The sequence below is a fragment of the Harpia harpyja genome, chromosome 17 (assembly GCF_026419915.1).
Source record: "Harpia harpyja isolate bHarHar1 chromosome 17, bHarHar1 primary haplotype, whole genome shotgun sequence".
Classification (NCBI taxonomy): domain Eukaryota; kingdom Metazoa; phylum Chordata; class Aves; order Accipitriformes; family Accipitridae; genus Harpia; species Harpia harpyja.
Genome location: NC_068956.1, coordinates 12,912,169 through 13,056,347, shown reverse-complemented (window position 1 = coordinate 13,056,347; position 144,179 = coordinate 12,912,169).

Here is a 144,179-nt window from a genome sequence, read left to right as displayed (position 1 = left end):
AGGTGTGATCTTTTCAGGTCTAATTTTGGAAGCCTAACAGGCTGAAGTTGCTGCAGAGGATTACATGGCTTGCTTGTTTCTTAAAGAAAGTCTGAAGTTGAGCCTGTAAAACAGATCTCTGATCTGAACTCCCAATCTGTTGCTAAAAAGGTAGAAGGAAAAAAGAGAGATGCTGCAGTGTGCATCTATGTCAGAATTTTAGGTCAGACCAGCACAGTCTTTTGAAGGAAATCTCCTGATGGTGCTCATTTATAATGTTTGGATTTGTATCTTCAAGTGAATTTGGAGCTAATAAATCAGATTTATTTCCAATAAGACTAACCTAGAAGATTCACTCTGGGATTACACCTACCTCCATCAACTACCAGGCATTTAGCGCACAGTACTAGAGAGGAGCTAGTCTGAAACAAAATGGAGTCAGTACTGAGTCTTCAGAAAAATTTTTAACTGCATTACACTGCTTACTAGTGTGGATAATGCCCCTTCTAAAAAAGGGGACTTAATTGTGTCACAGCCTCATTACCACCTACACAATAATCTGCCACATACAGTTATGTTACTGACAGCTGGAGTGCCACTTGACAGTTGTGGTGGGGTTTGGGGGGCTTTTACTTTTTTTTTTTTTTTTTCCCAAGAAAAAAGACATCTTCTAATAAGATTCTGCAAAAGAGGAACAACAAAAGTATATTTAGGAGGGAAAATTGCAAAATGTGACTAGACAAGCTTTTAAGTTACGTGTCATAAAAACGTAAGTATGATTAATCAGTACTGATTGTCATTAGTATAAAATATCCATTACTTTCAGTACAAAAAGGACTGAGGAATTAATGATTTCATGAACATTGAAAATTAATTTTTGGCCACCTGGACTGGAATGGAGTTTGTGAGGCACTTTTTTTTCTCTGTAATTTAAAGCAATTTCTTCACCAGGAAATAATAAGTCATTTGTCTACAAATATAAAATTTTGTTACTGAAAGATATTCTGATGTTTCATATTTATTTTTCATTTCAACTCAAAGTGGGAATTCAAGAAGCATTGTGAAATGAAAAACTCTGTGATACTGTAACAGAAGTTATAACCTAGAAAATTGAGTGCGTTTTCTCTGGAACATGTTGCTATTTTAAAAATGGTTCAAAAGAACAGTGGTTCTTTTAAATTAATATTTTGAATTTTTACAGGTTTTATTTTCATAACTGGCAAATGCAACATTATTCAAAAATTATTTCTCTCAAACAATATTTCTGTGAAACTGAAATTTCTGATAGCAAAAACTTACACATTAAAAGTTTGATTTGGTTTGGTTTAGTGTAATATAGACTTCTTAGTTAAGTACAGTCTGTAGTTCAAACTATCACAAAAGTATTTTTTCTTCTCTTTATTCTTTGAAAATAGACCAGTACAAACTTTTCATGAATTGTTTATATTCTTTGGTTCAGGATATAGTATTAGAACATCAGTATCCAAAATCTAGCATGTGTTATTCAATTTTCAGGCTAAAAAGAACTAACTTTAAATGATCTGTTTCACTGTCTAGCTGCACAGTGCAACTGGTGAAACGCTCTCAGCAACCAACCTCTGATTTTTTGAGAGATACACTATTTCAGTGTTTAACTGAGGAGAGGAGAAAAGGGGAGAGGAGAAAGAGGAAAGGAAAGGATGTTTTGTGGCTTGAATTTACCTAGTTATATTTCCCATCTGCTGGATATCATTAGCCATTTTTTTTTCTAAATTATGTAATGGTCTGTTACTGGAGATGTTCTTGGATTTATGTCTGTGGATAAACCAGAATGAAATTTTTGAACAATAATTTGTTTATTGAGTAGTCTAATTTCCTTTCATTTGAAACCATTTGGAATTTGGGGTTAGCTTCAATAACCAACACAAAATGGAAAATGTTATTTTTACTATAAAATAATGTTTACCTTTCAATTTTGAAACTCTTAAAAGGCTGAACAAGTCCAAAGCTTCTATTGAGAGTCTTTTGTAGTTAAACAAGGTAGGTACTCGCTGCTTGCTTTGCTGAAAAAAAAAAAAAAGAAAAAAAAGATACAGTTTCTCCACACTGTATTTCCTTCAATTTGCCCAAAATGAACTGAAGCACCAAGAGGTCACATCATTCTGTCCATAGGCTAAGTCCCCTCTTGTTCCCCTGTAAGACAAATAGGTTCTGCATCACTAGGTTGTTGCTACCCTATAGGTTCTGCAGACCACAGACCAACCATAAGGCATTTCTCTGGATCCATTCCAGCTTGTTTACATATATATTACAAACCAGGGACACTGGAACCAGATACGGTCTTCCAGTCTCATTACTGCCATTTATAGAAGCCATGCCATCTTCCTACTCCATCATATTTCCTATCTTACATAAAGAAAGGTCTCATTTTCCCTCTTTGCTATGGCATAACACAGCAGCTCAGACACAACTAGTTATCCACAAAAATTTCAATCCTGTTCAGAGCCATTGCTTCTTAAAAACAGTTGGAAAAATTTGTTATTTATACTCTCTGTTCACACGTTTGACTTTGCAGTTAGCTGTGTTAAAAAAAATGTTAATATAGCCAAAGTCCATTTTATCTTCATTTGTTTATTTACTTATCTACCTATAATTCTACCTTTTAAACACATTTTTCTCTCAATGCAGAACTTGAATTTTGGGAGCTAATTTTTTACCTTTTCCCTCACTCAATTTTAAGGACTGTTTGCTTAGAAAATAAAATTAATAGACCAAAACAACAATGATGAAGTAGGGGAGGAAGGCAATAGAAAAGGACAGGGGGTTAAAAAAAGTAAAAAAATTTTAACATTATTGTGATATTGGTATCAAAAAGAAGTGACAGGGAGATTTGTTCTCCTGGTAAATTGTCATCTGCTCAAAGGTGAGAGTATGTAAAACAGAACTGCTACAAATGAAAACATAAATGAAAAAGATATTTAGAACACACCACCAATGTCAATAAAGAAAAAAAGTAATTACACGGAGAATAATTCTACAGGAAAAATGGAAAGAAAAACAATTTAAACAACTGCTTCCTTAAAGATAAGCAGACTAAATGACAGCAAGAGAAACATGTGGAACAACAATGTGAGAGAAAAAGGTCTATAAAAACACCGAAGTCTAAAAATAAAACAGCATGTGTAACTGTAATAAAATAAGTATTTGTGGGAGGCAAAAAATGTACCACCCATCTTTCTGTTCTGTTAGCTGGAACTTCAGTTGAGCATGGCAGTATTGGAAAAGATGCAAAAGACCCCTCAACAGTAGACAATCAGTGCAATTGCTTCTGTGGTTTGCAAAAAGTTTTCTTAAATACATTTTGATATGTAGACAGATGATATCAGAAGAAGGGTCATTCTCATCTGGGACTTGAGACAGTTGTGCTCTCTTGGCCAGAAATGGTTCCAGTCACAAACCAGAGTTTGACATTTCTAGGTTCCTCATTTGTAAGACTTTTGTACTTGTCAGGGGATCAATTGCTGTGATGGCAGAAGATCATATATCTTCCAGAATATCATACATAGCTTTATAAGATATGAACAGATATGTGTGAGACAGGCTTTTGGGCAAGGTGGACTTTTGGTCTAATTCAGGTAGAGCTAATTTTATATTATTCTTTGTGTTTGACATATCACTTAATAACGATTGTGTTCTTGCAGACAGAAAGCTTTAAAAAGATAAGTCTAGATATGGTAATCAATCTACAGACTCAAGTGTTACATTTGGAGCTAAATTTGAATTTCATCTTTCTTTAATGGATAAGACTAAAACCTAGGATAAAACCTTCCATGACATATGACTTTGAAATACGAATTTTCCTGTTGTGATGCTTGGATTAGGCTTCCCTTGAAGATATGTTAAGAAGCCAAAAATATATCTGCAAAAAGAAATTCCTGTGTCTGAACTCTAGCGCAGGGTTCCTCTAGTTTTTTCTTACACGTAATGACACCGCTGTATTGTAAAAAAGTGAAAGGGGATTAGACAAATATTTGATATAGAAAAGGCAAACATGAAGTCCAGTGAAGTTCCCCAAGTTTGTTAGACACCAGTACCTGAGACATGCCTTCACAAGTGGCACTTTGTGTAATTTTATCTCCTCATAAAAAAACAACAGTCTATTAATTGTATCTACTTTGCCACACCTATATTAACATATATTAATCTGTGTAGAAAATAAAGCCTTTGAGGCCTCATCTTCCCTGATGTGAGTGTGATGAGAATGCTTAAAATAATAAACACATAGTTTCTCAGTCTTTCTTTATTCTGCCCACATCAGTAAGGTCTATAGCCACAACAGAGTAATCAGTGTTGAATTAAGGGTAACCACAGGAGCCTCTAAAAGACATAAATTTAAGAGTGGATCCTAAAGTTCTTTAGGACTGGATCCTAAACAAGCCATTGACTAGAGTGGATGGATAGAAATACTAAGTTAAAGTATGAAAAGGTAAATGAAAAATGTTCAAAGAATAGCTGTTCAAGGGGAAATAATGAATTTCAATTTGAAGTTTGCTCCTTTTGGTTCTTTACCTACATATGTTAACAATGGCTATAAAACACTCCATCCACAATACACTGCGTGTGTTGATAACCTTTGAATAAGGCTGCTGTCACAGGGAAGAGGAGGACAGATATAGTGGGAAAGTGTTTACATCCAGTTTTTACTTGGACTGCTTCTATTCATTTTCTGTAAATAATCAAGCAAAAAGAGAAAATTATTCAAAGACTTATTCTGAAGACAGTATCCAGAGAATTTTAAGCATGTTCTTCCAGGATAATAGTGCACAGAATATTTTTAATGTTCTGATGCAAATATTTGCCCCAGAAATCCAACTGTAAGAATTGTCAATTTTAGACAGGGTGTAGAGAGATATCAATATGTCTAAATGTGTTAACAAAACAGATGAAATCTGAATTTCTGAATAAGCTAAAAACCAGTAAATGATACATGAATATTCATAAATATGAAAATCTGTACACTGAAATATTATTTGTTCAAGACATTCAGTGAATTATTTTGAATAATGAAAAAATCATGCAAACTATGAAGTGACTTCTAGTAATTCACACTAGGAAAACAAGAAGTAAATTCCATCAGTGATTCACAATGAATAGCTCATCATGCTATTTTATTAGCCTGTGGAACTCTGCAGATACATAAAATGTCTGTGACTAAATATGGATGTGTTTGTGTGTGTAACTACTTATTCTTCATTCACTTTCTATTTAACTTTTACCAAATTAATCCTTCAGTCAGTGAACTTTTTCCTGTCCATGCAGAAGTTATGCTCCTGCCTGGGTTGTAGGCTTTTGCTCTAGCTATTGTTGGATAGCAATAGATATCCAACACTGTATGTCTTAGTCCTGTTTGATTTCATCAGCTTTGTGATTGTTCATATAACTTGAGTATATAGGAAAATTGGTATGCCATTTATTCTAGAAATTGTTTGCTATTTGAGGAGACAATGATGCCTAGGGAGTATTAGGTCCCATCAAGAAGGTTTACTAGGCACAGAGAGGGAATCCATTGTATAGGGTTTTTTTACAGTTGGCCAGCAAAGCTGATTCATCTTGGTTTTGTTTTAACTTGAGCACAATGAAGGAACAATCCCTGGGTAGAGATGAGAGCAGGAAATACTACTAAGTAGAAGCAAAAGAAATTTCAGTTACTCTTCATATTTGATAAAAAATGGTTACAAATGTCAATGAAATACTTATAGCCTGCCAAAGAGAATCCTCATAAAACTGCTAATTCCTTCTTGCCATCTGGGGTCTGAATGATCTCAGCAGCCTCCTATGGGAGCCTGGTATTTCTGTTATGCTTGTTCTGACGGAAAAGATAATGGCAGCTCTGCAATGTTAAAGTGACCAACACCTTGTGAATTGCCTAACAGTTAAGCAGCAATAAGTTACAAACTAAAACCACCCACATTTAGCATTTTTTGGTAAGAATATTACACTGATTCTATTTTTGACTCTAACATCTTCCTCGGAGTCCCTAGTTGATTACTGGAAACCCAGAGTTTCTGTATCACTCGTAGAAGCACAACTGCAAAAAGCAGTTTTCCCCTTCTTCTTGAAATCATGCTTTAAACCTCACTTTTTGTAGCAATGTCTTTTCCTTTTATGATAGCGTTGTTCTTATTACCACTAATTAATCCTTTATTTCTCTTGCTCTATCTGCTATTCTATGTTTTTCTTTGGTACTTGATCCATTTAGAGCACATTTTCGTTTCACATGGAAATGCAGAGAGTCACGGGCTTGCTATCCACCCTGTTACAAGTCAGTCAGAAATGCATACCCACACACAGTATGGCACTGAGCACATTCCCACTGAGAGATGGGGTTCGTTGGCTTCAGCTTGGCAGTCACACAGATTTGAGTTTCAGACTGAATTTGGATCTTGTCCTGCCAGCTTCAAGGATAAGCAGAATGCCCTCAATCTAGCTTCAGCTTTAACATGTCCCAAAATGACTTCCCATAATATTCAGTGCTGTCTGCCTAAAATTAGGACTTCTGTGGGATTTTACATTACTTAAAAAACATTACACTTTTTTGCCAGAACAAATTATTTATATTCTGGTCTTGGTTCATCATAAACCTTGAGTGGGGTGCTTTATAAAGCGGGCAGTTCTACATCTGAGAAGAAAATAATGAAGTATTAGACTGCTGCTTGCTTCTGAAGGATGGTGGCTTTTCATAGTTTTGTAATAGTAGAATAAGTCTGATGGAGATGAATTACTGGAAGAGGACACGTGACCTAAAAGTCAAAGGTGAACAATGGATGGATTTATTACAAGTCATGCATTTACATCCATATATAGAGAGCAACATATTACATGGAACATCTATATCTTAATCTTAGCAATCCAATAAATCAGTCAAAGAAAATAACAGCACAGAAGGCGTGATTCATGGTATGCCACACCATATTCCAAGCCTGTCCACTCCTACTTCTATCCAGAACAATAACAAAGAACTCCCCATCAGAGAAGTGTCAGTTTTATTTATATTGATCCTAAAATCACCTTTTGAGCTATTTGCACTTCAAACTGAGTATGTGTGTCAGTCAAGAAAAGGAAAGCAAACTCTCACAGAACTGGCACATTTCTAATATTGCTAGAGAAAGGCAAGAGTGAGAAACAAAGAGAATAGTAGGCTAAATTTCACAGCAAGCAAAATACCCAGTGGTATAAATCTTTCCACAAAGCCTCCACACAGTTGTTAAAGACCTCAGTAGAATTCCTGCCCTGGTCTGTGACCTTTGCTGATATTATGACTAGGGCAGGTCTGTCTCCTCCAAAGGTATACCAGCAATGCAGGAAATAGTGTTCACAATTTAGTGAGTGGTATTCTTGCACCATGAATCAGAAATAACCAAGTGTCCCATCCTGGTGCCATGGGACAGAGTGCTACAGGTGATTTTGTTGGGGTTTTTTTCCCCAGAGAAAATCTACAAAGCTGAGTCCCCCTGACATTTATAGCCATTAAAGTTTCCATAGAACATTTCACAACACTAGTGAATAGGCTCCAGATTCTTTAAATGGGTACTTCCAGCCATAAATACATTTGTCTTGGATTCCAGCTGGGTATATTTGTCTTAATTTCTGGCCCAGAGTCTTGCAAGAAAGTATCTTCTGGGTAGTGATCCCAGGGTAGGCGCTGCTAAAGCAGTGGCATAATTTCATGTGAGCCAGAAGCAAATGCAACATATATGGTGTATCGAATCAGTGATCCAGAAAATATTCACAGGGTGGTAAGGACCTGAAGGACCACTCTTCTCCATTCTCTACCACTAAGTTTGTCCTTGTTTCCTTGGTGAGAAACATTGTGGGAGAAAGTCCCGTAACAGAAAAATCAGGGAAACCCATTTACAAATTTTGATCATTCAGAAGTCAGAAAAACTCAAAAAGCTTGCAGATTAGTTCTGGATATTCCCTGTAATAAGATACAAATATTTCTGACTAAGTAAACAGATAGGAAAGACATGGTTCTGTTTAGGATTTTAAACAAGGTTGGATGGTCTTATGGATATGACACCAGCTAGGACTTTCAGGAGTTTTAAAGGTAGTTCCTAAAGTTTTTGTATGGTCTGGTAAACTCACTGTCTGTTTCTATTCTGTCTGTAAAATAGTGCAATAATATTTCATTTCCTTCATTTTTGTCTTAATCTGCAAATTTTTCTTGAATTTTGGGGTCATACTTGTACTAAAAGGGAGCTGATATTTGCTTGGACCTCTAAAATCCTTGTGTATTATGAGTAGCATAAAAAAAAAAAAGTAGGTTTGATTTCCATAAAACCATAGCTTGTATTATTCAAGTTCTTAAAAAAATAGCATCTTTTAGTTAATGTTAAGTTTATTTCAGTTTAGTTTACGTTAACATTCTATATTAATTTATTTCATATTTTCCATTAAAATATATTCATTTAACTATACATTAAAATTTGTATGCACTGAAGTTCATATAGACTTTCCAGATTAAAAAAAATGAAATTATTGTTAATAATTTTCTGAAAGTGTGAGTTTAATATATAGTTGTGGTGAAAAAGTCAGTGTCAAGAACTGTTGAGTGAGGAACAGAGAGCAGAACTGAAATAGAACTGAAAACTGTGTAACTCTATGAGTATATGCAAATCACTGGTGCACTCACATTTTGAAAACCTCATGGGGTTCTGGTGACCTCATATGAAGAGGAACATTATGCCAGTAGAAGGCTGAAGGACATGTAAGGCATCTCTACAAAAATATTAAACTGATTGAGACACTTAAGCTCAGACAGGAGATGACTGAGATATAACAGAGATCTGTAAAAACATGAATAATATGGAATGGGTAATAGTATTGTGGTTTTGATGACACGGAAATGAGAGAACATAAAAATGGAATTACGAAGAAAATTTTCTGAAATACTCAAAGGAAATACCTTTGTCATTCAATACTTAAATGGATCGTTGAACCTGTGGCTACAGGATGTTTTGGATGCCAAGAGTATAAATGGATTCAAAAGTTGATTAGGCAAGCTAATGGAGGAAAGCTCCACCAAGGACTACTAAACTTGGTGGTCTGATTACAGCCTCTGGCTTTAGCTCAGGAGGTCTCTGAACCAGAGATAGCCAGAAGCTGCAAGAACATAAGCAAGGAAAGTACCACGCTGTGCATACCCTGTTCTTACACTCATTCCCTGAACATCTGCTGCTGGCCACCATAAAAGGAAAGCCTTTGGTCTGATTTAACACTGCTGCTCTTTTAGAGAGTCAGGTACTTTGGGGGCTTTTTTAGTGAAATTTACTGCCTGGAATTAAAAACTAAGTTAAAAAACAACCCTGATAAAATACAGCATGCTGACCCAAATGCTTTTTAAGTCAAACCATTTAAAAGAGCAGTTATATGCTGGTTCTTTTCTATTCTAAGCAGGAAACTTCAAAGAAAGGTGACAAAAAGGATATCAGCTTGGAGATTAGCTCTAAGTCCTTCAGACAAAGGAAGGCATGGATCTGGGTTTCTTATTCCTTGGATAGAGTCTCTAAGCAGGGAGCTAACAGTGGTAGAAGTGTCACATATGGTGTGTGCAAGGACTGCTACAATAAGTGTGGCATAAATAACAGAGACACAGCTACACCGTGGACCCCAGGGGGAACAAGTGAAGAAGAAGCCAGGACTGCTCAGATGCCAAATTTCACTTTCCTGGAAAATGTCACTGTTGACAGCAGTCCTTTACATGCTTGAAGTACTTCCAAGGTTAGGCATTGGTGTAAGCAGAGCTCCACTTTTGAATGCACAGGGGAAGACTGTACATCTAACATAAAGCCATCAGACACATGTAGGACAGGAGGTGGGTGACAGCAATGCCTTACTTAACTCCTTCAGTCTCCACTCCCAGGCACTACCTGAAAGCTGTCTGAACTCAGATGCCTTAAGTTTAGACTCAGTTGCTTTAAATGGAAGTTTGGTGCTGCTATTGTCTTTGCAAAACCAGCCCCAAGTCATTGCTATAATAATGCCCCTCCTACTAACCCAGTGAAGTACAGTTACGTATTGGTAAAAGAGACTTAACAAAAGGAATTGAAAAGCATGGCACCTCATGCCTATGAACTTTTATTCAAGAATTATTATAAATCTCTTGACCTTTCAAGTTGTAATCTTTTTGTATCCAGAGTGGAAGCTATTTTTATATCACTACAAACAAATTTATATCACTAAAAGGTAGGTCAGTAGCTCTCAGTCTCAGGTGTATCAGGATGACACTTTGAAGCTTTGATTTCTGCCGTCAGGTCATATCCCCATGTAGCAGATAATATGACTTGACATTCTATAAACTCATCTATAAACTTTCACAGCCTATGACAGAGAAGCTCCAACTGCACCATCACTGTTCATTTGGGCATTGGCAGTTCCTTCTTAAAAATGAAGGCACAGCAACAAATAATACCCACCAGAGATCTTCAAATGGCCAAGATATGTAAGTCCTGAGAGAAAATATCCCAGCCTAACAGATCAGACACTGCAAAATGTCACAGTATTAGCACTGTGTTCCATGACAATAGCTTCATTATATAAAAAAATTCCTTTTTTGGAAGCTTGCCAGCATGTAAGTCTAACGGGGGTTCAGGTCTACCACACATTATCTACGTTAAATAGGGTGGAAATTCACTGCAATAGTGTAAACCAGGTGTGAATTGAGACAGCTTACTTCAGTGAAGTTACTCCTAATCTACACAGGATTAAAAAAAAAAAAGTAGATAAAAATATAATTTAACAGTTATGGATTCATAATTCTAATTAAATAAGACAGATCCTCTGATGCCAGAAGTTTTGTGAATTGCAACTGATCCCATCTGCCTAAAATTATAAAATATTTGTTACACATTTCCAAACATCTAATATATAGATGAGAGAGGAACATAAAAATTAAATAAAGATACACCATGTCTGTATTAAAGAGGGTAATTTTCTCTGATAGCATCTTCCCAAATGGTTATTTATGGCTAGAATTCAACTATGATATTTACATTAGCTACATGTAATAATATAAATAGAAAATTATCTTTATTACAAGTTCTGGCAAACCAGTGTATAGTTTTGTCTCATTTGTTTACTGCCAGTCAGTGACACAAAGTTTTATGTCTGCCTTACAGGGACAAGCAGTTTACTATGGAAGCTGCATTGATACTCTGAGATTCTTCACTTCACCACTCAAATATATCGAACGCAATGACCTTTTCCCAAGAAAATAGTTTTCTGTCTGCAGGCAGACCCTCTTAAAATAGCAGATGTTCATCTGTGTTATAGGGCTGTGTTACAGGATTAGGTGGACCAGCTTCTATACCCCATTTCTTTTTTTGCTATCTAATCACCCTTCAGCTGCATATATCTAACCAATTGCACTTGAGAGTCCCTGTATCTGTACATACCAGCTCCTGAAATACAGTTAAACATGGGACTAAAACATGAAACAAAGTTTAGTTTTATAACTGGAGGTGGATGACAAGTGAAATAGAATACAAAGTATGTCTCAACTTCTGATGCCAGAACTGCCCATTGCATTAGAAGATCTGAGTTGGTCTCCCAACATTCAACTAATCTGATGGCCTCTTCTGCACCCTTACCTTCCAGTCAGGAAATGCTGTTCTTCATCTCAGTGCTCCTAAGAAATAAAAGGAGCTGCCCAGACATCATTATTAGACTTCTGCTCAAAGTAGCAACACCATTTATTTCTGTTGCAAGTATTTGCCTTCTAATGGATCATGTTAGTGTTGTGTTGCTAGGTCTAATCAGATAAAAGTACCATTTATGAGCCTGCAGGAACACAGAAGTTTGAAAAGATTGTCATAAATACTGTCCTGGTTTCAGCTGGGATAGAGTTAACTGTCTTCCTAGTAGCTGGTACCTAGTAGCTGGAGTGAGTGAGCGGCTGCATGGTGCTTAGTTGCTGGCTGGGGTTAAACCACGACAATACTTTTAATAACTTTTCATGTTAACCTTTTGTCCTGGTTTCAGCTGGGATAGAATTAATTGTCTTCCTGGTAGCTGGTATAGTGCTGTGTTTTGAATTTGGTATGAGAAGAATGTTGGTAACACACTGATGTTTTCAGTTGTTGCTAAGTGGTGTTTATACCAAGTCGAGGATTTTTCAGCTTCTAATGCCCAGCCAGCAAGAAGGCTGGAGGGGCACAAGAAGTTGGGAGGGGACACAGCCAGGGCAGCTGACCCAACTGGCCAAAGGAATATTCCATACCACGTGACGTCATGTCTAGTATATAAACTGGGGGGAGTGGGGCTGGAGGGATCACCGCTCAGGGCCTAACTGGGCATCAATCCGCAGGTAGTGAGCAATTGCATTGTTCATCACTTGTATATTCCAATTCTTTTATTATTAGTGTTGTCATTTTATTAGTGTTATCATTATCATTACTAGTTTCTTCTTTTCTATTCTATTAAACTGTTCTTATCTCAACCCACGAGTTCTACTTTTTTTTCCTGATTCTCTCCCCACATCCCACTGGGTGGGGGGGAAGTGAGTGAGCAGCTGTGTGGTGCTTAGTTGCTGGCTGTGGTTAAACCACGACACCTTTTCATCATCACTGTGCTCTGCTACAGAATTTCTTTGCCACTTGTGGAAGGTGCTGAGCCCTGTTTTTGCCTATGCTTCAAAGTTGGATAAATAATATGAAGACAAAGAATTTTTACTCCAGACAATTTGGATTATACATATATATCAGTATCCATTTTACTCCTGAGCCAATTCATTTCCAGGGCTAATCAGAATTAAGTAAGAAAATTCAACTAATAAAAGTGAACAATCTTCAGTATTATACAGACACACACACGCCTGCATAGGCAATATATTCATGCCTATAAAGTACATAAATATATATGTGCATGTGTATGTGTATGTATGTGTATATGCAGGCATGTATATATACACACACACAAACCGTTCTCAGTGGAAGTACTAAGGGGACAGAAATACCAGAATAAGCATATTCTGTAAATGTATATATATGTATGTTTGTCTGTGTACATATATATATATTCTGCATCTGTTATTCCCCACACACACCTTGGACATGAAGCACTGAACCACTGGCCCAGTCTGGAATACCCTTTCTTATGCCTTTAGGAAATGCTGAAGATTTGATTTGCAAGGATATAAAAAGATAAACAGTGATATGTTACAGTGCTATAACACAGAAGTTGCAACACTGATTTAGCTGGAATGTTTCCACATTAGTACAAATGTGAAAGTGAGAATGGAATTTGCACAACAAAGCAAATTTCTTGTACTGGACATGCTGCATAGGGAAGGTATTTTTTATTGAATACAAGTACTTATCTTATGAAAGGACACCAAGTAATTTCAAATACAAATGGAAATATGACTGTGAATAGACAATTTACACATCCAGAGACTGTTTGAAGATAATACAAGAGAGTTCCTCACCGCTGAAAAAGAGATTTTCAGTAACTTACTACCTGCTCTGCAAGTATATGATGAGTGATACCTGGTGTTCCTGATCCCCAGCTACCCAGACTGGAGCCCTTTGTAGCATATTGTGTTTCCTGCATGCTGCTATTATCCAGAGTTCCTTTCACTGGAAATGGAATCATGAATAAAGAATATGGACATGACAATGACCATGTGCTGGTTTTGGCTGGTGTAGAGTTAATTTTCTTCATAGTAGCTGGTATGAGGGTGTTTTGGATTTGTGCTGGAAACAGTGCTGATGATAACACAGGGATGTTTTCATTCCTGCTGAGCAGTGCTTACACAGAGCCAAGACCTTTGCTGCTTCTCACCCCACTCCATCAGCGAGTAGGCTGTAGGGGCACAAGAAGTTGGGAGGGGACACAGCCGGGACAGCTGACCCCAACTGACCAAAGGGATATTCTAGACCATTTGATGTCATGCTCAGCAATAAAATTAAGGGGGAGGTTGGTGGGGAGCCTGCTGGTTGGGGACTGGCTAGGCATCAATTGGTTGGTGGTGAGCAATTGTTTTCATCTACATCACTTGTGTTTCTTGGGTTTTATTTCTCTCTGTTACTTTCCTTTTATTACAATATATTATTGTTGTTGTTATATTATTATTGTTATTATTATATTTTATTTTAATTATTAAACTGTCTCTATCTCAACCGACGAGTTTTCTCACTTTTACCCTTCTGATTCTCTTCCTCCATCCCACTGGTGGGGGAGTGAGTGAGCGGCTGTGTGGTGCTTAGTTGCCGGCTGGGGTTAAACCACAGCAGACCACTGTCACGTTTAGCTCTAGTGTGGAGCTGGGATGTCCCCAGAGTGCATGCTTAGGGGTTTGAAATGATTCTGTACCATGAGTTAATCTGTGACCTAGAGGTCAGTGGCTCTATTTCATTATATCAGTTGTCCTAATGAGCTGGATTTGGGATATCCATCTACAAGCTACACTGGAGGTGGACAATAAAGCAATTTTCTGAAGTTAAGAAAAAAAAAAAGAGGAAGAAAAAAGAAGACTTGTGTTTCTTTTGGGGTTCTAATTGCTTATTCTGCTTTTCTTAATGTGTCCTTCACAATACTATTTTTAATGCATTTGTCGAATTAATACTCTGATTTCCATAGTTTATGCAATAAAGGCTTATTTATATTAGTTAACTATGCAAAACATTTAATGCAAAACATCCTAATTAAAAGCTGCTACATTATTGCTTGATCCCAATGGGATGTTTTAACTGGAAATATGTATCCTAAAGATTGTGCTGCCAAATTATCTTTTCCGCTATAGCTGAACAACTAAATTGAACCTAAAAAAGACAGAGGAGAATTTTTCTCAGATATCCTAGAATGTATTGTTAATATTTCCAATCTTGTATGGAAGTAGTGGACAATATCTGCACTGCACAGATGAGGTAAAAAATAACAGCCAGTGGCAACCTGCTTCAGTAGGCCAGAATCTTATGAACCTGATTTATGACCCTGACAAACATTTACGTTGGAAACATCTGGTGACTGGGCTGTCATTAATTCAGAGCATGTATTTCTCATTTTCTGTTACTTTTTTAAACAAAATAAGACTTCATATAAAACTAATTGAAAGAACACATGAGAAGTTAAGGTACTAGACTATGTTTGCATTCCCAGTTATCACTACCACAAAATTTTACAGTTACTGATGAAAACAGAAAATCAAACAATTTAATACTCCAAGTCCAAAAGAAATGTGAAAGAATTTCCTCATTGTCTGGATTATTTTTTTAATTTAAATTTGTTTGTTTGACTTCAAACTGTGAATGTTTTTCCTTTCTCATTTCAATAACCCAGCACCTTGCAACAAACCAAAGTTCAGTGCAACAAACCAAATTATATGCAGTTTGGTATTCTTGCACTGAAGAAATGTTGGCTTTCTAAAATAGTGCGTTTCATAGGCTATTACTTTATGTTTCCTTGTTGAAAGTATAAATGTCCTTTTTGAATCTGTACAGCATAAGTTTAATTGTGATTGTAGAAATTAACCTAAGTGTTTAGAATGTCATCTCACTATCTAATGGTCATTAATCTTTTTACTAATAAAAGTAAAATACATATGTAATTGCATGATGATCAGTCAAATAATAATTTTATCTCTGCCTTTGTAAAAATTTCTCTGTTATGGGCAATGTGCAATGATTAATACACTGCTTTTAGAACTAACATCCAATACATACTGATGCTTTTTGTTTGTTTTAAATAAAGTAAATGAGCATTTCATTTTAGGGACTTGGTAAGCAACCAGTACTTTCACTGCTAATATCCAACATGAAGGTGGACTCAATATAGAAAATTTCCTTCTTAACTGGATGATGTAAATATTCATAGTAGGATTCATATGAACAATTGAGAACATCTACAGGTAGACATCTATACCTCAGTTAGTTAAACTTGGCTCCTTTATAGTCAATGGAATAAATAGTTAAATTTATCATGCAATTAACTTGACTTATTTTGGTTGACTAATCTGTGATGGGATGAATTGTACTTTACAAACTATGAAAAGGGGAGTAGAGGGTGACTAAATAGCTCAAACTATACACAGTTACATTTAGAAAGATGAATCTCAGCCACTAAGTCTCTAAGGATACCACCAGCTATGACTAAGAATTCATCCATACCTTCCTTAATAGTATAAATCATGGCAGTCAGTGCTGCTTATAGTATGTTTCATTTCATACTGTTGTAGATATCTAAAATAGACTCATAGAAATGTTGGATGAAAGGTACCTTTGGAGTATCATCTGGTCCAACCTCCATTTCAAAGCTGGGCTCTCAACAGCACTACGTCAGACCAATTACGGCTTTGTCCAGATAAGTCTCGAGAAGCTCCAAGATTGGAGACTTCACCAGCTCTCTGAGTAACCTGGTTCAGCTCTGCACTGCTCCCCTACTGATTTTGTTTTTCAGAATGTCCGACGTGAACCACCAAGACAGATTTTGTGACCTTTGTCCCTTCTTTTATTGTTTGCTACTACCAAAAATAATTTGGTCTTATCATCTTTATAACTGCCATTCAAGTAGTTTCAGACAGCTCTTAGATCACCTTTTAATCACCTCTACACCAGATTAATGAAACTCAGCTTCCTCAGCCTCTCCTTATTTCTCACATGCTCAAGGCTTCTGACACTTCTGACTCTCTGTTGGAGCTCTACCAGGTTTTCCACATCTGTCTTGAAAGAGGACCCAATACTGGGTGCAGCAGACCAGATGTGGCCTCAGTAATGCCAGCTACCAGGAAATCTTAACTTCCCTCAATATGGTAGTCATATTTCTTCTAATATAGCCCAATATATTAGGGCTATATTGTTATTTGCAATGGAAGTTCACTGCTGGTTCATCTCTAGTGTGGTGTTGAATCGCAATAATCCTCAGATGCCTTTCAGGAAGGCTATTACTCAGCCACTAGTTTCCTATCTTATACCACAGAATTACTACACTCCAGGTGTAGAACTTGGCACTGCTGCCTGTTGAACTTCTTGAGGTTTCTGTCAAGTATCAGTCCCTGGAGCTGTTAATTGAAACATTCGTCACTGGATGGAAGCCAGAGTGGAAACGGATGTGCACTTCCCTTTGACTAGACAAACTTCAACCTACTTACCAGCTTGTTGTTCTAGCCAATACTTCCTCAGCTTCCAGATGAGAATACTGTGGGAGGAGATGTTCCAAGCTTTAATAAATTCAATCATATGTATACCTTGAACAAATGTATATTACACCGTTCTTCCCTGTCCACATAGATAGTCATTTTATTGTAACCATTCACATTGGACAAGCATGATTGACAACTTTGTGAATCCATTTTAGCTATTCCTGATTGCTGCCTTCTCCTTCGTGCCTTTGGAACTGAACTCAAAAAGGAATTGACTTAACATTTTTCCAGGGACTGAGATAATCCTATAATTTTGAAGATCTCATTTCTGCCTTTCTTACAAATCGGGGGCCTCCTCTGCTTGCCCTGATATTTTCCCTCTCTTGTTCAGCTTGATTACATCTCTTCTTAACAGGCACTGTTCTTCTTCAAGTGAATCACCACAGCTGAGGTGGCAACACCATCTGCCCTATAAGGTTTTGGCATGTTGGATGCATTTGCTCCAAGTCTGGGACAACAGCCACTAAATAGAAGGTGACAGTTCAGAAGTCTTCCAGCTGTTGATCCCAACGGGGCTGTTGTTTGCCCAGTAGAAGAAAATTTCAACTTGTTTCATGGAAGAAAACTGTACAATGGGGATGGCATTACACAAACCTGTCCTAATACTCATAAAGTAACTCATAATAGAGAGTAACTTTGTTGGCTAGAAAGGAAAACAAAGGCATGCTATTTGTAACAAGTTTCAACATTTGAGTTGTTTGATAGAATTGGATTTGGGCAATAAATTATCTGCAAGTTTAAGTTATAATGATATAATTATGGTAATATGCTAATAATTGCTAATGTAAGTTTGATGTTAATGAAAAGAGTGATTTGTGTACGTAATAAGAATTAGACACCCTAATGTATTGATCTCAATGTGTGTAAGAATATCTTGGAGAATTAATATGTAAAGTAGATAAAATGAGGCGTGTTTAAAGGAGTGATTCTTCAGAGTTTTCCCCAGGGCAGTTTTTATTAATGCCAGACCACCCACTTCTGCTAGGCCATGTGAAAAGGAAAGAAGATAACAAGCTGAAACCCTACTGGAAAACAGACACTTTAATTTTAGTGATAAAGAATGTTAACTCAGATCCCTACTTCTGCTGAATTAAATCTCTGACTTTCTTCAAAGAGCTTAGAGTGACTGTTCAGACATAAACCTAGTGAGAATAACAAACATTAATTGAGCCTCATCAAACTAATTTTATATGACAATTAAAACTCTTGCTTTGCCAGTAACATCTCTTGAAGGTCTACTCACAGCACGCTGAAATTCATATAGGAGGTTTTTTTAGTAGTGCTGCTTCCACAATAGATGATAGATAAGTCACCATATCCACCTGTGTATCCGAAGACACAGGTTTAGGTTCCTGATGGCTTCTGAGTAAGCAGCATAGGCATGGAGCCATGCGCCATTTGTTCAGGTAAATAATAAACTTACAGTCTTACCACAGCTGTACACAACTGTATAACTACCTACACACTCATTGAAGCATGGGCTGGAATTAATCTTCCCAATCAGGTGTAAAATCCACCAAGATATAAGGTCTTCCTAATGTCTTTTAAACTATATGTATATATAAAAAATAAGGTCATGAAAAAAGAAGAGAGGGAGTGTTTTAAGAACAGTGGGTAACACAACTCTGGGGAGATCCAAATCTCAAATCCCCGTTTCAAATCAAGACACAGGGAGGACCTTCTAACCAGAGTAAACTGAGCAGAAATCAGTTGGATACAAACTATTTCCTGCTCCTTTGCCTTTACTGTCTTGGTTTTTGATGTCTTTTCAAGAAACAGCAGAGTTGGAAACTTTCTAAAAATGAGGTAAAATCTGTCAGTACTAGCACAAAAATTTAGCTAGTCACTCTGATGTAGGTATAAACACTTTTCATCTTCTTAAAAAAGACGCAGACTGTTGAATTTGATTTGATAGTGTTGTTCTTCTAATTGACTGTACTATGTTGATATCATGCTGTGCTTTAATATTTCATAAGACATAGCTGTTTTATATAGTACATGAGTTCTGATACTCTAAGGATAGCTTAAGGCAATTTATTCTGAAATATGACTAATACAGCCCATCTCTAGATACAATGCGTGCTTGCAGTGGCACTGTTGTGGCATAACAGAAGAATAAATATATATTTTAAAGTATAGATTTGGAAAGCATAATTCATCAGTTATAAATCTGATTTAATTTTGGTAATCAAGTAGATGATGTCCAATTTTTGCCTAGGGCAAAATTCATGCTTAATAAACCTGTGTGGAAAATCTTGGTTTACCTCATGAAGAGTCAAAATTTTCTTTTAGACAAAAAAGAAAATTTAGTCTAAAGTGTTTTAATATAATGATAATGCTACAGTATGAAAAAAGTGGAAACATTTTATCCTGAAAATACATTTTATTTCATTTTTAGTGATTTAATCAGTTTACATATAAATTATGGGAGAATATTTTTTAAAGCTGAAATTCAAATTAATGAAATTTCACTTAAAAGTGTTGTATAGGATATATCAACAGTTTTGACATGTAAAAAAAAGAAGTTTAATTTCTTTCAAACCAGATTCTTTCCTCCAGTTTACCTTTTGGTAAATTATCTCTCCTTGTTTAAAAATGGATTTACTGGAAAACTCCTAATCTACACTCATTTTTCATCTTTGACCCAAACAGTCAGTCAACATTTTAGCCTTGTGATTAATATGACAAATCATTTAGAGGAATCCAACAAGCTTTTAAGTTAAAAGTTATTCACAATAAGTATAAGCAAAATCCTTGCACACAAAAGCTACTTTCACATCCACAAGCTGTAAAAGCCAACCTGGCCGTTAGTTCTACAGAAGTCAAAAGCAGCTGAACGTAACTCTAGTCAAAACACCGCCATGCATCATGATGGCAAGAGAAAGTGATATGTTGGTAATCAAACTAGTTGGACATGCTTCCGGTTGCTGAGACCAATCTTTGATTTTGATTGTACAACTTTGATTACCATAGCATATATAATAATAGTATTAATGGTTTCCATTATGTAATTTAGCAAATTAACTGTTCATTTTTTAAAATTAAGTTCAGAAATGAAGTGCTCTTTTCTGCAAATAGAAAAGCTACTCGGTTTTGAAAAATTCTTGAAACTGCTTGTTTTCACTCCTTTTTTTTTCTGTTTAAGGTGGGTTTCCAGGTGACTGTGTGACCTAAAATGGCAAGAGTAATTATCAAAGGGAAACTACATGTAGTATGTCTTGATCCTTATCCTCTGATGGTTTCATCATTAAGTTTTATGTGATGTGGATAAATGCTTCTTCATTTTCTGTCTGCCTTGGGGCTTTGCAACTGTACTGGAAATGTAGAATATTTTTGAACACTAACATTTAAAGCTAGACTGGACAGAACACTAAGGAATCTATGGTCAAAAAACCTTATCTTGCAAAGCATCCTGAGATCCATTGACAAAAAGCAGTTATTATTTGTTGTCAGGGACAGGGACTATGATACGACTACTGATAGTTCTTATTCTTACCACAGATTCTGAATCTTCTGTAGGTACTGTTCATTTGTCAGCTGCAGGAAATTCACTGCACTTCTTACCAAAGGAGAGCTGAACCAAAAGACCAAGCAGATTGCTGACGCCTGTTCCCTTGCTTAGACACTCAGAGTGAGAGCTATAGAAGAAACGTTCACCCTGGTGATATTCACAAACATTTTCTCCTGACAGTTCTGGACATCCAAGCTAAGCATTCACCAGTGGCTGGTCTTACAGAAGCCCTGAGAAACAACATCTTTGTCATGCAACTATCACAAGTTGCATGACTTCTTAGAGGAGCACATCAATGAACCAGAAAACAGAACAAGAGAGGTCCTTGGAAAGTGATACTATGTGGACCATCTCAACATACCTTCAGCAATACTTCTTAGTAGGAATGCCCCAATGGTGAGGGGTAGGATGCAGGACACCGCCCACAAACCGTTTACTTTGGTGAGTTAAAAGCATTTGTATTTGATAATGAAAAGGAATGGGCCTGTTATGTATTGCCCTAGCTTCTCCTCCATCATATGACAAGAGCAACTATACATAAATCATGTTAGGTATGATTTATCATGACTGTGTTTTCTAGAACTTTGTTCCTTTCATGGCTAGTTAGTTTATTTTAACTAACAGATAATTTAGACAGTTTACATTAACTTTGTTATTATCACGGCAATAAATTTGCACTTTTACAGAAAGGAAGAAGGATAAGGAAATGTAAGAATTAGCCACAGCTGTTCACAGCTCTGACTCAAATCTGTTCTGAATGTTAAAGGCATGGTCATAATTCAAAATTATTCAATTCCAGACTCTTTTGTCAGGATGACAAAAATCAAGACTGGTACTAAGGTGTGAATAACCCAGTTTACTTTTAACTTCTAAGAAACACACAAATAAAGCACTCAAAAGGGAGAAACACTAAAGTAAAATATTGCCAGATGAGAAATCAAAAGTTAGGAAATACCAGAATTAAGGTTTCAAATGTAACCCCAGTTCAACACCCTACACTTACGCATTATGATAACAGCCTCTGCATGATCACATTGTATTTTGTTAATCACCAGTGCCAGATTAGAGCAACCAGGCACAGAATAGATGAAAAGCCCACACTGGCATGAGTGTGACTTGCCCAGCACCACAAAGGAACTCTCTGATAAAATCCAGTTTCTTTGGGAAGCATCCAGCAACCACAATTATTAAATCTTCTTTCTTTCAGCTCCTGCTTCATTAGCTGTGTACCTTTATTTTCTGAAAAAGATACACTTTCTTTCATTATAGAACCTGATTTGCAGTCTGTGAACTGAGTGAGGAAAAAATGCTATGAAAAAAATTACATGCACTAATGTAATTATAGATGGTAATACTTACATCTAAGACAGACTAATTAAGGCTGTATAGCAACCTTAATTCTGACATTTTTCTAACTTCTGAGTAATTGACCTTGCAATCTCAACACTCCTCATGTATCAATTATAATTAGCTTTTAAAAACATGAAAAAAAACACTGTTGTTGAGGCAGAAAAAAGAGAAGAATTCTTTTCCTCTGGAACCAAGCTGTGCTTTTTTGAGAGTCAAATCCTTCAGAACCACTATTCAGAAGGCTGCAAGAGGACTTCACTGCAGGCAGGCCTGGTCCCATTAGTAACCCCTACATGGGCTAGTGACTAGAAAGGGGAATACGCATTAGCACTGGGAGGTTTGCCAGATATTTGTTGTCAGGAGATAAAGATGGGGATTGAAGATGCCTAGGGGCAATCCAGCCTTGGTACTACTGTTGCTGCTGCCAGGTTCTGCTGCTCATGCTTTGTCTCTGTAGTCCTCTGTTTCAAACTTTCTTATCCTCGTTCCTTCCCCTGCTATTGCCTTATTTTGTTTTCTCATTCTCCCTGGCCTTGGTCCTTGCACCTCTTCTTCTTCTGAGCTGTGGAGTGGCTGTTTCTTTCTGCTCCAAACCACACATACTCGGCCTGCCTTTTCTCAGACCTCACCTCCAGTGCCCTGTTGGCACACAGGAGAAACAACTGCGCTCAAATTCATACTCAGCTGCAGCAGCACAGGCTCATGGCATGCACCTTGTGTGCAGAACCTTTGAAAATTGAACCATGAAACTCTCTGAAGATTCAATTAAAGTGGAAGTTTAAGGGAAGTTTTGGGTATGATTTAACACTGGTCCACTTTCATGCAGAGTCTGGAAGTTAGAGCCACAACATCAACTGTCAAAACATGAAAACCTTGCTTCACTGCCAAGCAGTTACAATATTGCTTTTCTTACTAGTATTTTTAATATGACCCTGCAATATTATCTCTCCAATCTAATTGTGAGAACCTCTTTATTCATGTTTTATTTATTTTTAAATAATTCAGAAACGCAAGATAGAAAACTTCAGTATAAATATTGGAGCACAGTAAACTTACAGGTTCTGTAAAAAAAGTGTCACTGAGAAGTGTTTTGGAATCAGTTTCTCTGTCTCTATTCCACAGACAGTAATAAGCAGAAGGGTTTGAGTTCCAATTAGTAGACAAAAAAATTTAATTCACATCATATGAGTCACAGAAATAGAAAAACTTCTTTTAGAATTTTTTTAAGTAAATAAAACGTCTTGTTTCATAGATGACTTCCTAGTGACAGTGGCAAATCTTGTTTCAGTTCAATCTCTGCTTGAATTCCCTTGCTTGTCTGGGGGAGGAGAAAATCAATATTTCTTCTCACATTTGCTTTTACATACTAACACAGTGAACTAAACCTTGACCTGTAGTTAGCAACCAAAGTTACATAAGGTTTTCAAATGACTAAAGAGAGTACAGGCCTAAGGAATTACATCAGTAAAACAGAATCTGCTTTGGCCAAACATACTTTGGAAGAGAAAAAGAAAATAAAAAGTGTTATTGTGGAACCCTGGTATAGATCCAATTTGATTTTGATGTTATAATGTTAGAGGAAAAAATGCCACCAGGAACCATGACATTCTCAAGTGATACAGCCAAGACATTTTTAATACAGTATCGGAATTCTTTACCAGATGCTGCCTGGGGAGAACACCGTCTTAAGAATTAATGAATATAAACAAGCGATAAATAAGTTTAGAGTTAACATTTTCTCACCATTAAAACAATGAGATTCTGGTGCATTTGCAAAGGTAATATATGTATGCAAAAGCATATGCAGCTGGCTTCATCTCCCCCGTGCACATATTTATATTTGAGATTCTTGTCCTAGGCTCCCCTTGTCAGTGAGGAGGAGGAGGCAATTTTAGGGCACAATTAGCCTCTTACTAAACTAAACCTCTAAAAAAAGAGCCATATCTAAATTACAGGGTCAGGTGTAGTTGTCTGTGTTGTAATCTACATTGAACTCCATCTCTAATGTCACAAAGGCATTTTTTTCCAGATATCTTGTTTTTTTCTCAGATAATCCCCAAACAGACTGTTCTAGTTTTCACTGACTCTTTCTATAACTTTGTTTGTTTGTTTGTTTGTTTTTAACATTCATCAGAAAAAGTGACTGGATTATTCCTTGAGATCAAATTCTGTTTATTCAGGGGAAATAAGAGAAATCATCTGATAACCTTGATACTCAGTTACTCTTTTTAGAACCTGTTTATTTATGGTTTGAAGAGTTAGCTTAAAGCAAGGGTGAGTAAAGATAACGACTAAGATTCATTTCAAATTTGAAGAAGCTTAAAAAATTTAACTAGAAAAAGAGTGGTGGATATTCTTCAATCTATTGTATTTACTATTAGAAAGAGAGGGAAACAGAAGAAAGTGGATGGGTAAAAAGCATATACTTTTAAAAATAATTATTAAAAACTGTTGAAAATTGCCTATGGCCTGTTGTTTTCCATTACATTCTTCAGTAAATTCTAGCTATTCATGGGTTTTCAAAGTGTGCTTTCCCAAGATAGAGACCATTTACATATGGACATGGAAAGGTGTGGATCGAAGTGTTTGCTTCTGTTGTTCATACTGTATAGAGCAGCAGCTAAAGTAGTATCAGAAAGCAAAGATTTACAGAGTTAGTGGAATTAAAATAGGGCTATGAAGTAGTAAATAGGAAGAACATTGATGAGAATGAGATAAATAAATCAGTTGATTTTCAGCTGATCACTATTTGTGGATTAGATAAACAGGGGAACAGTTATCAATTAACTGATGGAAATAAAACTGAGTCATGTTGTACTGGGTTAGCCTTGCTAACAGCCAAACTCTTACCCAGCCACTCGTTCAGTCCCCTCTCCCACAGAATTGGGAGAAAGTAGAAAGAAGGCAAGAAAACTCATTGGTTGGACATGAAGACAGATTAATAGGGAAAGCAAAAGCTACGTGTGCAAGCAATGCAAAATAAGGCATTAATTTGTCACTTCCCAGCAGCAGACAGATGTCCAGCCACTTCCTGGGAAACAGGGCCTCAGCGCATATAACGGTTGCTTGAGAAGACAAACGCCATAACCAGGATGCACACACACCCACCCTTCCCCGATCTTTTACTGCAGAGCAGAGAATCCTATGGTATGGGATATCCCTTTGGTCAGCTTTCCTGATTGTATCCCCTCCCAAGCCCTTGCCCACCCCGACCTAGTGATTGTGGGGGTGGGGACAGGGCGGAGTGGGAAAGACAGAAAGCCTTGGTACTGTGCAAGCACTCTTCAGCAACAACCAAAATGTTGGTGTGTTATCAACGCTGGTTTAGCCACAAATACAGAGCAAAGTACTATACTGGCCGCTGTGAGGAGAGTTAAATCCATCCCAGCCAGACCCAGCACATGTATACAGAAAATATTCGAAACACATGTTTAACACAACAGTATTTTTTATTTGAAAGGTTTCCTAAGACAAAATGTTGAAGTCTTTTATCCTACTATGACTGAGTCTCATATTTTCTGATTCTTGCTTCAAATCTGCAAGAACACTAGGTATCTCCACATCAGTTAATCATAACCTGTGACTTTGCAAATGACCGCATTGAAATAAAAATTATATTCAACTACTTAAAACTTAAATATTAAGGCTGAAATGCTATACTAACTAAGGTAAAATAAATATTAACCTCATCTTAATGTACTGAATTTTGTACAAATATGTGACATTGGATGTTGGAATTTCTACAGGGGAAAAAAAAAAGAGTAATTGCAAAAAATAGACTAAGCTAGTTAATTTTACAAATTAACTTATGAAATGTCAGTTCCCGCCCCCAAAATTCATAGTAATATTGCAGCAGAAATTGGAGATGAAATTTTGCTTGGAGCCAAACTAAAGTACATGCACAAGAAATAATGGAGCATGTAGACTCAGAAAGACACAAGTAACTTGCTGCAGTGTAGAGCATCAGAATACCCTGGCAGCCTCTCTTATTTATGGAAAAAGGTCTCAATAGCTAGAGGATATGGTGTCAGAAGGTATGCCCACATGTAAAGTAGGCAATCTAAATAGTGCCTTCAGTGTATATATCTTCTTCACAACTTCTGTCTTGATTAGAGAATCTTTTTAGCACAGGCTCAAGTCAGACTCTACCAGTCACGTTGGTTCTTTATGAATTGTGTCTCTGGTGTCTATAATGACAGAAGGCTTAAGATCCTCAGTGTAGAAGATGGCAAAAGAATAGTCAGGTTTTCTTTTAAGAATAGCTTTCTTCATGGCTGTGCTTTTCCTTTGGACTCTTTTATAAGTAAAAGATAACAAATGTTTCACTAACTTGGTAATAATTTAGAGCCCCCACATCTTATCTGTATGAGTTAAGGGTCCACTCAGCAGCTCCACTGTGCGAATGAAATACACGCATGTGAATAAATCTGCACGTCTAGATCAAATGTGTGAATTGGAGACTCACTAGTTTTTGTGGGGCTGCATAATACACAAGAAAATAGGAGGAGCATACTGGACCAGACCAAGGGTCTATTTGCTGAATCATCTGTCTTTGACAATAGGAAGTGGCAACTGATTAGACAAAGCCTGTGAGAACCAGGCAAGCCTTTAAGATACAGGGTTATTCTCTATTTTTCCTGCTTTCCCTCCCAGCTTTCAGCAGACTGTCTAGGGATTTCTGGAGCCAGAGATATTTTTGTTTGCTAAAGTCCTGATGCATTTCTCTTCCACGAGTTTGTCTTATTGTTTTTTGAACCAATTTGCACTTTTGACATCTGGAATACTGTTTGGCAGAGTTTCCACAGTGTATGTGTTCAGGTTGCTTGTTTCAACCTGTTCAGTGATGATGTCATTTGATGCTCCCTAGTTCTTATACTGTTAGAAACAAGGAGTGTTTTCTACTCTTATATCCTGTGGGACTTGAAGTCCCAGTGTTGTGGTTTAACCCAGCAGGCGGCTAAATACCACACAGCCGTTCACTCATTCACCCCGGTGGGATCGGGGAGAGAATCAGAAAAAAGGCAAAACTTGTGGGTTGAGATAAAAACGGTTTAATAGGACAGGAAAGGAAGGGAAAATAATAATAATGATCAGAGAATATACAAAACAAGTAATGCACAATGCAGTTGCTCACCACCTGCCAACCGATGCCCAGCCAGTCCCTGAACAGCGGGACGCCACCCCCCTGGCCAGCTCCCCCCACTTTTATTGTTCATCATGGCATCATAGGGTATGGAATACCCCTTTGGCCAGTTTGGGTCAGCTGTCCTGGCTGTGTCCCCTCCCAGCTTCTTGTGCACCCCCAGCCTCCTTGCTGGCAGGGCAGTGTGAGAAGCTGAAAAGTCTTTGACTTCTTAGTGTAAGCACTGCTCAGCAACATTTAAAACAACAGTGTGTTATCAACATTATTGTCATCCTAAATCCAAAACACAGCACTATACCAGTTCCTAGGAAGAAAATTAACTCTATCCCAGCCAAAACCAGGACATCCAGCTAAATTCAATCCTACAGGAGTCATATATTTCTGAACTACAATTTAAGTTGCTATATCATTCTGTTACAATGAATAGGTTTCTTTCACAGAAGACCAGATTCATGTTCAGGAAAATTCTTTTTCACTGTTTGGACAACCTACCCTCAAAAGAAAGAAATTTATATAAAGATTGGTATAACGACAGGTTCACATTTGTTGTTAGAATTACCTGTCAGATACTTAGAGAGAATTGGGTTAAGGATGTTCATTCTTTTACTAATCAGAAACAATAAAAAAAACCTTTCCAATTTTAGCATTTGTCAAAAATTGATGGGTTTATGCATTTGCAAGAAATTATAGCACCATTCAGAAGCACTCAATACAATGTTTCATAAGTGCAATGTAAGGTATTGCAAATTCCAGTTTCAGGCAAAAATACATTGCTTTTTATTCCATAAATAAATAGTTGTTCTATGGCAAGCTATCCCAATAAATTTTATCCATAACCCCTAGAAAACTGCAGAGAAAAGACAGAACTGTCTGATTGCATTCAGTGTGAACAGAAAAGTTAAAATGATCATGACGTAAAGCAATCATGCTTAATATTCCTTTTATCTTTCCTGTTTAACTCTGCCTTGTCCAGAAATTCTTATCATTCTCATAATTTAACAGCGATGTACAAAAGTATTTTCTGTACTTCTAATATGATTTAAAAACAAATCCAGAAGCCTGGGCAATTTATATGTGTTCTCAACGGATATCCATTTTGGAGTTTATTTATGGAGATGTGGCAGCTGAATAATATACAATTTCAGGTTGTAAAGTTCAAAAGACAAAAGACGGAAAAGACTTGGTAAGTAAGTTAATTGCCTGCATCTATTGACAGATGTGCCAACCTGAAAAATGATTTTGTTACTGAAAGACATTTAAAAAATTAGTATTTTGCCTCTCTTAATTTTATCAGGATTGATTTAAAATTACAAAGTATCAGAATTAATATAAAGGAAAACTAGTCAAAATCCTGTGTTGGCTAAAGCTATCCTCTAGCCCAGACTTAGGTCAGCCAGACTCCTAGCATAAGCCCTCTTTCTAATTTATTTTGCAGTGATCACTCTAAAGTTTCTCATTGCTCTTCCTTCTGAAGTACAAATTGAATCTGAGATACCAGCTATATGAAGTTTCAACTTCTTCCAAGAGATTTTGTCTTGTTCTTCCTGACTTCAGAAAGTGGTATTAGAAGTGCTACATGAAAAACAAGGAGAAGAGGGACACGATTGTGGAACTGACTTCCTCCTGCAGGAAGTATCAGGGATCTCTTCTATCACTTTGAGTTACCTCCTGTCTTGCTCCTCTGATAGCCCACCCTGCACCTTGCTTGTTGACCCTGGGGTCCCACTTGGCACATCATACTCACAGCTCTGCTGTGACCACATCCACTCACAGACTGTTCTCTCCCCCAATGCTCAAATTTCTCCCATCCTAAGGGGTGACAAATGGGACTCAAGGGGTTTAGTATGCATCAAGCTATCCAAAACATGGGGATAGGGCAAAAGGGACAGGGTTGAGGGAAGAGGGGACTGATTGTGAGACTATGCCTACAGGGACTAGGCAAGGTGGCTTCATGCCGCAAGTGGAGATGTTAAGCAGTGCTGCTCAAAAATTTTAAAAAATGCTAAAAGTAATCCATAATAAGAATTAACGTGATCACACAGCAAGAATGGAGCAGACAAATGTTGTGTAAGGTGTATGCAGCACACAAGCGAGGCACAGATGAACTAGGACCTATGTGTCTTAGTGAGCAAGAGGCATTTCCATAGGCAGGCCTGCAGTCTGACCACACTACAGCAGTCTGCTTGAGAGCCTCCCTGGCCAGCTGGCTGGGAATAGACTTGCTTACTAGAGGAGACAAGTCAGAAAGTATAAAAGGAGCTATGGTCTTTGCAAGGTTTTTCAAATCTCTGCCTAAAGACCATCTATATCACACAGGATGCAAGTCATCTTAAACAAAGCAAGCAAAACCATACATGTGCTGTTAGCGCTTCGCCACTGGGAGACATACTGGAAAAGAAGGTAGATTTAACATCACATGTTGCTAAGAATCATGAGATACTTTTGAAATTCAATATTTAAAAAAAAAAACAAATCCAAGAAAATCAGACCTTGTGAATTTGGAATCCTTAAGGCTTAGCTTTTTCAAAGAAAGTTGAAATTCTTACATAATGATGCATTTCCAAGATCTGAAACTTTCAAATAGCACTAAATAGCCACAAAACCTATGATAAAATCATTAGAGATGACAATCATGGAAGAATGATAGTCCTATTGCAGGAATTCTTGTGGAAATATTCTAAGTAAGTGCTATGTAAGACATTTTAATTATTGCCATGATCCCCTCTGGCACAAAAATCTATCAGACTTGGGTGAAAATGGTAATGAAATACAAGCTAGTGGATTATTGAAATATGGAACTTTCCCCACAAGGCATTAAATAAAAGAAATGCTGGCAAAGTAACCTCTGTGTTTACATTAGTTTGATGTAGTCTTTATTGCCTATATATGATGGAATAGATAAAAATTCCTTCTCCTGGATGGAGACTCCCATTTAAATCCAAGGTACTATGAACAAGATATGCTTGGTAGAGAAGTGGAAACAGGTATAAGGCATGATAAAGTGATTTTTGTCTCTTATGTTTAGAGGCAAATGTTGGAATTGGGAAACAATTAGAAGACAACCATTCCAGATGAAAAGGCTATTCTGTAACTCATATTCTGCATATGGAATTGCTGACATAATTTGTTGTTGCAATTTCTATCTTTCTTGAATGCCAACAAGATCTGTGTATATGCTGTGAACTAAACAGACTGGCCTGAATATTGCAAAGGAACTGACAAATATAATCCTTGAAAATCCTACTTGTGCTTGGTAAAAGAAACTATTTTTATCACAAAATCTGCCACAAATTGTTAGCATTGTAGTATAGCTGCTATTCCCACTTTTTTCTATGAGCCTTGTGAGGAAATTATATCAAGTTGCACTATATAATAAATTCATATGATCTCACTAACAAATCAATATTAATTTTTTACCAGTTTGAATCAAACCTAATATACACTCTGTGGATATTCATCTCAAACCTATCTTTGTACTTCCAAAATTTACCCAGCTCCAGGTTTCAGACATCCACTTTGCAAGTGCATAGTTCTATCCTTCTTATATTTTAAACTGCTACTGGGTAAAATATTGTTTCTCTTTATTAATCTGAAGCCTGGAAATTGTGTTCTTATATAATTCTTTCTGTTGTCAGGTACTAGAATAAAATAAATCATTGTCATGCAAGGCACAACATTTTCTTAGTGAAGGTCAGTCATGACATTTAGACCAAAAAGTCCTCCTATTTACAGGCTAGATACAGCAAATAATGGTTGTAATTTTTTTTCATGTGTGTGTTTAATTTTTCTTGAAGGACATTTTGATGTTTCTGAGAATAAGAAAAGCAATGGCACTTTCCTTTGCTGCAAGATCATGTTCTCTAAGAAATAATTCAGAAAGATGTTTGAAGGAGGAAGGGAATTAACATAATTGCCATATGCCTCCTTCTTTATGTAATGTTCTACAATGCTTTAGAAAGAGCCAGTAAGACTTGTTTGGATTTTGAGATAAATAAAAAGTACTGCCAGACACCCTTACCTTCCAAATCCCAACTCTGCAAATCCCACTGGTGTCAGCAGAAGTGACAAATTCTCACAGAACAATAGCACAGCGGCTCTGAAGCACTCACTGATCCTTTTGCTCCAAGTTATGACTAAATGAGCATACTGGCTATTATTAGGAGCCCAGATTGTGCTACTGCTTCATACTGGACTGCCACAGCATCCTCAGATAAAAAATACACTTTATTACTCAAATTGGATCACATTTTACTCACATGTATGCACATATTTTCAAAGCAACTTTAAGTTTGGTCACATATTGCTAGAAATAACACAATTTGTACTCCAATTTCAATGGAATTGTGTACCGTGTATGCATTAAAAAAATCAATTATTTGTTTTTTTCTGGAGACTTCTTGGTTTAGCCTGTTAAACCATCGTTTTGATCCAATGTGAAACCAGTTCTGATCACCATGAGATTTTACTCTCCAGTTAGCAAAATAAAAGCAAAAGACATGGAACTATGAACTAAAATGTGGCCTGTAAAATCTCAAATTCCTCCTAAATGACAACACAGTCACTATTAATTAGAAAAAATAAAAAAAAATATTAAATTTTCATGCTAATGTAAATCCCAGAAAACATCAATAATTGCGTAGATGATTGTGTACGAAAAACAGGAATTAATACTAAGTTGTTTTTAGTATGGTGTACTGAGTACTGAGTTAATAATTCATACAACTAATTAACCATAATTATGTGATTTGCAAACAACTGAAAACCGGTGTTGACCAGTGGTGCATGCGGTTTACTGTGAAAATCACTATTAAAAATCTTTGGGTTTACCTTATGTCTGCTTTTGCAGCCTAACATTGTAAAGAAACCTGTTCCAAACTATTGACCTGGAAAAGCAGATTGCAGTGAGATCCTAGCTAGCCATTTCCAGCACTCTTGATATTAGTCCACTCTCACGTACTGAAGAGTGGGATAATTCAGAGGTCCTCAGTCTGTCAGAATAAAGAATGTACTTAAATTTGTAATTGCAGTTCAGCAGACAAGAGGTGGCAGACCTAATTTCTTAACAAAAGCCCACAGTCCTGCTGGAGTGAGGAAGCTAGAAGCAGGTGCTGAGGTGTGACCTTTATCTGAAGGCTTCCTTTCCAGGTGCCCGTGGCCAGTGCAGTGCCCAGCTGGAGGTTACCCAGCTGAAGTCCACCATGAAGATAAAGAAGGTGCATCTGGGGCTTTCAGCGGTGTCGTGGTTTAAACCCAGCCAGCAATTAAGCACCACACAGCCACTCACTCACTTCTCCCCCACCCAGTGGGATGGAGGAGAGAATCAGGAAAAGAAATAAAACTCGTGGGTTGAGATAAGAACAGTTTAATAGAACAGAAAGGAAGAAACTAATAGTGATGATAATAATAACAATAACAAAATGGCAATACTAATAAAAGGATTGCAATACGCAAAACAAGTGATGCATAATGCAATTGCTCACCGCTCGCTGACCGATGCCCAGTTAGTTCCCGAGTAGCGATCCCCCAGGCCAACTCCCTCCAGTTTCTATACTGGGCATGACGTCACATGGTATGGAATACCCCTTTGCCCAGTTTGGGTCAGCTGTCCCAGCTGTGTCCCCTCCCAACTTCTTGTGCCCCTCCAGCCTTCTTGCTGGCTGGGTGTGAGAAGCTGAAAAATCCTTGACTTAGTCTAAACCCTACTTAGCAACAACTGAAAACATCAGTGTGTTATCACCATTCTTCTCATACTGAACCCAAAATATAGGACTGTACCAGCTACTAGGAAGACAAATAACTCTATCCCAGCTGAAACCAGGACAGCAGCTAGCCTGTGGTGCAGCAAACTGGCCTGACAAGCTGAGGTCCCTCACTTAGTTAGGGGCCAGGGTAAGAAAAGAGAAGTTTCACAGGTTCTCTGAAGCTTGTCAAGTTGCTTAGTTGTTGCAGCAATGGCACAGGAAGGGCTGAGAGCCTTTCACAGGAAATACACTGGAAAATACAAGGAATCTGTGACTTGCAATGTAAATGCTTTTTCTTAACATCTGCTGTCAGCAGACTAAAAGCAGCACATCTTAGTTTATAAATGTGGGTGAAGGCTAAACTTTATGACTGCTTGACCTCCAAAGACACCTCCAGTTTAAGTCAGTGGTGGAAGCCCAGAGATTATTTAAAGGCAATGTTTCCTCCATGTTAGTGGCATTTCTCCATGTTAGCACATTATTGCTCTCATCTACAATGTGCCTACCATAAATGCAATAGAAATCCTCCTGTTGTCTAGCCAAAGAAAGAAAATAGCAAAGTTTTAATTAAAGCATAATGATGACCTGTCCAACATACACAATAGCTCTGTCATAATATAGAGTTGATACTGACCTATAATGAGTTACTCTTGACATACTGTGCTATGTATAAGAATGAAATTTCCTGTCTTCCTGAGCTGCCTGAGTGCCCAAAGATTAATTTGCAAACTGAATTGTTTCTTAATTGGGGACGGGTGGGGTGGGGGGGAGTGTCGCAGGGGGACTGTCTGTGTATTTTGAATACTTCCAGGGCTATGTATCAGATAAACAGAAGTTTTCAGTCTCCCAGTTTTGGCCATGGGCTCCCAATTACTTTGCAGATTTGCCCATGAATGTCTGTGGATTTTAAGGAAACATTTTTTTTATATACTGAAAAGCATTTCATTAGTCCTGCAGTTTTAAAATTTGGCTAATATTTGTCTGACTTTGTAAACTGATCTATGTCTTAAAATACAAAATAATGATCTATCTTCTAAAACGTAATTAAAATAAATGATCAAATATAAACCATATGACCAATAAAAATAATAATAAAAACCAAGTAAACTATCTAAAGGAAAACCCATCTTCATTTTTAATATAAACTATTCTGACAAGGAGGACTCATCAAGGCATAAACGGTAGACACTATTGGTCTTCTGGCATTTAATAGCTAAGTGACATCTCTGCTTATTTATCTTCTTTCCATTGTAAATAGCTATTTTTATTGACAGTCTCTGAATTACTGAATGGACATCCAATTGTGCTTTTATCAGCAAGCATGAAATACAGGTCTTCCATAATTATAAAATTTTATTAACTACCTGCAAGTTTTCCAGTAGGCACAAGCCAGAAAAATAAGTGATATAATTTTCACCCACAGTTAAAATAAAAGCAGGCAAGAAATAAAGATATGCATTAAGTCCTTGATGAATATGGCACACTGAACAGCTATAACTCACTTCAAAGTTTTCTATTGTTCCTAAACTCCAGGGTGGTGGGGGGGGTGACCTTGGCTGGCTGCCAGACCCTCACCTAGTGACTCTTTCACTCCTCCTTCTCAAAAGGACAGGGGACGAAAATACTATGGAAAAACCCAGGAGCTGAGATAAAGGCAGTTTATTACTAGTTTATTATTTATTTATGGGCTGCTATGAGGAAAGTTAAATCCATCCCAGCCAGACCCAGCATATAAATACATTTAAGATAATCAATTACATGTTGTAATTCGCTCTAAAAGTAAAATAAGGATGGTAATCATTGTGTCTAACCTGGAATAACACATGATTCACAAAGAAATTTTCAGAAACATTTTCAATGTTCATATAAGAAAAGCCAGTGCAGGTCTTCTTAGTAGTGTAGGCAAAGTTAAATTTTGCCACTGCAAGGATAAAGATCAAATTAGTAAACCCTCGAGAGAAAGACTGTCCTTTGGCTGTCACTGGTGGATGGGGCAGTCGGAGATGTGGCAGTGTGAGCGCCAAGACTGCTAATGCTGGGAGTTCCTTCGGGTCCCCAAGGCCCTGTATGCCCAGACCCTCCACTCAGCAGTGAGAGGAGCAGCACACCCACCTCTCTTTGAGTCTGGCATAGGTAGAGAAGGCAGCAGTCATTACCTTCCCTCCTGAAGTAATTTAGAATCATAGAATCATTTACGTTGGAAAAGGCTTTTAAGATCATCAAGTCCAACTGTAAAAGAAACAACATTTTACCACATCCCTTCTAGAACTCGACTCAAATCTATACCTTCCAATGTTTATGACACAAGAACTGAGGAAAGCACCACATCCAGGACAGTGACAGTTACCTCATATCACTCCCTACATGCATTTATGAAGCCACATCATAAAGCTGTTCAGAAGTAATATTGCAGCAGGCTGTTGTGCAGCCTTCACCAGTGATAAGTAATTTGCTTTTAATTTCCACCTCAAATTTGTTTCTGGCCATTTCATACGAATTTGCTCACTTGTAGACTTGATTGCATTGTCTCTGCTTTAAGCAATGATAGATTTATTGGACTGATAGAGGCACAAATCTACTGGCCAACTTGGGAGAAAAGGGGTTCTGGGAATTTTAGCCCTGCCTTGCTACTGACGCATGGTAATATGTGTTGCTAGGTCTTCTGACATTGACATGAACACAAAACTGACCACCTTCTCCATGAGATCTGGGCTGCCTCAATGCCTGCAAAATATCATATTTCTTGGAGCCTTCAACTGTTCTTATCTTTCCTTGATTTTCTAGAGATTTTATTGACAGCAAATATGGTTTTCTGAATATCACCCAGATGTTAGGGCAAAATGTTGTCAGTTCACTGAGAAAGTTAGGCATTTTTAAGTAAGCCTGGATCCAGCACTGGGAGCCAAGATGAGGCCACAGCACCCTTCTGCTGTGATAAAGAAATGACAGCTTGAAAATGTCATTTCTGAAAAAGCTCTTAGTTTTGGCATTTCACACTTTGGTCTAGTTAAAATTAAAACAATAAAACAAAAGCATTTGGTTTGTATCCTTTCTTCAGGATAGCACACACAATACTTTCAATATTGTGCTCTGCTTCTGAAGTATAATGTACAGCTACATAGGGAGGAGAAAAAGACACTAAGTTAAATAATTCAGAAACTCAGGAAGGTGAAACACCAAATCAAAAAATGCAAAAATAACGTAGCCTTATTGGACTGAGAAAAGACAGATGACAACTTCCTTCTACTTTCCTTTATTTTTTTATTTTATTTCTTTTTAAGTATCTTTTATTGTATCAAAAATGACTTGTAAATGACTGAGGTCGTCCAGTTAAATAGAGCCAATATATCTCAGATCAAACGTAACATGAAAAGTGTGGTTAAAAGCTTCAACCACAAAAACATTAATCTTCAAATTTAACTAGTCATCTAGATTATTTCCACAATAAATAAAAGAAACAGGCATAATCCATGAGCAGTTTACACAAATTATGTTAGATGTCTAAGGCATAGGAAAGATGGATCAATGATTAGCCTAGCTCTTGAGTGGAGTGAATAAGTGACATGAATCTCATCACACCTCTGAAGCATAGGCCCTTTTTTTGCCTTTTTTTTTTTTTTTTAAATAGCCATATCTTTTGATAGACTCTTCATCCCAGTACTGGTTCCTGATATCAGACCAATAAACATGCTGTCATCTCTAAATTCTCTATTCAATATTGTCTAGTCTCTGTTTCATCATTACAAGATGGGCATATGTATGTATGTCAGCATCAATCACAGCACAATGGGTCTTCAAACAGCTTTAATATTTGACAGAAACAGAAAAAGCTGCATGAGTGGTGCAGCTCAGTGGTGACAGCACAAAACATAATGGAATCTATTTAAATTGCATTCTTAAAAAATTAAGTCCAAATGCTGACTTCCACATTTCTGCCTTTAAATTAACAGCTCATAATAATTTGTTCATAAACAACTCCATTTTAATCCTCCTTATGTACAGATACTACAAAAACACTTAAGGTTGGGATATACCCTTAAGTGATTTTCCTTCTTTATATTTTAGATGTTTAATCGTATTAATATATTTTTTCCATTACTCTTTGTTTGATTAAAACACTACATAGAAAAATAATTTTAGCCTAAGACAACAAGGATAATGAAGTTTTGAAGTTTGATTCTGAGGCTAGGTCATCAGGTGCGAAACTTTGATTTTCCCCCATTGTGGCCTTTTGGGTGACAATAAAATACTCACACAAATTAAAATGTTATTCATTGGAATTCACCACATTTCATGGCTTACTTAATATTAATTGAATATAAAATTGGAAACTTGCAAATTATTTATCAGGTAGGCAAATGTATGTTTGTGATATTGGATGTTTAGTTTAAAAGTACCTAAATGAAGGCATACAAAGTACAAGTTTTTAATAGTTTACAGTCTTCTAGCCATGCTATGACTTCTGTTTGTCATAGCTGTCTTATAGCTCCTTCATAACCTCTGCATAAGAAATCAAAGCTCTCGGTGCTGTGCCTGTAGAATGAGTGTCCATCATGACGGGAACTGATGGTACCTGTGCATGCAATCTCAGTAGGAAAGTAAGTGATTAGAGAGATGTTAAAGAAGCTATTTGCACTCTGATGTTAGGCATCTGTCTTAGGTAGCTAAAGGCTTTGTTGGCAAGCGAGGATGGTGTCGCTTGAAACAACTGATGAAGCTGCTACCCTTTCCTGCCGAGTCTAACTAACTGCTGCACAGATTTCTGAGCTCTTTGTCAATCACTTTTGGATTGCAGGCTAAGTTCAGTTAGGTTTTTTTCCTCAGAAAATTGCACCGTAAACCCTCGTTACTCAGGGTTTGATTAATGTCCATTTCAGATGTCCCTGCAGCAAGGGTAAAGCACAGATGGAGGCTGGCCACCCATCTGAGTTAAACCATTCCTACCCATCAATCTGTAGTTTATAACAGGATGTCTTAAGGAAAAGTGGTATCAGTGATATCTTACTGTAAAAAGCTGAGAGATTCAGAAATTGATTAACGAGCAGGTCAGGAGTCCGTCAAGTGAGAGTAAGACTGAGAGGTGGGTGTACTGTTCTAAGGCAAGCTCTCACCACTCATCCATCAGAGCCCTGCGTTAGCAGATGAGTCACTTCTGTTTCCCTCTTCGGTCAATGGAGAAAAAGGCTTCTCTAGGGGTGAGCCAAAGCTGGAATCTAACTAACTCACTCAGCTCCATTCAAGCGGAACCCATTTCTTTCCTTTGAATAAATAGGAGGACTGGAAAGTTACCCGACTTAAACCCAGAAGGTAGACTTTGTGAGTACTCCTTAAGAACAAATAAATGGTCCTTTGAAATCTTGGCAAAGTCTGTTGAAGGGACAACATTTTCACAAATTACTTAGCCAGTGGCTACACATTGCATCCATTCTACAGATACAGTGAACAGTGCATTTCAGTCACTACATAACGCAGCTTTTCCTAAAGAGAATATCAAAGAGTAATGGCAGAAAGATGTAGACAAGGCAGTTATATTCACCTTTCTTCTTCTCCACTCCAAAGCCTAGCAAGGACCAGGCAAAAAATAATGGCAGAAAATACATTTGATTTTCTAGTCCTCTTTTATATTGACAGTCTATAGTGGCCTTTCGAGCTCTGCACTCCATTCAGGTTATTCAGGAACAACACAATAAGAAGTGATTCCGACCCTGAGAAGGCAGGCCATTTTCTGATGCTGAATTTCCCATGCCTCTCTGTTTCCACTCTGATTGAGAATGTAGAGTGGGCAGCATTCAAAGGATTTTTATCTCTGAGTATAGATGGTATGAGATATGCAAATATTAATACTGAAGTGTAGAACTGAAGACATACAGTTTCTTCTTTTCCTAAGCTTCATTGGAAATATTATTCTTGAATCCATAGGGTCACACCAGTGATGGGTGTCACACACCATATATGTTGCTGTAATAATGATAAATGGCTCCCTTGTTATGAATATTAGTTTTCTGTTTAAATTGGCAAACATTCGGTCATGGAGGCAAAATTATTCTCTTTATTTTTTACTATCTTTACAAGAACTCAGTGGAAACTTTGAACAGCAGCTTTATGATAACGATAAGAATAGGGATCCAGATGATTTCACCCTTAGATTTCTTTTGCTGTTTCAGTTTTAATTGACCGCAAAGCTCTATGCATACTGAATAAGGAAAAATGCACTTTTTTAAGAGCAAGGGTTTACAAAGAGCAAAGCAAGTGTAGTGAGTTAGACAACACTAGAAACATCTCCTCTCAGCAGTGTATATTAACCTGCAGTGAGCTTCCTGCTGCCATGGTAGAACTCTTGCAGCCTTCAGGTTAGTTTGGTATCTCTATGTCAAATTACAGTGTTGACTTACTTTTAGACCTACATTTCTAACTGAGAATAACCATAATTTTATATTATGTAACACTGCTGGAAATATAATAAAGCTGATAACACTCACCACTTGTGGTATAAACATAGGGGGTTGTTTTGTTGGTTCGGTTTTTTTTTTACAGAAATCCATCAGGGAGGAAGTTCTGGTTCTATAAAACTGATATGGCATGGGATCCTGGTGGGAAAACAGGAAATTGGCACTGTGTAAGAAATAGGTATGCTGAGGATATTGATTTAAGATGGACTCTGATGATTAGTGTTTCAGAGAATTTTTCTCCAAGGGAAATCCTATCTAAGCTTTTACTGCACTAGCTCTAGTGAATCTGGAACCCACTCATGGGGGATGTGATGGTAGACAGCTGTCTTGGCCACAGTGGTCATGAAATGGTTGAGTTTAAAATTTTTAATGTAATAGGAAAAAAGGACAGCAGAGTTGCTACTGTGGACTTCAGGAGAGCAAACTTTAAGCTACTAAGGGAGCTATTTAGCAGAGTACTCTGGGAATCTGCTTTTGAGGGCTTAGGACTCCACGAGTGCTGGTCAGTCTTCAAGAATCACCTTTTAGAAGCACAGGAGCAGGCAATTCTTCTGTGTCATAAGCCAAGCAAGCTGGGTGGAAGACCAGCTTGGCTGAACAGGGAACTCCTCATTGAGATCAAGGGGAAAGAGAAATAGTACAACCTCTAGAAGCAAGGTCAAGCGTCACAGGAAGATTACAGAGCTGTGTTTCATATATGCAGGGAAAAGACACAAAAGGCCAAAGCTCAGTTAAACTTGAAACTGGCCAGTGTTGTGTCAGATAACAAGAAGAGCTTTTTAAATTATGTTAATAGCAAGAGGAGGTGTAAAGAAAACATTGGACCAATACTTCTTGAAGATGGTCATCTGACTAATAGGGATGAAGAAAAAGCAGAGTCATTCAATGCATTTTTTTGCCTCAGTCTTTAATAATACTGATAGACTTTCGACTGCCAGGTCCCCTGAGTCGGAGGACCATGAGTGTGAGAAGAGTGACTTTCCATTTGTGCACACTGAAATTGTAAGGGATGAGCTGTATCAGCTGAATGTTCACAAACCCATGGGGCCTGATGGGATTCATCCCAGAATTCCAAAGCAGTTAGCGGATGTTATGGCAGGACCGCTCTCGATCATCTACCAAAGGTTTTGGGAGTCTGGGGAGGTCCCTGCTGACTGGAAGGTAGCCAATGTTATTCCAATCTACAGAAAGGGTGTGAGGGAAGACCCAGGGAACTACAGACCTGCTAGTCTAACCTCAGTTCCTGGAAAAATTATGGAGAAGATTATACTTCATACTATTAAAAGACATTTAAAGAATAGTGCAATCATCAGGCATGGTCAACATGGGTTCACAAAGGGAAAGTCCTGTTTAACTAGTTTGATATCCCTCTATGATAAGGTCACCCACCTAGTGGATGAAAGGAAGGCCGTGGATGTAATCTTTCTGGATTTTAGTAAGGCTTTTGATGCTGTCCCTCACAGCATCCTTCTGGACAAGTTGTCCAACTGTGGGATGAGCAGGTTCACGGTGCACTGGCTGAAGAACTGGCTGAAGGGCAGAGTTCAACGTGTTGTAGTGAATGGGGCTACATCTGGCTGGTGACTGGTCACCAGCGGTGTTCCTCAGGGTTCACTTCTAGGGCCAGTTCTGTTCAATATATTTATCAACCATCTGGATGCAGTAGTTGAACGCACCATTAGCAAGTTTGCTGATGATACCAAACTGGGAGGTGCTGTTGACTCTTTTGAGGGACAAGAGGCCTTGCAGAGGGATCTAGATAGATTGGAGCATTGGGCAATGATTAATGGGATGAAATTTAAGAAGTCAAAATGCCAGATTCTGCACCTAGGATGGAGTAACGCTGGGCACAACTATAAATTAGGAGAGGAGCAGCTGTCCTGGTTTCAGCTGGGATAGAGTTAATTGTCTTCCTAGTAGCTGGTACAGTGCTATGGTTTTGAGTTAGGTATGAGAAGAATGTTGATAACACTGAAGTTTTCAGTTGTTGCTAAGTAATATTTAGTCTAAAGTCAAGGATTTTTCAGCTTCTAATGCCCAGCCAGCAAGAAGGCTGGAGGCGCACAAGAAGTTGGGAGGGGACACAGCCAGGGCAGCTGACCCAACTGGCCAAAGGAATATTCCATACCATGTGACGTCATATCTAGTACATAAACTGGGGGGAGTGGGGCTGGAGGGATCGCCGCTCAGGGACTAACTGGGCGTCAATCCGCAGGTAGTGAGCAATTGCATTATGCATCACTTGTATATTCCAATCCTTTTATTATTATTATAATTGTCATTTTATCAGTCTTATCATTATTAGTTTCTTCTTTTCTGTTCTGTTAAACCATTCTTATCTCAACCCATGAGTTTTACTTCTTTTCCCGATTTTTCTCCCCCACTCACTGGGTGGAGAAGGAAGTGAGTGAGTGGCTGCACGGTGCTTAGTTGCTGCCTGGGGTTAAACCACGACAGCAGCCCTGCAGAAAGGGATCTGGGGGTGCTGGTTGACAGCAGGCTTAGTATGAGTCAACAGTGTGTGCCCTGGCAGCCAAGACAGCAAGCTGCATCCTGGGGTGCATCAAACACAGCATAACCAGATGGTCAAAAAAGGGGATTATCCCACTGTATTCAGTGTTGGTGCAGCCTCACCTTGAGTGTTCTGTGCAGTTCTGGGCCCCACAATTTAAGAACGATGTTCAGGTCCTTGAATGCATCCAGAGGAGGGCAACAAACCAAGTGAACAGGCTGGAAGGCATGTCCTATGAGGAGTGGCTAAGGACTTTGAGTTTGTCTAGTTTGGAGAGAAGGAGGCTGAGGGGCAACCTCATTGCTCTCCACAGCATCCTGAGAAGGGGAAGTGGAGAGGGAGGTGCTGAGCTCTTCTCCCTGGGATCCAGTGACAGGACACATAGGAATGGCTGGCTCAAAGCTGCACCAGGGGAGGTTTAGACTGGACATTAGGAAGTATTTCTTTACCAAGAGGGTGGTCAAACACTGGAACAGGCTTCCTAGAGAGGTGGTCAATGTCCCAAGCCTATCAGTGTTTAAGAGGCATTTGGACAATGCCCCTAATAACATGCTTTAACTTGGTCAGCCCTGAAGTGGTCAGGCAGCTGGTCTAGATGATCATTGTAGGTCCCTTCCAACTGACATAGTCTATAAGTCTATCAGTTTGGTTTTAGAGAAATTTGTTGTGCCAGCCCATGATATTTTTGTTTCATTAGTTTCTGGATTTTTCATAGAATTGTTCCTGCCAAGTCGACATGGATGACATTGGGTGTATTAGCACAGCAAGATAACACTATGAATAAGGAGCAAAAAGCTATGAACAATATTTTTGAAATAGCCATTGGTAATAAAGAACTTTGGTCTAGCTTAGAAACAAAATATCCCTGTGCAGATGAGGGAGCTAAACTTGAACGTGCACATTAACAAGAATATCTTATGTAATGAGTTACTGGAGACAAGTCTTATCCAATGAATGGCATCATACTCCAGCTTTGTTTTGTGTAGAGACCCAAGAGCTGAATGAACATCTACATCAGGCTGGCTTCTTGGTACTTTTTGAAAAAATCCAGATACCTCACTGCTTAGCCTAGGCAAGATTTTAATGGTTAAAACCTGGATCTCTTTAGGGTGCTTCTATGTAAGATTTTAGTGGACCTACTGTCTGATTTCAGACCCTACAGAAGCATTTTTAACAAGTTACGCTGCCTACACTGCTATATGCACATGTGTGGGAGAGGAATCTGGTTCTACTGGGCTAAAATTGAAAAAAAAAAAAAAAAAAAAAAAGGCCACCTAGTTAGTCCTTAAAAGATGTCTGAACATATTAAGCATTTAATTTTTGGTACAGTTCTTAAAAAAATGTACATTCCTAAATAGCTCTGAAAAGCTTTTTACAGAAATGGCACATGTAATTTGTAAACCTCTATATAATCTTATTCCAAGAGTTTTGCAAAATAAATGACTGGATAAGCCTAATCAATTACAATTTACTGTATACCACTAAGATAGGAAAATATCATTGCTTCTAAATAAGTACTTGAAGGTTTAAAAAGTGAACATCAGTAACTTCAGGAGCATTTAATGATTTTGCACATGGTTGGTTTTGATGGTGCAATGCTCTTTTGCCTAATTTTAATGTAGACACTATGCCAGTGGGGTCCAGCCTGCCTACAAAATTTCTAGTCAGTTAGTGATTTTGGAGATGGGACACTGAATAAAGTAACTGTGGGATCTCAAACATTGTTTATGAAGGTATGTATATGTACAGGTTTTGGCTGGAATAGAGTTAATATTTTTCATAGCATCTTGTACGGTGCTATGTTTTAGATTTGTGGCCAAAACAATGTTGATAACACAGGAATGTTTTCATTACTGCTGAGCAGTGCTTACACAGCATCAGGGCCTTTTCTGCTTCTTACCCCACCCCACCAGTGAGTAGGCTGGGGGGGCACAAGGAGTTGGGAGGGGACACAGCTGGGACAGCTGACCCCAACTGACCCAAGGGATATTCCAGACCATACGACGTCATGCTTAGCATATAAAGCTGGGGGAAGAAGAAGGGGGCAGGGGGATGTTCGGAGTGATGGCGTTTATCTTCCCAAGTAACGGTTACGCGTGATTTCCTGGAGGTGGCTGAACACCTGCCTGGTGATGGGAAGTGGTGAATGAATTCCTTGTTTTGCTTTGCTTGTGCACACAGCTTTTGCTTTACTTATTAAATTGTCTTTATCTCAACCCACAAGTTTTCTCACTTCTACCCTTCTGATTCTCTCCCCCATCCCATTGGTGGGGGAGTGAGCAAGTGGCTGGTGGGGGCTTAGGACTGTTGTTAATGCACAACAGTCTATGTCAAACAGGCTGCCTGCATTAGGCATGTGATGTCATGTTACATTCACTTGCTGGTAATTAGTTACACAGTTATCATGTATGTAAGTCACCACTGAACAGTCATCTTATTGATATTTTGATAACTGTCATAGCAACCTGAATATTAATCAAAGGTTATGCAGATGTTAAATGAAAAGTGACATAAAGTAAATGCCAGCACATAAAATTTCAAAATAGGCTTTTTATTACCTATTTTTAAAAGAAAATTGGTTAGGAAAATATCCTATTTTGCTGGAAAAAAAACAAAACCCGTTGTCTGTCCAGAAGTCTTCTGCTAGAGGCATCTTGCATTTCCTTTCAATAGCACAAAACCAAATATCAGCAGTCAAAATGTTCTTGACTAGAAAATAATAATTAGAGAATTAAAATTACTTTCTGTCTGTATTAGATTAACAACTGGATTACTGCACAAGGGACTCAAGAAACAAAATGAAGGGACTGAAAAATATCACTGATGTACTTAACAAAAATTTACTGCAAAGAGTATACTGACTCTACTGTAATCCTTTTTCCTTTTTCCATTCTTCAACTCAGAGTCTGGTCACATGGCTGTAATCTAACTAGGTTGTATCCAGCACAGGAAATATCTGAAGCAGAGTGAGAGCTACCATATAGGGTCATACAGATATTACATTTATCCCTACCAAATGGTCAAAGGGAAAGAAAAAGAGTGTATAGGATAAGGCTTAGATAAAGCAGTTCTGGTCCTCATACAGCTGCCAAATTTCCATAATTTGCAGTTCAGGGACTTTTCCAAGCCAGAGGTTACATACTCAGGAACATGTTTAGCAGCCACTAAAGACCTGTTCTTTGTGAATAGGTCCAATTCCTTTTTTAACTCATTTGTACTTTTGGCCTTCATAACACCTTGTGGCAATGATTTACGTGCTCTATGTGGAAAAAAGTTTCCTTCCTTCCCAGCACCTTTCCAACATCTCCTAGATTTGGGGAGTATAAGACATGGACTGGATACAAGACAGGCCAGGAGAAAGAAAGGATGAAATGCCTATTCTTAATGGAAAAGTAATAAATACTAAGCATCCTATACTGTTCTTACTGTAATGACTAGATGTGTTGTCATTGGCTTCAGTGGGGGAAGGCACTGAATATGTTTCTATAGCTGTGTAGCAAAAATGCTTTTGCTGTGTTTCTACAGACTCTTTCAGAGCTATTACAAATTTCTTGGCACACATTTGTTTTTACTGAAAAAGAGAAGAGTTTCAGGATTTGGAATTAGTCTGAAAACCTTCTTTCTCCATTAAAGCAAGGACGGACCTCACCTTCTTCAGAAAAAGAGCTCTCCCTCCATTGTCTAAAGTACATTTTGCAACTTTAAACAGATGTTTTAAAACTGTAACTTGGTATTCGGTTCCAGATACTTTTCCTGATAGCAAGAATTACATCCTACAAACTATTGCACTCACATCTCACAGATATTCTAAGAACTGTTGGATTAAAGAGATCAGTAACGATGCAGGCTAACAACTTGGTTTTTCCAATCTGGTTTCACAATTACTGACATAACTGCAAGGGAAGTGCAAGAATAAGAAAAGGTAGCTAGACAACAGAAATTCCTGAAGCTAGCATGCCTGTCAACTGAAAGTAAGTGAAAGCATACCCCTACCATCCCATCCTACATCTGCTCACTTGCTATGGAAATAAGACAGCAGTAACTGATTTATACATCTCAAGGCCAGAACAGTGTCAGTGGCTGACATGATTTCTGCTAAACTGCCAGCAGCCATTGCTCTTCAGTAGCAAAGAATATCAATGAGCCTTAACCACAATCTGCTCCAGGACTCCTTCCCACAAGGTGTTACAAAGAGGAGTTCGCTGCCTATGTCTTATAGGCACCCTCCATATGGAAATTCCCTTCAGTTTTGTTTCATGATATAAAAGATGTGGAGAGTTTAACCCATAATTATGTGGTGGGTTTAGCGACCAGTTGAACTGCCAATATTTGTCACAGAATAATTGTCCACATTGCATATGGTATGCAAAAAGAGTCTTTTGTAATGCAAGGCAGACATAGCTCTACATGACATATTTCAACTGTTGATTTTTAGATTTCTATCTTTCTATTTTTCAAAAGAACAAGATTAAGAACACCAATCAAAACTTAATGTACTTCACTAGCAGGTAGCACGTGTTTAACCACCTTTTTTATTATTTGAACTGAAACACCATTGTTCAGAACTACACATTAGTTCTGAACTTGCCTAAGATCTTTTGGAAAGAAAAGAGATAAAGGTGCTTTGAAATCTTTCCTATTTAGTGGTTAGTCAAAAGAAGAACTCAGTTATGTCTATAATAAACTCTTGATTTATCAATAACCCATAAATGAGAGACTTCCCAGACATTTAAGGTTCTTTCTAATATGAAAGTTGATTTCTTCTGCAGTTATTTATTTCTCACCAGTATTCATCCCCCATAAGCAAACATGGCATTTCACAGAAGTCATTTCTACTTTTCCTTTGGCCACTTTTGCTACATTTGCAGTTGTCAGAGAAATTATTTAAACAGTATCTGGTTTTACCTTCAACTTCTCATTAATAGAAATAGAAAGTCCACATTACTGCTGGTCTACTGGATACTGATCCTGCCCTACTTGGGCTGAAATATAATTTGATGCACTTGGAAAGAGGGCCTAATAATACAAATTACAAATATAAAAATAACATTTGGATGCAAATTGTTGATAACTGCTTGAATTTTAATGTCCTTAATGAAATAGACTGTTGATGTTATGTCAAACATGGCCAGTTTGGAAAGTTATCTCTTGCCTATGCCCATTGCAAACAGTGCTGTAAAACATCTGAAAAATTTTATTAAAGACTCAGAAAAAAGAAGGAATGAACAAAACAAAAACAAAGGAGAAAATGAATTTTCACAGTTTCCTTTATTTCCTTTTCTTTTTCTCATGCAGGTCTGTCATATCAATTCTGTGTTCTGTCCAAAACTCAGTTGAGCACTGGGTTTTTTCTGTGAAGTTTCATGGGATTTGGGATGGTCCACTTAATGGAGAACCTTTGGCATGTTTCCCTTTGGACTATATGTAATAACCACAGCTATAGGTATATTAGGCACTTACCTAGAGCAACAGATTCTTGTGTGATGCATAACAGCTTCAGGAAAGCTTTTCTGTGTATTTTAGCTGTAGCAGCTCCAGGAAAAGCTGGAATGTTGCTATTTCCACCTTACTAGGTAATATTATGTTGATACCTCTGAAAGAGTGTATCTGCTGTAGTATATTGCTACAGAGTTTGGGGAAATGTGGAGAGACAGCAGGTTGCAAAGGATTGAACCTTGCTCTAAGGAACAAGTGACAAATTATGAGGACATGAAGGTGTGTACATAATTTCTGGACCAAGGGAGGTGTCCTGTGAACCCTGAGGAGCCGCCACTAAACTACTCACCTGATCCCAGCCTTCACGGAGGGATAAAGCTGTAAATCTGAGCCTTCTTGTGTAGGGAAAACTTTCAAATCCCATCCTCCTCTACTAACCAAACTAGTAGGTACGAATAGGTAACAGTATTCAGAGTGGGTGTGAGGCATCTGTAAATAAATGATCAAGGCAGGTTCACAAGAGGCTTCATCCTGGAAATCACCATCTCATATATATACCTAATTCTGATGTATACACACATTATATGGGACACAGCCCAGGTTTCAGACCTTTTTAGTATGAGCTGTTGAAAGTCGTATAGGTCTCTTTGATCAGCAATCTGGCTATTATTAAAGCTGTAATTCTTTCACTTTGCTGTCCGGGAATAAAAGGACCCAGCTTAGATTTGTAGCTTCTGGGAACTAGGATTGCAGACAGAAGCATTATGCTTAAATACATTATTTTCACAGTCAAAACACTGAGTTCATGCTAAACTTCTACATTTCTCTTCTGCTGATGCAGAACATTTTAACAGAAATGAGCATATCGTCATAGTACAAATTTGTACAGTGAAATAAATTTGACCTGTAGCAGATGCATTTAAATTTCATTCAATATTTGTGAATTTGAACTTGCAAGCTTGTTGCTTCATATTCTTTATTGTTGTTTGGGTTTTGTTGGGGGTGGGTGTTGGGTTTTTTTTGTAATATGAATTATATGCAAAGGTTATAGCTCCTGAAATTGAACCTACTACATGTACACACATGCAAACAACATTCAAACAACCATGTCAGATTAACAGAAAGGCAATAAAGAAAACCAATTATCAGTGTAAACAAACCATTTTGTTTTATTTTCAGTGTTAGCTCATACCAGAGTCAATAAACCTCAACTCTCCAGTCTGGATCTTTACCTGGATCTTTACCTAAACTGTTTAAATTGCCTTGAAGGAAAAGTTGAATAACATCTTACTTCAACACTTTACAGACTATCAAAAATTGGTTCCTTCCAATACACCTATTATCATGCAAGTGTATGGTTTAATAGTTAGGAAGCACAGGGAAATTCTTAGTTTTGTTTTCAGTGCAATAACCATTTTTGTCTATTTCTGCTTGCATGTGCTACTTTTGAAATACATGGAGAAAACTAACTTCCAGTGGTATGGAAGGCCTAGAGTTCTTATCCACCTCTTTGGGAGTTACGAATCATTGTTATCATTTCTAATTAGAATACTAGTAGCTTTCTGAAGTAGAGGAAACCTGAAATCAATGAGCATTTCTAAAGTATCCGGCATAAGTGACCAGCACAAGGGTCATAAAGGATATCTGAGGTAAAGTCAAGATATCATGATTCACCTTACATTACTTATTCTAGAACCACATTCAATATGCTGCAGAGAGATGTGTACAGGGAATAAAAAACACCTCTTCTACTTCCGATTGCTGCCCTTGTAAGTTCCCCATTAATTAGAAAGCATATTTCATTTGTATTAGGAGGCATATTTCTTTTCTGTGTGTAGCTGCAGGCCAAAAGAAGATGTGCATATATTTGAAATATACTCACATCATTATTGATCACTGGTGCTTCAAGAATACTTCACCAAAAAGAGCATGTTAAATGTATTCCATAGGTAAATAATGTAACACAATCACATGACTTAATTATCTTAATTTAATCATTAATTAATTTTGTTCCATTTGTTTCTGCCACTAGCATTCTTTTGTTTTTAAGCAGTCAGTTTTAATAGGAAAAATATTTCTGTTTCATCTGCATTAAAAATGTCTTCAGGATAGTAGTCAGAAAAAGGAACTAGAAACATTAACCATCCGTTCAGGAATGATGCGAAGATCACACAGGATGCTGTGCTTTATAATTTATTTCCTTCTCTTGCTTCAAATCTGGGCAGTGAAAGAGCCAGTGCCGTTCACACTGGCACTAGCTGCTGTCTGTGATTTTACCTGTAATTCCTCTTATCCACCAAACCTGACCAACTGTGGGCTCACTGACCCCCTGATTTCCACAAGAGGAAATCCTTCCCAGTATTCCCATGTGCTTCCGCTTTAGGTCGGTGTTGGTATCCAGTCCAACAGATCCTTGGTGGGAAAAGTAAAGCCCATTTCACATCAGATCATCTTCAGCAGATCATACCTGGTGGTTTTGGTGGGTTTATGAATGGTGCACTGAGAGCAGTTAGTGCTGAATTAAGCTACATGAGGATAACAACAGGCGATTACGTTATTTAACAGCTGTTAAGTGGTGTTAATTGCTGGCTATAGACCACAAGCTGAGCAATTTTGTGCAAACTGTACAAACAGAACAAAACAAAGGGATGATGTAGGGAGAAAATGGATCTGAAAAATCCTCTATTAATCCAAAATATGCATACAGCTGAAGAGATTATATGCATTGCTGATGTGAACTATTTGTAGCAAACAGTTTGTCAAATCCAACCTGTTACTGAATTGTCTGTGAATAGACAGCAATTTCTATTAATTTCTTCATTATTCACAGTCATTTAATGAATGGTTTGTGTGAACACATTTTTTGCCTAAGGTTTTCTCCAGCAGGGCTAGTTTCTGATAACCTCATTCTTATTGAACACTGTCTTGATTTCTGTGAAACAGGGTAAAGAATAAGATGTTTTCAGAATCTAGCCTTAAATTATAAGGTAATAATCAGCAAATTATCTCTACAAATAGGAAGAAAATATCTCTAAATGAAATTATGTAGAATTTCTTTTGTTCTCACTGAAATGTTGAAAATAACTGGAAAAGTCCAGACAAAAAGTCTTAGAGATGTTTTTAGATTTTTTTTTTAGATGCTCTGTTGGCTTTCAGATCTCTGTTCCTAAGAGCATTCAGTAATCAGTATATGAGCATTAGAGCTGGTCACTGTGTACATTGTATTGCCTAATAGCATGGTTTAGTTTCTACATGGCAGACAAAGGTTGACTTACTTGGAAAATATAGGTACCAATGTTGGCAAAGGTCTGGATGCTGTTAAGATATTTATAAGTCATGGATGTAATCATGGAAGGAAGTAATTTTAGAGTTTTGTAGGAATCAAAAAATCTACTAGAGTAAGAAATCCACAGCAGAAAAAGGATATTTTGCAAATGAACTCTGAATGCTTATCTGAAATTATTCTTTGTGATAAAATACACACAAACAAGCCAAAAAATGTGCCAGATAACAGCAAAGCAGTGGCATTGCTGATCTGCCTAAGCTAAATGCTTCATACTGGTTGCTTTTGCAAGTGTGAATCAAGGAAGAGGACCCACTACCAAGTACACAGCAGACTCAAGGACCAGTATGATCATATGGTTTCTGTTTTTCTAGCTCCTCCTCAGCTTGATCATCTGGTGGATTTCTCTTGCTCTTTTTGTTTTATTTTGAAAAGGGTCGTATTTTCCCTGAAGTTTATGTTGGTCTTTCTACACATAAATATTTCTCCCTGCATGCACACCACCATTACAAGCCATGACAAAATCCTGACAGTAAGACTTTTTTCAGTAGACATCCATGGAACAAAGGAAGAATCTTAATTTTCAGAAAGCTTCATAGCCCATGAAAGTAACTGAACTCTTATTTAGCTAAGAGATGAAATGCAAAACACATTGTCAAAGGTTTTAAAACTGAATTTAAAGTGCCTCTTTTCCCTTCCCTTACTAGAGAGTTTTTGAGGGAAGGGGAGTGCTAGTATGCAATAAACATCGCTTATCTCTAAGACATGGCCCTTAGGCTATAACATTGGATCCTTGGGTGTTTTGAGTGTGAATTTTCTTGAACTGTGAAAAGTGCAATTTTAGAATACATTTGATCTTCATAGAATTTAAATATTTACATGGAATTTGACTTCACAAAGTAAATTGGCAGTCTTCTGAATTCAATGATTTTCATATCAATGGGAAGGTCATTTCTATAGTGACTATTTAAAGAGTATTCAAACATTGAGCTGCAAGAATTCTTTTTTTCTGTTTTTTTTGTTTGTTTGTTTGTGTTCTTGCCCTTTACCATTTATTTTCACTTAGCATCCCTGAAGAAGAAAGTCATAAAAATGAGAGAAGAAAAAGAACATATCTGGTGCTGGCAATATGGCTATTGATCACAGAAAAATAACCAAGGATTATGACTCTAGGATTTTAGCTGTACATTATAATAGATTTAGGAACTGAGCTGCTAAACTTCTTAGCCAGCATGTCCCTGGAGAACCTGGTTATAGCTTAGTCTTTTCTTTAAATAATGTGGGTTGTAGTTTAAGTCTACAGTCTGTGTAAATACATACAGAGAAAGAAGAGGCACAAAAACCTAATCTTCATTTTAATATGGCAGTATTTTATATATGTTGTTAGATGTATGTATGCTCCAAGACTGTTTCAGGGAATACAGAACCAAGTAAGGCGTATTACATTGATATGCAGCACTTGGTTTGGGTAAATTAATGAAATCCTTGATTTATAGGTGTTACAGAGTTGCCAAATCCAGAAGCCTGTTAGGGATGAGGCTGTGGCAGCTCCACGCCCCCAGGTCCGACCAGCAGCAAGGCTGAGCTTGTATTCCCAATAAACACATGCCTGTGAAGTGCATGTATACACCACCCATATACACATATTCACAGGCAGCCACACAGATCAACACAGACACACAGAGCTTTCACAAACACCAACAGCACCAACCACCTCTTCCTGCTCCCTTTTCTAGCTGAGCAAGCTTAAGATGTCTTAGTGTATATATATATATACACCCATGTACAATGTGGACAGCTCCTGTAGCTGGGCTCAGACAGTCAGTCTGCCCAGTAGCTGCCCCTGGATCCCAGTCTCCCCAGTTGCTGGCACATGGACATATGAGCCCCCAAGGTCACAGCCCCACTTTAGCTGCAGGTACAGACACCCTTGCATATACACACACACACAGGTGGGTGTCCCAGTGCACCCCCAGACCTCATGATCTCTCCAGCAGTTGGCCTGGACCCCTGGTCCCTCCAGCTGCCAGCTCCTCCCATGGTCTCACCCTCAGAGACACATATCCTCACCCTGGTCCCCAGCCCACATCACCTACTCTCTGGCTCGTCTGGAAGGATCTTCACTAACAATCACAGCCACGCTCATGCCAGTTACTGGCACCATGGACACAGGGACCCCTCCAACTCCTGGTCCCAGCCCCAGGGGCTGTGACTGAGACCCATAGACATACCTCTGCACACAGGACACAGAGACCCTCACTTGGGAAAATCGCTAGAAGTGGGGTTTGGTGAGAAGCCAGGACACACTGCGCTGGTCAGGCACAGGGCATGGCTAAGCAGGTGCCCTGACCAGCCCCTGCTTGCACACAACCGGCTTCTCTATCCACTTGTCCCTCTATTTTCAGATTTGTTCCTCCCCAAACTACCTTGATACCTCCCTTTCCCTACCCTTGGTTTCTCCCTAAAACATGTAGTAAATCCTGTGCAATGAAAATGCCCTTCCCCTGCACCCCATACTGAGCCCCACCCCCTTGATGGTAGTGACCCCTCAGATTGTGGAGTGATGGGGACCCTCACATGTTGGCTTATGGTGACTGGTGGCCTCTGGCCCATGGGCTGAGGTTTCCCTGGGGGAGCCCTGTGGCGACTGGTTGAGGCTCATATCTGTGGTGGGTCACTGGGGCTCCTCCCTGCACTTGTTCCCTGGGATTCTTTAGGGTGGGAATGAGCCTTTGGGGGGCTGGTCTCTCTCCTACAATGCCGTGAGAGCAGCTGAGTCAGGGTGTTATTGGGACTCCCTATCTGCCATTGTTCCTCAGGGCTCCTTTTTGTGTGGAGACCAGCTTTTTCTCTAACCATGGGCCTGATCCTGATTCTTGCAAAGTCAGTAGAAATGAGTGAGCATTACTGTGAGCTTTGGATCAGCATCTAAAACCCTCCTGGCAGCACTTCTGGCTGCCTAGGATATAGAATCTAGCTACTCAGAAAATCTTAGAGATGTCCCCTTGGAATGCCTGTGTTGTCAAAATGAAGGTATGTAAAGTAGGATCTCACTGCAGAAGGTGAGTCATACTTCAAATAAATAAAGCAGGCAGAGGCTAACACGTGTCCACAGTTGACAGCAGTACAGCGTATACAAAACTACGTATCAATGAGGTGAGCAGAGAGGAGAAACAGTCATTGCTCTTTTAAAATAATATGAGCATAGTAGAGAGATTGTTTTCTTCTAACCTCACTAGACTGATGCATCCAGATACACCCCTTATCAGGCAGTGCCTGGGAATGCCTGATGAAATACAATTACAAGTTTATGCATGTAATATATACTATCTCCCCTCTATGTAGACAATTATGGATTGGTGCTATGAAGTCTCTGAAAATTCTCCCCTGCATGTCAAGATGACTATTTCTTCTGTGCTTGCTTTATTCATCCCCTGGCACAATTGCAATAGACAGTCAGTGTGGACAGGCAGTATGAGTAAAAAATATGTACTTCAGAGGAATGCTGCAAGGCTTTCTTGCACTCTTTGCTGTCTTGTCTACTTATACTCTAATTTCTTCAACTTCTGAATGTTACCATAAAACAGATAGCACTAGTAATATAGATAAAGTAAGAAGATCTCAAAACTGAAGAAGGATATTTTGACATTTTCTGTAACATCATGAAGCATCAGGTAAGATGAATAAGGGGGAAAGAAACTGACCAACCAAGAAAAAAATCAAGCTCTCCTTCACACTCCTTCAGTGCTATAAATCAGAATATTTTTACCTTGATATGGTTGACACAAGACTGTAGAAGCGTGTGCCACTATTTCTTTTTTACTATTAGATTTCTGTATTAGTTTTTAGTGAATAAAGTCTGAAATAATTAACATAATGAGCAGTGACATTGGCACCTGAGAGTTATGGGGTAGCACTCTGTGTAATAAAGAGACTTCACATTTTGTACTTCTTGCATTTCATTGGAGAAGTCCTGCTTTGATTTCACCTTATGACTGAAGTGAAATGGAATGAAATGGAACACATGGAAATCTAAGCTCCTCCAAGTCCATGGTCGGATTTGGGATGTGGGCTGTATCTTCCCAGTAGGAGTGTTACAAACAAGGCCACAAACACATTTGATTTGTTAGCACACCAAATTTGTTTCCACTTACTAGCAAACTAACACCTTCCTTCCTCTTACTGATAATGTACTTACAGAGTGGTGTTTTTACAGAAATCTCTCCACAGTTGCACGTCTTTCTCATCAAGGCCTATAGTGTCATGCGAATGCTTCCCTTAATACTACTTCTCAGTATTTGGTCATGTTATCATTTTGTGAACTTTCCTGATGAATTTAAAGACAGTGAAGATAACTTGATTTAGCTAAATACTCTATTGCTGCTTCCCCTAGCCACCACCTGAAACAGAATAATTTACACATTTCTTTTAAAAGCTACCAGCTCTCTTGCACTTTTTATATATATGTATATACTTTCCTTCCTTACCGGTTCTGAGGGCTTTTTCCTTAGCATCCCTTGCTCTTAGTTTGCTGTTCTTGATGCAATTTTTTGTTAAGGATCATCTCATAATGTTGTCACTCTCACCTTCATTTCAGCAACTTCTTCCCATTTTAATAGAATCAGTACAGAAGAGCTTGCCTGTCTCATGGATGTCTCCATCTTCCGTTTAAATAACTTCTTAACTAATTCCAAAATCTTCAAACAATCCATTTCCCTTTTCCCTGCTCCCAGCAGGCCTCTTGATAGCTAAATATTCCCCTTATTACTAGTTATGACACTTTGCTCATTCTTCCACTGTCACAAAAAGAGTTCTCACCTGGGTTTTACTTGTTGTACGATTTGGTGGCTTAGAGTAATCCTCAACCATAGGGGATCCCTTTCCTTTTTCCCTTTTAACATTAGTCACAGATTTTCAATCAGTCTATTTTCACGCAGCACCTAAACTAGTATTTACACCTTTGATATAAAACACATTTTCTGCCATTTTTCCTTGCTTGTCTCCCTGAACAAATTGTATTCACGTGTCAGGTGTACAGCATATCCCACAAAGTCTCTGTGATGACAGTTAAGTCATCATTTTGATCATGAATTAAGACTTGAAGTACCTCCTTGTATGCCTGCGTTAATAGTTTACAGACACCTAAGATATAGTGTAATTTTTCTTCCTATAGTTCTGTTATGAATAAAGTCCTTGTCCTCTCCTTCCCCATAAATCTTGAGCTTTAATTCTGTGGTTTATGTACATTCCTTCAGATTTTAGTTCATTCCATTAGAAAAGAGATAAGTTTAGCTCTTCTAAGTGGTACAATCTATAATAAATTCACAGAAATTAGAGTTGTACCAATACTAAATCTTTGGAATTGAGAAGACAATTAGGCCAGCAATCTTTTCTGACTTGAACAGATGTCTGCTGATGATTTTTAAGAACTATTATTACATTATTATTTGTGTTATTATGCTGACCACTATAGACACAACTACAATAGGACTGAGCCCATACTGCAGTGAAGACATTAAGTTTTCCCTTTGGAAACAATAATAAATTGTGTCAGTTTTCTAGGCCTAAGCAATTTCCTTGAAGAGTGTAATTAATTTGTAAGAAGACCCCAGCCAACTGTAAAGATTGCAGTATAAAATTGCAAATCAGAAACTTGTTGAAAAATAATACTTGCCATAAAAATGATAACAATAGCATGCAAAGTAATTGAAAAGCAACATGTAAATAAATTACTGTGGTGCTGTTCTTGCTGCTATGGTTAATGTTATGTCAGCATTTCCATTATAAGATCCATTTTTCAGGGTTTATGAGTCAGCTATAAAAATTAAAAAAAAACTTTCTAAGCCTAATGCTAGAAGATCTTGCCCTAGAAATAGTTTTGATTACAATATTGTAGAGGAAACATACCAACCACTCTTCACAAAATGACTGACTCTGTTTTGAGTTGAAAAACAAGGTATCAGTTTGCAAATATAATTTACATTTTTTTGAACTGAAATTGTAGTTGGGGATGCAGCCATAAAATTAACTTTTTTCCCCCATCATTCAGCTATTTACATTATCTTAAACACAATGGGATTGAAGCTAAAGGATTTCCTTGGAGATGCTACAGAGAGTCTTCAAGTGAGAGAAGCTATACTGCCATCTTAAATCACACTGCCTGCCTCACATACTCCTCTGTGAAGAAAAACTTGTTGGAATGAAGCTCCACATCACAAAGGAGTGAAAATATGTATGTAGTTGAGTCACTACTGCAAGATTATATTTGTACAGGAACAACACAGTGAAGGCATTTAAGCAAAGATTTAGCAAAGCAAAACTGAAACTACACCAAAACCTCTTTCTGCAGGTGAGTTTTGTTAGATGATTTTCCTTCACAGGTATTAAAAGAAGTTATTTATTTACCACTTTTTGTTTATACAGTACTTTCTAGATTTAGAAATTGTTATGTCTAAATAATGGAGTAATCAGTAATAATTTGGGGCATGAATGATATAATGGGAGACTATTAAGGGAAAATACTATATATGCTTTACCCATACTTACTTTGCAGCTTTCTATTACTATTGAACACAGACGGCTGAATTGCATGGGTCTTCGATCTGACTAAATATAGCATTCTTATGTTTTTATGAGGACTTGTGGTAGTGTTTGAGAGCGTTAGCGTTGAGATAATGTTGAAGGACTATGGGCATTATAAAGAGGCAAATCCAGTGCAGTCTCATTTCTACTGACTTTTGGGAAGAACCCTGGTGTGCACCATTCCCTGATACCATTTTAAGGGTAAGTAGTTGAAACGTTTCAAAATAAAATCAAGGAATGAAATAATAGTTCTGTGGGAATGAACTGGATACCAAGAACCAGGTGTCATGGGTCGTCAAGTTATTTACCAGCAAGCAAATCCTTCAAAATCCTATTCTGGATAGCTCCCATATATTTCGCTTGTGAGCAGAGACCTAGGAATCTGTATAAAACCTTTATTTAAACCCCATGTTCTGACCGACATAGGTTTATGAGGCATTAAAATCACTTTACTAACAATATGGTGCATTGGAGAGAGGAAAGGGACTGCACAGTGACACTTTGCTTTGCTTTTCAAGTTGCAAGATGAGCTACCATATTAGATTCCTCTGTGTCCACAGCGTAGATATTTCTGGATATTGGATGCATGTGAGTACAAATCAAGGAAGTCCAGTTTAGTTGCCTGCATTGTTGTATTTACAGATACTAGAAACCCCACTTTTCTGGCAGAGGCATTCCTAAGTAGCTCTTCCTTCAAAAACTCTTCCTTCCTTGCACATATCAGCAGAACAGAATCCCAGAACAACTGAAGAGAGAAGGCAGCCCCACAGATCAAGTCCAACCCCCTGCTCAGAGCAGGGTCACCTACAGCAGGCTGCCCAGGGCCATGTCTGTTGGATTTTATAAATCTCCGAGGAAGGAGATTCCTCAGCCTGCCTGGGTAACTTGTTCCAATGTTTGATCACCCTCACCATAAAAAAATAAGGGTTTTTTTATACTTAAAAGAAATTTCTTGTAAATCAGTTTGTGCCCATTGCCTCTTCTCTTTTCACTGGGCACCACTGAGAAGACTCTTGCTCCATCTTCACTCCCCTCGTCAGATATTTATACACATTGACATGATCCCCCTCAGCCTTCTCCAGGCTGAACAGTCCCAGCTCTCTCAGCCTCTCCTCATATGACAGATGCTACAAGCCCTTCATTGCCTTTGTGGCCCTTCACTGAACTTGCTCCAGTATGTCCATGTCTCTCTTGTATTGGGTAGCCCAGCACTGGGCACAGCACTCCAGATGTGTCTCACCAGGGCTGAGCAGGGGGAAAGGTCACCTCCCTTGACCTGCTGGCAACATTCTGCCTGATACAGACAGTCAAGCTGTTGGTCTCATTACAGTCATATCCCTCGACTTTAGGCATTGACGTTAGGATCCCATCTGAGATTAAGACAGCAACATTTACGTCTAGGAGTGCACCAGATATCATAATTCAACTAGTTCAATATCATTATTGGGGAATGGAAAGCTATTCAATTCACCTGAACATAGATACCCATGGTAGGATTCAGTTGTCTAAAGGCAGGTATTCTATGTAATTTTAAAAGGTCCAGGATATTCCCCATGCCCTCCAGCTGCCACTCACCAGGAGATCATATTTGCCATCCTATGTGAATATCTTGGAAAGTCTGTGGTACACTAGAAGCTACTGGCAACCTGGGTTTAGACATCAAAGTAACAATGAAGCTTAGACAACTAATCACCTTTCAGTTTCCATGTATTATAACTTTATTATAACTGTGTTATATAACTTTATCCACATAGGCTAAGTTTCCCCCTGGAGTCACCAGAGCTTCTGCCAGAGGCAGTTTAGAGGAGGAGATCATCCCCTTCCATTTAACCAGTTGAATTAAAGTGAAATGGTATGAACATGTCCTTACCCCTTCTGTTTACTCACTCCTCCTGGACTTACATATCCAAGATCTCTGCAAGGTGGAGAAGAACTCTGACTAGGCTAATGCTTCTACCAGAAGCACTAACAAATAAAGGAACAATAAAAGAAAAATGCAATCCTAAAATATCTGTGAATTTAAAAAGGGAAACGAAGAGCTGATTATAGGTCACTTTTTTCTCTCCTCCAAATTTTGCAGTAAATAACATACTTCTTCAGTAGTGCTACACCTAGTATCTCCTAGTGATTTTGTTTACAAAGCCTTTCATTATTACGCACTCTCCCAATGTGCACTTTAAAGAATGTGAATCACATTAGCATGATTACATTTGCATTAAACACACGGTTAGTTTTTTAAAAGTACAGTTGCTTGTAATTTTATGACACACCCGCATGAATTATAAAATTATGTATAATAAAACTTTGCTTGATTTCATAATTACCTGTTGTTATCCCTGGCTCATTAAATATTCAGCACAGACATGTTAATCCTGAAAGTCTCCCTGGCATCCTCTCCTCTCTTCTCCTAACTTTTTTCCACATTCCATTGAGTTACAAGTTGTTTCATGGAATCTGTAGAAAGAAAAACATTCAACAGCTATGGATATATGCAAATCTTCAAACAACTATACCCAAAGTTAAACATGGAAATTTTAATATGCACCTATTATTTCTGGCAGGTGTACATTAAATTGCTTTGATCATATTTCTTTATTAAGCTTCCTCATCTGGTTGAAATGTAGCCTCTTAGAGCTATTTTTTCCACTCTTCATTTTCTTAGAAAGTTAGCTTGTATTTTATATAGCATAATCTTCTAAAATAGGCATTTTTTTCTTTGACAGTGGTGAACTATATGAGCATCTAAAGATACTTGGAAATATGAGAAATTTGAGGCTTGAAATATCTTGTTCAAAAACAGAAAGTGTGGGAGAATAATTACTGTATTGTTGTACCTTAATTTATATGAATCAGATGTCCACCCTTGCTATCATTCAAGTTAGCAGCAAGGTCCTCAGTGGCTTCAGACAGAATATATTATTAAAGCATACAGAGGTGCTGTTACTTTCATAGCAGGTAGAACTCATTTTTTTAAGAATTAGGTAGGTGACCTAGGCAAATCATCAAGAAACTTATTTTGCCATCAGAGAGAAAGCACTACTTCCCTATGATGTTTCATTTCATCCTAACACAGGAATCTTCAAGAGGTGTCTCTAGAGGTCAGCTCATTTCACCTCCTTTGCTCCACTGGCTATAAAGGAAATTAGTTTTGACTTGGGAGGCAACTCATTTGCCTACACATAGATATGTGCTGTAGACATGCCATGTGGTATCCAACCAGAAAGGCAAGAGGTTTACCCATGGTGTTCTGTCAGATGCAAGCTGTATTTTGATGTCTCAGATATTGTAGGGAAACTGAAAAGCAGCCAATACCTACATTTAAGCTACTGAATCAACTTTAGCTGTCTATATTCTAAGCTGGCTAGAGGTAGGTAAGAAATGTTATGAAACTATCAACTGTGCTTCTTTTAGTGATAAGTACAGGTAGGTCTTTCCCCAAGCAAATAGTTTATTCACCAGAACAAGCACTTACAACATATGGAATAATAAAATTCAAATTTTACTTTCAGTTCTTGGTTTCATAATTTGTTTAAGCTTAAAAAGGAATGCCAAATTGAATAAAATGAAACAAATGTTTCATCACAGAAAAAAAATATTGTTTGACAAGCTAAAATACTGGCCTGGTTGGGTTTTTATTCAGCTAAAACTGCTCCAACATCATTGCTACAAAAAAAAAAAAAACCAAAACAAACAAAACCCAAAAACTAAACACACACACACAAAAAAAACAACCAAAAAAACCCCAACCCAAACTCAAACCAAAAACCCCACACCCCAAAACCCACCACAATACAAAATAAAATAAACCAGGTCTTATATATGCCAGATTTTGCATTCCAAGATGCAAGAGTTGTTCTCAAAGCACTGCAATGTGTATAAAAAAAAAAATAAATATTTTGAGAAATTGTATGCTTCATACCTTTTCTGTGCATGAAACTTAATTTCTTTACCTCTTTACCTACCTTGGTCTCCTCCACATCACACTGTTCCCTGTATATACACCTAGCCTAAATTTAATTTCTTGGTTTTAAACTACTATAATACTACTGCTTTCAGCACATTAAGTGGTGGCTTCTACTGTGCAAATGAAAGACGAGTCAATCATTATGCTTTTAGAGCCTTTTATTTTTCAGTTAATAACGATGATCTTTGAGCTTGGTCCTGCAAATGATCATTCATGTGAGTAAAATTAGGCATATAGATTTGTACTTCTGGGATCAGTGATAATGGAAGCTTTGGTATTTTTAGGTTGCTATGTAAAGGCATAGCAATTCTCCTTTTGATTCCTACGTTCCCTTCCCTATCCCCACACCTTCTTAAACAGGTGAACTGTTAGTCACATTCTGTGAAGGTTTAATGCTTTGCTAATCTGAACTCTTAGATATGCTGCTCTGTGCTGGTTTTGACTGGGGTAGAGTTAATTTTCTTCATAGTAGCTAGTATGGGGCTATGTTTTGGATTTGTGCTGAAATCAGTGTCGATGACACAGGGATGTTTTCGTTCCTGCTGAGCAGTGCTTACACAGAGCCAAGGCCTTTTCTGGTTCTCACCCCACCCCACCAGCAAGTAGGCTGGGAGGGCACAAGGAATTGGGAGGGGACACAGCTGGGACAGCTGATCCCAACTGACCCAAGGGATTTTCCAGACCATAGGACATCATGCTCAGCATAGAAAGCTGGGGGAAGAAGAAGGAAGGGGGTGACGTTTGGAGTGATGGCTTTTGTCTTCCCAAGTAACAGTTACGCATGGTGGAGCCCTGCTTTCCTGGAGATGGCTGAACACCTGCCTGCCCATGGGAAGCGCTGAATGAATTCCTTGTTTTGCTTCACTTGTGTGTGCAGCTTTTGCTTTACTTATTAAACTGTCTTTCTCTCAACCCATGAGTTGTCTCACTTTTACTCTTCTGATTCTCTCCCCCATCCCACTGGGTGGGAATGAGCGAGCAGCTGTGTGGGGCTTGGTTGCCAACTGGGGTTAAACCATGACAGTCCTTTTTAGCACCCCTTGTGGGGCTTGAAGGGTTTGAGATAACAATAGATTTGATTGGAATGTGGGAGATCAAATTTATAGCTGTTGTTGCTGTTTAGCTATTAATCAGCAGGCTTCTGTTCTTGCCATAGGTCTTGCTTGCCTTACTGTATATTAGAGTCTAGTGCTCGTTCGTGGCTGCTTTTTGCTTTTCGCTGCTTGCTGTACTGCTTATTGTCTGACTCTGCTGTGCCTGGGAACATTTTGATAACAGCAATGGCGATGTGCCTGGGCTGGCAGATGGCCAGGGCATCACTGCTGTTTCTGTGCTGCTGTACTGGACAGGCTGGAACTCTGGTGTGTACTCAAGTTGAAGGGACTGTGACCAGTGCATGAGTCCATGTGGGAGCAGGACACCCCAATGCATCTGTGACTGTGGATAAGCCCATGCCAGAGCAGGTACATCTCAGAGCATCTGTGGCCGTGGTTATGTCTGTGGCCGCAGCAGGTGTATCACTGAAGAGATTGTGGCCCAAGGATAAGTCCACGCTGGAGAAGGTACACCTCAAAGCACCTCTGGCTGTGGATAAGTCCATGCTGCAGCAGGTACACCTTGAAGCATCAGTGGCTGTGCATGAGGTCACACTGGAGCACCTCAAAGTGTGTGGCCATGGATAAGCCTGTGACAGAGCAGGTACAACCCTGGAGGGACTGCAGCCATGGGCAAGGCCATGTTGGAGCAGGTTTACTTCTGAAGGGACGGGGGCTGTGGCTAAGGCCATGCTGGAGCAGGTCTATCTCTGAAGGCGTTGTGGCCCATGGAGAAGGCCACACTGGAACAGGTGCACCTCAAAGCCCCTGTGGCTGTGGATAAGTCTATGCCACAGCAGGTACACCCCTGAAGAGACTGTGACTCATAGATAAGGCTCCCCTTGGAGCAGGTACACCCCTGAGGGACTGCAGTCTGGGGATAAGCCCAAGCCGGCGCAGGGGCAAGGGGAGGAGTTCATTGCAATGTCAAACCTGACGGTCTGGTCCAAAGGGACCAGGGGTGGAGATTGTAATGGAAATACCTTTAAATTGTTGTAACCTGGGATTTGAGTTGCATGTTATGGGAATTACTATAGCAGGAACCACCTGAACCAATGGAGGACAAGCCTTACAAGAAGCAGTACAAGGGCAGCAGTGACCTGACCTGAGCTGGCTTTGGTGCCCAATAACTCCAGGCAACTCTCCTGTCCTGAGTGACCAGCATAACAGATGGACCCTAAAGTCATGGACTAAATGAACTCAGTGGGCATTTTGTGGACATTTGTGGACATTTTACAGACATTTCACAGGGGCGGTCCATAGACTAAGGGAATGATATCTGTGTATTGTATCAAAGGATGGGAAGGGTGGTGGAGGTTAATGAGGATGTATTGGATAATGTAGGACCTGAGCATGATGTAAATGTTATGGAATAAGGGGTGGAGAATGTGCTGGTTTTGGCTGGGGTAGAGTTAATTTTCTTCATAGTAGCTAGTGTGGGGCTATGTTTTGGATTTGTGCTGGAAACTGTTGACAATACAGGGATGTATTTGTTATTGCTGAGCAGTGCTTACACAGAGTCAAAGCCTTTCGGGCTCCTCATACTGCCCCACCAGCGAGTAGTCTGGGAGTGTACGAGGAGTTGGGAGGAGACAGAGCTTGGACAGCAGTGCCCCAATTGACCAAAGGGATATTCTATACCATATGACATCATGCTCAGCAATAAACTAGGGGGAAGGTTGGCTGGGGGGCTGCTGCTCAGGGACTGGCTGGGCATCAGTTGGTTGGTGGTGAACAATTGTTTTCATTTGTATCACTTGTCTTTCTTGGGGTTTATTTCTCTCTTTTTGTTATTTTCTTTACAATTTATTATTATTATCATTATCATTATTATCATTATTATTACTATTTTATTTTCTTTCAATTATTAAACTGTTCTCATCTCAACCTATGAGTTTTCTCACTTCTATCCTTCCAGTTCCCTTCCCCCCATCCCACTGAGGGGGCAGTGAGCAAGCAGCTGTGTGGTGCTTACTTGCCAGCTGGGGTTAAACCACGATTTGTTCTTAAACCACATTTGAACCTTTAGAACTTCATTGCATCAAATCTATTATAGAAACTATGTTGGGAATGAAAGGGTTAATCGCAGTTACATAAGCCTCTGATTTGAGTTGTTTTCCAACATACCAGCACTGGAAAAGACAATAATACCATTGTCGAGATCCACGTGTACAAGCCCGTTTGCATCTTTCATGTATTATGCAAATAAGATATTTTATTAAACATTTAAAGTAATTAATTCCCTCTCATATGTTTATGCTTTTATTAGCAGTACATAGATGAGCCATTTTCAGTGCAGTCATTATTGTTAGTTTGTTCCTGCTCTCCACTCCACATGTGCTTTCCCCTAGCTTAACTGCCTTGTAGAAAATGTACTAGTCCACAGAATTATAAAGAAGTCAGAATAATAATAACAGAGATGAAGCTAAAAATAATAACTTACATTTTACAGTGGCCATGCTGTAAAGACCCACAATCAGTACCAAACAAAGCACTCCTGTGTGGTTGGATTCTGTATCCTTTGTTGCCAGATTGCAGACACACACGTTGTACTAATGGAAGTGTTATTTCCTCTCATAACCACAGTAATTCATCAGAATATTTCTCCTTCTTCTTGACCAATTTTTTCCCCAATCTTCCTGCATTAAAATAAATTAAACAAATTTAGATCAGTTTTGGCTCAACTCTCTGATTACTTTGTCAAAGTCTTTTAGAGCAAACCTCAGACTCGGTTTTTGTCCTCTGTGGCAACAGTCATTGCAAACATCATTAAGGATGTGAGGTCTCTCCCTTAATTAAGAACTAAAAGGTTTCATTTCCTAAAACAAAAGCATGTGGCAGGTTTTATTGATCTGGTCTATGTCGCCAGCTGAACACATTAGCAGGGATTATTGATTACTCTAGCGGTAATGAGCTTTGTTCCTTGTCAGGTAAAGCACACATTCCTAAGAAGATCTTTCCTGAAGAGGTCTATATGTATATAAGCATTCACCAAGATATACAATGATGGAGGTTTTTAAAGTCTTTATTGCCTATGTATCATTTTTTAAAATTTAACAGCAATCATTAGAAAGGTTATTTTCCAGTCATTATCTTGTTATAATTCCTTCTGAATGCTAATGATGCACTTAGGAATGAATTCAAAACCAAAAGAAGCACAGCATTTTTTTTTTTTTAAATGTAAGCACATATGGCTAATACTGCTTTTAATAACCCCCAGCAAAAGAACCACCATTATACGTTAATAAGCAGCTGTGGTGAAGTATAGCTTGGGTAAATAATTGTCTAATGGAACGCATAGGATGTCTCCCCAGTATTGAAAGAATAATTTCAGACTGATGACTGTCCTAGTTAATACCTTAACAACAGCTAGTTCAAATTTGGGTAAGGTTCTGCTATTTAAGAAGTTTCTTATATTCAATAGTACTTCTGTGGAGAAAGACTTCATAGACAAAAAGGGGCCTAATAGTGTCTGGAAGCTGGAATTAGACAAGTTAAGATCAAGATGTGGACAAGAAAGACTGTGCAATCAACAAAACAGGGCTGAAGGGAGGCCACCTCAACTGTATGCACACAAATAAGAAGTAGCAAGAGGACATAGGGGGAAGTTCTCATACCCTTTCTGGGAAATCAGCACAAGTGGGTGTATCTTTGAACTGCCTGTACCTAAACGCTCACAGCATGAGGCACAAACAGGAGGGATTAGAGGTCTGTGTGCAATTGCAGGGCTGCAGTCTTATTGCAATCACGGAGACATGGTGGGATAGCTCACACAGTGCAAGTACTGCAATAGATGGATACAGGGTCTTTAGGAAGGACAGCCTGGGAAGATGGGTTGCCCTTTATGCTAAGGAGCAGCTAGAGTGTCTGGAGCTCTGCCTAGAGGTGAATGATGAGCCATCTGAGAGCTGATGGGCCAGGGTTAGGAGGCAGATCACAAAGTCGCTCAGATATTGTATTGGGAGACTGCCCGATGAGGAAAAGTAGATGATGCTTCAGACAACTGGAAGAAGCCTCACATTCATAGGTCCTGGCCCTCATGGGGAACTTAACACCAATATCTGCAGGAGGGACAACACAGAAGAGCTCAAGCAATCCGGGAGGTTTCCGGAGTGCATTGATGACAATTTCCTGGCACAGGTGATCGAGAAGTTGATGAAAGGAGGTGCTTTGCTGGACCTCAGAATTATAAGGAATGATGAACTGGTCAGGAATGTGAAGGCTGGGGGAAGTCTTGGCCCCAGAGAGATGGTGGTGTTTGTGATCCTGAAAAGAGGAAACAAGGCAAAAGAGGGGTCCAGGAGAGCTGGTTGATTTTCAGCGGTCACTTTCTCCAAGCTTGTGAATGGTCCATCCCAATGTGTGGGAAATCAAGTAAAGGTGACAGGACACCTGCATGGATGAACATGGATTGAGCCTTGCATGTATTGACTACATTCAAATGTAAAAAAGAAGGAAGCATATGAAAGGTGGAAGCGGGGTCAGGTGCAACAGAAAGAGTATAGAGACACTGTCCAAGTGTGCAAGGTTGTGCTTAGGAAAACCAAAACCCATTTGGAGTTGTATCTGGCAAGGCTCCAACAGGTACATCAGCAGCGAAAGGAAGAGTAGGAGTAATATCAGCCTGCTGCTAATCAGGGCAGGGAACGTGGTGACAGAGAATACGGAAAAGACCTTGGTCTTTACTGCTAAGACCCATCTTTGGGAATCCCAGGTTCCTGAAACCCATAGGAAAGTCTGGAGCAAGGAAGGGTTACCCTCAGTAGATGAGGATCAGATAGGGGAATATTTAAAGAAACTGAAAGTACACAAATTCATGTGACCTGAGCACCCGTGAATGTTGCTGGAGCTGGAAAATGTCATTGCAAGGCCACTCTCAATTATCTTTTAAGATCATGGCAACCACAAGATGTTCTTGAGCAATGGAAAAAAGCAAACCGATCAAGACAGGCAAGAATGAGGATCAGGAAAACTACAGGCCAGTTAGCCTCACCTCAGTCCCTGGGAAAGTAAGAAGGCAAATAATCGCAAAATACATTTCCAATCATATTAAGGAAAATCAGTTGATTTAGAGTAATCAACATGGATTTACAAAGGGGAAATTATACCTGAACAACCTGGTACCCTTCTGCAAAGAGATGACTGGCTCAGCAGATTAGCTGATGTTGTTTATGTTGACTTTAGATTTTGACACTGTCTCCCATAAAATCCTCATGATCAAACTGATGAAATATAGACTAGATAAGTGGGCAGTGAGGTGGATTGAAAAGTGGCTCAACTGCCAGGCTCAGAGAGTTGTGATCAGCCACATCAAGTCCAGCTGGAGGCCAGTCACTAGTGGTGTGTGCCAGGGTTCAATACCAGGGCCAATTCTGTTCAACTGCAACATGTTTGCAGATGTTACAAAACTGGGAGCAGTGGCTTGTACACCATATGGCTGTGCTGCCATTCAAAGAGACCTCAACAGGCTGAAGAAATGGGCCAACAGGAACCTCATGAAATTCAACACAGATAAATGCAAAGTCCTGCACCTGGGGAGGAATAACCCCAGGTACCAGGACCAGGTTTGGTCTGAACAGCTGGAAAGCAGCTTGGCTGGGAAGGATCTGATGGATGCCAAATTAAACATGAGCCAGAAATATGCCCTCACAGCAAAAAAGGCTAACGGCATCCTGGGCTGCATTAGGCAGTGTTGCCAGCAGGTCAAGGGAGATGACCCTTCCCCTCTGCTCATCCCTGGTGAAACACATCTGGAGTGCTGTGCCCAGTGCTGGGCTGCCCGGTACAAGAGAGACATGGATGTACTGCAGCATGTCCAGAGAAGGACCTCAAAGGTAATGAAGGGCTTGTAGCATCTGTCATATGAGGAGAGGCTAACAGAGCTGGGACTGTTCAGCCCAGAGAAGAGAAGGCTGAGGGGGACCATGTCAATGTGTATAAATACCTGATGAGGGGAGTGAAGAAGATGGAGCAAGAGTCTTCTCAGTGGTGTCCAGTAAATAGACATGAGGCAATGGGCACAAACTGAATTACAAAAAAATCCTTTTAAATGTTAAAAACTCTTTTTTTCTTTCTTTCTTTTTTTTTTTTTATTTACAGTGAGGGTGGTCAAACACTGGAACGGGTTGCCAAAGAGACAATTTTCTTTATAAAGAAAATTGCTATTAAACTTAATCTAAAGTCTCAAAACTATCTGAATTTTTGTCAGCAAGGACAATAATGTTGAACAGAGGAATAAAGACTGGTTCTGGAAATAGAATATGGCTGAGATGTAAAAAAACCCCTTGGAGATCTAACCTGTGCTCTGAAATTTTTTAGGAACAAACACAGGAATTTACAAATGCAGTAGCAAAGCTTTTAATAATACCTGTAAAGGTGCTATACCATCAGAGAATAGTATGACCTCAACTATGTGCAAGGTTTTAGAAAACATTTTGCAAGAAAGAAAAATCACATACATAGAAAGAAAAATAGAAAATAAGATAAAATCAACAGAGCTATTGTCATTAGGAAAATAATTAATTAAGCAAAGAAAGATGGGAAAGAATTTGGAAGTGGGTATCAGAGAGAAGACATAATGGCTTTAGCAGGGTATAGAAATAGCAACCTGGATTGACATTATGAGTGGAGCTACTTAAAAAAAACATCTTGGGACCAACATTATTTAATAATTTTTTGTAATACAGAAAAATAAGTTAGATGTCTGGCAGAAAAAAAAGTTAGTATGTTAATAATGATTGTTGAAGACTCTTCATTTGGAAGCATTGTTTACATATTGAAAGATCAGAATGTATTTTACAGAGGAAAACAAGGATGATATAGAAAAATGGTGAAATACAATCATTGAGAGCATATGGTGATGCACCTCTCTGTTAATTTATCTCAGTCTAGACAGGTCCAAAGGGCAGTTTTTGTAGGTTATTTCTACAATCAGTTGAGAGAAACAGGTGCCTCCAGACTGAGGTACAGAATCCCAAGTGAATGAGTCGCTTTCTGGGGGATCCTTTCATTGACTGTAAATGGAGTTTGATGGGTGTCTAGTTATGACTAGGCTTGTTTTACAGGATTAATGAAATACATTTCAGCCATAAACTGGAACGTCATCAGTTGAACTTTGCAAAACTTTACTGGTACAGAATTACATTTAAACTACTTCAGTAGTTCAAAACAGTTAGCCCTGTGTATCACCCTTAAACAGCTGCAGCAGTTCTGATGTTCACTGAAATTGTAAATTCTTTTCTCTTTTTTGGCTTAGCATCCTGATATTCCTATTAAATATGCCCTGCTCAGTGATGCGACTACAAAATACTTTGTTTTTTCCCAGTGAAAACCTGTCAGCATTTGCTTGGCGACTTTTAATTGGTACTTTGCAAATCTGACCATAATGGGAAGGTTTCCAGCATCAGCTTTATCTCAGCAAACATCCACACATATGGTTTAGTGAAGCAATGAAGGGCCCAAAGAATCTTTTTAATTCCCTATATCCCAAGTCCATTTGAGGAGCAGAAAACACAATACAGGCCCTAGAAGTAACTGTGTGCCTATCAGTAGTTTTAGAGTGTAACTATGACTAAAACGCTTTTTCATATTAGGGATAATTGTAATTTATCTGGAATACGAGAGAAGGAGACAGAGAAAGGAATCCTAAGTTTTTAGTCAATTGGAGGACAATGATAAGCCACCATCATGACAAAGTCATCATAAAGACAAATCCTTGACTATACCAGTAACACCATAATTTTTCCAAACTACACTAGAAATGAATCAGCAATCACAAGCAAGATTTCATCTGGAATATTGCATACCCTAGTCATTCGGTATACATCTACATTGCCAACTATAACACAGTCAGGAACAAGTTTATGTGCCATATTTGGTTCTCCACACTCCTTAACTGTCAGCTCACTGTCCAGATCTGTCCTGGACCACTCCAGCAAGTTTTCCACAAGGTAGGTCCATTCCTGTTCAGGGGACAATGCCATCCAGGTTCTGTCTCCATAAGGCAATATAAATACAACTAGACAAGGTCTGCCTGACACAATTCTCTGTGGTTTTACAATATTATACAAACCAGCTTTGTACCTTTGAGTACTCCTACGTATGCCATACACCAGGGCATAGAAGCAATAGTCTTATTTTCATGCTATAAAAACTTTTCCATAGCAAACTGCAATATAATTCTTGCATTATTTCAGACACTTTGAACTTATACCCACTGCAACCACTGCCACAAATGCTAATAATTTTATATCTTAGGGGCACTAGCTGGGCCTGAAGATTCCAAGGAAAGGTGTAAGCCTGTGGATGTAGCTAGCCTGCCAGGTAGGGGCTGTCCCTGGGATAGCATGGATTTAAGCAGATCAGTTCTACCTGGCATCAGGGCTGCTCCTCATCTTTCTTTTATTTATCAGCATAGACACATCCTTAGGCTCCAGAAAGATTAATTCAGACCCATAGTCTAAGAAAGACTAATAGATTGGAGATTTGGACTTTCTGTTTTACAAGAAGACACAAAAATATTGTTAAAACACATTAATTCCCAAAGGGCACATAACTATCACCTATAAACATATCTGTAGAGTAAGTACTAGAGAGTCAGAATTATTTTTGAGCGGATCCAATGTTTTCTAAGCTCTTCCAGCTTGTAGACATCTAATATTTCTTTAGGAGCTTTTGATGGCTTGAGAAAAATCATGTAGGTGTTATTCTTTACATGGAATATAAACAGGTTTTTCTCCGATTCCCTTTACAGTCTCTTTCAAAGTAGTCCACAGACACACAGGGGTCTGTGGACACAGGGGGAAAACCTTAAACACCTCATCAATAGAAGAACTGAGTAATCCAGAAATAAAGTTAGGGTGGGAAATAGGAAAATGTTTCTATTTATTGGAGCACTGAGGTTCTGGAATGTATTTTAAACATGAAGAGTAGGCTCAAATTTAATATTTTAAAGACTATTATGAAATAAATTATTTCACAAGACCATTGTGATACTGAGGGACTGGTTTGAGGAGAGCATTAATGTTCCTTATGGTGCAGAGAAACTGTTAAGTGAACTGTGTTACTCTGACATAGCCAAATAATCTAAAAATTCAGCAAGACAAAATTATTTCCCTGTATAAAAAAAAGGCTGTGAAGTACAGTTTAAAATTAATTTTTAGATCATAATCAAAAAAATTATTTTTAAATATAATTCTAGATCACTCATGCCATGCTGAGATGATGCTGCTTATCTAACTTGAGGGCTAAAAAAGAATGTCTTCTATGAATAGAATAAAAAAGTCTCTGTCACAAAATAAAATACAAAACCTATGACTCATTTTAATTAAAACAGAAACTCATGAATTGGTAGTCCTCAAATAAATGTGAGAAATCCACATTGTGTACTACTACATTGTATTTTAGGATTGTTTATTTCTTTTGTAAGAACAAATGTAAGATACTACTGATTCAGTGCAACCCTAAAGTTTGAGAGTTCAGTTCACTTTGGCACTGCAGACTTTAAATTTTCATTTTTACTCTTTTGGTTTGAGGTGGTGGATAGTCCTCACTGTCCCCTTGCACAGATCCCAGAGCTGTGACATCCTCTGGCCCAGTAAAGTATGCTAGATCCCCACCACAGTCTAAGTGGGGAATCCCAGGAAAACACCACAGTCTCGATGCAGCCTCAAAAAAAAAGCAATAGGGGGATGTTGTACAACAATTAAGAAATAATTGACAGTACTAAGTGAAATTCAACTTTTAGAAGACAAAAAATTCAAACTTTTTTTAGTCTCAAAATAGGAAGGAAGAGGCAAGTTCAAAACAATTTTGTGAAACGTAAATTCCTTTAAAGAACTTAATTCTGGTATTTTAATGGAAATGAAAAATCTGTGCATTCCAAAATACAAATTCCCTGTAAAAATGAAGAGGGGATTCATCAAGCCTAATTTTAGTCGTCATATGAGTCGTTTTGTGTTCCTTCTGCAGCTGATAGAAGGCAGCAATGCTAGGGAGCAGTTCCTTTGGTTTATTCTAAACATCTACATCAGGATGAGAGCCTGAAATGGGGGGTTTTTGTTTGTTATTTTCTCCTGTTTTTTCCCCATTTGACTATAAAATGAACCCAAAGGGACCAGTTCACTGTAGTCACACCCACCACACATATCTAAAGGTGGCTGATATAAATACAGCTACGTTTCTCAAGTCTGTTCAATACTAAAATGCCTTTTTCTATATGGGAGCAAGGCACAACAGTGACTGCAATATGGAAGCGCCAGGTTCTTACTGTGGACAGGGAGCCTTATTCAAAACACACCTGTCATGAGCCAGCGATTGTGGACACAATCCCCATGAATGACAGGAAACATGGTTTAATGTTTTGCTAAAATGATAATAAAATAAAGTCAGTTTAGTAAAATTAAATATTCCTGTTTAGGTAATGATGTATTCAATTTTCCAACACAAATGCTAAAATAAGAAATACGCTTTTAAAAATCTAAATTTTTCAGGAAACTGCAATTGTTTGTGTATGTAAAATTATCTTTATGGAAAACTCCCAACCAGATCTGGAAATTTGTGTAGGGTTCCCTGCCCAGCCAGGAGCTGAGCACCCACATAGCCTCTCACTCACTGCCTCCCCCAATGGGATGGGGGAGAATACAAAGAGCAAAAGTGAAAAAACCTCTTGGGTCAGGATAAAGATAGTTTAATAACCGAGGGAAAGAGGGGGAAAAAAAAAAAAAAAAAAGCAGTAATGCAAAGACAATCACTCACCACCTCCCACAAGCAGACCGATGACTAGCCAGTGTCTGAGCAATCGCTGCCTTGGAAGACAAACACCCCTCCACCCCATTTTTGTCACTGAGCATGACACCATATGGTATGGGATATCCTTTCAGCCATTTCGGGTCACCGGTCCCTGCTGTGTCCCATCACACTTTCTTGCTCACCCCCAGCTAACTCACTTGGAAGGAAGGTGGCAGGTTGAGAAAAAGGGAAAGCCTTGATGCTGTACCACCACTGTTTAGCCACAGACAAAACACTGGTGTGTTATCAACACTGGTTTAGTCACAGAAGCAAAATAAAGCATCACACAGGCTGCTACAAAGAAGGTTAACTACATCCCAGACAGACCCAGCACAAAGTTACATCATCATCCAAAGAGGTAATACTAATACAACAGATGAGGATTTAGTTTAATATCTCTATACTACTTACTGTTCAAAATATTTCCAATGCAACCATTTTCTGTCAGAAAATGCTAATCAAAATGTTCTGCTTGAACACATATTTTGCTTTTTCCTAAGTGAAATTGTTATGTTTCAATAAGAAAAAACCTGTCCCTTTTCCCCAGATCATTGAAATCTTTTCTTTGGATTTCATGGCTTCAACTTCTATGGTCTACAGTTTAGCATAGGCATAATATAAAAGCTGAAAGCTGAAGCATCCAGGGCAAATAATTTGGAACTGAGCTCAAATTCCCCATCTTATGGCAAGTATATTTTGCATAATACATCGTGCCTATGGAAATATCAGGCTTCTATTACCTAACTATCAGTTAGTTACTACTATTATTGTGCAATGCACTCCTGTCTGCGGTTTACTATTGGACTGATCATTGGGCACAAACTGAAACACAGAAGGCTCCATCTGAATACTAGGAAACACTATTTTTGTGGGGGTGATCAAGCACTGGCACAGGTTGCCCAGGGAGGTGGTGTAGTGCCCACCCTTGGGGATGTTCACAAGCTGTCTGGATGCAGTCCTGAGCAACTGGCTTTAGACGTCCCTGCTGTAGGAGAGGTTTTGGACCAGATGACCTCCAGAGGTCCCTTCTAACCTTAACCATTCTGTGATTCTGTGACTTTAGAGAAAAATTATTTTGAATTGGACAGATCACTAACATTAATATTAAAAAGTGCAAAGTGCACAAAATCACAAAAGAACAATCTAAACAAATATATCTGCTTCCAATTAAGGACTGTCCAGTTGCAGGGGTTACTGAAAATATTTGAAGCGTGAACCTTTCTCTGCTCATTTGCTCAAAGTATTTTAATTGCTTTTCGGAAACTTGCAGAAAATAAAATCTAACTGGCAAAACATCAGAACAGTAAATTCCTACAATGTATTCTTCATTAGTGGATGAATTTGTTGGCCTGATAGACATGAGGTTGTAGCAGCTCCATGCCCCCAGGTCCAACCAGCAACTATGCTAAGCTTGCATTCCCAGTAGACACACACACACAGAAGACATGTATACACCACCTGTATACATATATTCACAGGCAGCCACACAGAACAACACAGACACACAGAGCACTCACATAAACACCAACAGCACCAATGGTCTCATCTTGCTCCCCTTTTCTAGCTGAGCAAGACTAAGATCTTTTAGTGGTGATATATATATATATACCCATGTACAATGTGGGCAGCTCCCATAGCTGGGCTTAGTCATTCTGCTCAGTAGCTGTCCCTGAATCCCAGTCTCCCCAGTTGCTGTCACACGGACATATGAACCCCCAAGGCCACAAACCCATTCCAGCTTCAGGTTCAGACTGCCTCACTGGTGTGTACGTGCAGATACATACACACACATGCAGAGACACTATGGATCCCTCCAGTAACTGAGTTTAGACAACCAGTCCATCCAGTCTCTGGTCCTGGATCCTCTGGACTCCAGTTGCCTCCTGCACAAAGATACACAAACACACATATACACACACACACACCCCCCCCAGTGTACCCCAAAACCCCATGATCTCTTCAGCAGTTGGCCTGGACCCCCGGTCCCAGCTGCCAGCTCCTTCTCTCCTCCTCAGAGACCCCCTTCCAGACCCCAGCCTACATTCCCTGCTCATCATCTCATCCAGCAGGGCCTTTACTAGCACTCACACTCACTCACAAACCTGCACTCACTCCAGTTACTGGCACCATGGACACATGGACCATTCTGACTCACTTGGGAAAATAGCTAGGAATGGGGTTTGGTGAGAAGCCAGGACACCCTGCGCTGGTCAGGCACAAGGTATGGCCAAGCAGGTGCACTGACCAGCCCCTGCTTGCACACAACCAGCTCCTTTACCCACTTATCCCTCTATTTCCCACTTGTTCCTCCCCAAACCACCTTGATCCCTTGTCACAACCTGTGCTGGACAGACCAGGGAGGGGTCGTGGTGAGTTTGGAATTCCCTCGCGTTAAATTAAGGTGAAGCGACACCAAATGATCAATCACTTGAACATTTTATTTATGGCAGAAGCAGCCTGAACTTGGAAGGTGTAACAGTAGGTGGCGAGGTTTCTCACAACAAGAATTGGCATGAAACTATGTCAGTACACCGTGTAACATGTGCTAACCATATATATCAATTCAGGGAAGAAAATAAGGAAAGCCCTCCCGTTGAGTCATGAGGTTCAGAGCAGACCCCTTTGCTTTCCAGACTTCTCCTCAGAGAAGAGCCCAGGGGCGGCTGGATCTGCTCCTGGTCCCAGACTTGGTCAACGGTTTTATGTCTAAGGGGATGAGGTGTAGGGATTATGAAAAAAAGAGACAGAGAGAGAGAAAGAGAAAAAGAAAAGAGAAAGATTTCACCAGTCCTGGGTGCAGGGTTGGTCCAACCAGCCTAGAGGTCCAGTTCTGGAGGGCATGCATGCTTGGGGCTTCAATTTGTGTCATTTTATCATCTCCTTGCCCCTCCTTGGAGCAGGCACTCAAACTCATTAGGCTAATTAGGTGTCATGTGCCATTTGTGCTTTCAGAACCTTCAGGAAATGGGTCGGTGGCCTTGGGGTCACTTGGGGAGTAACTTCTCCTTCCCTGCAGACGTGACCATTGTTTGATCTTTGGCCATGCATGGTGAACTGCCCTGCTCAGCGTATCAGAACAGGGAGCAGCACATCCTCCTCCGGCATGCCCTCCGTGCCCTGTTGTTGATGTCTTGTGCTGATCTGTGCTGATCAGCTTCTTTTCACCTGTGGTTCCTTGTTATGCAGAACTTGACATGCCACAATGTTTGAGACATTAATTTGTTTGGTGTTTCACATCCCTCCATTTCCCCACCCTTGGTTCATCCCTAAAACATCCCATAGTAAATCCCGTGAAATCCCAGAATGCCCTTCCCCTGCACCCTGTACTGAGCCCCATCCCCTTGATGGCAGTGACCCCTCAGTCTGTGTGGGGATGGGGATCCTCTCATGTTGGCTCGTGGTGACAAGTGTCCTCTGGCCCATGGGCTGAGGTTTCCCTGGGAGAGCCCTGTGGGAACTGGTTGGGGTCATGGGACTCCTCCCTGCCCTTGTGCCGCAGGGTCCTTTGGAGGGTGGGATGGATGAGCCTTTGGGGGGCTGGTCACTCCCCTGGGATGCCCCAGAAACAGCTGAGTGTCCTGAGTTGGGGTGCCACTGGGGCTCCCATCTACCATTGTTTCTCAGGATGTGTAATTTCTCTCTCAATAATGCAGTGCAATTCAAAATATCCTAAAATCATCTATTAAAATGTTTCTATGTCAACACCTAAAAACCCCCAAAACCCAGCAAGAAATAAATGAAGGAATATAAATACCTGGATTCAACATATTTTCTAGAAAACAATAAAAATTCTATTTATCTGAAACATTATCTACTCCCCTGAAGGAAAATTCAAATGTTTGTCAGATGGCAAATAATCACTTACAGTTTTATTACCTGTATCCTTTTCTCTGTAGATAAGCAACAGACATCATTCCATCATTTTACATGGATATCAAATTTAGGTTCGTTCGTCAACTACATGTCTCGGCATATGAAATGTAACCACTAATCTATACAATGCTGTGTGTTTCTGAAAATCATGAACTGAGTACCTAGTAATGGTTGACTTCCCTTTTTTCTTAAGTGTCTAAAGATTTCAGTAATAAGGAAAATAGACCTCCTTACAAAGTTGAAAGCATGAAAGCCCTACTTGCACTAGACTAATTATTTGAATTGCATGGCAGCATAGCTGCTTCGAAACATAGCAAAAGGAAAAAAAGAAATACATCATTTTTCACCAAGAATGACAGGACGATATTTCATTTCTTTTAAGTTGAAATGCAGAATTTGGGAAAGACTTAAGTCACAATCCAACCCTGCAAATGCCCATGTAGCTTCCTCCTCTAGAACTGAATGCCTGCCCCAGTCCTGTACCCATGCTCCTCGTGGCATTGGGCAGAGTCCACTGGGGACTTAGGAAAGGTGAATTTTCCTCTTAGGTGTTCATATATGTAGCATATCAACAACCAGTATGGGTTCCTCTCAGGTGCATAGCCCATGTGTCGGGGCTGAATTTACATCAGTTGAATTCTCTGCTAATGCTGCTGGGTTTGGACTTTAGCATGCTGAGAGGTAAGACAGACTGTAAAAACTTTGATGAATTGTGTTCTGCTGATCATATACATCTTAAATAGTTAAATCTATATTTTGTACTGCTGTCTATAGTAGAAACATGCTACCTATTGGCTTTTGTTTTCTGAAAAGAGTTTAATGCTGTTTAATAGAAGGCAAAGGGGTTAGTTGGTTTAATAACAAGTAGTTCTATCAGCAGCAAACTAATGAAAATAAATTTATGTCTGGAAAAGGATGCTTTTATTAACATCTTCTGCTGAGTTATATTAAGATTTTTGTTCAGTATCTGACCACAGATCTTCATGAAACTTTTTGAAACTTTGTGGTTTTTAGTGTCCTTACCATTCCACTACTGTTAAGTTTGCCCAAAAGGCTGCATCAAGTTCAAAACTTCTGAGGACAGCAGATACACAAAAAAAAATATGATTGTACAGGCTACTTCTTTCCAGAAAATAAAGCTAAAAATTAAATATGGAACATGTAAACAACGTTGCATTGTCTGGAGGAAGGATAAACATATATCTGCTTTCTCCTCCAAATAGTACACAAACAGGAGGTGTACAGAGGTACAGCACACCTAACCCTGAGCATCTATAATTTCTAACAAACCCAATCCTGAAAAAGATTCTGGTACACATGGCCATCTGTTTCCAAATATCGGTGACCTTCAAAAATCTACTCTGTATTCTCAAAAATCTATGAAACTTTTACTGTATTTTATGACATTTAATTCCATTCTTAAATTTTATTTTATTTTTACATTCACAACAAATATTGGGCAAAATAGCTTTGGAATAATTGGGAGTGTAATTTTTTTCTCTCTCTTATTTGTAAGTCAAGCATAATGACTTACAAGCTCAAGCCTCTCTGAAAAAAAAAAGAATTAAACACTGCAACGCACAACTTTGAAACCCTTACTCTATGTGCCTCAGCTCCCTATCTATATGATGAACATGACATTAACTTTTTACTTTCTGAGCCATGTTTAAAAAACATAAAATGAAGGCTACCTCCACCTCTTGTAGTCAACCCACACCAATAGATCTGACTAACTGAAACTTGGGAAACAGCTTAGTATTGACTCTTGTGGTTTAATTTTTGTTTGGGATGAGTGAAAAGTAAGAAAATAAAAGAACAGGAGCCCCATTATTGGTAACAATAAAATAGATCACCATCCTTTGCTCTAGAATGTTAGAGGAACAACATAAATAACAAGACATAAAATCATAGGTATGATTTATTCTTTTTTTTTAATTCAGTTTCTTTATATCAACTTACTTTTCATCAGCAGCAATACCAGAAATTTTAATTGTATTTCTTGTTTTATAAAAAGGGTCTGTTTATAGAAAGAATCAAAGGACATGTTATAATGTGATATAATATGCAATAAAACATGTAATAGCATTCATTTGTTAATTTAGCTTCATAGAATAATTTTGCATAGAATTATACTGCTGTGTGGTTACAGTTTTCCATTCTAGATATAATTTGCTTTTAAGAACAAGTATAACTATTTTTTTTTTTTTTTTGTAGAAGATTGAGTGCTGAGTGCTTTCCCTTAATGTTATGGTGAACACAACGAGCAGTTTCCCACAGGACATGCAGTTATGAGGCTGTGGCTATGCCACAGAGCTCTGCTGGGATGCCCTGCTAGTTAACAGCTTGCAAAACCCCTCCCTAGCACCTTGCTGGCATCGTGCTGCAGAGCCTCAGACAGACATTCAGCCCCACCAGCACAAACTGCACCGCTGGCTTAGGGCCCGCCATCCCTGCGCCCCTGCAGGTTATTTACCCACCAGAACACAACCTCAACAGAGCACACCATGGTCCCTCCCTGGGATGCAGCGTGATGACAGCAAAAGCAGTTCTCACAGACAACACTCTTTCTTACTCTTCATAAAAGTCCCAGAGATGCTGAACTGCTTTTTTTTTTTTCTTTTAATAAAAAAAGAAATTATAAAAAACTGCTAAGATTAGGATTTTGTTATGGCTTTTTTTCCTCTGCTTTCATAGACATAAGATTTTCGATGAAGATTATATTTGGTGACTCTGTTGACCTCTGAAAATGTAAGATCTATACTCCTATTTAAAACCAAACCCCTTTCTTTTCATTGCTAACCATTACAGTCTGAGAGACTTTATGACTAATAATAAACCCAAAGTTCTAATCAGCTTGATATTTTTCTATGTTGCAATTCAGATCATTTTTTGATTTCTTAATTTGCAACACTCTGATAGGTGTACGAGTAACTTTTGGCATTTAAAAATGAAGGAAAATATCTAGGTGTGGTGTACTGATCCCAACTAGCAGCTAAGCACCACACAGCCCTCTGTTCACTCCTCTCCCCAGCAGGACAGGGAAGAGAACAGGAAAATCAGAAGCAATAAAACTCGTGGGTCAAGACAAAGACAATTCAATAAGCCATAGAAAGACAAATCAAAACCCCCACATGTCTAGATAGATAGACAGACAGACACATGTTTATATATACATACATTACCATAGATATATCCCCACTTCAAATCCACTCGCCATTCCCTCTGCAGACTGGAACACAGACACACTCTGGGAGGAAGATGGTTTTGCAGCACTGAAGTACCCAGACTCTTAAAATTTTGCCCTTTGCACCTCAATCAGAATTGTGGTTTCTTGCAGAAGACTTCAGCTGTAAGATGTTTACAAAACCAAAGAAGTAGAAAAGTGAAGCCATTTACCCATTTTCACTCAAAAAGCTAAACTATGAACTAGAAAAAAGAGACAGAGGTACAGAGATTAGGCTTTTTTTTCCCTGAGTTTTCCGTTTGTTTGTTTTTCAAGGAAGAAGAGCAAAATCCCAGGATAGAACTCTGATCACTAAGCTATAGAACAAGGAATGCTATTCTTGTTTTCATTTAAGGAGATAAATACTGCTTTTGCTGAGACATTAGAGAAACTCTCCCACATTTCCCACTTAACATTTTAGAGGAAGTGATTGCTTTTGGGTTTTTTTTCCCAGAGGTTTGAGGTAATAAAAGTTTAGGGGTTTTTTTATTTCAGAATTGCAGTATTTTTCTAACCTGTACGTTTCTGGTTTCACACTCAGATGGAAACACCTAATTTTCCTGTGAGAGAGTAAGATCTGCTGATAGTATTTATCTCTTAAGCAGAATTAGAGCACAGAAGTCTCACAAGAAAACTCTCCTGGAATTTCCTAGATAACTTCATAGAGGGCTTTGGATAAAGCTTCACATGAAAAATTTGAAAAAAAATCCTGCTTTTCAAATGCAAAATACCTCTTTTTTCTTTTTGTTTCTTTTTTTTTTTTTTAATTGAAAGCCTTTACAGTTCTGCAGCCATAAGGCTCCTTGCTCTGCCCATAACCAGCAGCACTGAACAGCACTATCAGGAAGCACCACCCAGGAACACATCCCTCACAAGTAGGGCTAAACTGCCACCGCAGCTGTAGAGGTGAGCCATATAGCTGCATTAGCAGAGTTAGGATGAAGACTTTTGTAAAAGCCATTAAAAACTACTTAAATACAGTAAAGGAAATTAAGAGAGGCTGGTTAACAAACCTCGCGTGTGAGTCTGAGGCCCCATCAGGAGTAAAATCAGTGAACCAGCTCAATTTATGCTAATTTATAACCACCAAAAGTAAATGCAAAACTAGTGCTTGAGGATCAGCTCATTGATTCCCTGCAAAAATATGGCAGGGGTAGCCAATGGTTAAGAATAATTAATGTGAAATACAGGCTTGAGGGAAAAAAACACTTTATTTACCATTTTCTGTTGCACTGTTTGCCCATGTGAGTATACCGAGGCTGGATCTTTGCTCACACCCTGTACAAAATGTTCCCACCTTCCCCAGTGGCACTGGCCCCTTGCACACGTGCACACACACACCTGCGCGCGGATGCAGCAGTGTTGGTGCCACAGATGACTGTGCAAAGACACAGCTCTCTCCCACCAATGAAACCAGAACCCCAGGAATGGCAGCACTGTAAATGCTCTGGCTTTGTTAATGGCCGGTGGGTCTTCCTCTGCTGTACAAACAAAATGAAAACCAGCCCTTTACCAGAAACCTTACAGTCTAAGCAAAAAAAGTGGAGTCAGCTTCTCTGGAGAGAGGACCAGTTCTATTATGTGTTGGTGTATAGGAAATGTGTATTTTAATTCATTAGTATTTTAATATGCATTGGTCTACCCAAATGGGGCAGCAATACGGATTTGGGCCTGAGGCTACTAATGCAACAATGTTAATAAAGAACAAATCACTACAATAATTATGATTAATACTTTCTTTCAATGCAGCAGTCTGCTTCATCATCTTTAGCAAAGTGTTATTTTTAATTTAAACAAAGCACATTGCCAACAAGCTAAATGTGTCAAATTGAACAGTTTAGCCTTCCTAGTATATATACCCTCAAGTGTACTTTTGCATCTGTTATATATTTGGAGGGTGAGGGAATGTTGTGCTTTTTACAAACAGCTTTCCATAAATTTAAGCAGGCAAGCAGCTAAACTGACATGCAATTGCAGTATCACAGTGCTGGAAGGAGTTTCTGGTAGCATTATCACTAGGTGGTGAAAAAGTCTTCAATAGGGTTGTCTGGGATTAGCTCTTTAAATCCTTGAGAGAATGGGATTTGATGACACTTTATCAATGGGATTAAGCCTGTCTTGTCTTAGTCCCTCCCTCTTGGGTGATTTCCCATAATAAGTACATTTCAAACGTATTCCCACTACAGACAGGCCACCTCACCCGCTGTTCTTCAGTACAGCTCTAGTACCATTGACATTCACAACCCGGAGCTTGTTATACTGCTATATGTTACACAGCTGATGTTGTGCATCTGCTTCTGAGGCCCAAAAGGCAACACTCTGGCCCACTGAACTAAGGAAAAGATCTGTATGCTCCTTTAGATGTAAAATAAGTTGTGACTAATGAAAAACATGAAGATTAATTAGGTAAATATAACTAGTACTACTATTATAGCATCATAGAATGATAGAATGGTTTGGGTTGGAAGCGACCTTAAAGATCATGCAGTTCCAACCCCCCTGCCATGGGCAGGGACACCTTCCACTAGACCAGGTTGCTCAAAGCCCCATCCAACCTGGCCTTGAACACTGCCAGGGATGGGGCATCCACAGCCTCCCTGGACAACCTGTTCCAGTGCCTCACCGCCCTCACAGTGAAGAACTTCCTTACATCTAATCTAAATCTACCCTCTTTCAGTTTAAAGCCATTACTCCTTGTCCTATCACTACACTCCCTGATAAAGAGTCCCTCCCCATCTTTCCTGTAGGCCCCTTTTAAGTACTGAAAGGCTGCAATGAGGTCTTCCCAGAGCCTTCTCTTCTCCAGGCTGAACAATCCCAACTGTCTCAGCCTTTCCTCACAGAAGAGGTGTTCCATCCCTCTGATCATCTTCGTGGTCCTCCTCTGCACTCGCTCCAACAGGTCCATGTCCTTCTTATGTTGGGGGCCCCAGAGCTGAACGCAGTACTCCAGGTGGGGTCTCACAGGAGCAGAGCAGAGGGGCAGAATGACCTCCCTCATTATATTACTCTATTCCTGGATTTCAAATAATTGCCAAAGGCAGAATAATCCCCAAACTTTCATAGTAGTTTATATAAGTAAAAGAGACCTATCATTTTTTCTGTACAACCTCACAGCTGCTACTATCAGTAAACACAGGGTCAGAAGGGTATTATTCAAAGAGAAAACAGTGAAAATATTACTTAAAGCAACATTAGAAGTTTTAAATGGAAATGGACAAAAATATTTTGCTGGTAACACTCTTTGATGACAAAATGAATTTTTCAATAAAATGTAAAACTCTATACAAATCCAAGCTCATTGTCACTTGTATATATAGACCTGTACATATGTATATGCATATGCACACATTAAAAAAAAAAATAACAGCACAGTTCCAAAACAAACAAGGCATGTGCTTATTAATGAGTCTTCTTTTGTTGCTTGGGACAACAACATGGTTAAAAAAAAATCAGTTCAATTATTAAACTTTCATTTGTTTCTTCAATGAAATAACTGTGGAAAAACATGCATCTAAAACATATGTAAAAGTTTAATTTGTTTGTGGTAATAACCACAAAAATTTCTTACTGATTCACTCAAGGTTTCCCATAATCAGAGAGAGGAAGATGAGAACTGGTTTTCATAGGAAATTTTGCAAGGACCCCCTCTGCCATCTGGTCAATGCTGCTGCAAATAAGTCATACCAATATAGTGTCTGTCAAGAGCAACATTCAGCTTTAAATTCTTAGACATTTACACTTTTATGTGTCTGAGTGCTGTTGTCTGCTTGTGGTCTGGAGATCTGTTTTCCCATCATAACCGAAGAAGCTCTGCTCAAAAAGTTCAATGGACTTCAGAGAGTGATATTATTTAAAGGGTTTGCTTCAGCTGTATATTCATAGACATGTAGTGTCATTTGAAATACCCTCCAGTATCTCCCTGGCCCTCAAATGCCATTCCAACAAGGCATAGGGCTCCTCTAGGTCCTGAGTCACCTTTGCAGATGTCCTAGATGTTCTGGAGTGTCAGATGAAAGGAAATGCGTCCAGTGAGGGAACTGCCTGGGGGCTAGTGATGAGAGCCAAGATACCAAGCTCACTTGCCAATGCAAAGCATAGGTGTCTACAATTAGGAGTTTAATCCCATCCACATGCTGCTTCCCTATGTCAACTCAATGCAGCTGTATTTAAAGAAGACTATTATGTCATGAGCCATTCTGTATGCCTCCCATTTTAATAATTAGATTTATTTCTTGATCTCGGGATATTAATTTACTGTAAAGAAAAATATATTTCCCTAAATCCTTTATAGTTAACTTTCATAACACTTTTTTTATTTAGTCCCAAAATGTGGTTGTTTATTGTGAAAGATCACAGACCTTGCAACTAGATTAAGATGAGCATTTTCAGTAATCTTCCCAATTTACCACTTTGCTACTATTGAAAAACTAAGTTTCCTTCAGGCCAACTGGCTTTAGGTGCTTGTAGAAAAGATTTTTTTCCATAGACCAACTTCAAAGTAAAGGCTAAGACTCCTTTGACAGTAAAGCTCCTGGATTTATATGAAAATTCTACTTTTCCTCTTTTAAGACAAGAGATGTTTATAGAATGAGAGGTTAATATCAGGAACAAATTCAAAGCACAGAGTGCCTGCAGACAGGGAATGCCTAAAGGCTCTAAAGCTAGAAATGATACCACTTTTTTTTTTTTTCTTTAAAAGATAGTTTTCTGAGTTCTTAAGACAGATATTTTCTGCAGGTTTTCAAATAGCTATGGGAATATGTCTGAAGGCTTTAGTTTTACCTGCATGTGAAAAATCTACAGTAATGCTCACAAGATGTTGGACATAAAAAAAAAAGAGCAAATAAACACCAGTGGAAAGGGGAGATATCTGATAGTCTGATAATTGGCATGTGCAGATTCTCATATGATCCAGGTGATTTTTTAAACATTAGAATTACATGTCTTCTGCCAAAAATTAACAAACAGAGAATTTACAAGAATTTATAGTATTACAGTAATTTATATTGCACTACTAGTAGTCCTGTATCATAGTGGTATTACATTATTTAGTATTTTTATAGTATTGCATTAATGTGTAGACCAAATGTATCCTCATTGAATGAAGGACCGAAAATGTCTGCATCCAGTAAGGAGATTCCTTATGTTATGAAATCTAAATATTTGTAAGACATGAAATCACCTGCAAATTAAATATAGTATTTTTTTTTTTATTTTGTCTATACCATAAGGATGAACAATTTTAATAAAGAGCATGTGTACTGGTCTACACAGAAGACCAGAGGGATATAAGAAAACAGATCTGGAAGAGAAAAATCGCTGCTTAATTTATCTGTCCATACAGGTAATGCAAGCATGTCAGGAAGCACAGTGCACACTGTGTACTTTATGCTGTGCTCTATCTGCAGCATTGTTCAGTACGCCTCCCTGCAATTCAATCTCAATTCAATCAATCTCGATTTGTAGAAAGAAAAAATCCATAGAGAAATTACCTAATTGGTTTCTCAATATCTCATCTTTTTTTTTTTTTTTTTCATTTACTGGTTTCTTGGAATTGAACTTTGTTAATCTCAAGTGCTTGCTATGTAAGAAAATAAAGTCTCCAAAATCATGAAGTTATTTTTCTAAAAACATGAAGCTTAAGAATATTAAATGTCAGCTCTTCCTTTTTTTCTTCCTTTCACTGACCAGATAGATATTCTGCAGGTGTTCACACTGTCTGGGGTGGGGGGTTTTTTTGGAAACATAAAGGTTAGCAGAATACTTGTTCATTTTCTTTAAGAAAGATGAGGGTCTTTAGTAATCACCCAATTCCAACAGCTGTAGAAATAATAACTATTTTATATCCTAAATGATGACTCACAACAAAATCATGAAAAGAGACACCAGTGAATGCACTTTTCAGAGCTTTAACAGAAGTATTCACCCATGGCTAGAGGATACCTGCCTGAATAGATATTCAAAATTTAATCTGGCTTCACAAATAACAGGACCAGGTGATTCGATCACTGCTTAACTTGATCTTCTGTTTAATTTGATTAGAGCATTAGGGGCCAATATGTTTTCAGCTTAAAATAATTCGAGAAGTGTTTGGTTTTAGCAGTACATCAGGACAAGGTTATAAGAATTAAGGAAACCACATTTGCAGGAAGTAAGAAATTTAGTAAGTAGGTTATTTTGGGAAGAAATATTAAACTCCATCATGGTAAAAGAACAATGGGAAATCTGAGACATCTCTAATGTGTAGAAGGTTACACAGTTCCCATCAAAGAAATCTGAGTGATTTTACCATGTAGATGGTAAAAGTATCAGGTGCATCAACTTTGCCATGTGGCTGCAGCAAGGAAAAGTGGAATGAAAAGCTAGTATTCCCCTGAGAAAGATAGAGAGCAAGATCCAGACTATAAGCACTCTGCATTCACGTCAGTAGGCAGTACTGTGTAGGCAGTATTACAGACTGCAGTAAGAATACAGTGTGTCTCACGTTTCAGTTGTTCTGCCCACTTTTAACTTCCCTGTGAATGTTCATCTTCACCTTTGTGTATTGGGAAGCTCCTCTCTTGGACAAGAGAGCATTTCCATCCTCACAGCCACGGAACAGCTGATGTGTGAAGGAACTTCTGGAATACATCTACTCCAAATCCCTGCTCAAAGCGGGGTCATCTAGGGCTTTCTTTACTGCAAGGGCTCATTGCTGTGTTATGGTCAATTTGGTGTCAAACAGGACCTCCTGGTCCTCTTCTGCAAGCTGCCTTCCAGCCAGTCAACACCCAGCCTATACTTAACCTGGAGTTATTCCTCCACAGGGGCAGGAGTTAGCATTTCCCTCTGCTGAACTTCATGAGGTTCCTGTTGGTCCATTTCTCCAGTCTGTTGAAGATGGTCTGAATGGCAGCACATCTATCTGGTGTATCAACTACTTTTCCCAGTTTTGTATCATCTGTGAACTTTTTGAGGGTATACTGTCCCATCATCCAGGTCATTCATGAAGATGTTAAAAAGTATTGGTCCCAGTATCCCCTGGCATATACCATTAATGAATGGTATCCGGCTGGACTTCGTGCCACTGATCACAACCCTTTGAGCCCAGTTGTTCAGCCAGTTTTCCAATTCATCTCACTGTCCTTATATAGCCCATACTTCATCACCTTGTCTATGAGGATGTTATGGAAGACAGTGCTGAAAGCCTTGCTTAAGCCAAGATAAACAGCATCTACCGGTCTTACTTCATGCATCTCACCAGTTGCCTCATCATAGAAGGTCATTGGACTGGTCAGACATAATTTCTCCTTTGAAAATCCATTCTGACTATTCCTATTCATCTTCTTCTGCTTAATATGCTTGGAAAAGGAAAATCAGGAGGATTTTCTCTATCACCTTTCCAGAGATCGAAATGAAGCTGACCAGCCTGTAGTTTTCCTGATCCTCCTTGCCCTTTTTGAAGATAGGAGTGACATTTGCTTTCTGCCACTGCTCAGGAACACCCTTGTCCCCCAAGTCCCTGTGATCTTCCAAAGATAATGGGGAGTATCCTCACGATGACATCGGCCAGATTCCTCAGCAGTCATGTGTGCAATACATACATAAATTTAAGACAAGAACCTTAGCCTCTTTGGTCCAAGTCTGGCAAAATTATAAGGAACAGAATATGGGCTTTAAAATGAAAGCATGGAAAGCCTTATGCCACTGGCCAGTAAATATAGTATTACCAAAAGTTATAATATATGGATTGTTAGAAATAGAGTTACAATGAAAATGTCTTTCCATAGAATCTAACTTGTAGCAAAATAACAATAAAAACCACCATGACCAGCTGCCAAATTTATTCAAGAAGAATGTATGATTCTAATCACTTTAGATCATTTATTTTAGTATTGCTGGGGAGTCCAAACTTTGAGGGGTTTTGAGGGGTGCCACGTGGACTGCACGAGACCAGTTTTCCATCCTTAGGTCTCTTCTGCAAATGCTTCTGCTTGGGAGTTTGTTACTGCCTAGAACCAAGATATCCATAAGCTGTTAAAGGAGTTGTTCTACTGTCAGTGTCATCAAAGCAGGATGGCCAAAGCAGATCTTAGCAGGACTACAGAGGAAACAATTCCGGGGGGAGGTCGGAGTGGTAAATGATAGAAATGATAATGTAAATGTGTTCTGATACTATGCTACAGGACTAGGGAACTCCCTCTATCTGCATTATGAGAGTTACAACTTTCAGAGCTGATAAGTAATTTAAACACTTGAAGATGCTGTGTATTTTGATAGAAAAAAGACAGAAATTCTTGCTCTGTCTATCATTAAAGAATATAATTGAAATCTCGTTATATTCTTATAATGCTACTTTACCTTTTCAAAATTGAGAAAATATCCATTTATTTGATATTAATAAACCTTTCAAAGGAGCTTTTCTACATGCATTTTTTGAATGCAACTCCATGTACACTATGAAACAATGTTCTGGATAGATATATAATGTACGACTGCCAGGAAAACCCTGTCAAAGCTTGTCTTATTTAAAAAAAAGAGAGATTTCTGGGCAAAGTGGATGGAGTTGGAGCAAAGCAGCAAGAATGGAGAGAAGCATCATTGTGTGGTTGAGTGAGGAAAAGATATGTGATATGAAAATGTTTTCCCTTGTGTTTGCACAAGGCACATGCATTGGATTAATCTGCCAGTCTGTCAATAGCATAATGCATGAAACTGTGTTCAAAGATCCAGAAAAAAATCAGTCTCTGACACCTTCAAGACACCTATCAAATCATGTGTATAAAAAGCACGTGGCAGTCTACAGGTCATAATGACTATTTAAATGCTAAATATTACTTTTAGCTGTAGTGTAAGTAGTAATGTTACGCTAAAGTGAGAGTAGTGTACTTACATCCTTATATTTAATCTGTTTTCTACCCGTTTTTTTGCAGCACCCCTGTTTCAAATGATAGTGAAAATGAATCAAATGTTCTGCACCTGGTTTATTAACCAAAAAAGCCTAGAATTTCCATATGTAATACTAGTTAACACATTTTTTTTTCAGTTGTATCTCAAAATATTTGACTTCTTTGTCACTATTTACGCAGGGAATTCTACCACTCTTTCTCTATGTTTGTCCAGAGGATTGAGTAGCACTATAATCTCTGTTCAAACTCTGCCTTTCTGATGTCTTTGACAAATGTCTTAAAAGAAGTCTTCAACTATAATTTTCACTTGTACATATGTGGGACCTAAGTTATTGCCTACCATCTTATTGAAATCTGGGGACAAAAAAGCAGAGTGAGAGACATTGTGTTGCAGAAGTCAGAATATAATCATCCTAGTTCTCTAGACCAGGATGCTTCTGGGCAAGGGAGACTCTTACCTTGGGGATAGCATCATCCATTCTCACCAGAACTTTACAACTTTCCTAAAAAATCTTTCTGGATAATATTTCCCTCTTGCACTAACCAAGTGCAGCAGCAGACTCAGTAGCACTGAACCTGTCCTCAGAGCACACGGGGGCAAGAATTATAAACTGAAATAGGAAGTGCACAGGAGAACCAGAACTACATTGTGCCTGCACAGTGAGGACCAGCTGGAGAGTTTTGATTTCTGTTGAAGTTCCAGGATGATTGTGGATGTCTTCAGGACCTTTAGACAGCACTTAGGCAAGCTGGCTCTTCCCTTAAGTGCCATTCCCTCTTAGTGAATGGCCAAAGACACTGACCTGTCTTAGGCATTTCTTTTCTGTAATACAGAAGATGCTGAGATGACTGTGCTGGCTGTGACTCTTCTGAGAGAGGGAGTTTATTATCTTCAGTGTGGTGCCATGCAAACACAGCAATATTGCTTTCAGGTCTGAAGGAGTCTGCATGTACCCTCTGCATGTAACATGAGTTGGCTGGACCCAACTGTTCCTACATTTGCTATATCCAAGAGGAAGGCTCTGGTCCAGGAAAAGATATTTAATTCTCTGCACATCAGCATCTGCTGCCACAATTAGAACCTTTGAGCATAGACCAGCAGCCTGGTAAAATACACTAAACATGCATGCCATTAAGTATGAACACTTGTTCATACACTATGGATGCAACTAAGCATCTGCACTCTGCAGACTAGAAGTATATATGTTTTATTAAGCAATTTCATGCACTGTTCATTAAGAAAGCCATCACCATGGTAACTTATACATTACAAGTCACTACTACTATCTCTAAGATCTTTACGCACATAGCAACAAGAACATACTGCTGGAACATCTCCATTTTAGTAGTGTTCAAAAGCTATAAATAAGGTTTACTAAGCACATTATAAGTATTAGAGAGAAGACATAGGTATTTGATACCCAGCTGGCATAAATCAAAATCACATTATTAATTTGTAGACTTAATGATCTTACATCAAATTATGCCAGCCAAAGATAGCTTATTGTCATGTTTTTCATTTTTCCTTTATATTTCTTCTTCACCTTGTTATGCTAGCTATTCTTTTAAAAATGGTTGGTAATATGAATATCCTGAAGAGGAAACACTTTATGCAACTTGCACCAAGTAATAAGGTACGTGTGGGAAAGCTGCGGAGAATCAAGTGGTCTTCCAAGGGACGTGGAGCCATTTGCTCTGACCTTATTGCTCAATCCTCCACAGGAGGCTCGATTTCCAGATGCAATTTCCCAATGATGTGATTCACCACAGTAACTTTATCTAGTTTTATCACAGGAGGACTCAGCAAAAGACAGGTCCTGCTAGGGCTATGCTAAATGAGGAGTGCAGCCACATAAAGGCGACCCAAAGTCATAGACAGGGAATTTTTCTCAGCAGATTGATGATGGCAGAAAGGTAAAGTAAAAAGAGGAGGGTATCATTTCTGCATCAGCTTTTCTCTGTGTGGCTGTAAGAACCAAGACATGGCAAACTCTGTGGGCTTTCATACTCATGGAAGTGATCTGCTGTTTGTAAATTAAGAGCAATGACCATCTCTCAATTTCCCTGTCACTTTGCCTGACAAAATGGAAGATATGGCTAACATTTTCTATGTGCACATCCATACATGTACAAGCTTCCACCTCCTCACTGACTGAACAAAATGTTCTTAGCTAGACCTGATAGAAATCTTTCCATTTATATTTTGCGGGTATTGATTTTTTTAATGATTTGTTTGTGGAGTTTTTAGGTCAGAATACTGTATTGCCCCAAACTATTTTTAATGAAAAAAATACTTCAGTTTAAAGACTCTTGATCTTCTTTCCCAATCTGGGAGAAAGCAACTTTAAATTAATATATATAACCAATATGCTTTTTCTTTTTTTTTTTTTTGTGGTGGTAGTAGTGAGAAATGGCTCATTTAAACTTGCTTACTTGCTTTCTGTAGTTAGTATAGTGATCTATCTTGCTAGTCATTTATACAACTATAGTATGCTCATCTGAGGCCAAAAAAACAGACTATTTATTTAGAAAATAGATTGATGTAATCTCAAAGAACAGATTTAAATTAGATAAAGGTTAAAAATAATAGGTTATGGTGTTTAAGAAAGTAATTCATATCCACAGTGTGTCAATGCCATTGATGTCCTGCAACCTTTTCAGCTCAGTTCTTTGGACATCAACAAGATGATACTATTATTAACATTCAAAAATACTGTAACACAAGTACAGCAAGTTCCAATTCAGCAATAAGTAGTGTCATGAAAGGTAAGATCCTCACATAAAATAGGTTTTCAATTTTTGCAACAGTAGTATTAGCCCCTTCCCCCTCAGAGCATCTTGGTAATGATGGAGCTTTACAGCTCCAGTTCTCTTTGTAGTCACGGTCTACAAAGACTATTACTGCTACTACTGTTGCATCAGTGGCTCTCAATCATGTCATGTCTGAAGGCTGCTGTCTGTATATCACCATGTTTCCTGGAAAGTTTGTGTCCTCTTCTGATGCCATATGACAAATATGATCTTCTGCATGAGAACTGTCTTCTTGCATTCCATTACCACTGGTCCCCACAAACCCTCATGTTTTTATATCAGTGTATTTTACCATATACCTAATGACAGCAGAATTATGTTTTATGTTTCTTGAATAACACCTTGACTTTGACAATTCCTTGTAAGGTTACCAGATTTACTGACTTGTATTTTCTACTTTGCTTGAGACCCAGTCCTCCAGTATGTGGCTCCATACCTCTGGCTGTCTGGATTTAAGGAAGTAGAAGTTTGCCAAAATTTCATAGAATGAGCTCAGCATCCTGCAGATAATGCGCTGTTTTAGATTTCTCTTAGTACGGCAGTTCACCAAAGTTGAAAAGTTATTTTCATGTCATAATCACACGTTTTCTTTTTTTCCCCCATCAAATTATCCCTTGCTTTATTTCAGAACTGCAAACTTGAAGATCATTTCTAACTTCAGAAACAGGAGGGAACAATGCAACAAGGAAAATGTTTGAATAGCTAGTCACAGGGATATTTAAAGGCAGTGGAAAATGTCAAGACTGTAAATTTAACTTTGACTCTAGTAGGAGGTTCAGAAAATGTTCAGCATAACTTGAACAAGAGGGCAAGTTCCTGACAACCACAGCTATCATGCCTAATCAAAGTTAATCTTCCATTGTGTGAACATATTCAGCTTGACAGAACATTATGTTTTCTTTAAAATGATACCTCACCAATAATTTCCACTGTCAATTAAATGAGAAAATATATATAAAGGACACACTGTAGGCAGTAATTATATTTGTTAATATTTTCATTTGACTTGTGGCTTAAATATAGATTTTTTTCATATTGGGTTTATGTGGCAAGGTTTTGGTAGCAGGGGGACTACAGGGGTGGCTTCTGTGAGAAGACACCAGAAGCTTCCCCAGCTCCAAGACGGACCTGCCGCCGGCCAAGGCTGACCCAATCAGTGGTGGTGGTAGCACCTCTGGGAGAATAGATTTAAGAAGGAAAAAAAAACTTCCACAACTGCAGCCAGGATAGAGGAGCGAGAATATGTAAGAGTAACAGCCCTGCAGACCCCCAGGTCAGTGCAGAAGGAGGTGGAGGAGGTGCTCCAGGCGCCGGAGCAGAGATTCCCCTGCAGCCCGTGGGGAAGACCATGGTGAGGCAGGCTGTCCCCCTGCAGCCCAGGGAGGTCCACGGGGGAGCAGATCTCCACCTGCAGCCCGTGGAGGACCCCACGCCGGAGCAGGTGGGTGCCCGAAGGAGGCTGTGACCCCCTGGGAAGCCTGGGCTGGAGCAGGCTCCTGGCAGGACCTGTGGCCCCGTGGAGAGAGGAGCCCAGGCTGGAGCAGGTTTGCTGGCAGGACTTGTGACCCCACAGGGGACCCACGCTGGAGCAGTCTGTGCCTGAAGGACTGCAGCCCGGGGAAGGGACCCACACTGGAGAAGTTTGTGAAGGACTGCAGCCCGTGGGAAGGACTCACATTGGAGAAGTTCATGAAGGACTGTCTCCTGTGGGAGGGACCCCACACTGGAGCAGGGGAACAGTGAGGAGTCCTTCCCCTGAGGAAGAAGGAGCAGCAGAGACAACCTGTGATGAACTGACCCCAACCCCCATTCCCTGTCCCCCTGTGCCACTGAGGGGAGCAGGTAGAGAAAATCAGGAGTAAAGTTAAGCCTGGGAAGAAGGGAGGGGAGGTGGGAAGGTGTTTTTAGGATTTGGTTTTATTTCTCATTATCCTACTCTATTCTGATTAGTTATAAATTAAACTAATGTCTCTGAGTTGAGTCTGGTTTGCCCATGACGGTAATTGCTGAGTGATCTCTCTCTACCCTTATCTCGACCCACGAGCCTTTCGTTATATTTTCTCTCCCCTGTCCAGCTGAGGAGGGGAGTGATAGAGAGGCTTTGGTGGGCACCTGGTGTTCAGCCAGGGTCAACCCACCACAGAGATACAAAGCTTCTGACAGAGCTGTCCTTAGCAATGAGTGAACCTCAAAAACTTCAGAGGTTTGGCACATTTCTGATAAACAGTGAAAATGTTAGGTGTTTAGTCAAATCTTAATTTGAACTTTGTAAGCCACCTGCAGGTCTTCTTCATTAACTCCAGAATTTACATGAGTTTCTGATGTTCCTGGAATATTTCAGCTGACCTAAAAAATACAGTGGAAACTTTTTATATTTTAGCTTAGATTTCTGTGTTTATAAATGAACTTCTCTCATCATCCGATCTAAACACCTTTCCTTTTGGCATATCCAGTTGTATTTGTGTTTTCTCATCAAAGAAGTAAAGATGTGAATCCTCCCCATTTTAGGATGGTTGAAGAGGTTGCCTCCTTTTGCCCATCTATTCTGATGAGTTTGTTGCCCACACACTGAGGGTGGCTAAAAATGTGGTGAGTCTTCAACCCATGGACTAGCTAAAAGAGTTCAGTCATTTCAGGTTATTCTATTATAAAAGGATTTTATGAGTCCCTCACAGAAGCTTCTGACTCTCCCTGTGCATCACTCGGTGCCCTAAACACCTCACACAGACCTCTGGATCCTGCTGCTGCAGAACCTGTTTAGAGGTTTCATGGTGTGTGCAACCATGTAAAAAGTCTACATAGTGGGTGATGCTACTCAAGTCCTTCATGATAACAATACCAGAATGCACCAACTTACACCCAGGTGGCACAACACCATTAAGTGCTATGGTCAAGAATCACTGAAATATCAGGAGAGTACAAGTGGGAGCACAAGTAAGAGCAGGGAGCTGATCTAATTTTCCTTGGGGACTGGTACATACTCCTAGAGGAATTCCTGAAACCTTCAGATCCCTTCTGGCAGTACATGTGAGTAAATGCTTCTCTGTTTCAGCAATTTGCTGGGAGCAGAGAGATGGAGATGTGACTTGCCTTCATTCCCCGCCCCCTGCCCAGTTCTGCTCAGGGGAGAGGAGAGGCCAGGCAGGGGGGCTTTGCCCCTTTTCTGGACAGGGGATGGCAGGCTGTAGGACAGGGACACACTGAGCTTGGGTGGTAAGAGCTATAGCTGTTTACCATAAAGATTTAGGGGTATGGTGGTGTATAAAAAACTAATACCACAGATAGTGAAACATAACACTGGCACTTAATACCGTTGGTATCAGGTATACAGAATTGCTGATCCAGCTGTATACTGCTGGATCAGTATACTGCTCATCATTAAATCTGAGACATGAGAAAGAAGAGGAGCTCAAGTCTCATCCACTTTTAGGACATGCCTTGATATTACAAAGTACCCATTTAAAGTTCTAAGGAAAAAAAATGCTTATTTCATCCAAAATATGTTGTTGATATCTAATCATTATACACTGTCTGTAAGGTACCATGCCTTTCTGAAACACTTTGAAGGAAAGCTATGTCCCAGACTTCACCACAGGTGGATTCAGCAGTCTGCACCTGGCATTATACTTCTGTCTGTACAACACATGTTGGATAAAGCATCCTCAGGCATGTTTTATCCATTGGTAACTAAAAAACATAGAAAGAAGCCAGTTAGTATTTCTGCATATCTGCAGTCTGTTTCTAAGACCACCAGAAGAGTTTTCAAGCTCTGAAGTCTTTGGTTCCACTATGCTATTTAATTTGCATTGGTATTACACAGGAGGCATTCAGCTTCTACGGGTGGCCAAAACCTGACCCCCTTTGCCTTGCTGAACAGAACCCTTCTCTGTAATGAAATCTATTGACTTTATCTAGAGATGAAGTTAAGATGCGGTAGATAAACATTGTATTAGTTACTGAAAGCATTGGAGTTACTTGATAGCTGGCTTTTAAGACAGGTGTCATGTATACATTAGGGTAGTTAGGTATTCTCATGCAGGTAATTAATAATATAGCAGCATAACTGCAAAGGTCTGTACATAAATGACTGCAATTGCAGTGTAAATAACTGCATCATGTAACTACATTTAAAATGGGTTTGTAGGAATAGGAAAGAAAAAGATATTAAAGAGCAGTTCAACAAATGGGACTAACCTCCCTCCTATAAGAAACATTAGTAATTATTTAAATACAGTATAATTACATAAACTGCAATAACTGTGTAATTACAGAATAGTTAGAATTATATTATTATAAAGTGTGATTACTTCTTGTCTTACCCTAACTCATGACCTGACATATCAATTGAAATTACTTCAAAAGAAGCAAGATTAATTTGAAGTTTTACAGACATACGATCTATTGAAGTAGATGGAAAACTGTTATTTCAATAAGCTTTAGAGTGGGATATATAGATAAAATTATCATATGAGAAGTAATAATTAAGTCCTCTGAAGAAAATGTGAGTTGCTTCTTGCATTCCTACTCCACTGTTAAAGTGATTTTGACAAATAGAAGGACTTAAGGAGAGGAAGAGAAAGAACGGTTTGGGAGGATTATCCCCTTTTGGAACTATTGGGAATTAGGACCTAGTCCAGACACAGATTTAGGCACCTTGTCCTCCCATCCTGTTTTCTCCACTAGACTGAGCCTGTGGTTCTGTTATTAATGAGGTTTCCCAATGCCCTGCTGTGATGCCAATTAGGAATGCTATTGCTATACAAACAATGCTTTTGTTTTTGTTATATTTTTTCCTGTATATTTTGGTACTCCTATGTTATGTTTGATGAGGAACTAGAAAGTATGGAGCCAACTAAACTGTTGTTTTTGTAGATCCTGGATATCAAATGGTCTCAATGCTTACTAATTTCATTGTCTGCAGAAGGCAGGGGCTCTATAGTCCCTTCTGGAAACACTTCTAAGATAAATTACAACATAAATGCAATTCAGAAGTAAAGGGAAGAGCTGTGAACTTCGGTATTTTTAAAGATGATTAGGATAAAGATATATGCTGATGTGACAAGGGAAACAGCTGCCAGATACAAAAATTTGCTGGATTTAAAGACAGGGGAAAATAATAAAAAAAAAACAACAACAAAACAAAAAGAACAAAATATTAGATGTGGGTTTCCATATCCAGCAACATTAATCATCACAGTAGGAAATCAAACAAGAAAATTTAATGAACCAGAGTGGCAGAGAAATTTCTTAATAATTTGGAGAAAAGAGACATCAGTAATTTTGTAACTTGAGGCACTGGCCTGTCAGTTACAAAATGCATTTGAGTGAATGTAATAGATTTGGAACAAAGCATGTGTTACAAAGCTTTATGTAAATTGTAGTCTTGTAAACATGCCGGAAATTTTAAGCTTCAACTTTTTTCTTCTTTTTAAGTCCTTTTTTTTCTTTTTTTTTTTTTCCCCTCCTTGGGAAGGAGGGTTCTTTTTTGGTTTTTTTGTTGCTTGTCTGTTTGTTTGTTTTTAATGCCAGATATCTTCATGATATCTGAGCTGAATTCATTCAGCTTAAAATTTCCCTTCTGGTCATATTTTATTCCTGTTTGTTTTACTAGGTTTCTATTAAAAACGTCATAAATAACCACTCAGCTGAGCAACATAAAAGAATTACACTGGGCTTATGGAAGCAGAAAGCTATTCATTACAACTACCTGCTACCTTTGGTGTAAAGAAATACTACTAGGACAATCTGAGAATTCAAGAATCTAGTTTATAGCATGAGATGGCATACCTTCTGTGTACCACAAAAAGCAGTAAAGAAAGTCCCAATCTGCCTGTCCTTGACCCAAAAGCAGTGTGAAATACTACAGACAGTTCTTTGGCATCACACTGTCCAACACTCTGCTGATACAGCATTTCCCATTTACTCTCCTTCCAGGGGTTTCTGTGACTCCCTGGGTGCAGAAGTTGCTTAGCTTAGGAAGTGGGCAAACAGTTCTGAATACCAGAGGAAGAAGGTATTGAAAGATCTTTTCCACAGGAGTAATAGACTTCAGAGCGATAGTTAAGGACTCTTCACTGTCATCACCTTCTTAATCTCTAATTTTTGTTGGTGAATCCAGTTTGAACAAGCAGTTGGAGAATTTTGTCTTGTAACACTTCAGAAATTAAATATTTCAGTGTTTCCAAAATGAAACGTTCCCCTTTTGGCATACTGACTATTCATCAAACCTTTTCATCTCCTGAGGAACTTTGATGCAGAGGCAGAAGTCCTAACTTTGTTGATGTCTTTAACTAAAGGGGAGCAGAGATCAGCTGGTTTTTACTACTTATAACAAGTATCTGGTACTCTACAACCTGCGGGACATAATAAACGTGAGAGAGAGTCCTGTTGTTATGGCATACACCTTCCTGAGAGAAGGTAAATCTTCATATGTATCTGCTGGACGTTGACAGATGACCTTTTGTGTCTTTCATGCCTGAGCACTCACACAGCGCTCAGCTGCCTTTCCTGCTCCCTTGCCAAAGACTGCTCGCAGCAGGAGAAGCAGAACCGAGTGCATGTCTGTCCCTTACCCAACCAAGCTCACTCCACTGTATTTAAAATGGCAATGAACTCAGTTTGGCATTGTGCAAGGAACAAGGGAAGCTGAGTCATAGACATTTTTCCCACTCTGCCTCACCTGCAAGGAAGCGCTGACCCCTGGCAAAGACACAGGAGCTCAGGAGAACTGGTCTCAGAAACAGCCCCCAAATGACCAAGGGATCTGTCAGAGATGTAAAACTAATCCTCCCTATTTTATCCATGTGAGTTGCCCAAATGAATCAAAACAAGTTCAAGCTTGTAACTACTTAAGAATAATTGTTTCTCACCTATTAGGAATATATACAGTAACCTTGGTATGTTTATGATCAACTTTGGATTTGAAATGGCAAGGAGATCATGGTCTTCAAGTGATAACCCACAAGCCAGCAGTTTGCATGTGATTATAAACTAAGCTCCAAGTTGTCATTAGACTATAGTGCTAATCACAAGATGGCAACAAGAAGAAAAGATGGTGTCAGTTATAATGAGCTAAATTATTAGCTTTAAAATAACTAGAGAATCTAATAACAATATAATAATAACGACATTCTTGGAAGAAACTACATCCAGAAGCATTTCAAATTTCTGAATTTAACCCCCCTGCCAAAGATCAATGTAAACATCTGCTAACATTTAGCAATTAATTATTGATAACTCAATTTAACTCACTCTCTGTGCTGTTTACTGAAATTAAAGTCATTTAGTAATCAATAATCATCCTTATAAAACAAGGAGAAAAGTTAGCTAACAATAGTGCAGGTCAATAAATTAGCTCATCTAATAGAACCTAATATTTTAGTTCAGCACTCTATCTAAGCAACAGTATGCACTATTTTCACTGAAGGAGCCATGAGGAATATGGACCCTTCGCACAATTTCCACCATGAAAATAAATAAAAAAAAATCCCCGTGATGATGGACTTAGATTTTTTTCTTGGTTACAAGTTTGCAAGTATGCAAGAAAGCATAAATGGTCCTGTTCCCTTGAATATGGTTGGACTTAATAAGTAAAATCACCTTGCCTTGCTAGCAGTACAAATGATTTCCTTACACAGCACTTTTTGCAAAAGCCCTCTCTCAGGTTCAGCACAGATTCATGTTATGAACATTTATTTAGTTATCTTAGATTTTCTTGCTGTTGTTACTACATACACCTTTTCTGTTGCTGCTTTCTCCTAGGCACACAAATCTGTTAAGCAGCACTGTTGCCTGATATTCAACACTTCTAACAACTCATTTTCTGACATCAGAGCATCTATGTGATCTCCTAGACATTATGGCTAGTCCCATTCTTCCACCTAGTCCCAATACACCTTAATTACATAAGATATACTCTTATGTAATTAGAGTATATACTCTACAGCTGCAGTGATATTTTCAGCCACTTCTGGTGTGGTAGCGTAACATTTCACTACGCAATAAGTTTTCATTTCTGCTGTTTAACCAACTATATACATACTTATAGTATATATAAATTATGCAAATGTATTTTATACATTTCAATTTCTAACAAAATTCTTGTAATCCTTGATTTTTCTTCAAGATTTTAGGGCTGCAGGCAGATAACTATGTTGCTAACTAGGACAGAGATTAAGCTAGCTGGTCAGGATGTAAAAAAGTACTGGACATGACACAAGAAATTGCTGGACGTGATGGACAACAGTGCAAGAAACTAATAAAGATTAAGGATAGCTCCATGAAAGATGACCAGATTTCACAGGTGGTTAGGGGGATCCATGTGAGAAATGACCAAACTTCAGAGATAATGGGTGGGAGTACTGGGGAACTTTTGGAGAGTAGAATTTGCAGGGCCAGCAACATACCTCAGTAATACCAGATTTGAACATGGATGTAGCAAAACTGGGACTAGAAAGTACTTGGTTCCTCATTGATTTTTTGGGAGGGAACTGGCACACAGAAAGGTATAGATGAAGGCAGAATAAAAGGACAACCAGGAAATGGGAAATGGAAGAGTAAGGTAGGCAAGTCTTACTACTGGCTCTCTCTGTGTGTACCTGCCAGCAGCCCTGTGCTAGACCACTACAGCTTAAAGCAGGACAATAAACTCACTTGTTCTGCCCATACTAACTCTGTCTAACCTGTTTCTGTTGTCAGGAGGACAGGGAGAGTATTGGGAGCACCTTTCCCCAATAGCAGGGGTGCTCTTAGGACAGATGGATTGAGCATGCTACTATCACCATGCCCGTGTCCTTTCCAGGCCTGGTGGCATCACTATCATTCTAAAAAGATCCTAACAAAGACATTACATTTCTTACACAGACAGGCAAAAGCTTCTGGTGTGGATAGCAGACTACTGATAAACTGCTGTAAGGCTTAAGACTGTGTGGTGGGCTGACCTGGCTGAATGCCAGGTGCCCAGCAAAGCTGCTCTATCACTCCCCTCCTCAGCTGGACAGGGGAGAGAAAATATAACGAAAGGCTCATGGATTAAGATAAGGACAGGGAGAGATCACTCACCAATTACTGTCACGGGCAAAACAGACTTGACTTGGGGAAATTAGTTTAATTTATTACCAGTCAAATCACAATAAAGTAATGAGAAAATAAAACCAAATCTTAAAAACACCTTCCCTCCACCCCTCCCTTCTTCCCAGGCTCAACTTCACTCCCAATTTCTCTACCTGCTCCCTGTCCAGCAGCGCGAGGGGAGGGGGGATGGGTGTTGGGGTCAGTTTGCCACACATTGTTTCTGACGCTCCTTCCTCCTCAGGGGGAGGGCTCCTCACTCTTCCCCTGCTCCAGCGTGGGGTCCCTCCACGGGAGACAGTTCTCCATGAACCTCTCCAATGTGAGTCCTTCCCACGGGCGGCAGTCCTTCACAAACCTGCTCCAGCCTGGGATCCTCTCTCCACAGGGCCACGGGTCCTGCCAGGAGCCTGCTCCAGCGCGGGGTTACCACGGGGTCACAGCCTCCTTCGGGCATCCCCCTGCTCCGGCGTGGGGTCCTCCCTGGGCTGCAGGTGGAGATCTGCTCCCCCGTGGACCTCCCTGGGCTGCAGGGGGACAGCCTGCCTCACCATGGTCTTCCCCACGGGCTGCAGGGGAATCTCTGCTCCGGCGCCTGGAGCATCTCCTCCCCTCCTTCTGCACTGACCTGGGGGTCTGCAGGGCTGTTGCTTTCACATCTTCCCCTCCTCTCTCCAGCTGTAATTGTGCAGGTTTTTTTCCCCTTCTTAAATCTGTTCTCCCAGAGTTGTTACCACCGTCGCTGATGGGCTCGGCCTTGGCCAGCAGTAGGTCCGTCTTGGAGCCGGCTGGCATTGGCTCTGTCGGACATAGGGGAAGCTTCTGGTGTCTTCTCACAGAAGCCACCCCTGTAGGCCCCCCACGGATACCAAACCCTTGGCATACAAACCCAATACAGACTGCCAGCTCTTCAGTTCTAAGCAAGAGTTTCTGAGCTGAGTGTCACCATGCAATTGTCACCTTCTAGATCTGTTTAGAGAAAACTTCATGCTGAATGAAAGATGGGTGTGATAAAACCTTTCAAGAGACTGTAAGTGACTCCAGTTGAAAACAAATCCTTCTTCAAAGAAAACTTAACAATTTACATTCATCATATCCTCGGTTATAATGACATATCAACGTATTGTAGATAAATCTTTCCCATTGAAGACTCTTGACTGGTTATTAAATGAACATTTTCCACAGCACATTTTGTGGTTTTTAAGGAGTTTATTTCAATTTACATGAAATCATCATGTAAGAGAATGAAAGTAGAAGGACATGGATGATGAGTCACAGTCGTCTTTTAGTTATTTAAGACTGTGGGTGAACAAAAATCTGGTTTGCAGTAAATACCAAAGAAAAGGTGGTACCATGGAAGCCTGACTCATGCTTTTAATGGAAATTTAAAAGCAAGTTAATCTGCTAGGGTAGAAACTACCACAGCAAAATTTCACAAATGCTAACATTCAAAATGTTCTTCTTTTTTCAGATAAAAACCATACACTAATAACATGATAACAATCTAAATAATTCATCACCATGACAATTTCATTTCCTTTATCTCAAAATTTGTAATAAATACAGTTATGAACTCATTGTAGCAATGTTTTCTTCAGAACTACATACAAGCAGCAAGAATCACAGTGTTTTAACTATTCATGCATTATAGCAATGGACACTAACCATGCATTTAACTCCGTGTTTGTTTTACTGAACCTTTGTGTGTTGAAATATTCCAGTCAAATCTGAGGAAAGTGGTAAGCATAACAAGGTCTTCAAATAAGATGGCTCTTGTTTATGGTTCAGTAAAGTAGAGTAAATTGTGAGGAACAAGCCTGGCTCTCTCTGTGAGAGAGCTTGAGTGCTGTCGAAAGGAGGAATGGAAAACAAGCATAACAAAACTAGAGGGCTATGTTCACAACAGGATTTACATCGCAGAAGTTTAATATTTAGGTGTCCTGAGTTCATACCCTGACTGATAAACATCAAAGGCTAGATTATTCCCACAGCTGAGCAAAAATAATAGCTTTTCTGAGTTTTCTTTTGAACTGAACTTAGGAAAAAAAAAAGAAGAACAAAGAAAGTTTATTGGGTCTATTTGCTAACTGGAATGCTTCTGATAAATGTCTCACCATGAACCAGCCTCCTTACCAGGTGTTCAAAACCTTTTGATGTATACTTGGAACACGTTTCTCGCTGGATCACAGTCCCTTCCTCTTTTGCCCTGAATGGACTGTGTGTAAAAAACCATTGTGCTTCACAGCCCAAACAGAGTCTCTGTGCTGTTTTCCCACAATCCATTTCTAATTTCCTTGTAGAATTGAATACAAAACACTATCTCACAAGAATGCGACTTTAAAGTCTTGATCCCATAACAAACTTTGGACTTCTTGGGCTACAACTTAAATAGCTAAAATTGGTGCTGTTTCACTGAATCAATGGAATTTGTTCCACCTATGGATTCTCTCCATCTGTGAGGTGCTAAGCACCATAAATTTCTAGATCTATTCATCCAACCTCAAAAGAGCTACTCAAAACCTTCAGGCCAAGTCTTAAAGACTTCAGCTAACAACTTAAAGGTAGATGTGAGAGAGAAGTGAAGCCTTAGAAATGAAAGGTTTAACATACAGATTATTTTAAGGGTGTGTGATATCAATCAATATTCTCCGAAAGAAAACTGAAGCTCACACAGTGGAGGTGAGATTTATCTACAGTGAATTACTTTGATCTTTAAAACAAAAAAGAAAGGAGAAACATGCTCCTTAATTTTCAATAGCAGGCTGTTCAGACAGGAAATAAAACTAGAAAAAATATTGTCAGGGCAACTTAATAAAGGAAATTTATTGTTCAAAGTCAATTCAGAACATCTGTCCACCTAATGATGATACTTCGAATTATTCTGTGAGACAAAAATTCATTTAAGTCAAAATAATTTGGAGAAAATCAAGATCAGTGGAGAAATTAATACACAGAAGCTAGCAATGGGAACTCAGATAGGCCAAGGGAAACATTGTCAAGGTGGATAACCAAAGTAGCAATGAGGAACATGTATTTTGCATTGTGCAATGGGAATTGTGGTATTCATTTCTTTGTATTGGCACTTAAAGCTGGCGGGGGGGACGCAAAGAACGATAAGAATCAGAAATCTGGAAAATAAAATTACTGGATTCATTTAGCTGGCAATAAAGAACAGTGAGGCAGACATGGTACAGCCTTTACCTACTAGAAAAGCTACTGCAGAGGGGCAGGAACAATCTGTTCTCCATGTCCAGGGAGGATAAGACAAGAATTAATGGGTTTAAAATGCAGTGAGGAAGATTGGAATAGACATATGAAGAAACTTTGTAACATTGAGGACAGTGAAGTACAGAAACAGACTGCTGTGGGCAGCTATGTAGTCCACATCACTGGAGCTCTCTAAGGGCTGTTTAGATACACATCTGCAAGAAATGATACAGATATTGTTGATCCTGCTTTGGGACAGAGGCATAGAGTAGATGACCTTCACATCCTTTGGGTCTGTGTGGGTCTGAGATAGATAGTACAACACCTAATTACCACTTGTAATGTTTAGGAATGTCCCAGGGATGTTACACTTGAAAAGGGACACTTTTCAGGTTTAACAGCAAGTTGTTTTCCCTGACTTACATATTAACAATCACCAGGAATACATCTGAGAAACACAAACAGAAAAAGGTCTGGTGTCCCCAGTTCCCACTGTAGTTGGTGACAACAGTCCTGTTGATCTCAAGGTGAAAAAGATTAAGGACAAACAAAGAATAATACACCAAGTGCTCAATGCTGTAAATTATTCATCTAAAATGTTTCTAGTGCCTCCTGCAACACATGCTGAAAATTCACCAAATCTTACTATTTTCATACTGACAACATACAAGAATGAATTCTCATACTGCAGTGTTAGACCCTTAGTGAATACATTATACAAAACTCCACTTGAGGGAAGATCCTTAACTTACTATTTAGCAAGAATATGGAAATGTCACTGAAAATCTAAAATAAATAGATAGATAGATAGATAGATAGATAGATAGATAGATAGAACACCAGGTTGGAGGAGTAACATTTTCCTGTCACCTCATCTCTGTGTTCCCAGTTCCCCCTTTATCTGTTTTTTTTTTGCCCTGCATTTAAAATTTTAAATCTCTCTTTGAATCATTATCCTACCCAGCACACTGGACCCCAGCTCTTTTGTGTAAATGTTACTGTCAAAATCGTCATGCATACAGAAATTCAGGGTTCTGTGAAAGAATCTCACTTTTGAAATGAAGGCTAAGAAATATTCACTAAGTTAAACAAGCAAAACAAAGTAGTGAGAGAAATTAATAAATGACGGCCATGTGGATTTATGTCTGATGGCACACCTCACATATTGCTGAAGAAGTTCAAGTCTCTGAGGCCATTTACAATCCTAGACTGAGATGAAGAATAGAAGGGACTCTGCCCTTCACAGAAGCAATCTGGGAACAAAGCACAGAGACACAATCTGTGTGCTGCAGTCTGGAGGAGGGATAACCAACCCGTGGACTACAGCAAGCTAGGTTTGGGCTAGAGAACAGTTTTATCTCTTCCCCGGGTGTGCAGTTTGATTGCTAAGCCAACCAAATTGGGTAATGTGGGTGATGGAAAATGGGAAAGGGTAGACTCCAATCCAGATCAAAAGGATATATTAAGTCAGCTACAGCTGTGCAAACGTAGTTATATTGGCCTGAGCCCCAGGTTTCTACAAGGAAATGTAAACATATGGAAGTTGGCCAGCCCTTGCCTGGATATTGATGAGTCATAAGTTAAAACCAGAAGGAAACCTATCACCTGCTTTAATCTCCTAAGTTTCACACAGACCATAACATTTCACTAAGTTACATTGTTCTGAGTCTAGTTGCTTGAGTTCATCTAAAGCATGTTTACTAGACAGGTATCCAGTTTGATTTGAAGACAAAAGAAACAAAGAAATCCACCGTTGCTTGCAGTTTTTCATCCTCTTCATCCCTGCCAATGCTTGATTATCCCATAGTTAAAAATCTGTGTCTTATTTGTCATATGAATTGTTCTAGCTTTAATTTCCGATGGTTTTCATTTTTGTAATAACTTTTTCCAAAAGACTGAAAAGCCCATTAGCAACTGCTATTTTCCTCCCCTGAAGATCTTTATACACCTTAATCAATTCACTGTTCAATCTTCTTTTGATATGTTATGCATACTGAACTCACACTGGAAAGCATTTTCTCTACTCATCAGAACATTTTGCAGCTCTCTGTTTCATCAGATTTTCCCTGTGAAAGAATGTGGCATATACAGTGGAAACCAGCAAGAACCAATTCCAGCTCTGAAACTTTGTGTCAAAGTTTCCTCAGGGCTCCTCATTCACTGTCCTGAAATCTTTTAGAGTCAGCCATTTACCATTTTCCATCTATTTCTAGCTAGGTTGGATCAAACAGTACTCTGAAACGTCATTTCAAATGCTGATGATTAATATTAATCAATTGCTACAGTGGTATTTGGCATGACATCACTGAATGCTCTACCTTCTCAAGTAGCTGATCTGCTATTAGATGGCTAATGTTTAACACCATCATTGACAATTCTGCATGAGTTGGGCCATTGACTTGTATTGTGGTGCCAGATGAGACACAAGTTCTTATTCTCCTCCTCCTTTATCAGACCTCCAAGTTCATAAAAAAATAAAGGAAATTTACTCCAAAACTTGCATGAGAAATGTCAGAGGATGGTAAATATTAATGTTTTGAAGGATTAAAAGGGATATTCATGCTACCTCTCTGTAGGTACCTAATATGGGTAGCTAATTTAGCCTTTTTAGATTCCTAATGAGTGTGATTCAGAGCAGGAGCTTAACTTTGGTGTCAGAGACTATGGCTTTTTTGGGGAGGAAGCTGTACTCTAGGAAATACCCTGTGATATTTAAGATGCCCACTCTTTCTTCTTGCTCACATTCTCAGATTTTGTTTGCATGGAAACCAGCGAATAGAAGGAGAGAGACAAAAAGGAATGATCTATGCTTGGGTAGCTTCTCAAAAAAAAGTTATCACATGACACAAACTTTCTATCATTAGAAAGTTTGAATAGCGCCTTTTGTTTTTACACCCATCAATGTAATTCGTCGAGGGACATTTGACCTGCAACTCTGTGAACTCCATTTTACTGTCTTATTCAATCTGATGAAAAAGCTGGTAGATAGAATGAAGTTAATTAACATTAGTTGAAAAAAAGCTACAAGAGTAGAGTATGCTGCTGGGAAACTAAAAGGAAGGCCTGCCTCTCAACATTATGAAATTAGACGCCTCTGAGCATTAGAATTACATTAGAAGAGCAAACTTTCACTGGTAAATTGAAGGTATATGTTCAAAAACCATCTTAACATAATGAGTAGCCAGCAAAATACTCTCCCCTCAGGGACAAGGACCAGGGACAAGGAGCCAAGGACATCCCAGATCTCTGCCTTGCCCTTGTTGAGTGTGCCAGGCAAGGTCCAGTAGACACCACGGTGCTAGAACTAGTCAGCTGATGCTGGCACCAGAAACAGGCAGTAATGAATGCATTGGCACTCCTTGCATTTAGTTTTTAAAGAAGAAGACAGTATTTGGTCATCAAGGCAGAGACAGAGGTGAACAGACTGATGGATGCTAGGAAACTACAAATCACTCAGTGAATCCCTCAAACATAATCAGAACAGATCTCTGTCATTCAGGTGACTGCTAAAAAGATATTCTGGAAGCACTGAAAGGACAGGGCAAATATAGCTATAAAATAATGCTGACTGACTTAATAAGAACAAATTTGTACTCAGGTTTTCTGAAGCATTGAAATTAAATAGAAAATTTTATTGTGACACGTTCTCATGCCTACATTTCATAAAGAAATCTGTGGAAGTACTAAGAAAGCTGGTAATATCAACTGAAACACACAGCGTAGCCTTCAGCACTGAGCTACCAGCTCACTAAGCATATGCTTGAAATAAAACATGTTTAAATGCTATCCTAAATCAATCTGCTCTTTTAAATGGAGACTTCTGAAAATAAGCAAAAGACATGTTGTGGTCAATACATATGGAGCACTTTAATATCCATTTTCATGTATGTTTATATGTATTCCTCAGTGAGTTATTTCTTTGTTCATTTTCTTATGGCTTTTTTAGATAACGTGTAGGACTGGAAAGGATTCTCCCAGGACATCAGTGCAGACCTATGCTCTTACAGACAGACACACCATATATTGATTAAGATCCATCTTAAAAAAAATTAGCTTTCTTACTGGAAGGCTATTCCAGAATATCTAGATTCCTCCAGCCCAAATCTCCAGTGCACATATACAAAGCATGCTCAAATTGTATGTTATTGATTATCTTTCTTTGCAGGGATTCAGTTTAGTCTCCTGTATCCCATGAAATTTCTCATCAGGTTGGTAAATGAGTACTGGGGGTGTCTCCTCATACATCATTAGGAACTCTTTTCAGTAGCTCAAGGCAATAATTAGAAAGAAACACAAAAAGAGATTCATTTATTCTCAAGGGTGATGAGTCACATATAAGGGTATATACGACATACATTTTCTACTAAGACACATGATGGGTGTAAAGAAATATGTAAGAGTCAATCATTTACAGTTTTAATCAGGATCATGTAATGTGTAATTCTCAACCCAGAGGTTCAGCTGCCCATGATCAAGCACTAGTTTGGCATAGCTGCGTGATCTTGACTCAGTTTTACTATGAAAATTGTGACAAGGTGTGACAAAGCATGTAAGCAAGATAAGAAAAACAAAAACAGAGATAGAAATGTAATTGTTGAGACATTAACAGTTAATACCTTGAGGATTTTGGAGGAAAAAAGCTGATAAGGGAAGATATAATTCCCCAAGATGGGGCGGTGGGGGACACTAAAGAGACTCTAGGATGGCAGCTCCACAACATGAAGGATCAGCTCCTTCCAAGGAATAACGAAGACCAACCCTTCCTGCCAGATTAACATGGGAATATCCTGGTGTCTCTCCAGGGGTGTGAGTGTAAAGCTTAGCCTTCTGACTTGTTAGACCTGGCTGTCTATTATCTGTGTTAACCAGTAAGTTAAAAATCTACATGTGTTTTGTGTACATCCTGCTGCAGAGTCTCTGTGCATTCGGCAAATGTTGCCTGAACCACATGACCCAGAGAGGAAGGATTAACAAGAGGCTTCACTGCTGCAACTGGTCCAAGCTTTGCTGGATCAGCACGCCTAGCCACAGCCTGTCTTTATTCCACCTACTTTCTATTTATCAGAAAACCTCTCTTCCCTTCTTGAGCTTTGACTGCTACATTCTCTGTGTCCGTAGTAGCGATGATATAGGGTAATAAAAGGAAAGACTGAAATCTGTTTTCTCTGCCTTTTGGAGTAAATAGGCAAGTATTTAGGTAGGAAGTGAGACTTCAAGCAGGAATCTGAATTTCTCCTGTACTTCACTCCTTTATTGCCTATGGACCCTTCCTCACTCTACAGTCTCCATAATCCCACTCATCCTTAGGTACTTCAGGAGAAGAGAACAAACTGTGATACCTGGAGTTCTGAGTTTACCCATTTTTATTCCTAATGCCTAGAACAACTTCTAACCCTGGGTGCATCAGCATTCTGGTAAAGAGATAGAACAGGAAAGGACTGGTTTTTAATTCAAAACCTGATCCTATTGAACACATCACAGTAGATGACCACAGAATTTATTGGCAAGAAACTTGTTTGTTGGAGCTTAATCTCTGATTAACAGCTCTCTTCGGCTCTATTTGGCATTCATATGGGGTCATTCTGCTAGGAAGAAAAGTGCATTTAAAGCTCTTTCTCATTCTTTTCTAAGCAAAGCATGACCTAGATGCCAAGCCTATTGCAGTCTAATAGAAATAGCTTGACAATCACCAAACTCATTAAACTGTGCACATTTTCTGTGTATCTTTTCAGCTTTCTGAGACCTGTTTACAAGGCTCAAGGTGGGATGCTGCATGCAAGGCCTGTGTATTTACAATAAGGTGATAATATAAATTTATTGAATTTGCACTTTTTGCCCTTAGAGAAATATATTGTACAATCCCTATGCCGCCTTTTACTCAAGGGTCATAAACAGTTGCCATGAATCAAATTTTGCAGCATATTTTTGATATAAGGATACATTATATGCCACATTTTATGGATGTGCAAATAGCCACAGGAAAGTAATATGATTTCCCAAATGCCACAGAGACAGGCAAGATTTCTCTCATCTAATATTATCTGTCTGTGGGTCAAGTCTAGCCAGATTGTCTCCACGACCTTTATTGCTAAAAAGAAGAGACATTTGTCCAGAGAATGATGCATCTCACCTATCTTCCACCTTACATTATTCCATGGTTCTACCTCAAACATTTATCTTAGACTGAGATGGATCATCCTACGGATAAAACCACTCCTTTCCATGCACTGCAAAGGAAATTTGACAACTAGTTTAGACTTGACAACTTTTAGACAGCTAAGGTTGAACAGCTATATTATTAATATTAGGTGATATGGAGGCCACCTTTACTGATAAATAGAAGCTGGTCTCACCAGTTCTTTCTCTGTCTTGATTTGCAAGATCTGGATTGGATATATTACTGGTCTGTGGTACTTACTGCCGTTTACAATGCGTTGTCTTCCTTGTTTTGACAAAGACCACTATCAACGGCAACAGCAAAAACCAACCAAATACCCATCCCTGCAAATTGTTACAGGATTTCAACAGCAAAAGTGGAAGTTATACTGATTAACGCTACTTGAACATCTTGTCCTTTCAGAATAACTCTCACCTAACAAGAGAGCTAAATGTAAACAATTTTATTGCATAACTCTTTACTGTGGCCATTTAGATGTTAAGCTACCTGGACCTGAAGCAGTTACTCATGTAGAAACAAGAGTGAAAATATACAACAAAAACTTCCATGATTTCTCTGTCTGATTTTTGGTTTTGGGTTGGATTTGGGTTTGTTCGTCTTTTTTGATGACATAATACTGTTAGTAGATGCCTGCAGTGAAAGATTGTGCTTTAATATCTCTCAGCTCCACAAAAGAAAGGAGCAAAAATAATCATAAAAGTTTTGGGAAAAAACCAAAATTGCCTTTTTAAATGGCAGCACATTTTCATTTAGGCATCAGAGCTCAATATCGTGTAAGTAATGACAGAGACACATCCATGTTTGATCTCTCTGGTGCCTCATTCTTCTTCAGGGGATTGATCACTAAAACTATTCAGAATGGTTAGAAGAGAATGCAGACATAAATCAGAGACTGGATTCACAACATGAGATGAAGTCCTATAGGGATCAAAAACTCAAACCACAGTCTTCACATCATTGCTGAAACTGAAGAGAAAGTTATTTCTGTGACTTAGGAGTGGATCCTTGTATTGTGAGTAACACTGTGATACTCAAGAAAATGAGATAGAAATGATGGTAGTGCTCCTGCAGCTCACAGGAGAAAGTCAAGAATTATTTTGCTGTCTATTAGAAATAAGCTGGGACTTAAGAAGTACTTGAGTGATTTGGCCTCTCTGACACTGTGACCCAGAGAAGTTGAGAATCAATTTGGAAAAGTGCTTGCTATTCTTTAGCTTTGGGAAGCTTCAGGAATTATTTAGATAATATGAAATAAAAACAAACCAAGCTTTATTCAGTGCCCCAAACCACCACCCATTTCTTACTTGGAACAGCCCCACCAAGCTAGTGGCAAATTACCTCTGCCTTGGGACAAGGTAGAAAAAGAACAAATATCAAATGGTTAATACTGGCCTCTGGTTTGGTTGGTTTAGCCATACTGGCTTTACTCTAGTCATATTTCTAAATGACAGTCAAGCTGTAACTCTGCAGTGTCTATTACTTCCAGGGAATAATAATTGTAATAGCTTCAGCCAGGGGACTGTAGTCTTCCTAATTCTCCGCAAAGGAAGCTGAGAGAAAAATATCAGCTTGCCTTTTTATTTTTTTTCTTGAATTTGTCTCAAACAGAAAGGAGAAAGGTCATTAGAGACCTTTCTGGCAGAATGCTGGTTGCAGCAAAAGTAGTTTTTTCCTAATATATAAGCATATATGTAAAAGAAAAATTAATTATTTTCAAAAACATTTCAAAATATACATATTTTGTTCATGCCTGTATGTACTTTTCCTTTAGTGTCACAACCTGTATCATACTTTCAAGGTCTGTTTTTCCCATTTATGATTCCTTTGCCATTTCCCCCTCAGAACAGACAATCTATTTGTTTTATCAAAGGGATGGAGGAGGGCAGTGGACTGCTCTCATCCACAGCCAAAGACTCTACCCTTCCTCCCTTCCTGTGTCACTGTGAGGCGACAGACATCATGAGAACACAGACTGTGCATCCTGTGAGTACTTTATACCAGTGTCAAAATGTTTTATGGTAACATTTGGTGAAGTTCCAGGAAAAGAACTTGCAGCCAAATTTTACACTACCAATTCAGTCTGAAAACAAAAAAGGTACATATCTTTTTTTAAACATCCTCTTAGATAATAGTGTCCAGGTGGTTAACCAAATATATATATGGGGAATATTTAAGCATTAACGTGTTACATGCTTCAGTGGATGAAAATTACAATAAATGAGCCAATTATCAATCACATTTTCTCCACTGCTACCGTGTGAGCATTCTGTCACCAAGAGTGTCAGTATGGTGGAGTAAAAACATCAAGTGCGGATAAATCTGGAGCCTCCTGCTCCTCAAGTCAGAGGGTGTGATAGAAATGGTTCTGTCTCAAATTTATCTGATCTGTCTCATATCAGATCAAGAGCTCACTGGTAACACAATAGCAATGCCTAACCATATTACCTGATTAGTCTGGGTGTGTAATACAGAGTTGATATATTTACAGAGGTTTGGTTTTGTGGAACAGATTATTTCTTACAGAATTCTCCTGTAAGTTTGTTAAATTAAACTTTTTGATTGGATATTATGACAAATTTCTTCATTGAGAGGGTTATCAAGCATTGGAACAGGCTGCCCAGGGAAGTGTTTAAGTCACCATCCCTGAAGGTATTTAAAAGACATGTAGACGTGGTGCTTAGGGACAGGGTTTAATGGTGTATTTGGCAGTTGGATTCAATGATCTTAAAGGTCTTTTTCAGCATAAATGATTCTATGATTCTATGATTTTACACTAAATAGTGTCTTCCGGCACCCAAAGAGCCTTTGCCCTGTTTCAACAGCCACTACTGTCAATACCTCCAGGTACGCTCTGTCATTACCTTCCAACGTACCCATAGATGTGTTCATGTGTGCATTTGAGTGTACCATCTTTAGAGCAGAAATTCTAATTTTCCTTATGTATTTTTTGTTGTGGTTTAACTCCAGCTGGCAACTAAGCCCCACACAGCCGCTTGCTCATGCCATCCCAGCAGGATGGGGGAGAGAATCAGAAGGGTAAAAGTAAGAAAACTCGTGGGTTGAGGTGAAAACAGTTTAATAGGTAAAGCAAAAGCCATGCATGCAAGCAAAGAAAAACAAGGAATTCATTCACCACTTCCCATGGGCAGGCAGGTGTTCAGCCATCTCCAGGAAAGCAGGGCTCCAGCACACGTAACCGCTGCTTGGGAAGACAAACACCATCACTCCAAACATCCCCATGCCTCCTTCTTCTTTCCCCAGCTTTATATGCTGAGTGTGATGTCATATGGTGTGGAATCTCCCTCGGGTCAGTTGGGGTCAGCTGTCCCAGCTGTGTCCCCTCCCAATTCCTTGTGCCCCCCCCCAGTCTACTCACTGGTGGGGTGGGGTGAGAAGCAGCAAAGGCCTTGGCTCTGTGTAAGCACTGCTCAGCAGGAACAAAAACATCCCTGTCTTATCAACACTGTTTTCAGAACAAACCTAAAACATAGCCCCATACTAGCTACTATGAGGAAAATTAACTCTATCCCAGCTGAAACCAGCACAATTTTTCCACAGTGGTTTTCAGTGTTTGTTTATTTACAAGACACTGAGTATTTTCTAGGATATAACAGATACATCTGCAGAGCATTTAAACTAACAGGCCTACTCTTTAGAGTGAGAAAGGTAAAATCTGCAAGGTATCTTCCACAAACCTTAAAGTAACTTGTGAACTACCAAGTTCCCAGGAATACAACTGGACAAACAATTCTGACGCACAATGGTATTGCAGACCCCAAATACCATTCCACTACAAATATGATATGCTATATCACATATCACATACCCATTGTACTCAGCACTAATCCATAGTAAAGAAAGGCATCTTTAGAGAAAGAAATGCTATAAAACATATGTAGTGCTTTTGATTCCTGAAATAGCTTAATTTCAATGTTTTTTCACTTTCTGTATATCTTTACTGTAGAAATATTTCACCAGAACTCTCTTTTTATGAACTGGTACAGTAACTATACTAAAATGGGCCTTGAATTAGATCTTACTCAGCTGATGTCTGCTGCTAGTGACAGCTAATCTGCACTCCCATTTATGCAAGCAGAGGCTTGACTTTGCATAAACAGCATGTTCTATAACTTTAACTGGTATTTCAGATCATGGCATTCAACAAGGCTTACAGAAGTACTGTCTTGAGCACCCTACCTTAGCATATTCATCCTTTCATTGCATTTGTTTCACATTTCTATTTAGATGTCAGTTCGTCCCTAATTTAGTTCACATTCAAATCAATCAGATTCTCTGTTTTCTTCATAAAGTTCTATCTAAGATAAATTAAATTTCCACCAACTTTCTTTGCTATGTCACTGCCAGCCCAAATATTCGCATTTTGATTTTGTTGTATACTTCACACACTGGATTCAATTTGTCTTCTACCCATACTCTTGCTTACAGTGTCATGTCCCTTTGTCACAAAGATCCCTCCTGCTTAGTACACTGTTTTCAAAACTGACACATTTAATGTGATTGTAAATGTTATGAATGTGGATTACTGGTGTTTACAAGAGCATACCAGGGCAATGAGGACCCTACCCATGCTTTTTTTGTTTTGTACTCTTCCCTAAGCTTTTGCTACTCCTCCCTGATAGAAAAAAGTTCCAGACTAGATTTAGATGGGGTCAAACTCTGAAAGGCAGTTCTTTGTATGTTAACTACTCACATGCAAAATATATGAGGTTGTCTTTGACCCAAAGGAAATATCACAGGGGGTGGAGGGCATTAAAATAGTAGCAATAGTCAGGATGGGACTATATTCACAGGAAAAATTTCTTGACTCTCCAATTCTCATCCCACCCCAACTTCTCAGCTTGAAATTGCCAGGAATTGATTATGTGAAATTAAAAAAAAAAAAGTGAAATGATGCCTAAATTTAAAAAAATCCAGTTGTAGTGAAATAAATGGAGAGATTGTTTTCAAATTTCCATACTGAGAATAAAGGACCTACATACTCTTTTCTTAGATATGTGAACTCTCCTTAGCACTCAGGTCTTATTCTTAGGCATTTGAATTGCTTGTAGCACAAAAAAACACACCATAATATCTTTGTTTATATTAGTAACTATTCAGTGAATGTGGAATACAGGCAATGATGTATACAAAACTACTTGCTAGTATAAAGAATATATGTTTTGTAGATGAGTAAACAGACTTCATTAACTGCTTCATTAGAGCACAAGAAAACACATTTACAGTTGAATGAGGAATTGCCATTATGCTACAAAAATATTTTGGGTTCAGGTATATACAGATCTATCTCAGAAAATGAAACACGCTGAATATAACTTTTTGGTTGGGTTGTTTTGGTTTTTTGCCTCACTACCACATAATAGGCAATAACTTGGTTGACATGAAAAGAGCCTGTTGGCCTAAATATTCCTAAAATAATTTGAAGATTTGCAACTGTGTGAATAGCAGCACTTTTTAAAGGTCTTGTTTGATTCATATATTGCAAACAGAATAAGGAATGCATGCATCCTTCACATTTTGATCAAAGTGCATCGATACAAAGTACAAAGATCGGGAGTACAAATCCAATCTCTACTTAGGTTAAACTGTCTTTAACTCCTCACAATAACTTTTAGCGAGTGATGCAAAAAAATATGGTTTTCTGCAAGCATTGCATTTATCCTGAAATTTGAGAGTCAGTTGTGAAAATCAAAATGAAACATTTGTTTTGTGTGCTGTTTTATTATTTCATTTTACTGCAACGAAGAGAAGATTCACTAATCTGACCAGTGAGACCCACTGCAAATGTTACTAGTAATTACTTAATGAATTCTTGCAAGTCATTGGTAACAATAAGAAGCACATGCCAGGAATTGAATCCTAAAAGAGATCACTAGATAGACAGTAAGTCCTACAGTGAAAGCCCAGAATTAGCTAGGTTCTGTTTTGCTGAACTTGTGCAGGCTGTTCTTATATCATTCTAAATTCTTCATAAACATTTACTTCAGTAACAAGTCAAATGACTTAGAGAAAGCTGTACAGAAGAAATCAATTGTAGTTGCTTTATCTACCAAGCATACTACTCCAAAGATTTTTCTGTAAGTTTTTCCAGATTGGCATTAATTACATTGGTTCGTTTAACTTTTTAGTAGTTCATTTGCATACCAGCCATATCACTATTTTGCCCAGGACTGACATTACGATGACGAGCCTGTAACTGTGAAAAGTTGACCAATTTACCCTCTTTAAAATAAATTGTGAAACATTAGCTTCTTCCAGAACGTTGGAGCTTTTCCAGCATTTCAAGGCTCATTGAAAAATCAACATTAACAGCCCGGAGAGCTCCTTAGCCATGTCCTTTAAACCTCTTAGTCATAAATTATGTGACAATGCTCTTAAGTGTGTAGCTTTAGAAAAGCTAATCACCCTGTTCCTTGCTGTCATCAAGTCTTCATGTGACATGATTCAGATACATGTTTATTCCCCAAATAGAAAGAATATATTTATTGAACATCCAGTCATTTACTGGTAATTCTATCATTTTTCTTCAAAAAACATACAATATCAAGATAAAGATCCTTTTTTCTTTAACTATGCTTTTTTTCTACTGAGATCTATATAAAAGTATCTCCTTATGTTATTACTGTTTTTAATAGACATAAGTGTACTGGTTTCAGCTGGGATAGAGTTAATTTTCCTCATAGTAGCTAGTATGGGGCTATGTTTTGGATCCATGATCCAAACAGTGTTGATAACACAGGGATGTTTTCATTCCTGCTGAGTGGTGCTTACACAGAGCCAAGGCTTTTTCTGCGTCTCACCCCACCCCACCAGTGAGTAGACTGGGGGGGGGCACAAGGAATTGGGAGGGGACACAGCTGGGACAGCTGACCCCAACTGACCCAAGGGAGATTCCACACCATATGACATCACACTCAGCATATAAAGCTGGGGAAAGAAGAAGGAGGCATGGGGATGTTTGGAGTGATGGTGTTTGTCTTCCCAAGCAGCGGTTACGTGTGCTGGAGCCCTGCTTTCCTGGAGATGGCTGAACACCTGCCTGCCCATGGGAAGTGGTGAATGAATTCCTTGTTTTTCTTTGCTTGCATGCATGGCTTTTGCTTTACCTATTAAACTGTCTTCACCTCAACCCACGAGTTTTCTTACTTTTACCCTTCTGATTCCCTCCCCCATCCTGCTGGGATGGCATGAGCAAGCGGCTGTGTGGGGCTTAGTTGCCAGCTGGGGTTAAACCACGACCATCGGTTAGTTCTGTATCCCTTGGCATTCCATACCAATTTTTTATAACTCCTAGCTTATGAGAAATAGTTTTTACCTTTTTTGTCTGTTTGTTTTATTTGTCACATGTAACTGCTCTCTTTTACATTCTAAATCAGAGTAATTTGTAACCAGTGCGGCCCTCTTTTTCAGGAGTGACCATAGATTTTCTGGTACCCACCAAAATATTCTTAAACAACTCCTCATTATCTCTCATATTTTTCATGTTTTTATTTCTTTCTCCCAACTTTTGCCTTCAGCCCACAATTGTATTTAGCCTGCATTTTTTTCAGCCCTTCGAAAAGATCATTGCCCATAACTATTTCTGAATGAAGACAATGAACTAGTATAGTACGTTAGTAACTGCTTAGAGTATATGTGAAGAGATATAATTATTTTACAGTAGAATGTTTCAATATGGTAAAGCCAAAGATTTTTTTTTTTTCTGTCTTTTAAAACACCACAATTCCTATATTCTTACACTTGAATAGAATAATGACAAAGATAACAAGGGTAAAAGTATTTAGTATCTTTTCTGAGTGCATCTGTGAATACTGTGTCCAGGTTTTTAGCCATACTCAATAGCACTGGCTTTGTACAACTCTTAGTGTTAAGAATTTCTGCCTTGCTGCCACTCTTCATAAATAATCATATGCCTCTACCACATCCTGCCACACCAGAGAAGTAGGAAAAGTGCACATGTATAATCACTCAGCAGTATGGTTGAATACAATAGGAACTAAACAGATCTTTCAAAACTTCAGTCAATCTTGGACCTTACAACAAATAGAAGATATCGAAATATTTTCTCAGACCTCATATATATCTCTGGGGTTTGATAACTGAAAACACAAAATATAAAACATCCTTATCTGGAAAAGGCCTGTATCCCTGTTTTGTCTTCCCTGGCTGAGGTTTATACAGGTTGAGGTCCTGGCTAAACATCTTATCTGTTAAAACAAATTTTTTTACTTCACACAACACCTTCTTATATGTGCCAAATCTGTTTCAGACACACATATTTAAAAGTACTGGAATCAACAGCATAACTACCTTCCTGTTTTAATCCTTGTTCATGCAGTCAATACTACTATTTTGCTTTTGCACGTGACCTCTTAATCCATTACGCTAATTAGGTTTTTTACCCTCTAAACCCCTGTAGTATGTGCCTGCTATGTGCGTGCTCTGACCTTTAATCACCAAACCCTCCATTTTCCGCACAGATGTTTGCTACTATTATCTCCCGCTTTTATCTTGGCTTGTATATTGACTTCTCATCACTGGATTTGTCCTATTAACCTTGTTCTATTTTTTAAAGCAAACCCCACATGGTATTTCCTTTATTTAGAAATACATTAGATGACACAATGGTATATGAAAGGTGTTGAATTCTGAGCCAGGTCATCTAAAGCATTTGTTTATCTATTGAGGTTGAAGAAATGGCTTTATCTAATGCCTCAAGTGAGGGGCAGTAGAACGTAGATAGCTACTGTCTCAAGCTGAGGATAAAATGCTGCATTAGGTTGCAGAAATGACACCTCCTCAGGAAGAATTATTGTTTTGTACACTAGTGTTTTGGGTTTGTGTGGCAAGGGTTTTGGTAGCAGGGGAGGGAATGCAGGTGTGGCTCCCGTGAGAAGCTGCTGGAAGCTTCCCCGGCTCCGAGTGGGACCCGCCTCTGGCCCAGGCCGAGCCCGTCAGTGAGGGCGGTAGTGCCTCTGGGAGAGCGGAGTGAAGAGGGGAACCTGCCGTGAGTGGGGGATTGGGGTGGGAGAGGAACCCCTCTGCGGGTACCGAGGTCAGGGAGGAAGGAGGGGAGGAGGAGCGGGGCAGGAGGGGATGCCCCCGCAGCCCGTGGTGAGACAAGGCGGCAGGCTGTCCCCCCCCAGCCCATGGTGAGATGGCAGGCTGTCCCCCCCCAGCCCAGGGAGGGGAGCGGGGGAGCAGATGCCCACCTGCAGCCCGTGGAGAGAGGAGCCCACGCCGGAGCAGGGGGATGCCCCCCAGGATGGCCGGGACTCCATGGGGAAGCCCACACTGGAGCAGGCTGTGCCTGAAGGACTGCAGCCCACAGAAAGGACCCACACCAGGGAAGTTCATGAAGGACTGCAGCCCATGGGAAGGACTCACGTTTGAGCAGTTCATGAAGGACTGTCTCCTGTGGGAGGGACCCCACGCTGGAGCCGGGAAAGAGTGAGGAGTCCTCCTCCTGAGGAGGAAGGAGCGGCAGAGACAAGGTGTGGCGAACTGACCCCAACCCCCATTCCTCATCCTCCTGTGCCGCTGGAGGGGAGGAGTGAGAGAATTCAGGAGTAGAGTTGAGCCGGGAAGGAGGGAGGGGTGGGGGGAAGGTGTTCTAAGGTTTGGTTTTACTTCTCGTTATCCTTGTTTTGATTTGATTTGTAGTAAATTAAATTGGTTTTGTTTATTTTTTCCCCAAGTTGAGCCTGTCTTTTGTCCATGACCATAAGTGGTGAGTGACCCCTCCCTGTCCTTGTCTCGACCCACGAGTGTTTCTTTATATTTTCTCCTCATCCCATTGGGGCCAGGGTGGGAGGAGTGAGCAAGCAGCTTTGTGGTGTTTTGTTACCGGCTGGGCTTAAACCACGACAACTAGCCAAGAGCACAAAGTCCAGGAACGTTGCACTTCTCTTCAGGACAACTCAGGATTTTGTAGAAATTCTATGTCTTACAGCCAGCCATGCCCACAAGCTACAGAAACATTAGTTTATTTATGCCAGTGTGCCTGCCCTCTTCTATCCTCAGAGCACAGCTGTGATGGGGCTTACACAGCTACATGGTGTGAAAGACATGTTGTCTCTTTCTTATGGGTTTTATTCCTATCATTTTTCTTACTATGTGAAACACCAGATTGGAAATTCTTTGAACCATGCTAATATCTTTTTTGTTTGTACTGTGAAGCTCATTCAATATATCAGTGCTAGAAAAGTGGCTAAGGTTTGGTTAACATTATCTCAGGGTATGTTAGCTAGACATGGCCCTCTGTCAGGACAGACTTTGCCCAGCTGAATCACATCTACCCCACAGACTATATCACAGACAGTTTGTTTGCCCTGTCTTGCCTTAGGGGTAGCAAAAACATTGCAATGATTAAAAACTGCTATAAAGGCAGAAAAAGGAAGAATATAAACTGATCGGTTTTCTTAGACTTTGTAACCTTCTTTTGGTGCAGAAAAGCTTTGTAGTGTTTTATTCGTCAATGACTAGTGCCGAGACATTGGTTTTAAACAAAACATGGGGAGAGGGAAGAAGGCCTGTGGGCTGCACTACTTGACAGAGGATTACAACAAAAATAATAATAATAAAAGAAAATTAAAAAAAAAAACACAATCTAAATTCTGGTTACTATTTATTTCCCGTTTGGTACCTTCTGAAACATTACCCTCCATCACTTCCAGCAACATGTTTCAAATATGTTTTCACTCCCAAATAAACTTAATAGCTCTTGCATCTGGACTTCCTTCATGATTAGTAATGACCTGATGACCTTATCTCTATTTTATAGTGAACAAGTTAATTAATCTATTAAATTCTCTCACTTTATTAAAATAGGGTTTCACAGAGTCAGAGAGTCATGTGAATCCCAGTGTGCACTGTTGCCTGGGATTGTTCCTCTGTAGGTGCAGGACTTTGCATTTCCCCTCATTGAACTTCATGAGGTTTCTGTTAGCCCATTTCTCCAGCCTTACAAGGTGCTTCTGTATGGTGGTGCACCCATCTGGTGTACCATCCACTCCTCCCAATTTTATATCATCTGCAAATATGCCGAGAGTGCAGTCCATCCCATTGTCCAGGCCATTACTGAAGATGTTGACCAGTGTTAGCCCCAGGATCACCCTCTGGAACACACCACTAATGACTGACTGGCTTCCAACTGGACTTAGTGCCACTGAACACAACCCTCTGAACCTGATCATGCAGCCAGATTGCTTTGGTTTGGTAGGGTTCAGCTATAGACTAGGTCTATAACAGAGTTAACACTAAGTTAATTCATCATGTTAACAAGATAGATAGAAAATATAAATAGAGGAATGCTTACCACACAGCAAAGCCAAGATAGAATGGTATGACATAACTATGATCCATCAAAAGAAAGGAAAACAACAGAAATGTTTATCATCTGCTACAAGACCTTGTTGGAGCCCACAAGATCAACTGATCATTGAGAAGGACCATGTTCATAACTTCTTTCCAAAATACCACCTTGTATACCAGCTGATCTATAGTTTCATGCTCTTAACTCTTACAAATTATCACAATGTTTTCTCTTTCCAGATACTTTATACATATAATACATAATATTTTCATTGAAAGCTTTGCACTTTGGGGCAATTATAAAATGAGCATTATATTAAAATTTATATCCATGATACGATTTGTGAATAGCCAGAATGCGGCCAACTGGATAACAATTTTGGGAAAGGAGTTATTTATTATACTTGTAGTTAACATATTTTGTAATTATGGTTGTGTCTATATTTGCCAAATATTGCTCCTTAATGAGGCTTAGGGTCTGGACACCGAGAATGTGGAGTTACAGCATGGTGGATAAGGGAAGAGCAACTGACAACATCTACCTGGATTGTGCAAAGCATTTGACACTCTCCCACATGGCATCCCTGTCTCTAATTTAGAGAGACATGGATCTGACAGGTGGACCACTCGGTGGATAAGGAATTGGCTGGATGGCCACACTCAAAGAGTTGCAGTCAACGGCTCGATGTCTGAGTGGCATTCCTCAGGGCTTGGTATTGGGACCAGTGCTGTTTAACATCTTTGTTGGTGACATGGACAGCGGGATTGATCACACCCTCAGGAATTTTGCTGATGACACCAAGCTGTGTGGTGCGGTCAACACACTGGAGGGAAGGGATGTCATCCAGAGGGACCTTGAAAGGCTTGAGAGGTGGGCCCATGTGAACCTCATGAAGCTCAACAAGGCCAAGTGCAAGGTCCTGCACATGGGTCGGGGCAATCCCAAGCACAAATACAGGCTGGGCAATGAGTGGATTGAGACCAGCCCTGAGGAGAAGAACTTGGGGGTATTAGTGGATAAAAATCTGAATATGAGCCAGCAATGTGTGCTCACAGCCCAGAAAGCCAACTGTACCCTGGGCTGCATCAAAAGAAGCGTGGCCAGCAGGTCGAGGGAGGTGATTCTCCCCTTCTACTCTGCTCCCATGAGACCTCACCTGGACTACTGCGTTCAGCTCTGGGGCCCCCAACATAAGAAGGAGCAAGTCCAGAGGAGGGCCACGAAGATGATCAGAGGGCTGGAACAGCTCTCCTGTGAAGACAGGCTGTGAGAGTTGGGGTTGTTCATCCTGGAGAAGAGAAGGCTCCGAGGAGACCTTATAGCAGCCTTCCAGTACCTAAAGGGGGCCTACAGGAAAGCTGGAGAGGGACTTTTTACAAGGGCATGTAGTGACAGGACAAAGGGTAATGGCTTTAAACTGAAAGAGGGTAGATTTAAATTAGATGTAAGGAAGGAGTTCTTTACTGTGAGGATGGTGAGGCACTGGAACAGGTTGTGCAGAGAGGCTCTGAATGCCCCATGCCTGGAAGTGTTTATTCTGTGAATTGGATTCACTGCACCTGTGCTTAGCTGTTGAATAATCAGGGGTCTTACAGAAGCAGATATCTAAGACCAACTTTACATAGTAAATGGCCCCGCCAGGTGGAGAGCCATTCTGTCCAGCTTAATATCTGCTAAAGGATTTACTGAAATTCCCTTTGGAAATTGCTCACTCTTCTCCTTGACTAAATACAGGTAATGAACTTGGGATACACAACTGACTTTTAAATGGCCAAGGTTATCTAGACTGAAATCTAGAATTACTCTACAATTTTGGCTTCATTACGCTGTCCTCATATGCATTATACATTGTCTTCACTATATGTTTGTACAAGATATGTTTGTCATTGTACACTCTACCAAATGTTGTGAACTTAAGTCAGCAATTAACAAAGTTCAAATCATTCAGTAAGATGAATTTCTTTTATGGTAGTAAGTGATCTTTTTATACTCAGGCCAAGCAGCATTTTCTGCTCTCATTGGAGGTCAGATCTGCTTGTAGTCAACCAGACACTGAGTGTAGCTAAGTCCGCCCAGCAGGCAGATCCCATGGAGACGGCCAAGGAAATCTTTTTCTAATGAAGATAAATCCGGTGTCAGGCAGGATTCTGCTAGCACAGAAGAGATGCCCTGACTGACTCTGTTATAAGGATGGAGGGTTTATAGGAAGTGGATACAGGTGAATTTACTTTTAGTTGTAAAAGATCGGCAGCTTGATCCTATTTGAGGAAAGCAAAGTCTAAGGATTGGCCTTTCTAAAGGACAGGGTCACAGATGTGTGATCTGTGGAAATCACCTGAAGAATTACCCAGGCTTCAGAGCCTTCAGTCTGACTGGAATGTGAAAATAGTCTTTAAGTTAAACCAGAATAAGTTACATTAAAGTGTGTTATTATTTCACTTATGTTTCCAAGTAAAGGAATAGACTTCATAAAGTTTGCATTTCAGTAAGTAAAATCACTTTCCCTTTCACTTTAATGTTTGTCTACAGTTAAGAATGATTTGAGGAGAGCTGCCAAACAGTAAGTGTCCCAAGAGTGAGACAAGACCTTTTAAGGCTCATCCATTGCCAAGCAGTGACACCTCACAAATAAGACAAAGCCTTCAAAGGTTTGCAGAATGCTTCTCTACTGAGCTGCAAGAGCGCTCTCAAAGCCTCTTATTGCCAGAATGCATTTGACTTCCAACAGGCAATGAAGCAAGAGTCTCAGATCCACTGGCACTCTCAGCATTCATCCTAGTAAAAAGTGGCAAATCTGCTTGTGCTAGATTCACAAGGTGATTTTAGGCTGAGCACCACACTATGCAACTTGCAGGCAATTTGTCAAGGAGACATTGTAAACCTAAGGCGGTAAGTGGTATCTCTACTGAGACAGAAGAGGAATGAGAAACGTCTAAGCTTGGGACCAAGTAATGTTTGTACAGTAGGTTAGCAAAAGCAAATCAGAGGAAACTGAGCTCTGACACACAAAGATTTGGAACACACATCTGATCAGGATTCATTAGAAATACCATCCAGACAAGCATGCGCACTCAATTTTTTCTTCCCTTTCAGACCATTCACCTAGTACCTGACATGCATGGGAGCCCTCTGCTTCATCTGAAGGGTCAGGTCTGATCAAGGTTTAGTAATTATAACATCCCCCTGACAGAAAATAATAATAACAACAAAAAAAGCAATCTCCCCTTTTTCCTCCAACAATTTTAAATTCTGTACAAAAAAAATTATTTTCGGTAGTAATAAGCCTCTGTCTGAAAATCCCTCTCTGTTATGTGATAGTCTACACTATAGGTTCAGTTATGGTTTAAAGTGTCTTACTAACTGAGCCAGAAATTTAATGACAATGTGGGACTGCAGAATAGTCAACATGATATGAATTGTAAAAATTTGCTAGTAAATGCTTCTTGTTAAATTATTCAGAAATCCTGTGAAGATTTATTGCTGTAATTAGACAGGAACCAAAACTTGTATTGGCTTAATAGACGATACTATTTTGAGTGGTCTTTTTAAAATTTTGTATTTAACGGAGTTCAGAAGTTAAATTTCAAAGAATAAAGATGTTCTATTTTGGAAATTATCCACAAAGAAGCAGGTCTGAAATTTGGCAAATATCCATTTCTCACTGAGTTCTCAGCCAGATAGAGATTAAAAATAATAGTGTAAGAGACTGACAACTAACCTTCTTGTAATCACTGAACAGTTCATTTCAGTTGTCGCATTTGTGTTACTCCCACACCTCTTGATTCTTTTCTATGGCAGTCTTATATCATTCTAATACAGGAAAGACTTTTATGGAGATAACAGTGTAAAAAGAGGTATTAAGAAGAAAATGGGTCTATTAATGAATGAAGTAAGGGGAGACAATTATACAGAATGTTTAAAATATTGAATTCTCTGTTCTATTCCTCTTCAGAAAACAAAAATAACAACAACAACAACAACAAAACAACCAGAAAATAACTCTGAGCAGTTATGAAAGAAGATATGGATATAGCAAAATAGGTTAGTGATGAAAAAATGGGGAAAAATACATTGCAAAGCAATCACTATTTCTAAAATCCTTGTAGATGAGGTGATCTGCATTTTTCTCCATCTTAAAGGCCTTTAAAAGCAACAGAATATTTGGTATTGACTGCAAGACCCTACAGATACTAGTTAACAGCAACTGAAAATAATTTGTGATGTACTGAGGAACAACTGGGGAAATATGAGAATATAGTTGGAAAAAAATATTTATTTTCTAAAATGGTAAGCAGAATATTCATGCTAAGAACTGTTAATAAAGCTTATATATATTACTAACAGAAACATAGCAAGCTAAAAGGGTATAAAAATATATATCTTGAGAATCAATTTATAAAGAATATAACTAATGAAGTAAAAAAATGATACATTAAATTAAAATCACAGCACAAAGGATACAATATTTCTATATTTAGGTTTTGCTTTTTAAAAAATCATACAGACCAAAATATGGAAATAGTCACTGATGTAGACAGAATTAAAACAAAGGTTTGAGTTGAGAATGATGCTTTCAAGATTAATATTCCTAAACTCAAGTGGGAAATTATCTCCTCATTACGTGATTATGTTTAAGCTTCCAAACCAGAACCAAATACCACCACCTGAATCATTTTCCTAAAATTCACTGTGGTAAAATTAAATGAATTAACATGTACTATCTGCATCTCTTTGCCTTTCTTTCAAAGGGTATTGCTATAATTTAATAATTTAAAAATGAAAGAGTATTTCAAAATTATGTTAGAATTTACTGTGAAAAAGATAAAAATTACATTGTTAAATAGGTTCCAAATACTTTTTTTTTCCCCAGAAGTTTTTTTTCAATGTAGATTTTTTCTCCTAAAAAAAAAATTTAAAAAAACTGAACTTGTTTTTGAAAATTTGACATTGCTGAAAAGAAAGTTACCAGCTCTGGGCATTTTATACAGCTGTTTACAACCTGCTTTTACCTCCACAGTGCATTAAGAAGAACTAAAAATTTTTTGACTCAGAACAGGCTTTGCAAACTAGTGAATTGATATGAAACTTCATAGATTCCATGGCTGTTAAGATGCAACACACTGTGACAGGCAATGATGACTACATCTCCCGACTCACTAACCAGATTAGCTGAGTACAGCAGTACAGTACCCTGATATACTTTGGCAGTACATCATTAGTGTTATTTATTTGCACTACTTTAACACTCGGCACTGAACATGGATCAAAAAAAGACAGCCCGTCTCAGAGAGCTCACAATCTAAATATAATACCTGAAACAAAAGATGAATGTAGACAGACAAGGAACAAAGAGAAAGCAATGAGACGTGGCTGATCTTGGCATACCAGGAGACTTAAGTTTTTACTTTGTTTTCTTTTCAAAGGACTCCATGGAGTAAGAAAGTGAAGGAGGAATTTGGAAAAGGATGAAAGAAACATTTTTCAGTTGTTTACAGAGATATCCTCCCAACAGGCAGCAAGAGGAAAAACATGAGGGTGCTTGTATAAAAGTCAAACAAGATGGCATCATAGATTTAGTAGGTGCAGAAATGACCTTTTGAATTACCAAGGCATTAGTTGAATTATTTTGTTTGAATCAACCGATTTAAAGAAGGAAAACCAGCACAGTGTAAAGAGTCCATGCATATTTCCTCAGAGTTACAGGTAGCTGTGGAATTGTTTGAAGGCTTGTTCCTTCCAAGGCTTTTAGGATTGCATTGGCTGTGCAAATACTAAACCTATTTTAAGCTTCCATTCCACTTTCTTATACATCCTTAACTTCAGTTAATTGCCTAATTGTGCTAAAAAGTTAAAGAGCATTATCTAATTGATAGCCATTGCTGGCAGATGAAGAGAGGTGTTCATAAAGCGGAGAGCGGTACTTCAAAACCAGTTATGTTCCTGTTCTCACTACAAGCTTCTGTGCTGTTCTCAGTAGGTCTGTATGGGGGGTTTTGCATTACTTCAGGGCCCTTCAAATATAGGAGAGGTATATGTATTAAAAAAACCCAAAGAACAGGAGGTTAAGAGGAATGAATATGAACTATAAGGACTTAAGTAATTGACAAAGATGATACCTCAGTTCAATGCATTAAAATACTTCTGCTGAATCATAGTAACTGTGTGTGTCATGATCTTAGCTTGTGAGCAGACTTGCTTAAGCGCTCTTTCATTTCAGAGCACTGATGATAACCGGAGGACAGATCTCTGTTCCCCTTCCTCCACAAAATGATTGGCTCCATTCAGGCACTCCAGCATATCTTTAAATCAATAGTCAAATGGTTCAGTGCAAGACTACAGAGAGGCCATAACCTGGAATCATGCTATTAAAGTCAGAGGATTTACTATGATATAAAACTGTTGTTGGACAAGAACGGAGCTACAAAAATGTAATTTAAGGAAAATAGTTTTATCTGAGGCCTCCTAATTACTGAGCTACATTTTCTTTCTATTATTTTAAATGTGTGACTCTCACTTCCACAGCATTCTTCTTTGCTCCTTAAGATTTTATTAGCCCTAGGGATCGAGAATCAGATGGTTTACTTCACTTTGCTCTTAATAACAGCTTTTTTTGGATTTGTGATAAATATATATTAGGCTATACTTTGTTCTAATTCACAATAAACCTTCTGGGCTAAATTTGTAAATTGTTACATATTTTTGAATTAAAGATTTCATTAAAATTATCTGACTTTTTAGCAATTTTGCTTATTGATTTTCTGAGTGGCTGTATATATCTAGCAGAACTTCTTTGATTTCACAGAGACATTAAAAGTACCATACTGATGATATTACTCAAGTCCAATATTATGACTCCCATAGTAGCCCAAAACCACACCACCAGAATTAAGTGCAAGAAAACTCAAATGGAAAGCTATGGGATAATAAAGGTGGTTAAAGTTCATGTCTCCTTACATTTCAATTCGATCTTACATGCTTATAGGTGTTTCTGTTTTTCTAATGCATCAAACAGTTTGATGACATTAAATGATCTCATTATGGACACTTCCATTATCTCAACAGAAAGTAGGTGAGTGGCTGGGAGAGAGCTGGCACAAAGCCAAAAACTTTTCTGTGGCTTCTTGATGAACATATTATTGAAATGAAGGTGAGTGAGCGGGTATTCTCACAAAGACTAAAAAAAAAAAAAAAGGTACCTACAGTAACCAGATACTGAATTTAAAGAAGTCAACTGGAGAGAAGAAATAAAAACAAAACAAAACAAACCACTAAACCACCAAAACTAAGCAAATGTAATTATCTCAGTAAAAAGTGGACAAAATAAATGGATTTTTAAGCACTGTGCTAATATACCTGAGGTCTAGCAGTTTCTAAATTTCTTCCAGAGACAGAAGTAGGTTCTGCATGATGTCATCTCTATCTAGAGAAGTGTCATGGCTCAACTAAAAATTATTGGCAGAAAATGGCTGTACTTTAGCTGCTCTTGTAACGCAGAAGATGAGATTAATTTACGGACAAAATTACTTCCCCAGGTTCCTTAACTACTTTACTATAAATACTTCTGTAAAAACAAAGTAGAAGTTGTTCCTAATAACCGAGGAATAGTTGCATGTACTTATGTACATGTAGCTTAGTGGTTTACATACACTGGTAGTATTGGTTTCATCTTCACTTTCTTCTGTCTTGCAGACACTATAAAGGAGTAATTTCAGCTGTTCCTCCAAGTCTGTGCCAAACTGAAACTCTATTAAAAAGCCACCACCATTGAATTGGAAAAGATTCTGTATGCCAGTTACAAGCTGTTTCCTTTAAAACAGTCATATACTCTTTACTCCATGAATCCAGAAGATAGACTAATACTATTAAGCAATTTATAAAACCATAATCATATTTATTGGGAAGTAGTGGGTGTTCTTTTCTGTGAACGTAGCTGGACCTTTCACCTCCAACACAAACTCCAAAGCCCACTGGCAGACAAGACAGAGTGGAGTGTACAGGAAAAACTCTGCTTATGGGTACACCAGTACAGTCTGCTCCATAAAAGAGTTGACTACTGTAGTAAGCATGTAGTGAACACTACCAAGAAGCAAGGGAAATCTGTGTCCACTGACTACTTTCATGATTTACTGTTTTGCTGCTTTCTGTAGTTTCTTGTTCATTTACATCTAGCCTACCAGGCATGCACATGAGCACAAAAGGCAGTATCTGTCAGAAAAAAAAACCAACGTTATTTGTATTAGCTGTTCTGGCCTGAATGAGTGTGACTGGAGGTTTTCACAATCCTCATTACTCTAGGACAAAACTACACTAAAAGAAAACTACCTTCAACTTTCAATTTAACCACAAAAATTCTGGATGAAGATAAATTCACTAAAGAATATAGGCAATATAAAATGTGTGTAAACTGGGTTTTAAAACCAGAGTGTATTTATTGAAATGGACCTTTGAGAATATGAATGTTACAGTTGAATCAAGGCTGTACTTATGAAAGGAAAAAAGCTTTGATTTCTTTTAGCTTTGCCTAAATAATAAACAACACAAATATTCCACCCATGGTAATGAGAAGTTAACTGCTTCTATAAGTGTGTTATCAGCTGTTTGCGCCAGGTGGGAGAGCAGACTCATCTCACAGAGAAATACACACAGGCACAGACACAGAACTTCACATGCTGTTTTCAGCACACAGCTATATATTTATACCTACACAGTTTGAGACACAAAACCACTTCATCTCTCAAAGTGCAGCTGATTTTGCATAGCTAGCATTAGAGATTGAAGACAGGAAGTTTTTTTACATGTGCTCAGTTCCATTTGGATACAAGTACCCTTAAGAGAGAGAGAAATAAGCCGTAACTTATTGCCCCCCAGCCTAACACACATATCCTACAGAAGAAGGTGGCACACTACCCTTTGCAAATGATGGACAAAGTGTCAGCCTTAGCCCCAGATGAACTCAAAGTCAATGTCATCACTGTCATTAATAGCAGAAGCTGCCATTCAAAAGCAGCATGCGTTTATGTTAAGGCAAATTAAAATGATTAGAATAGACCTTCACCTGAAATAAATTAGTCTAGCTCCAGCTGAGGACATGGTCCCTCACCTCTATGGCACACAAAGGCTCTTGTAATCCAAGTACGGTATGACTATCATTTTATTTCCTTGTGGATTTACATTTAGCTGTTGTCATAAACATTTGATGAAGAGCTAACACATGCCTGGGGGTTATAGGACGTGTTACTGTAGCAACCAGAAGAACAATCTTTTTTTCTTACCTTAGTAATAATCCAAAGTAAGATCAAAATGGGGACAGTGAAAGTCAAAGAAATCTGTGTAACAGTACACCAGAGAAGTATATCATAGTCATGTCAAGGGTTTTGAAGGAAATAGCGTGTACTAGTTTTCCATTACAGCAGCAGAATCTGCACAAGGTCTAATGATCAAAAAACATTGATTTATTCCTGTCACAAGCCTTCAGTCTCCCCCTGGCTTCTAATTAAATCCATCTTACATTCAGCTCTGGTATATAACCCTTCTGTTGTACACAAGATAAAACCACTTGCTGTGCCTAATGCCTGCAGCCCATATCATTACTCTGACAAAATGTTACCCTCAGACAAAGGACCCAAGAGTGGTCCATGTGGACAGGAGCAATATCTGAATTTTAAGACTATGAAGTGATAGGACAGAGAGAGGGCGATTCCATCTCACCAGTAGTTTTACTATTTTTTTCAGTTTGCAGTAACTATTTTAGGACTGAAAATAGGACTGAGTGCAACACTTAGCAACTTTGGAGTACAGTTGCAAGACTGATTCTTGAACGAGAGAAACCCAAAGTGTATGCAGCTAATGTCCTGTACATACAATGTGTCATGGTTTAAACCCAGCCAGCAACTAAGCACCATGCAGCCACTTGCTCACTCCCCTCACCCAGTGGGGTGGGGGAGAGAATTGGAAAAAAAAGTAAAACACATGGGTTGAGATAAAGACAGTTTAATAGGACATAAAAGGAAGAAAGTAATAATAATAATTAATAATAATAACAACACTAATATTAAAATAATAATAATAAATTAGAATATACGAAACAAGTGATGCACAATGCAATTACTCACCAACCAATGCCCAGTTAGTTCCCGAGCAGTGATCCCCCCAGGCCAACTCCTCCCCAGTTTATATACTGGGCATGACGTCACATGGTATGGAATACCCCTTTGGCCAGTTTGGGTCAGCTGTCCTGGCTGTGTCCCCTCCCAACTGCTTGTGCCCCTCCAGCCTTCTTGCTGGCTAGGCTTGAGAAGCTGGAAAATGCTTGACTTGGTGTAAACACTACTTAGCAACAACTGAAAACATCAGTGTGTTATCAACATTCTTCTCATACCGAATCCCAAACATAACACTCTACCAGCTACTAGAAAGAAAATTAAATCTATCCCAGCCAAAACCAGGACAAATGTACTATGCTACTAACACAAATTATGACACATAGATTTAAGACCAAAATCTGGATTCTGATAAACCTCAAATGCTTCAATGTCTCTAAGATTTTGCTTCTACTTTTCTGAATACTGAGGACCTATGTGGAACTGTGGTTTCAAGGGGGTAAATAAAGGGGCAATAGAAACTGCATGTTGCCTTGTGATTAAATACTCTATTCCCTGCAGCTGAAGAATAATAATAGTATAACAAGCCTTTTTTCTGACATTTCACAGCTGAGATCCTTAAATTAAAAGCCTTAATAATTATATTTTTCCAATATAAGATACTCAAGTATCTGTATAGTTTTATTTCAGGATGCTCACATGTATATTTGTGTGTGCAAGCATCAAAGTGGCAACCAATGATCCTAATACTTTTGTATCTTAAATGATAACACTATGATCTTTTATATTTTTTCAGATGTTGGTTTTCTACCTCAGCTCGACTGTAACACAAAATCCACTGCATGTTCAGATAAAGACCTGAGGAAAAGTTTGTGATGCCAATAAAATATTAAATTTCAAATTAAAGATTTTTTTAAATATTATTGAAAAGTACAGGGACAAAAAATCATAAACTTATGTCTCCCTGCAAAGGAATTTCAGCTTTGAGTTTTCACTGATCTGCGAAGCAGTTATAGCTTCTTATTCATCTTCAGGTAACACTAAAGCATGCAGCTATTCAGTTTATAGTATGGGTGAAGGAGTGTTTGAAGTAGAAAGCATTCAGTAAAGATACAAATCCCATTCTGCAAATAATTAGTTATGTTTAAACACAATCACATACGTGCATATATAAACATTTAAAACATAGTTTCAAATTTCTAGCCTACCCGTTACCAAACAAATAAAAACCTGTCTTCTGCTTGGTGCCAGTTGATAAAGCAATAAGAACTCATGGATTTATTTTATCTTTTGTTTCAATCAATTAGTGTAAAAGCAGAGTTAAGTTAGTTTGTATTATATTCCTTTAGGCTAAGAGGCTTGGGGAGAGAAAGGAACCTCTCTTATTAATCTATATTTTATGCACCTGTGTTTATAAATCACTTAACACAGTGGCATTTCAATCTAACACCTTTTTTAAAAAATAATAACTAAGAACCATGTAGCAGACTTGAAAGCAACCAAGAGTCAGTGTACATGGGATCCGTCATTTCGCATCTTGTTCCTGTCTTATCTTCACTCTAAACCCAGAGTGTATGTGTGTGTGTGTGAAACGGATTTTTTAAATCTCTCCTAATAAACCAAAGAATACTTAAAACTCAACTCTACATTTTTCCAGCTAAATTAAAAGCTTTGAAGAGCTGAGCAACCTAAAGTATTCATAAAAATGCATATTTTAATTTAAGCACTGAATATGGTGCATGCTACTAATGTCAAGGTGGGGGGGGGGGGCAGTTTTTTAGCTTATTTAGTAAATATTAAAGTCACTGTTTTACAATTCAACAAATACCATCACTTTTCTATTAGAACAACCACAAAGATACGGATTCATTCATGTTGGATTTTATTAATAAGCTTTCTTTTTCTTTTTTCCTCCATTTGATTTATTTATACTATGCATGTTTGACTATTAATCGATCAGTGTCACTTGGTTTTGAATTATATGCACAAATAACAGCAATGTGTTGTATTGCCAGGATTTTTAAAAATACTGCATAAATTACCAAATTTTGGTTTTGATAGAATATTATCAAAAGCACACAATGCCTTAGGGATTCTTCATTTAGTTACTATTATCCTTCTCCAAACAATATTCTTTGCTTTAGGAAGACCAACACTTGACCTTCTGTTTCTCTGAAATAATCTCTTTTATAAGGGGTGATACTGCATGTTGATGGGTGCAAGGCAGATCACTCATGCCTTGGGTAGTGAAAGAAATCCATTGCATAGAAAGACCACTGCTTCTTACAAGAATTTAGCAAAATAAATACTTTAATTGATAGAATATTTACTACTATGAAATGAAGAGATGAATTTAAAGGTAAGTGATTTAACCAAGTGGAAAACCAGGTGATTAGACACAATGTATAAGCAGAGGAGAAAATATTTTCAAGTGGTTGCAAAAGAAATCATACACAATCAAACTGATGCATGTAACCCATCATTACCTTAAATGGATAACCAATTTATCATAAGCCATATTGCCCCAATCCATTCCTAAATGGAACATGTCAATATGAATTATAAACTTGCATGAACTATTTAAAAGAAGAGCAGACATTAATCTTCTTACGTGTTTCATCTGCTATCCAAAACTTTTGTGCAGGGACCTTTTTCCTCACATAGTTTGGCTCTTTTATTTATTAGGTGCTCTATCTTTGGGGCAGGACAGTCTCTTTAGGAAGCTGTATATTACCTACAAAATGGCCACTATGTTTCAGTTAGGGATTAACAGACTTCTGTAAAACAATTAATAAAATGTAAAACCCATTCAGCTTCTTTGTTAAATTACGTAGATAGCTTCTTAATTTTTTGCTGGTGTAAACCAAGGTAACTCCAGTGAAATCAGCAGAGTGGTGCTACTTTATATCATCCAAGAATTTGGCTTAGGTTCCTCCTTGCTGTAATTCATTGCTTAGCAATTTCAAATCAGGCTGCCCTTGTGCAGTAAATTGAGAACACTAAGTAGTTCTGCACTAGCGTTTGGTGTGCAGGGAGACAACTTCACCATTCATTAAACACTTCCCTTAGAGCAATTTCTGGGCCTGCTCATGTTTATCTCATTCCTTTTCCTTCACAGTCCCTCTACAAGAAATTTTTCCTCTCTACTGCACGAGCGCTTCTGCTATGAAGGCGTAAGCCTGAGTGAGGATCTTTCTCCCTGTGCTGTAAGCATGCCAATGCCATGGTCAGAAGATTCCCTTGTGAAGTGTTATACAGGGCTTCTCATGCAAGAAATCAGGGAGAAGACGTGAAACCTGGGGTTGCCTAGGAATTGTCACTACTATAATGCATTTGGGGGATTATAATGACCTTTTGAGCCTGTAATTGCATGTCTTCATACGTTCCCAGTTACACTGCAGGTATCCTCTAGTTCCTATGACTGCTCCATGACAAAAAGCAATTCACATTGGTAAGATCTGGTAAAATGTCTGTACTTTATTTAGTACCACAGAAATACAGAGAGTCAGACAGAAGATGGTTTAGTAGTTGAGCTACCTCAGTTTGGCTTGACATTGATTTGACAAAGGTAGTCGGTTTCAGATCTTCAAAGCTGTTTAGTCACCTGTGTCCCATCAAACTCAGTGGGAATTCAACATCTAAACAACTTGTGAATCTGAGCTTTAGTCTTTTTAGTCTCCTGGATGCATTTCTCAGTATACCAGGATCTTCTTGCCCCAATCTTTCTTTTCCATTAGGGATCAGAGAGAGAGAGAAACATGGGACATTCCTGCAAATCCCCATGCCTAGACAGAGCTGTATCAGGTGCCACTATTTAGTGGTCTGCTTTGTACCTCATTTGCCTCTCATTATAAAAATAAAAAAAATTAAATAAGTTCAAATGTAGAAGTAAAACAGTTGCCCTCTTCAGAAGAGTGTGAAAAGACTTACACTGATGACAGCTCGGTGTAGTGGTGGTGGTGGAGACGAGAATCAGAATCTACACAAGAGATGAGGTACCTGTCCAGGCAGTTTAGTCACTTGTTTAACAACGCACTCAGTAGCATGACCAAGAACTGTGCAGCTTTACAGCCCCAAGGCACACTGCTCTTCCATTAGGGTATCACAAAAAGAGTGTTATGCATATTCGAACATTACTTTATATGTTTATAAGATTCCCTCAAAACTACTTAAAACCAGTAAAACTCCCCCCCCCCCCAACGACTTAAAAAATAGTAAAATTCATCCACTGGCCAGAGACAATACAAGCAAAACTCCAAGGGACAAAAACTTGTTGTGAGGAAATTTAGGGGGACGTGGATAACTAGACGCAAAATGGATGGACTACTGCCTTTTCTCTGTGTAAATAGCAGATTGTGGTACTGCTGTTTTTCAAGGATAAAAATGTTATTTTCCAATCCCACACAAAAGATGTTTAGTTTCTTCTCAAACTGCATAACAAGCCCTAAAGAAGAATAAGGACCTGTCATCCTCGCTCTGCCTCTGAATTGTGCATTCGTTGGCCTTGCATGGCAAATATGCTCTTATTATTCATTACCTGTAGCCCAATAGTATATAGAGGTCCCACCAAAGATCAGGACCCCATTGTGCTGGACACTGGACAACAACATAGTAAGAGGCAAGATACCCTAAAAACTTTGTAGATTAAACAGACATGAGCAAACATAGGAGATTAAATAAAGTCAGACTAGGCAGCTTACTCAAGATCATAGAGGACACCTGTGGTAGGCTGGAGATGTGGTCCCATTGCAATCCATTAGAACAGGAAAGCCCAGCTTTAAGATCTGTGTCCAGTTAGCACGGGAGGACATGTAACCCCAATGTTGCTTTCTATTCATATCTGACAGGCCCTTAGGAAGGAAAGCAGGCTGTATCAGGGAGCCCACTGCCAGACTTCCTTTTCCTGGAACTCCTTAGCTAAGGGGAAAGAGAGAGAACAAAATTGACACTGTAACGGCAGATGTTAGGTCGACATCCTCTGCAAGGCCTCTTTGTGTACCAAGAGGAGTATAGGATAGCTGAGCTTCTAGGGCAGATGAAAGTATGCGTCAGGTGCAGTAAAGTTGAGCTGAGCACAGTTAATAAATCCAGTGGTTTTGGGATGCATGTTTCACGTGCTGACCCACTCTGAAGGGAGGACGGACATGGCAGAGGGATTGAGTGACACATGACTAATGCACAGGGCTACCCTAGCCTCACTGAAGGAAGAAGTTCACTAACCAAGACCAGATATAAAAGTTTACTTCTGGATTGTGTAATATTTGCTGATAAACCCCCATACTTCAGCTGTGTTTTCATTAATCTGCTTCCCTTTTTTATTTATCTGTTATTTAGGTTTTAAAATTAGTTCTCCTTCAAGCATTGATTTACTGAGATACAACCGTTGCTTCATGTAGCTGTGCTCAGACCCTAACATCCATGCTCACATGTCTAAAGCCAGACCTGGAGAGTAATAGAGTAAATCCAGGCTCTGCTGGGCACCAGTCTCACAAGTAGTAATTAGCTATGTAAGTTGTTCCTTTGAGCGTTGCTGGAGTTTCCTTTTCATGATGACTGTGAGGTAAAGCTTTTAGTCAGATCCTCCAAAGTCTTACAAATATTAATTCCATAAAAGAATTTGAGCAAATAATTAAATTGTTAAGTCTCATATATGCTTTATGAAGCCACTGTGTTTAGTCGTGCCCAAAATTTGTTGTAGGGTCCACTGACAAATGCAGAATGAACAATTTCATTCAATCACCGTTTATTTTGTCATCCGTTTTCCTTTGCTGGCAAAAAGGCTTTCCTCTCGCTTCTGCATTTACTTATGTAATTTCATGGAGTGATATAGTGGAGAAACAAACATTCACTTGAATGTTTCTTTCCTAATATGTAAAACATGAGGGACCCTAGGGGACCGGGTTTTAAAAAACAATAGCGTATTTCCAACAGCAACATCAACAAACAGAAATTTTTCCAGATACAAGTTATCTGAATGCCCAGATATAATATTTCTCTTTGATTCGCTGCTTTATCTTGCCTACAGTTAGCATAAGAATTACTTCAGCTCAACAAAACTACTTACAGAGAATAAACATGCAATTACATTGATTCTCGCTTAAAGGACACATTGGTTTCTGATAGGACACTGGAGGAGATAAGCCTTCATTTTAATTTTTATATAGGACATTTAGTACCAACCCTGAAGCTGGTATATATTGTTCTTGATCCATTGACTACAAAGGAGAGGCATTGAACCCCACAGTGAGGTTCATAAAAAAACCTCCCTACAGCATACCGCCCCTGCATGCACTCAGAAGCTCACATTGACACAAGAAAGATCTCTATAGGTCTATTCAAGGAAAGTTTGGCCTCATTTTCTTCAGTTCACAGAGCCTTGTTTTTATTATTTCAGAGTTGAATGCATGAAAGAAAATTGTTACATTTGTCATATAGTGCACATAATAAACTCATTTCGACACTGCATAACTTCAGCTTTATGCAACCTCTGTTGATTTCATAATATGGCATAAAACTCAGAGTGATAACTTGTTTTATTTGTTTAAAAAACAGAATTAGAATTTAGAAATTTTATGTCCAATTTTATTTGTGGGTTTAATATATTAGTAACAGATCTTGTGCTAAACTTCATCATCACTTTTTTATGAGGCATGATTTTAAAATATCTTTTGACTTAGTGAATGTTCATTTTGTTACAAACACCATATGAAAATATGACACATGACATGCTTTCTCTAAAGAACATGCTATTTCTGGGAGTGCATTTTAGAAGTTCTGCTATGAACCATCTGATCTACTAAGTATGATAGCTATGCAACACCATTTTCAGGACAGTACAACTTATTTAGAAAGTCTGCCTTTATAACGTCACCTTCAGTAAACCTCTGAATGTGTCAGATGTCCCAGGTGAATCATAAACCCATTACATTATTACTATATACATGAATTATCACTATTAAATATAAAAATGTGGTAGATAATAAAAAATGTTTCTGTAAAATATGAAAAGAAATTTCATCTCAGGATAAACATACATGCAGAGGAAAAGAAAAGGAGGTAAGCACAAGGACCAAGAACCATTACAAAAAAATCACCTGTGAAATTAATTTCCAATTTCAGATACTGACTTTGGTATAATTATCAGAATAAGGATCACTACATGTCAATAAAGTTTTCTTTTTCTTTTTTTTTTTCTTTTTCTGAGTACTTGAAATATTGCAGTGAAATACGTAAAAATATAAGACAATTTTGTAAATTCACATTTTGGACCATTTTCACAGAATAAGTTAGATATTCTACTTAATGGAAGCCTTAATACCACTTTCATTGTACTGGATCATTTGAATTTATAATAAGTTTCATCCTTAAGGGAGTTTAGTCACCTTCTGGAACTACCTATACCTTTCACTCACTGTAAAGAGATCCTGTACAACTAGTTTAACCTATATGTAGTCACTAGTTGACTATAATTTTTTTTTCCCAAAGAAATGTCTAGGACAAAGTGGTTTTGCCACAAAATGCTATCAAATGAGGAAAAGACATATCCAAAAAGAAACAGAAATGTTTTCTGTTCCAATTGCCTGTATTGAAAGAAAACCCACCCCCCAGAAAAGAACCCCTAAAAGAGTAAATCTGATGTTGATATTTGTGAGCTCAGTAAGAGAGTACAGTAACTGGTATTCTGGTGCACCTCCAAAGGCCTGAAGAGACGACTGCTGTACAAACTGATGTGGTGAAATGCTGGAATCTGTAAGAGTGTGAAGTGTCACACATCCATTATTGGAAGTGTTTTCACTTTGGTCTCCATGCTTTTTTTAAAATCTACTCAGCAGTAAGTTGTATGGTCCTGAAAAAGATATTATGCATTTATTTATAAGAATTATCTAAAAAAAAACCCCAAATAAAGCAGACAAAACTAGAACAGAATGTATTGATTATTTTTTTTTTAAATATTTATAGAACAAGATTTTCTAGTTAACTGGAATAAATTATTTGTTATAAAACTTGTTCATGGGAGAAATGCGTATTTTTCATTGTTTTCAGTTCAGCATGAAAACACATTTCGAGGTGTTAGTGTCTTCCACACAAGCTAAAACCTGGGGTTTAGAAATAAAGTAGATGTTCCCATGGGTCAGAATTTCAATTTTTGAGCAAAGCTACAAATACATATGTTTGGTTTTGTCATTTATATTAAACATCATTTTCATTACCTTCTGATTAAGAACAAAGTTTAATCAGGTTTCATATTTACTATTAATTTTGTCATTCATATATCATTTCTAAAGTAAAAGTATTGGCATTGCAACTGAAAAAAAATAGCACAACTACAGATTTTAAGATATTTAAATCTCTCAAGTGCATTATATCTCAAGCTCAATTTTTATTTGTCTAATGAAAAATTGCTAAGGAAAAGTATAATCACTTAAAATTGTTTGAACTGACATGATTTCTACTACATACACATGCATATTTATCTAGTGTAAGCTTTGGGAAATGAATGATCTTTAGGCTAATAAACAGTAATGATTTCCTCCAATCAGCTTTATCTTAATGTACTTCTCTCCATTACTGGTGATGGGATTCATACTAGCTGACCTGTAATAAAAGGCAGTTGCATTTAGCCACCTAATCAAAGCTCTCATAGAACAGCACAGCACATTTTGAAATTAAAAACCTTTCGGGGGGGAGGGAGATCAGTATTACTTAGGCAATACCATAAAATCTATTACCAAACACGAAGAATAATGAAGCATGACAGCCATAAAAGTAGGAATGAAAATGTTCAGTTAATAAGAAGAATGGATTTGCTTTGTTGGATCTTTCCAGTGAAATTTTTTTGTTCTTTTTTTGAGCGTTTATCTCCCATTTGGTTAGTTGAGTCTGTTCTTTTCTTTCAGCAGTGCTCCGCTTTGGCACGTAAAGTACAAAACCAACATGATTAATAAGGATTATAACATGGTAGATATATGACAGTTATACAGTCATTCCCTCCAGCCTGTACTTTAAGTTTAATTTGCAGACAAGTTCACTTCATTCTAGAGTAAGCTACCCAAGCAGGAGGCTATTCCATGCCTAGCCCTCATGGTCCTTGTGGGTGTTTCCCACTTTCTGAACACCATGCTGAAAGGGGAAGGCAAGAGGGGAGAGGCACAGAGATTTTAGCAGGAACTGACTGTGTCCTATCCTTTATTTCACGAGCTTAGGAGGTAAAGGAAGAAAATAATCAATCACTCTTTGTAAGTCTGTCCTAGGGCGGTGTGGAGAGAAGACTAGGGGCAGACTTTCTTTAGAAGCTCTTTGATATACATAGTCAAGATGACTTTTAACACTTGAGCACAGCCAACTTTAAAAGCCCATAACCTGCCTGTTGCACCCAAAAGCTATGGACCTCACAAGGTTTCTACCTGTTTTACCTTGTCAGTGAAGTACTCATGACATAGTGGGGGAGAGGAAAGGACACAAAGTTTGATCTTTCGATGATCTCTATAGGGCCTTGAGAACAGTACTTTCTGGAAGATTTCCAGGGTTTGGCACACAAGCTGACAAGGAACTGTTATAAAACGCAGTTACAGTAGTAATGTGAGGCAATGAGGGGATGATTTTTAAAAACCTTAGAAATATATTGATCCTAAGAATAATTTCTCTCTAGGCCAATATGGAACATGCACTAGTATTTGACTTAAAAGTTATAAAAGCGTTGAGGTTGAGAGTTGAGGTTGTTGGTTCTGGTTTTGTTTTAACAAAGATTAGGTTGAATCTAACAAGGGAATAAGAGAAAACAGTCTGAGATGATTCATCCTTTAAAAGTAAAATCTTCATCCTCAAAAAAAGATAGAATACAATAAACCTCAGATAGGAAACATCAAAGAATAATCTCACCACATAAATATGGACAAAAAAAATACACAACTAGATCAAAGGAAAACATGTTTTTATCATACAAGAAGTCTATAAATACTGAAAATCTATAAAGTAAGATGAATGAACTGAAGGGACTAATTTGAAGTGAGGGTATGGACATAATAAGCATGGAAAAACTTGGACTACGAAACAGATCACTTGGATGCCTTGAGAAACAAGTAGATAATATATAGGACTGACAAAGTAGATCAGGCTGCTAGTGAAAAGTATCATAAGATAAAGAAAGCTTAGAGTTAAATATAGTAAATACATTAACCACAACAATTATCACAATTTATGTGAACTAAAACGTCCTGCTTAGATTAAAAGAATAAATTATTTGGGTTACATTATATTATCATGTGTCCCTGATAGTGACTCAGAAATTCTATCATTAAGGCAACTACAAGGAATGAAAATGCAATAATAATTGGAAACTTTAATTAACACTCAGATTGTCTGGGAAAATGTAACAATGAGTTATGATAAAGACTTAAATAGTGAGATACCAAAATGACTGCTATGTGAAATAACCAAGAGGAGAATATATATGGTTCAAAATGAAGTAGCTGAAGCAGCAGTGGCACTCTTTAAATAGTCGTGATGGGTTAACCCTGGCTGGACGCCAGGTGCCCACCAAAGCTGTTCTATCACTCCCCATCCTCAGCTGGACAGGGGAGAGAAAATATAACAAAGAGTTTGTGGGTCGAGATAAGCACAGGAGAGATCACTCACCAATTACCGTCACGGGCAAAACAGACTCAGCTTGGGGAAAATTAACTCGATTTATTACAAATCAACCGGAGTAGGGTAATGAGAAATAAAACCAAATCTCAGAACACCTTCCCTCCACCTCTCCCTTCTTCCCAGGCACAACTTCACTCCCGGATTCTCTACCAACCCTCCAGCGGCACAGGGGGATGGGGAATGGGGTTTACGGTCAGTTCATCACACGTTATTTTCTGCCGCTTCATCCTCCTCAGGGGCAGGACTCATCACACTCTTCCCCTGCTCCAGCGTGGGGTCCCACCCACGGGAGACAGTCCTCCACGAACTTCTCCAGCGTGGGTCCTTCCCACGGGCTGCAGTTCTTCACAAACTGCTCCAGCATGGGTCCTTTCCATGGTGTGCAGTCCTTCAGGCACAGACTGCTCCAGTATGGGTCCCCCGTGGGGTCACAAGTCCTGCCAGCAAACCTGCTCCAGCGTGGGCTCCTCTCTCCACAGATCCGCAGGTCCTGCCAGGAGCCTGCTCCAGCGCGGGTTTCCCATGGGGTCACAGCCTCCTTCGGGCACCCACCTGCTCCAGCGTGGGGTCCTCCCCGGGCTGCAGGTGGAGATCTGCTCCCCCGTGGACCTCCCTGGGCTGCAGGGGGACAGCCTGCCTCACCATGGTCTTCCCCACGGGCTGCAGGGGAATCTCTGCTCCGGCGCCTGGAGCATCTCCTCCCCTCCTCTGCACTGACCTGGGGGTCTGCAGGGTTGTTTCTCTTACATGTTCTCACTCCTCTCTCCGGCTGCCGTTTACCGTCTGTCCCAACTTTTTTTTCCTTCTTAAAAATGTTATCACAGAGGCGTTACCACTATCGCTGATTGGCTCGGCCTTGGCCGGCGGCGGGTCCATCTTAGAGCCGGCTGGCATGGGCTCTCTCGAACACAGGGGAAGCTTCCAGCAGCTTCTTACAGAAGCCACCCCTGTTACCCCCCCCCCCCGCTACCAAAACCTTGCCACACAAAGCCAATACAATAGTGTGCTCTCAAACTTCCCTCATTCAAAATTCCAGTATCATTAAAAAGTTTTCCCTCCTTTCCAAACCACATCAGTGTCATATAAAAGAAACTTCTGGAAAAAAAAAAACCACACAAAACCACAGGAAAGCATGGTAAAAGCAAATTAGAAGGAGTAATTAAAATGAAAAAAAGTATGAAAATACATGGACAACACTGTTTAAAAGCATCATGCCAGAAGTAAAGTGCAAACTCTGGCAAAAAGGTGTTAAAAATCAAAGAACTAAAACCAGACTGCATGGTTATGTGGCAGAGCAAAGAAGACTTTTAGAGCACGAGAGCAGCCATGTTGAACCAAACCAAAGGTCAGCCAAGCCCTATGTCCCTCTTCCTTCAATGACGACAAGCAGGTTTCGAAGGAAGATCAAAATGATGAGGCATGCAGTGAATACTCTCTGAAGTCCCCAGTGATTTCCTACTCAGGAGCTTCTTGAAACAAAACCAGCCTTTTATTAGAATCAGGTATTTCTGTCTAACATCTCATCTATTTTTGTTCATGAACTAGTCCAGTTGCTTTTTCAATGCATGCAAACCTTTAGCATCCACAATATCCTGGGCAAAATTCTTCCAAAGTGTAACCTGTGGAGATGCAGCTGCCTCCAACTTAACAACCACGTTTGGCTCAGTTTTACTGAGTAACCTGTTTTTCAACTGTATGTAAGTTAATGTCTTACAAGATAAGGAAAGTAAAATACACAAACTGAAGTGAGAAAGTGGCAATTTGCAACTCAGTGATTCAAGAGAAAAATACTGACATGAAACTACTAAGACCTCTGGAAAAAGCATAGAATCTGCTTTCTGGC